Source organism: Monodelphis domestica, chromosome 6, assembly GCF_027887165.1.
Source record: "Monodelphis domestica isolate mMonDom1 chromosome 6, mMonDom1.pri, whole genome shotgun sequence".
NCBI classification, from domain to species: domain Eukaryota; kingdom Metazoa; phylum Chordata; class Mammalia; order Didelphimorphia; family Didelphidae; genus Monodelphis; species Monodelphis domestica.
This window is the reverse complement of record NC_077232.1, coordinates 287,076,159-287,220,337: the sequence shown is the minus strand read 5'-3', so window position 1 is coordinate 287,220,337 and position 144,179 is coordinate 287,076,159. Positions and strand designations below refer to the sequence as shown.

Here is a 144,179-nt window from a genome sequence, read left to right as displayed (position 1 = left end):
CCATAATCTTATTCCTGCTACAGTTTCAACTCTCCATGTCCAAGTCTAGGCGAATAGGAATACTTGTTTATGGAAGACTCCAAGACAAAGCAATACTAAGTGGAATTGATCTTACCTAGGACTCTTGAAGACCGGTCAGTCATTTTACACAAAGCCTCTGCGAATGGGACCACTAGACACTTCCAGTTCTTAGGATTTTGCATTATGGGACATTCGGGGAGCAGAAGGAAGATTGATAAAGCATCCTTATGTGGAGAATCTAAATTAAGAGCTTTGAGCAGAAAACAGCTGAGTCTTGCAGTTATCTGTAGTGTAAAACATATTGAGAAAATTTTCAAATAAGAATGTTTACTAAGCAAGGCACAGTTAAGGAAGGCTGTATGGGCCAGAAGGCTCATATCAAGTTTTCATCTTCAACTCTACTAAAATGTACCATGTCAATAAAAACTTTAATCTTTCTGGAACCAAGTGCTTAAACAGTTTCTCTAATCTTTACCATATACTCTTAAAAAAAAAACCCTTTCTTTCATAGTAACAACTCTTAACACAGAAGGGAAAAAACAGAGATAAGTGACTTTCCCAGGGTCATATAGGTAGGAAGCATCTGAGGTCACATTTGAACCCAGGTCTTCCCAACTCTAGGTTTGGGACCTACCCATTGTGCCACCTAGTTGCTCCATAGCACGTACTCTTTGAAGTAGGTATATGACAATTATATTTCCCACTTAACAACACAGAATAACTAATAGGGAAAGCTCAAGCAACAGGAATAAAGGTCACACAAAGTAATCTATGGATCCAAAATTACAATTGGAGTCTTTCCAATAGAATTATTTATCCACTAATTTTATACTGTAGGAAGTTGAAACTGCTACTAACAGTTTACTTAGCTTTCAGTTTGGACTCCTATCTTTGACCCATCATCATACTGTCAGGAATATATTTTCTGAATATAAAAGAAAAAGTCATTTCTTGCTATTTATTTATAAAGGGAGGCAGTGTGTAGCATAATGGATATAAAATTGGGATTAATCAGGTATACATGGAGCTAAGTTTCACCTCTGATATATGATAGATGTATGATCCAGAGTACGTCACTTTACCTAGCAAAGCTAAAGGAAAATATCAAAGTCTAGAAAGCACAGAAGAGTTGCTGATATATTGTGTGAAGGGAATGTTTTCTCCTAGGAGCTCCTTGAATTTTGTTTTTTAAAATTTTATTTAATTAATTAATTTGGAATATTTTTCTGAGCTCTTTGAATAACAGGATTAAAAAAAGGAATACTATTTTTTCTTAAAAAAGCACCCATGTTAATTTACTTATTTAGTGCCATACCCATTGAACTACCAAAAAACTTTTTTTTTACTGAATTAGAAAAAACCATAACAAAGTTCATTTGGAAGAACAAAAGATCAAGGATATCCAGGGAAATCATGAAAAAAAATGCAAAGGAAGGAGAACTTGCAGTCCCAGATCTCAAACTATACTATAAAGCAGTAGTCATCAGAACAATTTGGTACTGGCTAAGAGACAGAAAGGAGGATCAGTGGAATAGACTTGGGGTAAATGACCTCAGCAAGACAGTCTATGATAAGCCCAAAGAGCCCAGTTTGGGGGACCAAAACCCACTATTTGATAAAACTTCTGGGAAAATTGGAAGACAGTGTGGGAGAGATTAGGTTTGGATCAACAACTCACACCTTACACCAAGATAAACTCAGAATGGGCGAATGACCTGAATATAAAGAAGGAAACTATAAGCAAATTAGGCAAACACAGAATAGTATACTTGTCAGATCTTTGGGAAAGGAAAGACTTTAAAACTAAGCAAGAGCTAGAAAAAAATCACAAAATATAAAATCAATAATTTTGATTACATCAAATTAAAAAGTTTTTGTACAAACAAAACGAATGCATCCAAAATTAGAATGGAAGCAACAAATTGGGAAACAATCTTCATTACAAAAACCTCTGACAAAGGTCTAATTACTCAAATTTATAAAGAAATAAACCAATTGTACAAAAAATCAAGCCATTCTCCAATTGATAAATGGGCAAGAGACAGGAATAGGCAATTTTCAGTCAAAGAAATCAAAACTATTGATAAGCACATGAAAAAGTGTTCTAAATCTCTTATAATCAGAGAAACGCAAATCAAAACAACTCTGAGATATCACCTCACACTTAGCATATTGGCTAACTCATGACAGCAAAGGTAAGTAATGAATGTTGGAGGGCATGTGACAAAGTTGGGACATTAATGCATTGCTGATGGATTTGTGAATTGATCCAATCATTCTGGAGGGCGATTTGGAACTATGCCCAAAGGGCGATAAAAGACTGTCTGCCCTTTGATCTAGCCATAGCACTGCTGGTTTGTACCCCAAAGAGATAATAAGGAAAAAGACATGTACAAAAATATTCATAGCTGCGCTCTTTGTGGTGGCAAAAAATTGGAAAATGAGGGGATGCCCTTCAATTGGGGAATGGCTGAACAAATTATAGTATATGTTGGTGATGGAATACTATTGTGCTCAAAGGAATAATAAAGTGGAGGAATTCCATGGGAACTGGAATGACCTCTAGGAACTGATGCAGAGGGAAAGGAGCAGAACCAGGAGAACATTGTACACAGAAACTGATACACTATGGTATAATTGAACGTAATGGACTTCTCCATTAGTGGCAATGCAGTGACCCTGAACAACTTGGAGGGATCTATGAGAAAGAACACTATCCACAAGCAGAGGATAAACTGTGGGAGTAAAAACACTGAAGAAAAACAACTGCTTGAATACATGGGTCGAAGGGATGTAGTTGGGGATGTAGACTCTGAATGAATATCCTGGTGCAAACATCAACAACATGGAAATAGGTTCTAATCAAGGACACAAGTAATACCCAATGAAATTGCGGGTCGACTGTGGGAAGGGTGGGTGGAGGGGAGGGAGGGAAATAATGTGATTATTGTAACCAAGAAATAATGTTCTAAATTGACTAAATAAACTAATTCAAATGAGAAAAAAAGGAAAAAAGCATCCTTGATTTTTTGATGTCTATCGCCTTTAGATATCACCCTAAAATATTGTAATATGATAATTCTGAAAGCAGACATCTAGACTTTCAGCCAAAATGGCAGTCTGAAGGGGAGGCAGATTGCCTATCTCCCACATACCTGCTGAAGTAAAACCAGGAAGTTTGTGCCAGATGTAATAATGTTCAAGATATCCAGTGAAAATTAAAGTAAATTATTTCTTCTGCCTCATAAAAACACAAAAAGTTAGCCAGAAGTTCGTGGAAAAATCAGAAAACAGAAGCCTCCAGCAAAGTGAGCACTAGTGTGATGACAGATGGGATATATGTAGCCTTCAGCGTTCTATGTTTGGAATCACAACAGCAGAAGACTTTTTTGAGAAAGCTCCAGGGTGGGAACTGTAAGAGTCCTGGAAGAGGTAATTGGCAACATTCGGCATGATGCTGACCAGCATAGTACCACACTGCTCAGCCTCGGATAAACTAGGCTCTTAAACTCAGAGGTCCCTGGAATTGTGTTCTAAGAAGACAGAGAGGACCCAGAAGAATTATCACTCTGAAACTTTGAGATCCTGAGTGGGGACTAATCTTGGGAAATGGAGATAAGCTTAAGAAAAGATTAAAAAAAAAACCCAAACAGGGAACCTAAGTCAAGACTAAGAAGGCTAGACCACTCACCCAAAAGCATCACCCAAAAAACATCAAGAGGGCAAAGCCTGGCCTTGACACAAATCCTTAATTCAGAAACCAAAAGCTGGAGAGATGAGAAAATCAAAATGATTTACAGATCTCCTAAAAGAAGGAACAACTTCAAAACATCTCCTGGCAGAGACTCAAAGAAACAAAAAGGATTTGTCACAAGGACTATAATAAAACCTAGAAGAAATGAAGCAATGGACAAAAATAAACTGAAACTCTGAAGGGGAAGAATTGAAGTTTAGAAGAAAAAGTGGTAAACTTCACCTAAAAATGGACTCCCTGACCACTGTAAAAAATCAAAGAGAAATCAGTGATTCCATGAGACAGCAAAAAAAAAAAATTAGAATAAAATTCAAAGATTGAAAAAAATGGAAGATAATATAAGGTTCCTGGTATCAAAATAATCTGCCTAAAAAACAGCAGAAGGAAGGAAAACTTAAGAATCATTAGGCAGCTTAAAAACCATGATAAAAAAAGCTTGAACACTATATAAGAAATCATAAATAAAAACTGCTTTGATATAGTAGAATCAAAGTGCAAGGCTCATCAAAAACGTGGCCAACCTTTTGTGACTTTGCCTGGGGTAATGAACATACAGAGTGACGAATGGATGCTATATGAAAAAGCATAACGACCCTTTATTGAGTTCAAACAAAGCAATATATAGGTTAAGACCACAGGAAGATATGACGTTACAGCCCAGCAACAGCAGGAACCAATAATTGGGCAGATTCATAGGAATTCATGACGTTACCTGCCAGGCACAGGGAAGAACCGAAAGGATTCCAAACAAAGACAGAGAAGCAACTTTCCCACAGACTCTCACAATTTCTCACAACCCTTATCAGTCCTCTGCTGGCTACTCCAACCTTACAGTTTCTTTCTCACAAACCTTATTAGTCCTCCCTCTGATGCTACTCCAACCTTGAGCACACAGCTGGGCAGGTTGTACACAGTTCAACCCACAACCCTGACTATGCAGCCCAAACAGAGAGAAGAGGAGGCTTAACCCTTATGGTTCTGCCTTTACGGCAATGCCTCGACTACATCAAAGAACTACATCAAAGATAGAAAGGAATCTTAAAAGGAAAAATCCCAGAAATATCAAATCCCAAATCCAGAGCTCTCATTCTAAAAATTAAATTACACGGAAGCATACAGAAAAAAGCAACAAACTAGAATCAGAATCACACAAGACCTGCCCCCCCCTTTTTTTAATGAAAGAAAATCTTAGAACACAGGATTCCAAAAAACAAAAGAGAATTATGTAATCAAGAATACTTATCCTGACATTGGAGAAATCTCTTAACTGAGAGGAATGGAACCTCTTGGGAGATATGTGGGGGTTTGATGACTGTGAGTTAAAGATAGGAGACCAAAACTGAAAGCAAAGGCATGCTAAGGACATTGTTGATAGCAGCTTCAACTTCCCATAGTTCAATGTAGTGCTAGTCATTCCAGTGGCATTTAAGGGTATAGACAACAGGTAGCATTCTGCAGCAGCTTAGGATAGAACACTTTCACAGGAGAAGGAGCAATAGAGAAGTTAGGAGTCAGTCCCAGGAGAAAAGAGAGAGTTCTGGGAGAATATTTTCCATGCAGAGTTTGTATTTAGAATGAGAAGATATTTCCTATTTAAGCAGGAGACAAGGGACACTGTTGTGAAAAGGTCCTTTTTGGACTGTTGGAGGTGAGGTAACCATTTCGACAAGCCTAAAGATATCTCTTATGAAAGGGCAGTAAATAGTGTTACAAGTGGGACTATCCACTTGCATTGTTTGTTAGATTTTATTGCTCCTTATTTTCCACTATTAGGTCAGGAGATGGTTGGGGGATTTATTTTTAAGATGAGAAGAAACCATTTGTGAGTCCTATTTTTACCCAACATTGCAAAGCTGAGTTTAGGAGGGGAGAAATGAATTGTTAATGAAAGAGATGCTCAAACATTTCTGAGCAAAAAACCACCCCCAAAACTACAGGTTGGGGGAGATCTGTTGGGAGGGTTTGAAGAAGAAAAAGAAAAGGGAGGGTAAAAGGTACGATAGATTAATGGAGAAAAGAGGAAGGATTGAAATTGTGTTGAACTTGCTATTTCCCATTTGGGATTGTGGAAAGAGTATATAATGTATACAATGGATGGAAAGGATGGTGAAGGAACTGGCATCAGATGAACTTTACTCATCTGCAATGGTCAAAGGAGCTTTGAATACATACATACAAAGCTCAATGTAGAACTACAACTCAAAATTAATAGGAGCAAAAGGGAAAGATGGAAAATAGATGTGTTAAGAGGAAGGATAATGCAGGGGCAGGCATATTCATAAGCAAAATAAACTTCCTGATTCCAATGAGGAATTGAAAGGTGGTGTGTGTGTGTGTGTGTGTGTGTGTGTGTGAATGAACAAAAGAACTATAATCTAAGAGAGTGCTTTGCATTGTCTCTTAGATGTCAGGGGAATGAATGAACATATTATCGTATAAGAATATAATTTGATATTATTTATTGAGGCATAAGAAATGACAAGACTATTTCCCAAAATCCTGGGTAGTGTGAAGTAATCCTGAAGAACCAGAGAACTAGAATCAGGAAAATAATTTATAAAAGGATAACAACATTTTATGGACTTAAAACTTTATCAGAGCACTGACCAATCTGTTTCTAAAATCTATGATGAATCATGTTGCCTCTCTCCTGACAGAGAAGTCATGAATGCAAAGTACAAAAGAAACCTTTTCAAACATTATCTCATTTGATCCACACAACAACCTTGTGAGGTAAGTACTCTTATTATCATCCCTATTTGATGGCTGAGGAAACTGAGATAAAGTTTGACTTGACTTTACTCAGGGTCACACAGAAAATATCTGAGACTAAATTTGAACTCAGGTCTTCCTGGCAGGGGGTGGTGGTGGCCCAGTGTTCTATTCATTAGAGGCCTTGTGATTATTTTGCTTTACTAAGCTAATGTATTCCGTGGAGTCTTTTCCCCCTTCCTTTCTCTCTTTCCTTCAATGGGAGGGATGGAAAGAGAATGATGAAGGATAAATTAGCCATAATTACTCAAAAATAATAATAAAGGATCATAGAAACATTTTAAAATGAAAAGAACAGCACAGAAGAAATTCAGAAGCACAGACAAGCAGAATGGTTTTGAAAATAATATGTGAAAAATGTCATATTTTTGTTTTTAAAGAGATTCATTGAATTCTCTTTTGGTGTTCTGTTATGTCTATGGAAATGTTCTTTTTGTGTTTAAATCTAAAATTTTAAAAAATGTTTAAAAAAATAAAAAGAACTGCTGCTCTTATCCTTCTCTCCATCCCATACCAAAATCCAGGTATCATTGAGTAAATCTCTATTTTTAGATCTTTAAATTGTTTCTTCTTATATTGATCCATCAGCCCTAGCTCAACATCTCTGCAGAAGAACCAGACTCCTTATCATTGGAGAGCCCCAGTAGACAGAAGGGTCATCTCTCTCATTAAAAAAAAATTTTTTTCTGATGTACTTGCCAACATTGGCAGCCCTAGTATTTAAAAACATATAGGATTTTAGATACTAAATCAAAAGAGAGGGAAAAGATAAAGGTTCTTTCAGATAAGTGAGCAGAGCAAAAAGAGCCAGAGACTCACACCTGCACCACTTTCCCAAAAGCACAAACTCCAAAAAAAGAGCCCCGCAGTGTGGGTCTCAGCTAAGCATCCTAAAGTAAAATGAGGATGTAACTTGCTGGGAATGTAGCTCAGGTGTTGCAAATTTTCCACCTTCATAGAGGTTATCTCCAAATTGCCTATTTTAAGCAAAGGATTCAATTCTGAAATTATGAGAAACTATGCTAAATCACATGCTTATTATTATCATATGATAACTGTCATAATTTAAAAATAATTATTAAAGTATATTTTAATAATTATTTTAAAATTATGACAATTATCTTTTAGAGCTAGAATGGGACATAGAAATTATCTAGTTCAACTTAATTTAAAGAAATCAAGGCTCAGTCTAAATAAATTATTTGCTCAAGAGCACACTAGTAATTAATGTTAGATTCAAATCATAGTCTTTCCTTTACTTTACACTATGCTATCAGTTTTCAAAAATGTCATTTAGAAACATAAGGAACCAATACTAGGTTGGATCTTAGAAAGAGAGTTTCAAATAGCCCATTTTAAGTGGGCAAGAAGAAATGTTGGTAGGATTTTATGAAATCTTTCATAGTTAAAAATTCTTTTGAATTTACAATGCATTCATGTTGAATTCCTAAAATTAAATCTCTACTTACAAATAAATACACATTCATGCAGGCACATAGCAAAATATAGATTATTACCAGGTATTTAATCCAGGGCGTCTGAGTCAATTCCTCAAATGTGTCTCTCACCTTTTGTAGGTCGACATCATTAGGATTAGTATTTCCAGTTCTTTGAAAGCAAAAATCATTGCACAGATGAGCCAGGAACATGCCCAAATATAATGTACCATTTTGCTGGCTTATATCTATATATTAAAGTGGTTGTTATGTCTCTAGATGCAACATTTCTTCTAAAGCTTGCACCCTTCCGTCTTTCTTTCTAGCTATCTCCACACTATGTGTCCAGACGCTAGCCATCACCTTCATCACCCCCTAATTCCTGTATCCCACAACTTTGGGGTTTACTAGGATTTCTCCTTATCCTGCATGGAACCAGAACTCCATACCACTTCCAGTCTATCTCCACATCAGACAGATGAATGTTTGCTTCCCTTCTGCCTCCTTCCACACATATGTCCTTCTAGTCTTTCCATGCCGTTTCCCCCATTAGACCTGGTTTGCTTGCTTGTATTTGTATCATTAGAGAGCCTTGCCCATAGTAAATGCTTTTTGATTTGAAAGCCTATTTGACATTTTCATGCAAGGCTTTTTTTGCATGTATTTCAAAGTGAATTCTTTTCAGAAGTCATGTAAAACTCATTCCTTATTGAAAACAGTTAATTTTTAGACATTCTTCCTAATATTCTTAACCTATGTAAGGGAGGAATTAATCCAATGTGAATAGAAAGCAATCTATGACAGAGATCATCTGCAGAGAAAGCACAGGGGTGTGCCAGAAGGAAAAAAAACAACAACACAAGATTCCAGTCAGAGAACAGAAGGGGGATGAGAGAGCTCCAACTGTCACTTGCATACTTCTTCAGCTGAGAGCCAGAGGAAGGAGGCAAATCTCACAAGCTGGGAAGAAGCTCAATCTCTCTGGGGATCAACGGTTTTCCCTGTGAACCTCTAGACACCTCTTCCCCATTCTCAACAACAGAGTCATCTGTGAATACTATAGATAGGAACTTTGAAAGGAAGCCGTCTACAGAGAAATCCCCTTTCAAAGGTTTCCTTCTACATTTCTCCCTGACCTGTTCCTGGGCTCCTGAGGAATAGGGATCAACCAGCAGCTGGCTGGAAGAGGGTTCAAGGCACTCCACCTTGAACCTCAAGACCTTGGTGGGGTGCTGGTCTGCCAGAGGGGACAAGTATTAGGGCTTTCTGCTCCCCCACCTTCCTTGCCTGACACCCTTACCTATCCTTCCCCAAATAAATTGTTTACTACTTTAGAATTAGGTCTGGCTGGTTTCTGACACTAGGAAAGGAGGCAGAAGATGTGGGGAGAATCACGTCTCTCCCCAAAGGGGAAGATTAACTCAGGATCCCAGTAAACCAAACTGCCTAACCCAAGGAACAACATCTCTCTTTGATAGTGGGGTAACCCCAGGTTTCCGAATGGAAGTGACAGCAAGTGTCCCTAAGGAGACCAGAGGAGAAGAATCTATCCTATCTAACCTCTCAACAATAGCTGGTACAAAAGGGGAGGCAGTGGGTCATCTTACCAAAGCTAATCTCTCCAGTTCTTGTCTTACATTTCCCAGAACTATCCTCTGAGGATACATATTCCTTCTGTCTGGGGGACAAGTCTTGGCTCTCCCAGAAAAAGAGAGGGGAAGAAGAATTTCTTCATCCTCTCTCCCCATTTCCCTCTCTCCTTCCATTCCCCCTGTTCCCTTCCCAATCCTTTCATTACACCTAGAAATCAAGAAGTATTTGTTGCAGGCATCTCTGTGCCTGTTCCATGCGAGGTAAAAAAGGAGTTATTTTTGTCCAGTAGCTAAATGGTTCAGTGAGTAGAGCACTAGACTTTGAGTCAGTGAAGGTCTGAGTTCAATTCTAGCCTCAAATCCTTCCTCATTTCTAAGCTGGGAATAGTAATAATCTCTCTTGCAAGGTTGTTGTGATGACAAAGTATAATGATATTTATAAAAGCTTTGAAAATCTTAAATCACTTGTAAATATTAGCTATTATTATACTTAATGAAATTAAATATCAACATAGAATTACCTTTTCATTAAAAAACTTGCAGTCAGACAAGCAGGAGATGAAAATATCTCACATATTTCCCTACATAAAAAATGACACAAAGTTAAGACAAAACAAACTGGGGCAGCTAGGTGACTTGGTGGATTGACAGCTAGGCTTAGAGATGGGAGATTTGGGGTTCAAATCTGACCTCGGACACTTCCCAGCTGTGTGACCCTGGGCAACTCACTTAACCCCATTGCCTAGCCCTTACTGATCTTCTGCCTTGGAACTAATACTCAGTATTGACTCTAAGACAAAAGGTAAGGATTTTTTAAAAAGACAAAACAAACTAGAAAACTAGAAATACTTCTCCATAACCCTGTTTTCATGATCAATTATAATATAAATTACCCACAACTTTTCTATGTTGTGGGCAATAGTCAATGATATATGTGAAATCTAAAATGTAACATAAATGAGGTTTGGTTTTGGAGTTATCCGAGAAGAATTTATTTTATTTTATTTTTTCTAAAACCCTTATCTTCCATCTTAGAATCCATATTGTGTAATGGTACCAAGGCAGAAAAGTGGTAAGGGCTAGGCAATGTTAAATTTAGTGACTTTGCCCAGATTCACACAGCTAGGAAGGGTCTGAGGTCAGATTTGAACCCAAGAATATCCCATCTCTAAACCTAGCTCTCAACCCACTGAGCCACCTAGTTGTCCCTTGAAGAATTTATTTTTAATATGTACAAGTATATCTTATTTTATATAAGAGACTCCCCCCCCCAAATTGTGTCAAGTTGCAAATATAAGATATTAACAAACAAAAATTTAAAATTTCAGGAAACATGATTAAACTGTTTTACTTATAAGATGATACAACATAGCACCAAGTAGACTTAGAACCTTATGGGGTTATTTAGTTTACCTCCATTTTTTGGAGATGAGGAAATCAAAGAGAAATGTTAAGTAATTTGCTCAAGGTCCCAGAGGCAGACTTAAAACATTGAGCCTCTGACTTGAGAGCTTTTGTGCTTTCCACTATACCACAATACCTCCTAGTATCTGTTTTATACTCAAGTAACATTGCTCCTTCTGCAATGTTCTGTAGGACTTCAGAGAGGAAACCACTATAGATCTCTCTATGAATATATATATACACAAACACCAAAGAGGATCATCAAAGATGGTTGTGGAGTTAAATTGCCTAGGCTGCTCTCATAATTATTTTAGAGTCTCTATTCCCTATGCAGGGATTGGAAAGATCCCTTTTGGAATCCTACATTTTGATGGATGGACAACAGCTAAGGAGGGCTTTTCCTTCTTTTTAATGGAGATGGGATTGAATGGTTTGGAAAAGATGTAGGCATCAGTGAAACAGCTGAGGGAAAATTATGGAGGCTGAGGTGTGATCTGCTGGTGGAGAGAAGATGGCGAGATCTCTCCCTCCCTATGGAGGTAACCTAGAACTTGACTCTAGGCTTAACTCTGTAACCAGAACTTGAGGGAATTCTCTCCTCATAAGAGATATTTTAACAAACTATCTGCCTTGATCACTCAACATTGGGGCAGTCTCAAGAGCTTGGACACTGTTGTAATGGCTTCATCAATCATCCTTATATATTTGGAGTTTCCCAATTCTTATGATTGAAATAAAGAAAAGAAAAAGCAGGATTATCCATTCTGATGAAACTAATGAATATTTTTGTAATGATAGATCAGCCTCTAATTTGAAGGGAAGAAAAGGAAGAAGGCAGAGACATCAGGTGTTTCTAAAATGCAAAAAATAAATTCTCCAGGAAGAACTGGCAGCTAAATTCTCCAATAAGCCTAATGTTGACCTATACTAATCTCTCTCTCTCTGACCCTCACACTCTTTAGACTTCAAATTTCTTACCTATAGATAGCATTTTACAACACCCACTCAGAGCATTTATGTGAGCAAATTGTAAACTGTCAAGCACTACATAAATAAGTTATTGTTTATCATTGGCATCTTCAATATGAACTTCTCCAACTCAATGTGACCTTGGGAAGGTCATTGTATCTGAACGAATTGAAGGAATTAGGACACTCATTTGATCTTTTGTTTGCTGCATAATCTTCTTGGTTTTTAATTTCCTTATCTTAAAAATGAGAAGGGGCAGTGTGCTATAGTGGAAGAAGAGCTCAATTTAGAGTTAGAAGACATGAGTTCAGATCTTACTATTTGTGTGATCTTGGATAAATCATTTAATTATTCTAGGCCCCCCATTTTGTCCTTGATAAAATGAGGGGGATTGTATTAGATGGCCTTTTAGGTCCCTTCCAGATAGAAATCTACGATCCTATTGATCAGATGATCCTTAAAGGTTATTTCTGAGCTTATTTTTCTCTGGGGAATTGACAGAAAAGGATCAACTTTCTCTCTTCTTTCTCTTTCTTTCAAATAATGACATTTAAGGCATTATTCCCCCCCTTTCCCCACCCCAGCTATATCAAGGGAGAAAAAAGCAGAGTATAGAACAACCTTCGTGACTCCTCACATTCTTCACTTCCAAATTTTGCCATGGTCCATTTCCTAATCAGGGATTGGTTAATTTGGCTGATTTGCTGTGGACTTCTTCCAGTAGCACCTGAAGAACTAGTATCCTCCAAGAGGAGACAAAAAGATGGAAAAACATGTGAGCAGAGCAGTAAGTCTCAGGGTATCACCTAGGACACTGGCAAAACCACCACCATATTCCTAGAGGTGGTTTCTCTAATATCCTCAGTAAGTCAGTCAATTTGCATTTATTAAACTACTCTAGAACTAAATGTCCCAAATAAGTGATGTCTCCATCCCTCTTAGACAGGAAAAGTTGGTTTCAAGTAACTCTTTTTGAAGGGACCAACTCTTGGCTAAACAGTCTACACCATCTTCCAAAGCCTTTGTCACAAGGCAGGAAACTGCATCATTTCTTTACTAATCATGCCCCTGTTTCCAAAAAGGAGATTCCTTGAAGAAGGGCTATGTGACATGCACAGCCGAAGCATATACTCAATGTGAATGAATCACTATTTGTCTTTAAAAGAAAATTAAGCATTAAGGGAAGGTATTAAGCTTAAAAAAATTGGCCTTACAATTTTGATTGTGTCAAACTCAAATAGAAACAGGCCTGTAGGCCATATACTGGTTTAGTTTGAAAATGTAATGTCATCTGTCTTTTATTGTATTTTTATTTATTTCATTAAATTATTTTCCAATGGCATTTTAATCTGGTTCTGTTGGAACTCAAAAGAGTCATGTGTGTGTCTTGTTGCTTGAAAGCTAAGTGTTTTATATAGAACATATATAAAGAACATATAGTCTTAGAGAAATTGTCTGGAAGCATTGAAAAGTTAAATGACTTGATTAGGGTCACATAGAAAGTATGTGTTAGAGGTAGGATTTCAACTGGAGTCTTAATGACTCTGAAGCCAGTCCTCTAGTCATTATGCTATGCCAAGTTTCCTCTCCTCTAAGTTTAAGACATATGAAACGAAAATGTGTCAACTAATATAAATTCCCTATGCAAATATTTTAAATTCTACCTCCTAATAAAATAGTAAATGTACTATTAAATAGATTTTTGATTGTTTAAATTAAGTGAAGAATTTTCTAATCTATTAAAATGCATTAAAGACCAATGAGAAAAATAGTTTAATATTTAAGCACCCAAATGGAGCATATAGTCAATCATTTCTATGTTTTAAGATAGAAATAACAACTGCTTAATCACATGTGTCAATGGGGATATGATTGGAATTATAAACCCTAGGTGATCACCCTAGTGCAAATATCAATAATATGGAAATCGGTCCTGATCAACAACACATGCAAAACCCAGTGGAATTGTGCATTGGCTATGGGAAGGGGTTGAGGAAGGGGAGGGGAGGGAAAGAACATGATTTCGCAAAACTGGAAAAATACTCTAAATTAATCAATTAAATAAATTAAAAAAAGAAAAAAGATGGAAATAAAATTCAAATATGAATACAGAAGGATGAAACAAGGCTTGACACACTGCCCTGAAAACCTGAGCGAAGAGTTAATGAAGGAATCAAGAGAGATACCTTTGCCTGGAGAGTGGTCACAAAGTTGGCATTTGCTCCAGCAAAAATGTCTTTCACTTGAAAATCTGTAAAGTCTGAAAGAATGACATAAATTTGAGCTTGTATGTCCTTGGAAACAAGGGAATGTTATGAACCCGAGCTGTTATGCTTTGGTGAAGAGTAGGTGATGTTTTATTTATGACCCTTCATGGGACCATGGATTTAGAGCTCAAAGGGACCTTCGAAGTCATCTAGTCTAGAAGTAGAAAGGTTGCTTGATTTACACAGTCTTAGGGAGTGTATCAGGTTTAAACTTCACACCCTGGCCTTCTAATCACAACTACATTGCCATTTCCACTTGAATTATATCATTTAAACTTTATGTATATATCTCAAATTATAGGAAGGCAAGCATGCCAATACTATATGGAGTTGTAGGTTGGTCGAAGTTGTCTGGAGAATAATATGGAATTACGCTAAAGAAGTGACTAACATGTTGATACCCTTTGCTCCAGAGATGCCACTGTTGGACCCAAGGAGGTCAAAGATGAAAAATTTTCTATATATAGCAAAATGTCTACTTTTTTGTAATAGCAAAGAACTGGAAACAAAGTTGGTATCATTGTTTGTGGGAAGGCTGAACAAATTGAGGAGGATGAATGTGATGGAACATTAGAAACAATAAATATGCAGAAAGGATGGGAAGACATGCACATTGGAGTAAGCAGAACTAAGAAAATAATATACATAGTGACTATATCAATGTAATGGAAAGAACAAAAAATGAAAATGATCATTTCCAAAGAAGATAGGAGAAAATACTCCCTTTTTTCACTGTAGAAGTAGGGTATCTATGGGTATGGAATCCTGAATATAAATATCAGGGTAAACTGATTTGTTAGCACTGGTTCCCTCCCCGCCCCCCCCCCCCCCCCCCGCCTTTTTTGTTCTTGGTAGCTAATCAGATAAAGAAGGAAGAGGGATATGTTTGGAAATGAAAGTGATGTAAAACAAAAGTTATCTATATCAACCCTTTAAAATAAAAGACATAAGATTATTACATAAGTTTTTAAAAATTCAGAATTTAAAGTTCTAAAACAAAAATAACTTTGCAAGATCTTTAAGAAAGAAGTTGAACAACCTTTTTCTTTCTCAGTCAAAGAACAGAAAATCTTGAATCCTTCTTACCATTAGAAGAAATCAGGTTGCTAATATTGAAGTTCTGTACTGCATCACCTGGTTGCAAAGGGCCAATCGGGTCTCTTTGAGATCCACAACCAAAAGATATCACCTGACCAGTGGTACAGGAATATGCCAGTGTATGATAACTATTGGAGAAATAACACATTATAAGTGAAATTCTCTTACCTGTTTTTTTCTTTTAAGGAAAGGTAAAATTGCTACTTAGGTTTACTTTAAATAATGTACTCAGTATTTACATCAAAATTCTACTCTTAAAATGGTGACATCTATAAATATTTTCAAATACTTGTATATTGAACATGGAAATTCAACTCGATGAAATATTCTGTAAGTTCCTGGAGTACACACAGGACTGTAGTAGGCAGGAGAGAGATACAAAGATGGAAAATGAAACCCTATACCAAGATGAATTCAAAATGGGTAAATGACAATTAGGGAATGAAATCATGAATAAATTAGGTGAAAATAGAATAGCATCCCTGTCAGATCTATGGGAAAGGGCGGAATTTAAGAACAAGTAAGAGATAGAGAGCATTACAAATTGTAAAATGAATGATTTTGATTACATCAAATTAAAAAGGTTTTGTACAAACAAAACCAGTGTAACCAAAATTAGGAGGAAAGAACAAACTGAGAGAACATTTTTATAACAAAACTCTCTGACAAATGTTTAATTTTCCAAATATATAAGGAACCTAGTCAAATTTACAAAAAATCAGGCCATTCTCCAATTGACAAATGGTCAAGGGACATGAATAGGCAGTTTTCACATGATGAAATCAAAACTATCAATAAGCATATAAAAAGTGTTCTAAATCCCTTCTGATTAGAGAAATGCAAATGAAAACAACTCTGAGATACCACCTTACAACTAGCAGACTGGCCAATGTGGCAGCAAAGGAAGTGTTGGAGAAGATGTGGCAAAATTGGGACATTAATACACTGCTGGTGGAGTTGTGAATTAATCCAACCATTCTGGAGGGCAATATGGAACTATTCCCAAAGGGCTTTAAAAGATTGTCTGCCCATTGATCCAACCATACTACTTCTGGCTTTGTATCCCAAAGAGATAATAAGGAAAAAGACTTGTACAAAATATTTATAGCCCTGCTCTTTGTGGTGGTAAAAAAGAAAAACTGGAAAATGAGTGGGTGTCCATCGCTGAACAAATTGTGGTATCTGATGGTGATGGAATACTATTGTGCAATAAGGAATGATGAAGTGGAGGAATTCCATGTGAATTGGAAAGACCTCCATAAATTGATGCAGAGTGAAAGGAGCAGAACCAGGAGAACATTGTACACAGAGACTGATACATTATGGCACAATCGAATGTAATAGACTGTCTACTAGCAGCAATGCAATTACTCAGGACAATCCAGAGGAACTTAGGAGAAAGAACGCTATCCACATTCAGAGAAAAAAAAAACTGTGGGAGTAGAAACACAGAAGAAAAACATAGAATTGATCACATGGTTTTATGGGGATATTATTAGGGTTTTAATGTTAAAAGATCACTCTATTGCAAATATGAATAACATGGAAATAGGTTTTGAACAATGATACATACATAACCCATTGAAACTGCTTGTCGGCTCTGGGAGAGGGGAGGGAAAAGGGCTGGGGAAAATCATGAATCATGTAACCATGGAAAAATATTTTAAATAAATAAATAATTTTTTAAAAAGAATGAAAAAAGATGAAAAATGAAATGTCATTTTATTATTCACTTTAGAGAGGGATGATCTCTGAATTAGGTTTTTACTATTTATGGTTATCATGAAATCAAATTCATAATATTTTAAAATTAGTTCTCATGTGAGTGTCATTTTACTAAGTGCTATGTGGTACAGTAAAGATGCCCCATTTAAGAGAACTTATTTTGAATACTTTAATGGAAATAGTAGATCATAATATTTGTTAGAAAAAAATTAGCAAAATTTTATTTTTACATAGCAATTATTTTGTGTTTGAATTATACTAGTGTGACACCTGTTTCATTAAACTCTCCCAAAGACACTAGAGAAACTACTGCTGTGTCTTTCAGAGCCAATTTTAACTGCTGATCTGGAGAGACTATTTATAGAGTGATGTCTAAAGAGAAGCTGAAAATTCTTTTCCTGACATTGATGGAAAGAAGCTGGGAGAAGACAAAGAGGATAGGGCAACTGTCTTTATTGAAGGACGTAGTTTAATCCTAATTTTGAAAGTGCAAAAAATAACATTCTTACAAAGTATTGAAATGAATGGACTTTTTTCCCCTCTTCTTTTTTAAACCTTTACCTTCTGTCTTTGAATCAATACTATATATTGGTTCTAAGGCAGAAGAGTGGTAAGGGCTGAGAAATGGGGGTTAAATGACTTGCCGAGAGTCACAAAGCTAGGAAGAATCTGAGGCTAGGTAATGAACTTTAAAAAATTCTTTTTATTTAGAATATTTTTCCATGGTTCCGTGATTTATGATCCCTCCAACTTTCTATTCCCCCCTCCCAAAGCCAACAACCAATTCCACTGGATTATATAATGTATCATTATTCAAAACCTATTAGAGTGATCCTTTAACATCAAAACCCTAATCAGATTCTTATCTCACTAGGTAGTTGGTCATATATTTTTCTAATGCATTTCTGATTCCACAGTTCTGTCTCTGGATGTGGATAGTGGTCTTTCTCCTAAATTCCTCTGGATTACCCTGGCTCATTGCATTGCTACTGGTAGAGAAGTCCAAGTAATGAACTTTTAATTTCATGAACTGAATAGTGTTCTGTGTTCTCAGAAGTGAAATCATCTACTGTTGCAGCAAGGGTTTAAATAACTCCAGTGACAATTATCCTCACAGTGAGAATATTGTAAATAATGATACCTTTATTATTGATTTCACTATTAACAAATTGCACATTCAGTGTTTCTTTAATCCTAAGAGATTAAGGGATTTGATATAAATAGAGAGATGAGTAATGACTATTAGGATAGGAAGCTTCGTCAGCTATTAGACCAATAACATTTGATGAGTTAGCGGGGGCTCTTTGTGGATTAAGAAATATGTTGACATTTTATTAACTGAGTAAACACAGATATATTCTTGAATTGCTCCAGAGTTCAGGCTGATAAAACAAAGAGAAGAAATGATGAGTCAAGTTACAGCCCAAACAGAGTTAACTCTGCTACAGCAACCTCTGCATTACACTCTGAGTTATACTCTCTATTTCTCCTTGTCTTGGCTCCCAGGTAAACTGTGAGCCTTGTGAAGAGTTCAACTTCTTTTTTATTCCCAGAATAAATTCTGGAAAACATGTTAATTAAATTCTAAAAACAAAACAAAAATCAAGAATACTTGTTATGTGTCTATTGTGGGTGAGGTGCTTAGAATACAGAGATTAAAAACAAACTAGTCCCTCCCTTTAAGAAGTTTAAATTCTACTGGGCCAAACTACTTACAGAAGGATTTATAGATGATTTAGCTAGCAAAGGTGCAGGTTGACACCTTCTCTATGACTTAGAATCTTAAGAGTTGAGCCTATAAATAAGTACAAGATACTTGGGGCAGGGGAGGGGGGAGGGGGGAAGAACACAGCTTGGGGACATCAGAGAAGGCTATCCAAAGGCAGTAGCAGTTGGTTGGTCAAAGCTGTGGAGATGAGGAGGGCAGGAATTCCATTCTGCCTGTGCAAAGTGAGGATGTCAAGTTCAAGGACAATTTGGCTGAAATATAGTGTGTGAATATGAAAGATGTCTGGAAAGGTAGATGAGAGCCAGATTTTGGAGGACTTTAAATACTAGGTTGAAGAGTTTATAGTTTTTGCCAGTAATAGGAAACCACTGAAAAAAATTCTAACCTGAGCTTCCCCTTACACAGATTATTATTACTATTATTATTGTTGTTGTTGTTATTTTCTTCAAACCCTTACCTTCCATCTTAGAATCAATTGTATTGATTCCAAGGCAGAAGAGTGGTAAGGACTAGGCAATGGGGGTTAAGTGACTTGCCCAGAGTCACACAGTCAGGAAGTATCTAAGGCTATATTTTAATCCAGGATCTCCCCTCTCTAGGTCTGGCTCTCCATCCATTGTGCCACACCAGGAGATTATTTTGATAACTGTTTGGATATTGAATTAGAGAAGGGAGAGAATAGAAATTGGGCATCCGGTAAGGAGCTTCTTATAATAGTTTAGTCAGAGTTGACTAGAATAGTGGCTGTATATAAATGGAAAGAAAGGGAGGGAGAAGAGAAATGTGGTCATACCAACAAGACTTGGCATCTGATAGGACATGGGGGTTATGGGCGAGGAAGAGTAAAGGTTGAATGACTTAAAAAAAATGGCCCAAACTCTATACCATTAGGTGATTAATTTAAACTGGTTGGCACTCATCTGAAAATCTGGCCAAACAAATTGTATTTGGAAAACTCAAGTTGTTGAAAAGGAAAACTTCCTTTGAAGAATCACATATCTCAGGCACAAAAATAAGAAAATGCATTGATACCAATGGGATGAGTCTTTTCTGGGTAACAAAATATCATGTTTTAAACTTTTAACATTTCTCTCTACTGAAAGAATATACTGTTACCTTCCACAAGCTATTTGAGAAAACGAAACAGCTGAATCCACAACCTGAGGACCCTTCATCCCAGAAATTAGTTGACGTCCTAGTTGTCCAGAGTCATTGCTTCCAAAAGTGAACACTTTACCATCCTATAGGGAACAGATCAGTTTTTTATTTCATAATAGGAAATGAAAAATTAAAGAGTTCAGTTCCAAATAGTGGTGTGTCTAGATTTTGTATATCGAGCATGCAAAATCCTGAGCTTTCTCTGGGCATACCACTAGATAGCTAGCTCAAGAGTGGCACCGAAGTTTCTCTGTGCTTCATTTGTTTGAGTATTTTCCTAAAAACAATTTCTCTTTAGAAGACTTCACTGGTTAAAAGAAGGATACTTGTCATTGAAAGGGAATACTTCTTCCTTCTTGTTCCATATGTGTAGCACAACTTTGTAAATGTTAAGAAAAGCTTTTCAAATAAAATCATAATATAAAGGGATGTTTTTTAAAAACCTTTATCTTCCATTGTAGAATTGTTATTGTGTTTTGGTTCCAAGGTAGAAGAGCAGCAATGCTAGGAAATGGGGATTAAGTGACTGACCCAGGAATGTCTGAAGCCAAATTTGAACATAGGACCTCTTGGCTCTGGACCTGGCTTTCAATCCACTGAGTCACCTAGCTGTCCCCATAAAGGGTTTTAAATTTTTTTTAGCTGAAAATTCTTTTACTAGAGAAACAATAACCCAAGAACAGAAGCCAAACATAAATCAAGAAATAAAATTTCATGATTGTTTTCTATTCCTATAGTCTTTACTTAAGAGTTTAGGTAAACTATATACCTAAGCCTAAAAGGTTATTAAAAATAAATATTTGAAACTCCACAGCATCATTCATTCCCAATTTAAATAGAGAATCTTTTTTTTATTAGCCTGGACAGGTAAATTATGGGGAAAAGGAGGGAAAAAAGAAAAGTTGGCTAAGGACTAAGTCTCAAAAGTGTGGGAATATTGTTTGATGGTGAATGAAATCTGGATAAACCAAGAACAGAAGCTAGATTTTCCAAAATGCTATAACGAGGATTCCTGTTCATATATAGGATGGGTCTCTAAGATGGGGGTTGACAAATGGAGACGCATAAAATGTTAAAACAATTCTTAGCTTAGAAAGTTCTTTCAAAGCCTGAGATTCTTGGATGCTGTTGATCCATTTGCAAGTAAGGGCCACAGCAAAGGCAATAATGGATTTATACCTTTACCAGTTCAGGTGGTGTTATTCTTGGAGTTTAGAGAAACATAAGTTCAAATTCAACACCCTCTGAGTCTCAATTTATTTACTGGTAAAAACAAATAGGAATAACTGTAATAACCACATTGTTGAGAATCATAGACTGCTACCCTCAAAGTTTAAAAAAAAACTGACATTTATTTTCTCTTCTTTATATCATCTCCTCCTCCAAGAATGGAAAAAAAATTAAAAAAACACTCCAAACAATTATGTCTAGAAAAAAACAAAACAAGTTCATGTATAAATGATATCCAAAAATATATGTCTACATCTTGATCCATCATGTTTATGGCAGGAGGTGATCAGTAAACTTCATTTTTTGGCCCTCTGGGATCTTAGTTTGGGATTTTACATAGTTTGAAAGTCTTTAAAATATTTCTTTATAATACTGCCATCAAATAATAATTGTTCTGCTACTTCTGCTAAGTTTATTCTGCCTTAAGTCCACAGAGCTTTTTCTGTTTTCCTCTAAAACTGTCCATTTCATCATTTCTTATGAAGCAATTAAATTCCATTTCATTCTTATGCCATTTGTTAAGCTGTTCCCCAATAGGTGTACCTTCTCAGTTTCCACTTCTTTAGAAGCTGCCATAGAAAAAGCTGTTATAAATATTTTTATACATATAGATTTTTCCCCCCTTCTTTCTTTGATCTCTGAATTCAGAGGAATCAGAGAGTTGATCTCTATAGGCCTCTTTGTGGTATCACAGATCAAAGGATATATACAGTTTAGTCATTTGGAGGCCATATCATTTTCCAGAATACATGGAGCAATCCACAGTTCCATCAACAGTGGTTTAGTGTGCTCTTTCCCCCCTAGCCTCTCCAACATTTGTCACTGTAAATAATCTGTTAGGTATGAAATAGAGCCTCAGAATTGCTTTAATTTAAATTTCTCCAATTATTAGTGATTTGAGCATTTTTATATGACTATTGATAGCTTAGATTTCTTAGTTCGAGAACCACTTGTTTCTATCTTTTGAGGAATGTTAATTGTTCTTATCATATGAATCAGTTCCTTACATATCTCAGAAATGAGAACTTTATCAAAGATATCTGCTGCAAAGACTCTCCCCCCACCCCTACCATAACTGTTTCTCTTCTCATCTTAATTGCATTGGTTTTTGTTTGTACCAAAACTTTTTAATTTTATGTAATTAAAATTGTCCATTTTATCTTTCATAATCTTCTCTATTCCTTTTGTGGACACGATCTTCCCTCTGTTCACTGATTTGAAAGTTAATTTCTTCCTCACTTCTATAATTTTTTGTGATGTGACATTTTAAGTCCAAGTTACATATCCATTTAAAAATTATCTTGGTATATGATAAGTGTTAGTTTAAACCTAATTTCTGCCACATTACTTTCCAAAATTCCCAGCCACTTCAGCCAAATAGTGAGTTTACTGGGGTCCTTGGGTTAATTGAACAAGAAACTACTGTTTTTGTTCCCATATGCTGAGTAATGAATCTATTGCATTGATCAATCTGTTTCTTAATCAGTACCAAATCATTTTGATGATTATTTATTTATATCATACCTAGTCTCTCTCTTCTCACTTTTTTTGGTTATTTCTCTTGAGAGTCTCAATATTTTATTTTTCTAGAGGAAATTTGTGATTGTTTTTATCTCTATAAAGTAATCCTTTTGTAGTCTGATTGGAATAGTACTGAATAAGTGGAAAAATTTAGTTAGAATTGTTGTTTTCATTCTTTTGGTTTAGCCTATCTATCAATAAAGGGTATTTATAGTTAAGACTCATAAAATACCAAAATGACTCTCGGAAGATATACTTCTGAGTATTTTAAACATTTTGCAGCTATTTTGAAGTAACTTTCTCTTTCTTCTGATGAAATTTGTTGAAACTATATAGGAATTCCAATATTTTATATCTCTCTATATAATGTTTTACCTCTTTCAACTTTGCTGAAGTCATTTAAGTTAATTTTTTAGTTGAGTCTTTAGGGTTTTCTATGTAAATAATTGCATCATCTGCAAAATGTTATAGTTGTGTTGCCTGTTTGATGATGATGGTTCCCATGATTTCTCTTTCTTGTCATTGGTATAGTAAGCATTCTGAGTGCTATGTTAATTCATAAGGTGATAATGGTCATCTTTGCTTTACCTTTTATTGGTAAACCCTACAACTACCATTGTATATAATGTCAGCTTTTGTTTTAGAAGGATATTATTTACAATTCTAAAGAAAAGTCCATTTATTCCTGATCTCTAGGAAAATATACAATGGAACAGTAGTATTTATAAGATTTTTGTCAAAACTTTTTGAAATCTGTTGGTGTAATCATGCAGCTTTAATATATGTTATATAATTAATATGGTCTAAAATGTTTTTGTCTTCCATATATTATACCAATCCTATATTTTCTCCATGACTCATGAAAAAGTCTTCAGAGCTCAAAAATTATACCATTAATCTCCTGGGAACCAGACCCATTTGAATTATTCTCTAAAACTAAATATATTTTATTTAAAATTTTTTGTCTAAATATTTATTAAAAACATAAGTCTATAGTTTTTTTTTCTGCTTTGTCTCTACCTGGTTTGGCTATTAAAACCTTATTTGTATCACAGAATTAGACTGTAAATGTTCATTCTTTGTTGTTGTTCCTATTAAATTATCTATTTTTGTTCATCTTTATGCAATATTGAAATTAACTATCTTTTGAATGGTAGAATTCACTTGTAAATTCATCTGGTTCTGGAATTTTTTCTCTGTGAGTTAATTAGTAGTTTGATAAATTTCTTTTTCTAACAATAATCATAGCTAGCATTTATCTAGTACTTTGAGGTTTTAGGTTATTTGAGTGATCTATTTCTTATTTTATTAAGCTCTGCATCTTACATTTTTCTAAGAATGTATCCATTTCTTTTTAGTTATCATTGTTGTTAATATATTATTGATGTTATCCTTTAATTGTAGTGAATTCTTTTTCATTTTTGATATGAATAGTTTGAATCTTTCTCCTCTTTGAAAAAAATTCATATTAGTTATTTATCTGTTTCATTAGTCTCTCCCAACTTCTAGCAATAAAATTTATTAATTCCTTTTTTATTCATTTTATTTATTATTAATCTCTTCTTTGATGTCTTTTAGAATCTCAATTTTTTTGCTTAGTTCAGAGAGTTGGTTTTCTGTCTCTGTGTTTGCCAGATTCACTGATGTGTTCTTTCTCTTCTGTAACTAAAAATGTTTGTAGATATACATTTTCTCTAAGGACTACTTTAGTTGTATCTCATGTGTTCTGGTATGTTGCCTCATTACTGTAATTTTCCTTGATGGAATTTTCTACTGTTTCTATATTTTTACTTTGATTCACCAGGTTTTTGGAATTAAGTTAGTCACCAATAAATTTTAAATTATTTTTTCAAGAACCATTTTCAATGGACCTTTACTAAACATTGTTTTACTTCATTATTTTCAACAAGTATTGTACTTAACATTTCTACTTTTCTACATTTCAGGGTGAGATATTTCTTTTTCAATATATGGTCAATTTTGTAAAGGTACCATGATAAAATATAGGAATTCTTTTAAACTCCCATTTAGTAATCATCAAAGATCTATCACCTCTAATTTTTCTGAAGTTCTATTAATCCTAGTCCTATTAACTAATTAAATATTTAACTTTTGTTCCTTATCTTTTTGTGGATTTGTCTAGGTCTAAAGGAGTATATTGAGTTCCCCCACTTTTAATGTAAAATCACTGGGTTTTAAAGCTGGAAGGAACCTTATAGATTTTTATCTAATCTATATTCCTTATTATAAATGAAATTATTAGGGCCAAGAAAGGTTAAATGATTTGTCTCTGGTTACATGGCTTATTTTCATAGTGGCAGAACAGAGTATAGAAGAACACTTGTCTCTTTATTTCCAAGCAACAATGAGAGTAACATCCAGATATTTCTTCTCCTTCCTTTTTAAATACAATAATATTCTGCATGTACACCCCCTCTCTTTATTGTATTTCTAAGAAATTTATGGTTATCATTACCTGGGTGAGGACAGCTGTATGTTCATCCCCACAGCTGATGTATGTTACTTGAAGCCTTTTCAGTTCACCAATGGAAAAAGGTTTGGAGATTTGTTCAGCTGAAGAAAGGAGAATTTCTATTATACATTAAAAAGCCTCAGGTTTCATCTCTGTTTATAAGTAATCAGGAGAAGAGAGGTCATATGGGAAAGAAAAAAAGTAGTCTATTGGCATCTTTAGTAATTCTAATAATAGCCCTTAGGATACCTGAAGCCTTAGACACAGTCAGTCTTCATAACCATTCACAACTCCATTATTACTGACATAAATTAAACAAGAATTAGCTTTCAAACTCTGATTCTTAAAGTTTATAAATCAGTATGCTTGGAATGGTGTTGGAAAACAATGAAAAAAACATGTACTCTATTCATATTTGGGGAAATTTCCAACATTAATTACTCAGGAAACTCTAAGGTTTTCAAAGGATTTCTGGAGGAATTGTAAAGGGCCTTTGAGGTTCAGATTTGACAAATGCATCTATCTTACTTAAAGCAACTGTTACAAACATATATAAATTATCTACTCTATCTATATATAGTATCTATAAATATATCTACTATAAACTATATCTATATATAGTATCTATAAATATATCTACTATAAACTATATCTATATATAGTATCTATAAATATATCTACTATAAACAAGCCCTAGACAAGTAAATCAATTATAGATCTTAGGCTTAGTACAAAAACCATTTCATGAATTTAGATTGTGTTGAAAGGCACTGGATGAATAAAGTGACATTATATAGTAAACCTGTTCAGATTAGTTGAAGGAAATGATAGTGCCTTGCGCAACATTGATAAAATCAACAAACTAATCAAAATTATGGATTCAAGCATATATAATTTTAGTATTAGAAGCTTCTAGCAAAGACTGAGAGGAAATCATTTGGAGCCAATGACAGTGCCTTGGCCATAATGACTAAACTCTCCTTCCTCCTTATTTCTCTTAAGTGGGAAAAAATCTTTATAAGCTTTAAAGGAAATTATGGATTTTCAGCTGAAAGTGCTGATAGCAGTGTCTTCATTAGGAAAAGATTGGATGAGATGGAGAAAGGCAGATTCAGGGCTCTACAAGGAGCCAAACAGAAAAGCCACATTGGCAAAAGGACATCCAAAAGCTGTGAGATGTCTCTCTTTGTCACAAATATTTTAATGTTGAGCCTACTCTCTCCTTGATTCTGGGGTGAAAGTATGTCACAAACTTATTTTTAAGGAAAGATGTTTCATCCTTCTGTCAACTAAAAAAGTTAAAAAAATAATTAATGACTTCAACAAAGTTATGACTGTGGTACAATAGAATGTAATGGACTTCTCCATTAGTGGCAGTTCTGAAGGACTTATGAGAAAGAATGCCATCCACATTCAGAGGAAGATCTGTGGGAGTAGAAACACAGAAGAAAAACAATTGCTTGATTACATGGGTCAAGGGGGATATGATTGGGGATATAGACTCTAAATGACCATCCTAGTGCAAACATTAACAGCATGGAAATAGGTTCTGATCAAGGACACATGTAAAACCCAGTGGAATTGCATGTCAGCTATGGGAAGGGGTGGGGTATGTTATGGGATATAAAAGAAATAGACATAAATCATCAGCAGTCCTGAGGGGGCAGAGCCAAGATGGCAGATTAAAGGCAGCAACCTAGTACACTCTCCCAACACTCCCCTCCAAACAACCTTAAAATAATGCTTCAAATCAAATTATGGGTAAAATAGAAATTGAAAGAATACATTAACCATCTCCTGAAATAGATCTCAAAATAAAAACTCTGAGAAACATTATAGTTAAATTCCAGAACTCTCAGGTCAAGGAGGAAGTATTACAAACAGCCAGAAAGAAACCATTCAGATATTATGAAACCTTTGTCATATAACACAAACTTTAGCAGTTTCTACATTAAAGTAGCAGAGAGTTTGGAATATAACATTCCAGAAAGCAAAGGATTTAGGATTACAACCAAAAATAACCTATCCAGCAAAATTGAGTATAATCTTTCAGTGGGAAATGGGTGTATTTAATAAAATGGAGAACTTTCAAGTTTTTCTGATGAAAAAACTAGAGTTGAATAGGAAATTTTATTTTTAAACACTCAAGAAGAGCATAAAACGGGTAAACATGAAAGAGAAATCAGAAGAGACTCAATAAAGTTAAACTGTTTACATTCCTATATGGAGAATATGATACATGTAATTCCTAAGGATTTTATCATTATTAGGGCAATTAGAAGCAGTGTACATCAACAGAGGGCATGGGTGTGAGTTGATTATGTTGGGATGATCTAAAAAAATGAGAAGGTGATGAAGAAGGATCCACTGGGAAAAGGGCAAATGGAGAGATAGCATGAAATAAATTACCATGTCACATAAAAAGGAAGAGCATTTACAGTGGTGAGGGAATCACAGGGGGCAGAGTAGAAGACAATGCTTGAACTACATTCATTGGAATGGATTCCAAGATGGAAAATATATATATATATATGTATATTATAGTATTATATTTTAAAATGTACCTGTTTAAAAAATACTTAATTGCTAAAATAAATGCTAACTATCATCTGGGTCTTCAACTAGTTATTGTCTTTTTGTTGGTGTAGGGTCTTGCCTGGATTGGGATGGCTGCTGACTAATCAGAGTTGGGGTTGCTCAAGGTTGGAGTGACTGTGGTAATTAAAAAAAAATACTGGGGCAGCTGGGTAGCTCAGGGATTGAGAGCCAGGCCTAGAGATGGGAGGTCCTAGGTTCAAATCTGGCCTCAGACACTTCCCAGCTGTGTGACCCTGGGCAAGTCACTTGACCCCCATTGCCTACCCTTACCACTCTTGTGCCTTGTAGCCAATACACAGTATTGACTCCAAGATGGAAGGTAAGGGTTTAAAAAAAAAAAGACCATGAGGAAGTTTGAGGCATTGATTTGCTGCACTCTTCCTTTCACTTGAACACTTAGAGGTTATTGTGGGGTTATTAACTGGCCCAATTTCAATATTGTTGAAACTCAGGGAATAGGAAAGCTCAGGAGAGGCAAAGAGATGAGAAAAGGTCAGTCAGTGGAGCAGTCAGAACACACATAATATTTATCTATTAAGCCCATTGTCTCACATGGATGTAATCTGTGGCACCCCAAAATAATTATACTAGTTGCATCAAAGTTCACTGATAATAGATATGCTAATTAAAATATTTGAAATATTGCAAGAATTACTCAAATGTTACCAGAGACACCAGATGAGCATATGCTTTTGGAAAGTGGTGCTCACAAGATTTGTTCAATTCAGGGTTGCTACAAACCTTCCTTTTTAGGGGAAGGGTTAGGCAGACAGGGCTAAGTGATTTTCCACGGTCACACAGTAGGAAGTGGGGCCAATTTTGAAACCAGGTCCTTCTGACTCTAGGACTGTCTCTCCATTCACTGTGCCACCTGGATGCCCCCCAAACCTTCATTTTAAAAAAATCCCTCAATATCTGTGAATTGCAATAAAGCAGGGTACAATAAAAGAAGATATACCTGTACTAATAAGTAGGCTGAGTCAATAAAATGAAAGCAATAATATTAACTAAATTCATTCATTTACTCAGTGGTAGTCCAATCAGAATACCAAAGAAAGAATAAGGATCTCAAGGGAAATAATGAAAAAAGTGAGAAGGAAGAGAGCCTAGCAGTACCAAATCTCAGATAGCACAAAGAAGAACAACTCTCCCTTTGACTTGAAGACTGCTATTTCCTGCTGTTCCTATCCATTTAAGGTAGAGAAGTGGTGCCCTCCACTCAATGCTGAACATTCTTATACCTGGTCATATCCTTTGTGGCCCAGTGACTCTGAATTCCTATAGATCATCATCTAAACCCCATTCTATACCTGCTTCCTACCCAATTTTTTGTTCCCATTTCCCATCAACAGCTACCTCAAAGTTTTAATCTAATTTCACTTGTGCCTTCTGGAATGCCTATTCCATAAGTAAAAAAACTTCCCTTCATTTTAAATCTTTTCCTCTCTCACATTATCCATCTATTAGCTCCTACTGAAATGTGGTTTCTCCTGATAATATGGTTATCCCTTTCCAGGACTGGCTCCATTTGTACTCATACTCCTTGCTCCCCCCATTGCAGCTTCTGGGTCCCCCCCTAACTTCTATCACTCAATAACATCTCTTCCTTTAAAGTTCATGCTGTTCATATCTAATACCCAATCAAAATCTGGTAGCTGTTGCCTACAAACCTCCAGGTCACTTCCTTTTCTTCCTCAATGAGTTTAGTACATGGCTCACAATTTTTCTCTCCTCAGCTCCAACATGGTGACTCCTTAAAATACCCAAACCATTTGGTTCCTTAACTTACCTCCCAGGAGCTCTCCTCTCTACCCAACTGTAGCCACACACAAAAAGTCATACCCTTGATCTTACCATCACTCACAAATGTACCATACTGCATTCAAGAATTCGGAAATCCTCTTATCTGACCATGATCTATTGTTTTCTTTTTTTTTTTTAAACTCTTACCTTCCATCTCAGAATCAATACTGTGTATTGGTTCTAAGGCAGAAGCATGGTTAGGCATTGGGGGCTAAATGACTTGCCCAGGGTCACACAGTTAGGAAGAATCTGAGGCCATATTTGAACCCAGGACCTTCTATCTCTGGTCCTGACTCTCAATCTACTGAGCTACCTTGCTGTCCCCAATCTATTGGCTTTTCACCTCTCCCTCTGCCTTCCCTTACAAAACCCTACTCTTCATCTACACTGTGACTGCCAATCTCTAGAGCTCTCATTTTCTTTTCCAGGCCATCTCCCCATCACTAGCAATTCCTTCTTATCCCCATCTTGACCCCTTGGTTAGCCAATTATTGACACAATCCTTCCTTAACCTCCTTATCATATTGCTGATTATATCCAGTCAAGTCTCAGCCTTGGAGACTCACCATTCTTCACCTCATCTCTTACACATATGCTTCTGAATGAAGGTGGAGAAAATCACAACTATTCTGATTGAGTTAACTACAAATTACCTCAATTTGTGTTATGGGCACTCATTGCTGGAAGGTAATCCTACTACACCCTTCCTTATCAGCTTACTCTCCCTCCTCAAACTTCCCCCTGGCTCTGCTTCAACAGTCTCTCTGCTGAGAACCTCAGTTCATATTTTATACCCCCCCTGAAGTTATTCATGGTGAATTCCCTTTTTTTCACCTTGATCACTTATGTGCCTTTTGCTACTCTCTCCTCCTTCATTCCTGTCACTCAATGAAGTGAGCTAATCCCTCTCATTTCCTCTCTTATCTTCCAATAGATTTCTGCATCCTCTCATCCATTATCCTCACTCTTCACTTATTTTCCACTCTTCCTGCCTACTGGCTTATTTTCTACTGCTTATAAACATTTCTGTGTCTCCTCTATACCGAAAAAAAAATCCTCATTTGATCTTTCCTTCTCTACTCTCATTCCATTTCTGCCCCTTTTAGCTAAGTTCCTTGAAAGGTCCCTATACTGGGTATCTACATTTTCTGTTTACTCACTCTCTTCTTAACCCGTTACAATGTAGCTTCTGACCATATCATTCCCCTGAAACTGTTCAACAAAGTAATAGAGATGATGGAAATGAACTCTTAATTGCCAAATCTAATGACGTTTCCCCAATCTTCATTCTCTTTGACCTGGGTAGCCTTTGACATTGTTGATCACTCACCCCTACTTGATGCTCTCTTCTCTCTAGATTTTTGAGACACTACTCTCTCCTAGTTCTCCTCCCACTTTCTCTGTCTCCTTTGCAGAATCCTCTTTTAAATTGCACCTTCTAAACCCAAGCATCCCTTAGGGTTTTGTTCAGGACCCTCTTCTTTTCTCCTGCTATACTACTTTACATCGTGATTGTGTCAGCTCCCATGGATTTGATTGTCAAATCTACTTATCCTGCCCCAAACTCTCTGCTGACCTCCAAATTTGCATCTCCAGCTTCCTTTCAGATATCTTGAACTGGTTGGCAATTAGACATCTTAAACTCAATATGGTTAAGCCAGAACTCATTATCTTTCCCCTTAAAGCATCCTCCTCTCCTACCTTTCTCATTACTATAAAGGGCAATGCCATCTTACCTATCCCTTAGGATAAGTAACAACCTAGGAGTCATCCTGGATTCCTCACTATCTCCCACTCCCTCATAACTAAGCTGCTGCCAAGGTCTGTCAATTTTACCTCTACAACATCTCCAGTATTCCTCCTTTTCTTCTCTGACCCTGACACCACTCTAGTGCAGACCCTTATCACTTCGTGCCTGTACTATCATAATAGCTTGCTTGGTGAGTTGGCCAGTCTCAGGCCTATTCCCCATTCCAATCCATCTTCTATTCAGTTAACAAAGTAATTTTCCTAAAGTACAGATCCAACCATTTCACCTCCCTATTCAATAACCTCTAGCAGCTCCCTCTTGCCTCCAGGATCAAATGCAAAATGCTCTGCTCAGCATTAAAAGTCCTTCATAATCTAGCCCCCCCCCCATCTTTCTAGTCTTCTAACACCTTACTCTCTACCATGTACTCTTCTTCTTCTTCTTACCATCCTTACCTTCTGTCTTAGAACTGATACCAGAATTAGTTCCAAAGCAGAGTGGTAAGGGCTGGGCAATAGGAGTTGAGATTTGCCCACAATCACACAGTTAGGAAGTGTCTGAGATCAGATTTGAACCAAGACCCAACCCTTCCCCCTTCCCCAAGCCATGCACTATGCACTCTTCAATCCAGTGATGCTGGACTCCTGCCTGTTCCTTTATCAAGATAACACATCTCTTGGCTCCAGTTATTTTCTCTGGCTGTCCTCTATGATTGCAATATTCTTCCTCCTTTGATCTGACTGTTGAGCTCTATGGCTTCCTTTAAAACTCAGATAAAATCCCACCTTCTGCAGGAAGCCTTCCAATGCCTTAATTCCAGTGATTTCCCCCCTGTTTTCCCAATTTATCCTGTAAATAAGTTGCTTTGTATATATTTGTTTCCACATTGTCTTCCCCATTAAATTGCAGACTCCTTGAGGGAAGGGGTTGTAATTTGCCTCTTCTTATATGCCCAGCACTTTACAAATATTTACTGATTGATTGATAATTACTTGAAAACCGAGCTGTGATTTAAAAAAAAAACCACTAATTTCATCAGGGAAATCTGGCATCATTTCTTTCTTTAAAAAACAAATCCTTATCTTCTATTTTAGAATCAATATTAAAAATCTGTTCCAAGGTAGAAGACAGGTAAGGGCTAGTCAACTGGGGTTAAGACACAGCTAGGAAGTGTCTGAGGCCACATTTGAATCTAAAACATCTTATCCAGTCCTGGCTCTTTATCTCCTGAGCTACCTAGCTATCTCAGCCATTTCCTTTTAAGTGAAAAGTTACTGAGTACCAGAATGATCTGATTTAAACCACTGACAGTCATAAAGTACAGAACAGAACCATAGGCGTTAGAGACAAAAGAGAATCAAGAGCCTGTTAGACGACTCAGTAGGAGGTCTGTATCTCAAAGAGATAAAACAAAATGGGAAAGGATGTATTTGTATAAAAATATTTATAGCTGTGCTTTTTGTGGTGGCAAAGAATGGAAACTAAAGAATGCTCCTCAATTGGGGAATGGCTAAATTGTGGTATATGATGGTGATGGAATACTATTATGCTGTAAGGAATGATGAACAGGAAGATTTCAGAAAGAGCTAGAAAGACCTCCAAGAATTGATGCAGAGTGAAATAAGCAGAACCAGGGGAACATTATACACAGTAATAGCAATATTGTGGGACAGTCAAATATGATAGACTTTGCTACTAAGAGCAATACAATAATCCAGGACAATTCTGAGGGACTTAAGGCAAAGAACTCTATCCACCTCCAGAGAAAGAACTGTTGGAGTCAGAATGCAGATAAAAACATATGATTTATCACCTGTTTATTTGGGTATATGATTTGGGGTTTTGGTTTCATAAGATTATTCTCTTATAAAAATTAATAATATGGAAATGGGTTTTGAGTGATAATACATGCATAATCCAGAGGAATTGCTTGTCAGCTCTGGGAGAAGGGAGGGAAGAGGAGAAGGAGACAACATGAATCATATAACTTTGGAAAACTTATGTATAAATTTGTTATTGGAATAAAATAAAGATAAAATAAAAAAAGACTCAGTAGGAAGTTGTCAGAGTGGTGTAAAGGGATGAGTAGCAGAAATGAGCTTCCAGGAAGCTTTGAGTTAGACAATTCCTGTTTGACTGGAGGGATGTGCACTCTCACTGGACCACTCAGCTACAACTCTTGAGCATATCAGAGAGGTGGAGTCTCTCCAAAGTACAAGCTGCTCTTTGCTGCCCCCATCTGGTCTTAGAGGTAAAAGCAAAGAAAGGGAAAAGAAGATTTTGCTTTTGCTGGATTGGAAGAGATGCTAAGCTTTAATCAGACAAGGCAGAATCCTGGTGAGGGGGGAGCTAGTTAGACTGGTCTGTAGTTCCCAGAGAGAATCAGTCTGAGGAACTCGTCAGTTCTATCACTTAAAAGTAACTGCTCTGCAAATTAATAGTGCTTTATTAAGGGGGATTGTAAATTGTTAACTATACATTGGTACGGGAATCGAAGCTCATTTGTCCAATTGTAGAGCAGTCAGTGTCAGTAGAGAGGGTGTTCATATAAGGTCCTGAACAGTGCTGCAGTCTATTTGGTCCAGAGGTGAGTTACTTCCAGCACACAGGCTCTCCCCCTCTTATGTTTCCCTGCCACCATGCTTGCCTATTCTCTCTGCAAAAAACCAAATGCATTGGTGGAAATGTGTGACCCAGGATTACATGTGGATCACGGTGTATTTCTCTTCTCATGAATTTGCATCCAATAGGAATGCTAGTGACATTATTATTTCTTTCACCTTTCTACAAAATAAAATGTGACCTTTAAGATCCCAAAGGATCACTTTTGTGAGTTGATTTGTTTAAATAGGTTGGCAGAGGCTCAGGTGCTAAGGTAATGAGCAGAAGTATATTTCCTCTCAATAGAATCATTCCTGGGATTTTGAGCAAATTTAACCATAAAGGGGTGAGGCTTTCCATAGGCTAGCCCCCACAAAGTAGAGAAATATATCTTGATGCGGGATCCTGAGCTTGGGACTTTTTTTTCACAATTTCTAAATGAAGTTCTTCTTTAGGTGGCCTTACATTGGACATTTAGCAAAAAGGGACATGGTAGTAGGATTGAGAATTATTGAGAAACCAATTCCTGGGTGAAAGGACGTTAAGAGAAATGCTGACCGAAGATGACCTGGTGGAGGGGGAGCAATGGAAAGAATATTGATTCTGAAGTAAGAAGAACTGGGTTCAAATCCTACCTTGATGCTTTATTATTTTGGTTGAGGCATTCATAAATGGCATTAGAGTTTTCCAGCTCTAAGTCAATGATTCTATGAAATTCTCATAGTTTTAGGAGAGACCATACACATATGAAATTACTTTGACATTTAAAAGGCAACATATAAACTAGTATGAATTAAGCCAGTACACCTAGCATGCATATGTTCTCGAGGAACACAGAACTGCATGAGATGCATCAGGAAAAGATCCAAATTGTCTGAGCAAAAGGTTGTAAAGGAAATAGCTTGGTCCAAGCACCAAGTTTCTTCCATAATTGGCAGTTCTGTTGAAGAATCCTTCACAAAATTGACCTCTTGCCTTGAAAAAGACAATGTCTTATTGGAAAGATAAACTGTTTTTGTTACCTGATTCTTTCTTGCCACTGAGGGCCAGCTGGCCTGCATTATTCCTTCCCCAACCATAGGAAGTACCAGAGAAAGAGAGGGCAAAGTTGTGGGCACCTCCTGCTGCAACCTGAGCCAAAGGAATGCCATCAAGAGATTTTACCCACTGCGGGCTGGCTTGGGAGGGGACATTTTCCCCCAGACCTAGTTGACCATGATTGTTCTTTCCCCATGAAAATACTCTGCCATCTGCAAACACAAACACAAAAGAAACAAAATTTCAAAATTTTGGGTTCTAGATATACTGTAATATCAAAATTGACTATGAAGCATCTTGAAATGCTCTATACTTTTTAGGGTGTCTTTATATTTCATTTTTCCTATTACAATAAAAAATTTTCAACATTTTTGAGTTCTAGATTCTCTTGCTTCTTCCTTGCTCATTTAGAAGGCAATTTGGTAAAGTTTCTACAGGTGCAATCATTATGCTACATATATATATATATATATATATATATATATATATATATATATATATATATATATAACTTTTTTTCAACCCTTACTTTCCATCTTAGAATAAATACCATATACTGGTTCTAATAAGGCAGAAGAGCAGTAAAGGCTAGGCAACGGGGGTTAAGTGACTTGCCCAGGGTCACACAGCTAGGCAGTGTCTCATGTCAGATTTGAATCCAGGACCACCCATCTCTGGGTCTGTCTCTCAATCCACTGAGCCATCCAGCAGGACATTTTGATAAAATCTTTAGCTCAAAGCCTATTATTGGCCTGAACAATTCTGCTTATTGCTGGTAATGTAGCAATTCTCTTCTGACAATCTCATGCTACAGCCACACTCTTAGCACTTTAGATCAGTTTGGATTATTAGGGAATAGTTCGTGATGGCACAGCATGATGAATCAGAAGCTCCCCTCTGGCTCTGAAGAGGTTGTACAGTGAGGAATCAAAGATGGGCAGAAAAGCCAGAGTTAATCATTCTCAGCCTTGTTATAAAAACAATAAAAACAACAATAAGTCAAAATGTTCAAATAAATCTAAACATATTTTCCCTTTTTAAGCATTCTAGATAATATTTTCCCCATACAGTTTCCATACTTTGTTTTTTTAAACCCTTACCTTCTGTCTTAGAATCAATATAATGTATTGGTTCTAAGATAAAAAATGGTAAAGGCTAGGTAATGGGGTTAAGTGATGTGCCCAGGGTCACACAGCTAGAAAGTGTCTGAGGGTAGATTTGAACCCAAAATTTCCTGCAGTCTCTAGACCTGGCTTTTAGTCCACTGAGCCTCCTAGCTGCCCATCCCTCACCCCCATACATTCTTTATATTCTCCCTTTATTGAATGTAATAGTAATGTTAATATAATTATTACTATTAATTAGATTTTTACTAATTATTATTAATTAAGAAAACTTAATAATATTATCACCTCCTTGAGATGACTATTTCATTTTTTCTTTGTAGTGCCAGTGACTAGCCCAGTGCTTGGGTATCCAATAGGTGCTTAATAAATGCTCATTGATTGATTTGGTTACTTTTCCCCATCGTGTCCAAGTTCAGACCAAGCACCTGACCCAGGGTTGAGATTAACCCAGGAGACACCCTTAAAGGGTGTCTAAGAAAGGAAAATAAGTGATTCCACAGGCAATAGTAGAGGGAGAGGAAGAATTCTATCTCTTGCCCTTTCTATCATGACCCAAGAGGCTCAGGATTGCAGTGTCCAGAGGAAGGGTACCTCCTTGAGGGGAATGTCTGGGACAAAGCCCCTTAGAGCTCTGCTAGCATCCCCCCCCGGCTCATGACCCCTCTGGCACATGCAGTTGGTACACACACATTTTGGCATTCCCTAGGAAACACCAAATGTTCTAATTACCCACAAAATCTGGGCATAGTTTTGGATATTTGAATGGAGGATGCTGTTATGGAATTATCCATTAGGAAAGAACAAAAGAACAACACAAAACAAGAAATATAACTCCCTATACTGGCATTTTCCTTCCTGGATGAAGTCTACTTGTGAAGAGACCCTTCCTGTTGGAAATGCAAACTGGAGATTGTGGATTAAAAATAATTCCTACCAATCCTTTAGTATAAGAATTTGGCATGCTAGATTGCCAGATGCAGTCCAGAAAAGTGGGTAGAGAGTTGAATTCCAAGTCATGAAGACTTAAGTACAAGTCTGCCCAGGCTAGCTAGTGAGAACCCCAGTAAATCACGTCTTGGTGATCTATGTAGACAGGGCGCTAAAATGACAAATTACAGAACAGCTTCTGCTCTGCAGTTATGGAGGGAATTTCCTCAAAAGGAATTTTCCCTACAATGAAATCTGTCTAAACCAAATACAAACAAAAAACTTACCAATATATGAAATATATAATCAGTACCATCTAAAGATTTTTTTAAATGGCATAGACCTTTTGAATTGGATAGTCACAACCTTCTTAATTCACTAAAAATAAATATCAACAGTAAAATGCACCAATCATCAAGCAAAATTTTAAAAAGCAAGTGTTTATTGCAAATTAATTACTATGAAAACAAAGCTCTTACCTTGTGCCAATGCTATGGAATGATAATGTCCACAAGAAACTTGGATTATTTTGAAACTGGAAAGCTCATCAATTTTCCTTTAACAAAAATTATGGGAAAAACATTTAAACAGTTCATTAATGCAGCTTGCTGCTTAAACAGTGAATTCCTCACTGACCTAAGATAATAACTTTATCGTGTTTATACTAATAGTACCTACTTATAGAATCGTTGCTAGGATCAAATGAGGTCAGATATGAAAAACAACTTACAGACTTTAAAGTACAATATAAATGTTAGCTATTATCATCATCATTAGTACTTGTGTTTTTCTAAAATGATGGGAAGAAGAGGGACAAGATGAACAATATTTCTATGGAATCTATCAATAATCAATCAATAAATATTTATTAAAAGCCATATGCCATACATGGTGCTAGGCCCTGTAGATGCAAAAGAAGAATATTTTTTTTAAATTTTAGATACAACAAAATATCCTTGCATTTAGCATTTCTATATCATATTAAGTTGGAAAGAAAATTATAAAATAATAACAGTGATGATAAAATAATTACTTTGTAAAGCCATTCCCTCTAAAGGTTATTAATGAATGTTTTTTATTCTAAACTTAAGCATGAAAGAAAGAGAATTATATATTATGCAAAAAAGAATTATATATGAATCTCTGAATTTCCATTTCTTAGTGTATGCTTTTAAAAAATATAATTCCCCATGATACTTTCAAAACTGTCCTGTTTATCTGTGCTTCCTTCTCAACTTCCTTCTGTTCTCTTGAGTGCATTTAAAAAATGTTTCAATGAACTTTTGGGGAGGGGGTTGAAAGAAGATAGGCATTACTATTGCTAGTATCCCTATACCCTCCAACTTCCCTCCAATTAAAAACCTGACATATAAAACAACCCTCATAGCAGATAAGCATATTCAAACAAAATGAATCCATATGGGTGGCAATGTCCAAAAATGTATGTCTTTTTCCATATGCTGAGTCCTTTACTTTTATGTCAGTAAGTGGGTAATAAGATTAATCATAAGTTCCTAGAAACATCCTTGGTCATTGGACATCAGAGTTCTTAAGTTTTTCAAAATTGCTTTTCCTTACATTATTGTGGTCCTTGTATAAGTTCTTCTGGTTTTTGCTTGCTTTACTGTCAGTTTATTCTACTCAAGATTCTCTGAAATAGTCATCTTTTATAATGTTGCAAAAAATATTTCATTACATTCTCATACTACAATTTGTTCAGACATTCCCCAATTGTCCAAGATACAATTTAAAGCACTCCTTTGGATTTTTATTTCTTCCCCTCTCCATCTTCCAATACCTCCCTTCATGATCAGAAAGTTTGTGTTGCTAATGTCTATAACTTTCCCAGTAACATCTGCCCTCCCACCTAAATTTCCTGCTTGTTTCCCTGTTATTTGATGATCTCTATTCATTTCAGATAAGAGTGAGGTTAATATGCCAGTCCCTCCCATGCTCCATCTATGTTTATAGACTCTACTCAAACACTTCAATTATTAGGACAAGTTCCAATATTTCAAGTTCCACCCCTTCTTCCTTCTTTCTATATTAATCTATTTGTCCTTTTGTCCTCCCCTCTCTTTTTCTTCTTCAAACCCTCAGAACAGAACCAATCTATGCCTTCCCCAAACATATATTTTTTCCTATTTAACTCCCAGAATTCCCTCTTAAGATATTAAAGTTCTTATTTTCTGCCCTACATCATTGTACAGATCCTTTCCAATTCCTCAAGTAAATTTCTCTTTTTAGGTTTCTCATGTTTGTATTTCATAGTTCCTGCTGGACTGTTTTTTTTTTCATCAGAAATGCCCAATGCCTCCTTTTCCCCTTTTAAGATTATTCTCAATATAAAGTATTCTTGGTTGTGAACCTAGTTTCCTTTACCTTTTGGTACACTGTATTTGAGCTTTTATTTAAATTGGTAGCTGCTAGGTCTTATGTGATCCTAACTCTTGTTCTTTGGTATTCATATTATTTCTTTCTGGATGCTCAGGAGAATTTTTTTCTTTGACATGGGAGTTCTAGATTATAGCTGTGACATATACAGAACTTTTCTTTTGGTGGGGCTTCTTTGGGGAAGTTATCAGCAGATTATTCATTATCTCCACTTTGCTCTCTGATTCTAAAAGATCTAAGCAATTAGTATCCAAACTTTTTAGTGATAGTTTTCAAGAAATTCAGTGATTCTTAAGTTATCTCTTCTTAAGTTGTTTTTCCAGATTAGCTGTTTTTATCATCTATCTCATATTTTCTTTTGTGTGTGTTTTTTTATCTTTTGATTTTGTCCTAATATTTCTTACTTTCTCATGGAGTCATGGATTTGTTTGGTCTATTCTAGATTTCAGAGAGTTCATTTTTTGGGTAAAGTTTATCTCCATCTCCACATCTCCCAAGCTATTTATTTTCCTTCCAATTTTTTTCTCCAGAACTTTTATTTCATTTTAAATTCTCTTTTTATTTTAATTTTAATTCTCTTGCTTCAAATTTTCTAGATACTCACATAGCCTTTTTTAAAAATACTCATATAGTCTTGAAGATAATTAACTTGTTCTACATCTAAAATAAACTTTTTATATTAGTCAAGGTCTTCTTTGGCTTAATCATGTCTCCAGTTTTCCTAGATCCTTGCTGAGCCTTTATATGAAATAGTCCACTATCTTCAGTCCAACCTTACCCATTTCTTTTCATTTTCATTTTGGGAGGATTTTTTTTTAGATACAGACACCCTAGCTTTCCCAGGCTGGATACATAATGGTCTAGACTCACCCATTAGTAATACAGGAGCTTTTACTATTTGTTTCTAATATAGGCCTGTTTACCACTCCCTAGGCAGTCAAATCCCTCAATTTTCTTTCTCAAGGGACCTCTGATTTTGACACGTCTGGACATTATATTGGGAATTAATTTTGTGTAAACACCTGATCAACCTAGCCTACAACAACTTAGGACTCCCTAGGTACAACTACAGCCTCTTCTTCTCAGCCTACCAGTAGCAGAGATTAAAGGCATGTACCATGATGGACAGCCTTCCCAAGATACTTTTATTACATTATTACATTTATTATGTTGCTCCCCATCTTGGATCTTTGAGGGTCAGAACACTGGATTTTCAGAACCTTCTCTAGCATGTCAGAAAAGAGAAGCCTCAGGGCAGTAACTTAAAAGCTTCTGTGTCTGACTTATCCAAGCAGTACCACTGAGGTCTGCTGTTGTTTCTCTGGGCTCCAAGTTCCCACCTTAGGTCTTTCTGACCTCTGGGAATCTTTCTCAAGGGACCTCTGATTTTGACACTTCTGGACATTGAGTTTTACAGGGTACTTATGTCTGACTTATCTCCAAACACATGCTAATAGCTTATTTGCTAGCTAGCCCTGGCACTGACTTTGTTGATGTCCCCCTTCTTATTGTCCTCAAGGATCTGGCCGATTTTGGGGGCAGTTATGAATTTTAAGATATCACGTACTAGAGTTTCTTGTATTTATGAATCATTCTGGTGCAAATTTGAGATTGTTGTTGGATTAGTGTGTGAATTAATTATCTGGGGGACCTCCAACCCAGTACATCTCAGAAGACTCAATCCAGTGGATGGACAGAGGAGTCTCAGAGTCACATCTGTGCAGCACCATGGAGGCCAGGAAATATCACATATGGAGGACATGGGCCAATTGAAGGATCTGAAAGGCTGGGTTTTGGGAAGGGACTAAGAGGGAGATTTGAAAAGTCAGTACAGGAAGCTTGCCTGGTCTCTTTGGCATTCCTTGCTCTCCCTGGGCTGGCTCTTTCTCTGAGCCCTCTTATCTGGCTCTTATCTCTGGCATTGGTGCTTGAAGGGAACCTTATGGGCTGCAATTCAGCCAGAATTTACCTTAAGTTAGAAAGGCTGGAAACTTATTTCTCACTTTCTTTCTCTTTACTAATAAATGCCTATAAATTTAGTATAAATCCTCCCAAATTAATTTTTAACAGTAGGTGTGGAGGAGCTGGATGGCAGGCATCTTCTGGCAGTCCAGAAGTCTATGTTGCTTATTCCAAATCAATATAGACACTGGTAATTTAGTCCTTTTGAAAATCATTTATGTATTAAATAAAATAATGCTGTCAGAGACATTTCCGAAAAAGCTTCTTTTGCTTATGGGCCTATACACTTATTTTCAGTTAAATGAAAACACACAACAGAGAATCAAATCACAGTTGTGATCTGTCCATTTCCATTAAAAGACTCTTTGAGGGCACAAAAGCAGTTACTCTTCTCCATCCATTTTGCCCCCTTTCCCCTTCATCATTTGTTTCTAGATAGGACATACCAATCAATACCTCACAGACAGTCTCATTATCTAGCCTGGTAACTTTCTGGACCAAAGTGCCTCTCTTGGCCACCATTCCTCTATAAATGTTAAGTTTTTTCCATTTGAATATAAATTCCTTGAGGGCAGGGATTGCCTTTCTTTTGTATTTGGATACAGCTCTTAGCATAATGTTTGGCATCTAGTAAGCACTTTCTGAATTTTCATTCATTCATTCATCCATGTAGTTCTTTGATATTTCTAAAACACTTCTTCTCCTCTTCACATTATGAGGTAAAAAATGTAAATGTTTTTATTTCCATCTAGTATGTTCTCACTTAAAAAACAAACTACCTTTTACCTTTTGTCTTAAAATCAATACTGTTCCAAGGCAGAAGAGCAGCAAAGGCTAGGCAATGGGCGTCAAGCAACTTGCCCAAGGTCACCTAGCAAGGAGTTATCTGGGGTCATATTTGAACCCAGGGCCTCCCATCTCTGGGCTTGGTCTCAATCCATGAAACCACCTAGCTGTCCTATCTTAAAGACAAATTCAAAACTAAATTAAAGCTTCAATGTTCTTGGTCTAAGTTTTTTCCACTCTACTCTCCCTGCCCTAGAACGTAATGTGCTAGTAGAAGAGAAAAATGGAATGTTTTAAACAGCAGATGATTAATTCAAAAGCAACATTTACATAACTTTTGAATGTAAAAGAGGGTTAATCAATTGAGTATCCTTCCAAGACAACTGATGGTTTCTGAGTAGTACTTGGTGCTGGAGGCTTGGCATTTTGTAATAGCATAGCAGCTCTTCCACAATGTAAGAAAGGAGTGCTTGTCAAAAAGATTAGCCTCTCAATTTGGAACTATGCCCAAAGGGAGCTAAAAGACGGCCTGCCCTTTGATCCAGCTGTACAACTGCTGGGTTTGTACCCCAAAGAGATAATAAGGAAAAAGACTTGTACAAAACTATTTATAGCCTCTCTTTGTGGTGGCAAAAAAAAAATGGAAAATGAGGGGGTATCCATCCATTGGGGAATGTCTAAACACATTGTAGTATCTGCTGGTGGTGGAATACTATTGTGTTCAAAGGAGGAATTCCATGTGAACTGGAAAGAGCTCCAGGAATTGATGCAGAGTGAAAGGAGCAGAACCAGGAGAACATTGTACATAGAGACATTATGGCACAATCGAATGTAATGAACTTCTCTACTAGTAGCAAGGCAATGATCCAGGACAATCCAGAGGAATTTATGAGAAACAATGCTATCCACATTTAGAGAAAGAACTGTGGGAGTGGAAACACAGAAAGAAAAACATATGATCAATCACGTGGTTTGATGGGGATATGATTAGGGTTTTGGAGATCATTCTATTGCAAATATGAATGACATGGAAATAGGTTTTGAACAATAATACATGTATAACCCATTGGAATTGCTTGTCAGGTATGGGAGGGGGGAGGAAAAAGGGGAGGGAAAGAACATGAATCATGTAACCATGGGAAAATATTCTAAATAAGTAAATAAATTAAAAAAAAAGATTATCCACTGAGGCAAAGAAGAGACCCTGATGCAGGAGACTTTAAAGGAGTGATTCCATCCTCTGGTGTTCTCTTCCTAACTCCAAATATTTACATATACAATAATGCTCTCTGAGATTTCCAGTGACTGGTGAGGTCAGTCCTTCCCCTGGTCCAGAATGAATGGTGCTTTTCTATAGATGTTGTCTACATGAGCTTGAACCTATCTTTTCTTGTGTTTCTTTTCCTGACTGTAGGTACCTGATAGCAATCTCATGAGATGAATTCTTCAAGTGATCTTGGTTTCCCTCAGTCATTGCTGCTGAACTATACAGATTGTACTCCCCAAAGCTACCCCAGGAATCTTGGAGGTGATGCCCACTGTTGTAAGGGATTTTAGCAGGAGCAAGCTGGAAGCAGGAGATCCTACAGATCAACATTCCCGAGCTCCCAGGAGCTGGGTGGGAGTTTACACTGACAGTTGGTTCCCTCTGAAGGAGACTTTGAAGCTGCCAGGAGACTGGGACCTGACTTCAATCAAAATCATCTTAAGTTAGTGGTAGAGATAGTGGATAACATTACCCCGGTGGATGGTGTGTGTTTATCCATCACTCCCTTTCTGAACCTGATTCCTGAAGTGCAACTATTCCTACTGGGACTTCTGCTAGACCCAAAGAAGATTCCAGTTTTGGGAGATTTACTTTGGCCCTTGTTCTTGCTCCTACCGACCTCTCCCTAATCTTAAATAGTAATTAAGGAGTTAGTTTAGAATAGTTATAGAAAGTTGTTAGGGGTTTGGTCTCTGATTTGGGTATTTAGATGTTCCCTGATTCCCTTTCCCTTCTTCCTTTAGTTTAAAAAGAACTGTCATTTTGTTATATATTTATAGTTTTGACCCCTTATTCTCCCCACCTATTTCGCCACTAACAGAAGGAGGAGCCCAACCTAGAAGGCATGGACCTCAAGGAACAGGAGTCATAAAATGTTTCATGTTTTGATGTATTAAGTATCAATTTCCTCGGGAAGTATGATAGGACTTGGAAGTTACTGCTTTATGTTTGTCTTTGTTATTGTGTGCTTCTGAGTTTTCTGTATTTTAAGCATTTCTTTTATGGGGAGGAAATAAATAGCTCTCCTTTATCTGATCTATACTGTACATTGATTACCTTTCTATTCCTTATTAGAGAGACCCTAAAAATGAACTGAACCTGAGAATTCAGTGATCTTCCCCCAAGGTTTAAGGCAGGGGCATAAAAAATCAGAGAAGGGGCTGCCAGGACTAGAGTTGGGAGAACCTGGGTTCAAATCTGGTATCAGGCACATCATAGCTATGTGACCCTGGGCAAGTCACTTGAACTATGCCTACCCTTTGCATTTCTGTCTTAGAGTTGATACTAAGACAGATGTAAGGGTTTAAAAAAATAATTAATGGATAAGAGAAAAAAACATGACCCTTCTATTTAGAAGCTGGACTTCCCAGAACTGAACCCAGGCCATGTATATGTATTCAAGAGCAATGGAGCAACCTTGAGGAGAGGGGCAAATGTCAGAGGGTGCCATGGAGAAAGTAGTGGTTTTGTGTTGTCATAGATATCTTATGCTTTGTTTCATACTTGCCAGTTAATATTATGATTGCTATTCCTTGAATAAATAAGTAGGAGGTCTTTCCCAGTGTTAAAATTTGTTTTAACAAGAGATAAGGGCAAAAGGAATAGGACCTCCAGGTTCTAAATTATAAAAACTTTTCATGGTGGCAAAGAACTGGAAATTTACAGCATGGCTTTCAATTGACTAAACAGATTGTGGTATGTAATTGTGATGGAATATTATCACTCTATTAGAAATGGTGAGCAGATTAATTTTTTTATCCTCACAAGTTATCTATGATGATATATACAGAAAATGGAGACAGGCTTACCACACACCCAACGTCACAATGGAATACTTACTTTGGTATAGAACTTAGTTTCTTAAATTCTCTGATGCCTAATTGCCCGTCGGAACCAGATCCCCACGAGAAGACTCTTCCTTCTTTACAAATGGCCAAGGAGTGCTCTTTCCCACAGCTGACAGAAACAATGTTCTGAGTTTCCAGTGCCTGAATTTGTGCTTTGGGGAGTGGAAGGGGTGACAAAATAAAAAATTTATTAAATTTAACTTATGGCCATTGAAACATTTTTTAAAATGCACTCAAGAAAACAGAGGGAAGTTCAGAAGCAAGCAAAGAGAAGTAGACCAATTTCAAAAGTACCATGGGAAATGATTATATACTTTTAAAAAGCATGCATATTTCATTCTGTGTATATATGCTAAAGAAACCGGAAGTTTCTGTACAGAAAAGAGAATTTAGGTATTGAATCTGAAATGTTCTCAGAACAACATCATTAAAAAAATCTGTCTAGAAATTAAAAAACTTTCCCATAGTTATCAACCTAGCATGATGCCAGCAAAGATCAATTAAAAAAATGTAAAAGGAAGCAAGCCTTGGCCCAAATTACTTAAAGTTAAGGCTAATTTTCTATATTATAGAAAATATTCATAATGACCTTGAGAGTTGGCAATAATGGTGTATAATTTTCTATTTCTAAGATAGTGGTATTTCTTTTGGCCAATATGGATGGAAATGCATGTTATTAGAGTAACAGCTTTCCAGAGTTGTTTGGGCCAAAAAATCATTTCCTTGGTCACCAGCCATCAAGTTGTTAGCCAACAGTGAATGCCTTTCCATTTTGGCAGAACCTGCTAAGAGATTGGGTTCTACTAATAGAATCTCCAAAATAACAGCTTCCAATGGGTTAATTCTACCCTGTAATACAGAGGACTGACTACTTTAGTGGAAGGAGGCAAATGCCTACTGAGATAAGGGAATGGGCAGCAGCTCCCAGTTAGGAGAAAAAAAAAGATTAGGGGTCTGGATCAAGCTGAATTTTATTTTGTGCCCTCCTCTCAAAAAGAAAACTTTCCCTGAAAGTCTATCTAGATTATATTTCCCAGTCTTCTTCCTCACTACACATTTCTAGATCTGAAATGGTGTAAAACTGTAATTTACTTAAACATCCGATTCCCTTGGGTGATTACCAATTTACAAAAAAGCCTTTTTGTACTATCAATAGCTGCAATTTCCCCCACTTTTCCATTTACCTATTCGCTTACATCTTAAACTTTTCACAGAGAAATCCCCGCCTCACGCCCATAATGCCTGGGGAAATTATTCGCTGGACCTGCTGTATTTGGAAGTTTGCCCTTAATAATCAGTTTCTTTTCTGGAGAAAGGCTGAGCTGTCTCATGAAGGAAGATGATGTCATCAGCAGAAAGAAAACGAAAGAACTTGTTCTCTATTTAGTTTTGTTTCTCAGTTTCGCTTCACAGTTTCGGACCTTGGAAACCGAAACTAGTCATACTGATTGATGGAAGAAAAAAAAAAGATCAACAAAATGCAGCTGCAGCTACCGCTAGGATGGAGAGGGGGAGAAGCCCACTTCTCCCTATCCCGCTTTGCAACCGAGAGGAGATTGGGAGGAGAGACAGCTAGAAACTGTCTGAGGTCCGGTATTAACCCAGGACTTCCCGTCTTTCTATCCACTATGCCACCTGCCATCACTGTGCCCCCCAGTCACGAACTTGCCATCAAAACTCTATCACTGTAATATAGGTATAACCGAGACTGAATTGGTGGAGAAGGGAGGGAGACAACATGAATTATGTAACTTTGGAAAACTTATGTGGAAATTTATTAAAATAAAATAAAGATTAAAAAAGGAAAACCCAACAACCACGACCACTCTAGATTCCCCTGTGCGCTAAGGCTCCAGAACTTTTAGTAAGTTTGGCTCCTGCCACCCCAGGGCCCCTGGTTCCCAGCCCTTCTCACCTGGCCTGCCATGTTTCTGGCATCTCTTCCTGCCCAGCTGCCCGCAGCTGTTGTTTCCGCAAGACCAAACGGTGCCGTCGGACAGCAGCAGCAGTGAGTGGCGCTCGCCGCAAGCAGCCTGCAGTAAGGTCTGGTTGCCTAGGCTGGCTCCCCGCCGGCATCTCACCGCCCTGGCCTTGGCTCTCGGCACTGCCGGGATCCCCAACTGCCCCGAGGAGTTGTCGCCCCAACAGTAGTACATGTCGCTCCTGCCTCACAAGGCGCTTCTGCCCACTGGAGCTCTGGTTGTGGATGATCAAGGTCTGTTATCATCTCTGGCTCCAGCTCCACCCCCTCAAGGCGGGAATCGTTTTCTGATCTCTAGGAATTTTCGTTTTTCAAGCTGCCTGCCATCCTGTGACCAGAAAAGCAGCAATAGGGTTGCCCGTGGGGACCACCACTTCCACGCTAGAGACGCCCTAAATGAAGAAAATTGTTCCCTTCTTCCAACTCGTCTTGTGGTTTGAGAGAACTCGGAGAGCAGGCGGAGGTGGAGTCCATCCCTTACCCTACCTCCCCCCCACCCCCAAGATGATTTCAGTCCGGAAACTCACATCTCAGAAGTTCTCTCACCCTGTGGTAGGAGCGAGTGCCCTTCCTAGAATCTTCCTTTAAGAAGGATGTCCAGGGCAACTTTATTTCCTAGGAGCCTGCACCTGTCCGGAGTCCCTCGTTGCCCTTCTCCCTCCCTCCCCCGCTCAGCTTCCTTTTCTATGTGGTCTTTTTCATTAGACTGTAAGCTCCTTAAGAGAAGGGGCTGTTTCTTTTCACTTGTAGTTGTGTTCCCATTGTTTAACACAGTATATACAAAATAAATACAGGGAAACAGGGAACATTAGCAGCTGGGAAGATCAGAGGCACTTTCCTCGAGTGAGAGGTGAGGTCTGAGCTGACCTTTGAAGGAAAGTAAGGAGCCAGAAGAGAAGGTGAGGGTGGAGTGCATTCCAGACAAAGCTGTAGCACAGCTCTGGGAGATGGAATGTCAAATGTGAGAAATGGTAAAAAACAAACAAAAAAAAAACTTTTTAAAAAGTTCATCTAGAGACAGGAAGTCCTAGTTTCAAATCTGGATTCAGACATTTCCTAGCTGTGTGTGACCCTGGGCAAGTCACTTAACCCCCATTGCCTAACAATTTTTTCCCTTAGAACCAATACATAGTATCAACTCTAAAATGGAAGGTAAGAACTAAAAACAAAAACAAACCCCAATCATCTATCTAAACAGTAGATTGCATGGATGACAGTCATATAGAAAAAAGCTAGGGAGCTATATTAGAGTCAGGTTTTTAGTTCCAAAAGGAAGAGTTTGCATCTTATGCTAGGCTGGCAGTTATGAGAAGACTTGATTGGAAAAGGAAGAGACCTTAAGGCAGAAAGACCAATTAGGAAGTCCCTGAAATAATTCAGGAGTTGAGGACTTGAACTATAGTATGAAGATTGAGAAAAAAATTATTGGATGGAAATTAGAAAATCATTGGAAACTTTGGAAAGCATATTGCCTCATACTTATGTAACATGCCTAGCACTCCAAAGCTTTGGACCTATATGGACAAAAAGTCTAGACACCCCTAAATCCTTTTAAACCTATTGAAGTGGGGCTGTGAGGTGGCTCAGTGGATTGAGAGCCAAGCAATGGAGATGGGAGGTCCTGGGTTCAAATGTGGCCTCAAACACTTCCTAGCTGTGTGACCCTGGGTAAGTCACTTAACCCCCATTGCCTAGTCCTTACCACTCTTCTACTTTGGACCCAATATATAGTATTTCTCTCTCAATCCTGGCTCTCAATCCACTGAGCCACTTAGATGCCTACAGTGGTTCTTATTTGTAAAAACTTTAATCAGTTCCCTATACAACTTAGAAAGGAGTCTTCTCTCAAAGAAAGTTATCTGCTTCCCTTCTTGTCTTAGCTGCATTGGTTTTGTTTCTGTAAAAGCTTTATATTCATTTAATCAAAATTTCTAATTTTATCTTTCATGTCCCCATCCTTTGTTTGAAGTCTCCCTCTATATACACCTGAAAGTAATTTTCTTCATAATTTCTCTAATTTGTTTATGTTTTACCCTTTATGACCAAGTCACATACCCATATTGAGCTTTTCCTGGTATATAGTGTGAGGCGTTAGCTATACTGCTTTCTAGTTTTCCCAAAAGGGAATTCCTAGTCCAGTAGTTGGCATTTCTAGCATTCTGTCAAACAGCAATGATGATAATGGACATCCTTGATTTTAATATTGATCTTATAGGGAAATTGGGAAGGTCTCTAGTATATAGCCATTACAGAAAAAGATACCTCTTGGTTCTAGATACTACTTATCATATAGAGAAAGGTCTGTTTATTCCTATGCTTTCTAGTGTATTTTTAAAAAATGTTTACTTCTGTCTTAGTAACAACTCTATCTGAGCTCAGGGTTTGTTTTTTGGTCTTTCCTTTTTTTGCGGTCCATTTATGTCTTGTTCATTTTCTGTTTCTGAGACTGGGTTAAGTGCTGTCTTGTCATGTTAATCTGGGTATTTGACATTTTTGTAAATATTCGTCTATTTAATTTATATTGTCAGATTAATTGGTATGCCCATCAGAATAAGGGCAAAATCAGAATGCTCACTCAAAAAATCCTTTCTGGGATCCTGATGCCCTATCAGATTATGGTAGACTCTTCTGAGGAAGAGATGTCTTAATTAGAGGAAAGGAAATATGTGCAGTCCAACCTGAAAATTATAGTAGACTTCAGGAGACTGTTCAAGAAGATACAGAAACCTCTAATAAGTTTTATAATGTAAAGGAACAAACATTTGCTCTTTTAGATCCCCTTAGTCTTGGAGATGCAAGTATTCTTAACACAGCATTTGTCAATCAGTCTTCCCCTGAAATTAGAGATTATTTTTTAAATAATTGTCCTGGCTAGCACATAGGTGCACTAAAGTCCATAGCACTCTACATCTTTGAAATAAAAAAGAAGGAATCTGGGAAAAGGAAAGATAAGCCAAAGACAGACAGAAGCATATCCTAAGACTGCACAGATTTCAGATTCATTTTGAACACAGACCAGGCTGTCAGATACTGGAATTACGCTTACCATTTTCAAATAGGCATTCATTGTTTTAGCCCTTTTTATCTTTGGTCCAATAACATTGTTCTAGAATATATACAATACTGTGTGTCTCTCTCCTTTACCTTTATTCCCAAGAAACTTGTCAAGTCAAAACATACTTCATCAGTCTCTATAATGATTATTTACAAATCTGTGGACAATGAATATGTTGACCACACATTCCTGGAATATGAATATCCATATGATTAATGACCTATCTAGGTGATGATCCAATTCCTGACTATCCTGTCAAGGGTTTTCAAGCTATTGTGACTAGGCTTCTCCTATTTTAATCCTTTTTTCTAGTGGTTGTTTCTAGTGGCTTTCTAGTGGTTGATGACAGTGACAGATTGAGAGTACCCAGAGCTGCCTTCATCTCCAGATGATGACTTCATTGATCTTACAAGGGAGTTTCCTTTCCTAACATCCCATGGCCCTGACCAATGACCTTCAACAACAACTGGAGTTCCAGAAGAGGACCTAGACAAAAAGCCATCATTGTAAGCTTCACTTTTGTCCTTGCACACCCCTTCTCTGGGTGTTATCATCTATATCTTTTTGTGTATGTGGACACATGGCACATTTGACATTCTTGAGCTTCCATATTTATCACAGTGTAAAGTTTGTGGGGCTATTGCAAGTGGTTATCATTATAGAGTACTAACTTATGATCCTTGCTGTGAATTTTTAAAGAAAAATTGGTATAAAATAGGCATATTTCTATTCAGCAGCTAGATGTTGTATTATAATTATTACAGGGAAGAGTTGCTCTGTTTGTCATCTTCAAACCTGTCTTGCTTTGGGGATGACTCTAACACCAAGTCCCTAAAATCAACTAGGGTCTAGCTTAAGAAATATGAAATAAATGTGTATCTCCCTGACATTTCAAGACATTTAAAGACATTTAAATTAGACATTTAAAGACATTTAAATTAGACATTTAAAGAAAAGGTTAGCTTATGTTTCTCAGGATCTTAGCAGATAATCTAAGCACATTAAGTCCTTTGGTCAGAAAATTCAGAAAATTGATTCCTTTGCTCAGCTGACTGGTGACATTGTAATGATTAAAGAATATGTTACCTGTACCCTTGAATAGCTAAATGTTTTATTATTATATATATGATTATACATTATAATACATGATATATTACCATGTTGCTTTGATTTGGATATTGTATGCGAACTGTTCCTTGATTTCACTGATCATTCTTGTGTCTCAGTTGAGGAATAGCCCCTCTGGAATTGCTCCTCATAAAGGACCACTCGGTATGCATTTAGATCATATCAACCCATTCTTTGTGCTGGGTCCAAAGAGGGAATTATAAAAGATAATTTAGTTAAATAGCTTTAATTAGATTATATTCATTATTTTATTAACTTTTAGCTTTATATCCTCTGCATGTAACACAATATTATAATGATAAATTGTAATCATAGTAGAATTAATAGCAAAGAACAATCCCAATTATTAATTAACTTTGTATGGTAATAATCTTAAATCTTAAAAAATAAAAAGGAAAATCCCTTGAAGTGACTTGAAAAAACATCCTTGCCAAAAGGGAGTTTTGCACACATTTCCAATGTCTTAGAATATGTCTAGACATGATATCTCAGTTGACTTTGAAGCCTGGCCATTTTTATTTTCACCATATATGGATTGGATGATTATATCATAGAATAGAGATAAGAAAAAGACCTGACCTTCTTGAAGGAGATATTCCAAAAGATGAAAACACTGGTTGTCCTCTCTGAGAAGACATATTTTTAAAATTTTATTTAATTAGATGATTTAGAATGTTTTTTCCATGGTTACAAGACTTGTATTCTTTCCCTCTCCTTACCCCACCCCCTTCCCATAGCTGATGCGCAATTCCACTGGGTTTAACATGTGTCACTGATCAAGATCCATTTCCATATTATTAATATCTGCATTAGGGTGATCTTTTAGAGTCTACTTTCCCAGTCATAGCCCCACCAACCCTTGTGATCAAGCAGTTGTTTTTCTTCTGTGTTTTTTTTCTCCTCAGTTCTTCCTCTGGATGTGGATAGCTTCTTTCTCATATGTCCATCCAAATAGTTCTGGATCATTGCATTGCTACTAGTAGAGAAGTTCATTACATTTGATTTTATCACAGTGTATCAGTCTCTGTGTACAATGTTCTCCTGGTTCTGTTCCTTTCACTCTGCATTAATTCCTGGAGGTTGTTCCAGTTCACATGGAATTCCTCCACTTTATTATTCCTTTGAGCACAATAGTATTCCATCACCAACATATACCACAATTTGTTCAGCCATTCCCCAATTGAAGGGCATCCCCTCATTTTCCAATTTTTTGCCACCACAAACAGCACGGCTATAAATATTCTTGTACAAGTCTTTTCCATTATTATCTCTTTGGGGTACAAACCCAGTAGTCGGAGAAGAAATATTCAGGAGATCACCACCCCCTTTTAAGGGGAGTTGATGTAATCTGATTCTAGCTGACAAATGGGATCTGAGTCTTAGACTGCACTGGGCGTAACTTGGACCCTGACATTTTAATTTACTAATAAGCATTAGTTTGTCTCAGAAGATTGTTTTCCCAGAAGTATTTTTTTCTTTAGATGAAGAATAGCTATCTTTCACAATTATGCATTGTACAAAATTGCTTGCTATTACACACGTTTTTTTTTCTGCTTACTTCACTCTGCCTCAGTTCACATGGGTCTTTCTAGGTTTTTCTGAAATCATCCTGCTCATCATTTTATATAGTGCAATAGTGTTCCATCAAAACCATATACTGTAATTTGTTCAGCCATTCCCCAATTGATGGATATCTCCTCAATTTCTAATTCTGTAGATTTCAAGACAAATAGCAGTTTGGGTGGATGGAAGGCTTGACTGATACTAAAAATACTCAAACATGTTTCCTTTCTATTCTTTTGTGGTCAGTTTGAAAGAAAAACATTTCCCTCCCATAGGTGGATCCAAGGGAGAAAAACCACACACCTCAAAGGAGAGGCTTGGAAGGAGTGCCATCTAGAGGGTGGAGCCCATAGGTAGAAATCACCAGCATAATGACCCCTATAACACTGAAAGATTTACTTATTTTTTACATGTTATATATTCCTTCTCCAGTTCCCATAGAATGCCCTTTTGAGGACAGAATTCTTTTTCTTTTTTTTTTAACCCTGCTGCTAAACTCAGTACCTTGCAGATTAACTTAAATCAATGACTCCTTTTAAATTGAATTGAAAGCACGTAAGACATTTAATAGTAGAACTATTTGTCTATCAACCAATTTTATTAATTTTTATTAGATTAAAACAGATCCAGTAAGAGAGCTCTTCTTTTCACTAAGTGAAGGATATACTTCTAGATTTAACAGTTACAGGAGAACCATTACACAGTTGTGAATATTTAGTGTTCATGGCTGAAAAACCTCAAGATAATCTCCTGAACACTCCTTTATACAACCCAGATCTAGTCTTATTCATTGATGGTTCTTCTTTCATTATGGATGGCATATGCTACACTGGATCTGCTGTAGTCACAGAAATTGCCACTCTGTGGTCAGCTTTATCTCCCTCAAATATAAGTGCTAAAAGTGCAGAATTCATAGCTTAAAAACATGTGAGGATAATTGCAAAAGATAAGAAAGCAACAATTTACACAGTTTCCAGATAAGAATTTGGAATATGTCATGCAGTGGGTATGCTTTGGCTTCAAAGGGGATTTTTAACTTCAGCTGGAAAAAGTATTAAAAATGCAGAAATAATTAATGAAGTTCTTTCTACTCTCCAACTACCTGAAGCCCTGGCTGTTGTACATTGCTCTGTCCATACAGGTGGAACTGATTCTGTCTCTAGAAGGAACCACTAGGCAGATACTGCTGCAAAAGTTGCTGCCTTACCAAGGGCGAGGACTAATTCTAATTTTGGCAATTAGTAACAAATCAGATTTATCCTTTTTAAAAAAATTAATTAATTTATCTAGTCAATTTAGAACATTATTCCTTAGTTACAACAATCATATTCCTTCCCTCCCTTCCCTCCCTCGACCCTTCCTGTAGCTGATGGGCAATCCCACTGGATATTACAAATGTCCTTGTTCAAAATCTATTTCCATGCTGTTGGTGTTTGCACTGGGATGTTCACTTAGAATCTATATCCCTGATCATATCTCCTAGACCCATGTAATCAAGCAGTTGTTTTTCTTCTGTGTTTCTACTCCCACAGTTTTTCCTCTGGGTGTGGATAGTGTTGTAGATCCCTCCAAGGTATTCAGGATCACTGCATTTCCACTAATGGAGAAGTCCATTGTAATGGAGAAGTCAATTGTACCAAAGTGTATCAGTCTCTGTACAATGCTCTCCTGGTTCTGTTCCTTTCACTCTGCATCAATTCCTGGAGGTCATTCCAGTTCCCATAGAATCCCCCCACTCTATTATTCCTTTGAGCACAATAGTATTCCATCACCAACATATCCCACAATTTGTTCAGCCACTCCCCAATTGAAGGGCATCCCATCATTTTCCAATTTTTTTGCCACCACAAAGAGTGCAGCTATGAATATTACTACACAAGTCTTTTTCCTTATTATCTCTTTGGCAGCAGTGCTATGGCTGGATCAAAGGGCAGACAGTCTTTTATAGCCCTTTGGGTATAGTTCCAAATTGCCCTCTAGAATGGTTGGATTAATTCACAACTCCACTAGCAATGCATTAATGTCCCAACTGTGCCACATCCCCTCCAGCATTCATTACTTTCCATTGAGGTCATGTTAACCAATCTGCTAGGTGTGAGGTGATACCTCAGAGTTGTTTTGATTTGCATCTCTCTGATTATAAAAGATTTAGAACACTTTTTCATGTGCTTATTAATAGTTTTGATTTAACTGAAAATTGCCTATTCATGCCCCTTGCCCATTTATCAATTGTAGAATGGCTTGATTTTCTTTACAATTGATTTAGCTCTTTATAAATTTGAGTAATTAGACCTTTGTCAGAGGTTTTTGTTATGAAGATTGTTTCCAAATTTGTTTCTTCCCTTCTAATTTTGGGTGCATTGGTTTTGTTGGTACAAAAACTTTTTAATTTGATATAATTAAAATTATTTATGTTTTGTGATTTTTTCTAGCTCTTGCTTGGTTTTAAAATCTTTCCTTTCCCAAAGATCTGACATGTATACTATTCTATGTTCACTTAATTTACTTATAGTTTCCTTCTTTATATTCAAGTCGTTCACTCATTCTGAGTTTATCTTGGTGTAGGGTGTGAGATGTTGATCTAAACTTAATCTCTCCCATACTGTCTTCCAATTTTCCCAGTTTTTATAACATAGTGGATTTTGGTCCCCAAAACTGGGATCTTTGGGCTTATCATAGACTGTCTTGCTGAGGTCATTTACACCAAGTCTATTCCACTGAACCTCTTTTCTATCTCTTAGCCAGTACCATATTGTTTTGATGATGCTGTTTTATAGTATAGTTTGAGATCTGGGACTGCAAGTCGTCCTTCCTATACATTTTTTTCCCATGATTTCCCCCCTTGATATCCTTGAACTTTTGTTCTTCCAAATGAACTTTGTTATGGTTTTTTATAATTCAGTAAAATTTTTTTGGTAGTTCAATGGGTATGGCACTAAATAAGCAAATTAATTTGGGTAGGATTGTCATTTTTATTATGTCAGCTTGTCCTACCCATGAGCAATCGATGTTTTTCCAATTGTTAGGTCTAGTTTTAATTGTGTGGAGAGTGTTTTGTAGTTGTGTTCATATAGTACTTGTGTTTGTCTTGGCAGATATATTCCTAAGTATTTTATATTGTCTAGGGTGACTTTAAGTGGAACTTCTCTTTCTAATTCTTGCTGCTGAGATGTGTTGGAAATATATAGAAATGCTGATGACTTATGTGGGTTTATTATGTATCCTGCAACTTTGCTAAAGTTGTTGATTATTTCCACTAGATTTTTAGTTGATTCTCTAGGATTTTTTTAAGTAGACCATCATGTCATCTGCAAAGAGTGATAGATTGGTCTCCTCATTGCCTATTTTAATGCCTTCAATTTCTTTTTCTTCCCTAATTGCTACTGCTGGTGTTTCTAGTACAATGTAAAATAATAGAGGTGATAATGGGCATCCTTGTTTCACTCCTGATCTTATTGGGAAGGCTTCTAGTTTATACCCATTGCAGATGTTTGCTGATGGTTTTAGATATATACTATTTATTATATTTTGGAAAGGCCCTTCTATTCCTATGCCTTCTAGTGGTTTCAATAGGAATGGGTCTTATATTTTGTCATAAGCTTTTCCCACATCTATTGAGATAATCATGTGGTTTTTGTTGGCTTGCTTGTTAATATGGTCAATTATGTGAATGGTTTTCCTAATATTGAACCATCCTTGCTTTCCTGGTATGAATCCTACCTGGTCATAGTGAATAACCCTTGTGATCACTTGCTGGAGTCTTTTTGCTAGTATCCCATTTAAAATTTTTACATCTTTATTCATTAAGGAGATTGGTCTGTAGTTTTCTTTCTCTGTTTTTGACCTGCCTGTCTTTGGAATCAATATCATAATTGTGTCATAAAAGGAATTTGGTAGAACTCCTTCTTTGCTTATTCTGTCAAATAGTTTGTATAATATTTGAAATAGTTGTGTTTTTTTTTTAATAGAATCTTTTTTTTTCCTTTTGATAGAATTTATTTGTGAATCCATCTGGTCCTGGGGATTTTTTCTTAGGGTGTTCTTTGATGGCTTGTTAAATTTCTTTTTCTGATAAGGGTTTTTTTTTAGGTAATCTATTTCTTCCTCTGTTAGTCTAGGCTTATAAAAGAAATAAAATAAAAATATATATTTTTTGTAAATATTCATCCATATCACCTAGATTGCCATATTTATTGCCACATAATTGGGTGTAACAATTTTTAATGATTGCTTTAATTTCCTCTTCATTAGAGGTGAGGTCTCCATTTTCATTTTGGATACTGTCAATTTGTTTTTTTTCTTTCCTTTTTTAAATTAAATTGATCAGGACTTCATCTATTTTGTTTTTTCAAAGTACCAGCTTAAGTCTTATTTATTAAATCAATAGAATAGTTCTTTGACTTTCAATTTTATTAATTTCTCCTTTCATTTTTAGGATCTCTAATTTACTTTTCATGTGAGGATTTTTCATTTGTTTACTTTCTATTTTTTAAATTTGAATGCCCAATTCATTGACCTCTGCCCTCCCTAATTTGCTAATATATGAACTCAAGGATATAAATTTTCCCCTGAGTACTGCTTTGGTTAGATCCCATAGATTTTGAAAGGATGTCTCATCATTGTCATTTTCTTCAATGAAATATTAATTGTTTCTATGATTTGTTTCTTAACTAACTGATGATGGAGAATTGTATTATTTAATTTCCAATTAATTTTTTATTTGACTCTCCATGTACCCTTACTAATTATTATTTTCATTGCATTGTGGTGTGAGAAGATTGCATTCATTATTTCTGCTCTTTTGCACTTGTTTGCAATGTTTTTATGCCCTAGTACATGGTCAATCTTTGTGAATGTACCATATGCTGCTGAAAAGGTGTATTCCTTTTCGTCTCTATTTATTTTTCTCCACATGTCTACTATCTAATTTTTCTAAGATTTCATTCACTTCTCTTACCTCTTTCTTATTCATTTTTTGGTTTGATTTATCTAGTTCTGATAAGTGAATAGTTTCTCCTTTTGAAATTTGGATGCTATGCCATTTGGTGCATAAATGTTGAGTACTAATATTTCCTCATTGTCTATACTGCCTTTTATCAGGATGTAATTACCTTCCCTATGTCTTTTGACTAGATCTATTTTTACTTTGGCTTTGTCAGATATCATGATTTCAACTCCTGCCTTCTTTTTATCAGTTGATGCCCAATAAATTTGGCACTACCCTCTTACTTTACCCTATGAATGTCTATCTTCCTCATATATGTTTCTTGTAGTCTGCTATTCGCTTGTGTTTTATGGGTAAGTTCACTCCATTCTCATTAAGAGTTATGATTACTAGCTGTTGTTTCCCAGCATTTTGATTTCTACTCCTAGTTGTGCCTTTTCTTCTTTTACTATTTCCTTCTACACTAATGTTTTGTTTTTGATCAGTCCCCTTAATTCCCACCCTTATTTTACTTCCCTTTCTACCCCTTCCCTTCTTATTCCCCTCTTATTTTCTTTATAGTCTTTTTAAACTACCCCCACCTTCTCCCTCCCTTGTATTGCTTCCCTCTCCATCAGTCCTTTTGTTACCCTTCTACCTCCCTATAGGGCACAAATCAATTCTCTGTCCCAATGGATCGGATTGTTCTTCCCTGTTTGAGTCAATTTCAATGCATGTAAGAATCTTTACCCTTCCAGTGTACTGATGTTCTCCCCCACCCCCATCCCTGCCGTGAGCTTCTTTGTGACATATAAATTTACCCCCTTTTGTTTCTTTCCCATTTCTCTTAGTATTAATCTCTTTTTTAGCTCTAGTTGTATGTATATATGTATGTATATATATATATATGTCTATGCAGACATATATCTCTATACCTATTTATGTCTTGTCCTTTCATCCTATACAGTTTGTCACTGTTCCCTCTAAGTGTAATTCTTCTAGTTGCTCAGGTGATAATAACAATTTTTAAGAGTTACCAATGACCTCTTTTCTTATAGGGATACATATCATTTTAACTTATTGGTTCCCTTTAAAAACAGTTGTTTTTTTCTTTTGTTTTGTTTTTCCTTTTTTCCCCTCTCTTAATTATCTTTTGATGATTCTCTTGAGTTCTATGTTTGGGCATCATATTTTCTGTTCAGGTCTGGTCTTTTCTTTACTAATGCTTGGAATTCTTCTATTTTGTTAAATGACCATACTTTCCCTTGTAAGAATATAGTCAGTTTTGCTGAGTAGTTGATTCTTGGTTGTAGACCTATTTTCCTTGCTTTTCGGAATATCACATTACATGCCTTTTGGCCTTCAGTGTAGATGCAGCCAGATCTTCTGTTATTCTCACTGTAGTTCCTTGGTATCTGAATGACTTCTTCTTAGCACCTTGTAATACATTTTCCTTGGTGTGATAGTTCTTGAATTTGGCTATAACATTCCTGGGTGTTGTCAGTTGGGGATTAAGTATAGGAGGTGATCTGTGGATTCTTTCAATCTCCACTTTTCCTTCTTGTTCTAGGATATCAGGGCAGTTTTCTTGGATAATTTCCTGTAGTATAAATAAACTTGAAAGAGCTACAGAAGGTCTACAGCAGTAGGGGATGGATAAAAAGAACACAGAACTTTGGAGAGAGAGGAAGTAGTGAGTTGATTCAGCAGTTGAAAAACTGATTTCTGTCTGGAAAGACACCAGAGAGGTTGTCTCTGACTAATTCCCTGATCCAGTGATTTCTTTTCCCTGTGATTCCTGACCCCAGATCCTCACCAGAAGATAAGCAAATTGGATATGACTTTGAAACAGAAGCTGTCCAATAAAGAGAGATTTCTATCAACCTCTTTGAACCTTAATGTGGAGACACTTTATGTGCAGCCAAGAATAAGAATCTCTTTACCCTGACCCCAAAGGGGTCAGATGAACCAAACCCTAAGCTGCCTGACTTTTTTGGGGGAAGAATATTAGTTAGATAGGGACTCTTTCTCCCTCCTTCATTCATGAACCTCAATTCCTTACCCTCCATCTACCCTGTTCCTTTTCTATTTCCCTCAAATAAACTCAATTAATAAGACCCAGGAACTGATTCAATTATTACTAGAGGGAAACTCTTCAACAAGACCCTTTCAAAGAACCCAGCAGTTAAAAGTTGAAAGCAGCCACAGTGTGGGGTTTTGTCAGAGAGTGCTGAGGGGGGAAAGAAACATTTCCCTTAGCTTATCAACATCACCTCCTCACTCTGTCCATGCCTTAGTGGGGGTGCATCTTAAAGGATGGCAAGCAGGCTGTCAGTACATAGAATCAAACAAACAGTTTGATTCCTACTAAAGATAACAACTATATCAACAAAGAGGGACAGCCATAATAAAAAACCAAAATGATTCAACTTATTTTGGACCATGTTGGTGGGATCCGTCTTGGCATATTGGGGGTGCTGCTTTATCTATAATACCATAACTGGTATGATTAACAATACGATTGGGACGATATTCAACATAAATAAGTACTGTAACAAATTGCCATTTGAAATAGCAGCATTATGGCAGATTCTATCACAAGCATATGTAGCTCTAGTGGCTATTGGGAAGGCATGCACATACATCACAAAGGGGATTAAGATAATCTTGGGAAAGAAGGCTATGAACAAAATAATGGACAAGATAGAAATATTATTCTCCCAAATACCAATCATAACTGAGCTATTTTTCAGGAATATAGCATGAGAAAGAATGGGAACCTGGGGAATGGTACTGAGACAGTGACTGGGGAGGTGGCTATAGACAACACATTGTCCCAAATATGAATCTGTTTCCCTGTCAGAACTAATGCACTCAGTCACTTACCTGTTTGAAACACAGGAAGAACAAGAAAAAGAAAAAGAGGAATTAAAGCAAAAATTACATGAAACTAAAGAAACTTTAAAGCAGAAAGAGAGAGAGGAGGTAAAAAATCTGGCCACAATTAGAACCCATGACAGAACACACAATACCAACAAAGGGGTGTAATAGTGTAGAAATAAGAAAATGGAAAAACCTGCAACAGAGATGCAATAGCTGAAAATGCTGACCTGTCACTCAAATGAAAACATTCTTTTTGGAATATGACCAGGAGAGACTGTTGGAAAAAAAAGATCTGACCAACTGAAGTCTGAGGTCTTTAGCCTTGAAGACATAAAGGAGAAGGGTCTCTTGGCTTGGGGACAGAAAGGAGGACAGAAATCAGGTTCTCTCTGATTTCTCCACTGTGATATAGTAACTGAACTTCCAGACCTATGAGCCCATTTCCCCAAATTGAACTATATTCCACCATCCTCCAACCTAAGACTTATTCTAGGATTAGGGAAACCCCCAAACCTCTTTCCTTCCATTTCCCTATCTTTACCTTCTTCTCCAATAAACCCTTACTTAATCTTAGAGAAGAGAAAGAGTATTTTATTTGAGTTATCATAAAACTCACCCTGAGTTGATTTAGAAAAACCAAAAGAAGAAGCAACTATAAAGGGAAGGAAGAAAGGAGGAGGAAGGGAGGAGAGGGAGGAAAGGGAGGAAGGGAGAAGCCCTGATTTTTAGTTATCATTTATTATCCAAATAATCCCTTATTACAGGGGACAAAGGGATAATAGGAAGTGCTTTCTCTATAACAAAATAGGTCATGTAGTTCAATTTTGCCCAATGAAGACCCATTATGAGCAAGGATACAGTAGAGGTGGAAATTATCAATACCAGAGATCACAAGATAGAGGGTACAACAGCAATTATGAGAAACAGCAAGCTAATGAGGGAAACAAGAACAAGTGCCGTGACCATTGTAAATACAAGGAAGAAACAACACCTGACCTGAAGACAATATAATCCCTCATAAGCCAGGGTGAAAAGCCACGTTACTCGGAAGTTGTAGCTAAGGGGATCCAGTATACACAATGAAGCCAGGAATCAGTCATATTTAGTGCATAAGAAATGCCAGGGAAGAAAAATATGGAAGTAACCACAGGGAAGAAACATGAGAATATAACCACAGAGTAGAAAAATGGGGATAGAACTAAAGGGAGGAAATCTAAACATTTAATGGTGGGAGAATTGGAAGTTATGAGAGGAAACAAACGAAAAAAAGCAGGCCCAGGGGAGATCTATATATCTCACCATTTGAGATGCTTTTTGGACATCTGCCTATACAAGCTAAGCCTTTTCCCCCTGCATATACGTAATTGCTAGGGGAGATACTTCTATTGCTTCCTGTATATAGGTTTTAAAAATAAAATTAAGAGAACTTCAAGAATCTGGAGCTGTAGTACAAGCAGGACCTATAGACTTCCCTTCATGATATTAACCCAGGAGACAAAGCATATATAAGAACTTTCAGTGCACAGGGGCAACTCCAATGGCCTGGGAAGAGAGACTGTGTGTGTGTGTGTGTGTGTGTGTGTGTGTGTGTGAGAGAGAGAGAGAGAGAGAGAGAGAGAGAGAGAGAGAGAGAGAGAGAGAGAGAGAGAGAGAGAGAATGTTTTGAAGAACATTGTCTTTGAGTCAGAAGACTTGATCCAAGTTTAGAGCCTGTCATTTACTAGTTGTGACCTCATTACAACCCTTCTAGGTTTGTTTCCTCATCTGTAAATGAATTAATTTGTAAAATTTCCAAATTTATAAAATAGCATCCATGGAATAGTTAAAGCTATAAGGGACCTTATAGAATTCATAACTGTAACATCCTAGGAATCCAGAAACAGTGGTGCTCACTGGGGAATGGATCTTTTAGAGTTTAGAGAAGGGGCCTCAGTTGCCATGTAGTCCAAAGCATACTTGAAAGTAATCCCTACTATAACATGTCCTATCCATTTTCCTTATCTGAACTGCCAATGACAAGGAAACCACATCACATTTGGATAGCTCTAATTATTCAGAAGATTTTCCTGACTTGATGCCCTAATTTCATTTAATTAAAATTTTTATTTTAAAATATTTTTCCACTTTTCCATGATCATGATGCCTTAATTTTAACACCAAATAACTCTACCCTCTAGAACCAAAGAAAACAAGTCTAATCTTTCTTTCTTAGGATAGCATTTTGGATATTTGAAAATACTAGGTTCCTATAAGTCTTTTCTTTAACAGGCTAAATATCATTAATCCCTTCAGATGGTCTTTAAATTGAACTTGGACTGCTTAAAATGGGCATATTAAACTTAATTGCAAAAATCATGTATGCACGTGAATTACAGAAGAGGTAAGAAAGTGTAATGTATTCAATAAACTAACTTTCTAATGTTGTTTTAAAACTAACAGAATATGCACACCAATTAACACCAGAAGTCACAGTTTAATGAACTAGTTAAATAGAACAAGAGTACATTTAATTTTAAAGATATAAGGCATTTAAATATTTACATTTTTAGTATGTGTCAATATACAGTGGTTTCAATATACAGAACATATTTGACAAATACATTTTGGCAGCACATTCATTAAGCAAAGATGCTATTAAATTTACATACATTAGAACTGTACAGTCTTCATATAAATAGAATGCAAATAATGCTAGAACAGAACCAAGAATGTTGATGTTAAATGAATATAACTAGATTTAAGTCAGGCATACTTGCACAGTTTTGCCTTTTTGGAAAATTCACAGTTGTAAGAAAATATCATTTGGCTACCCGCCATTTCTTTTGCTGGTATGGGCATAACCAGTGGCACCCTTTCAAGTCATAGATTTTGAAGTTGTATAAGTTCCCTTGTCCTTCATAATCAGTCAAAGCCACATATTTATATTGAACACCAGCAGCTTGAAAATTATAAACAAAAAATAGTCTCTTACATTAGATGGTTAACTCAAGGTTTTAAAAATATCCATGAGAGGCACAGCAAATCCTGGCTTGGAACAGCAACAATCGCCTATCTCTTTGGCAGATATACAAGCGTGCTTCATTCCTCAGGGATCTCAGCCCCAGAAGCTGGCTGGACCACTGCCTGCCATACTTGGATTTTAAAATGTTAACCCTCAGTGTTAGGACAGTACTTGACATTCATGTAATAGGCACTTGATAGATATTTTAATGACCACATCTGTGTTAATAAGGAGAGGGGCACTAAGGTGAATAATTCAAAAGAACAAATGAACCAAAAATCTTTAGAATGCCATTTTGACATTTTAATATATAGATTTTCTGACATGGTGAGTAATCACATAGTTTTAGTATTTCTGTTTAAAGACTGAACTCAGGGAGAGCAAAGAAGCTACTTAGGTAACTTGGCTCTCTGTCCTTCACATGAATATTAGAAAGGGATGACAAAATCTCTCAGATGATTTTGAGCGCTGGCCTCTCTTACATACCTTCCCTGGAAAGGGGTAGGGGCAAAACTCATTAGGTGGTTTCACTTAAGAATTTCCTTCCTTCCTTCCTTCCTTCCTTCCTTCCTTCCTTCCTTCCTTCCTTCCTTCCTTCCTTCCTTCCTTCCTTCCTTCCTTCCTTCCTTCCTTCCTTCCTTCCTTCCTTCCTTCCTTCCTTCCTTCCTTCCTTCCTTCCTTCCTTCCTTCCTTCCTTCCTTCCTTCCTTCCTTCCTTCCTTCCTTCCTTCCTTCCTTCCTTCCTTCCTTCCTTCTTTCTTTCATTCCAAGGGAGATGAGCAGTAAGGGCTAGGCAATTGTGGTTAAGTGACTTGCCTAGGGTCACCCAGCTAGAAAATATCTGAGGCCAGATCTGAACAGGACCTCCTACCTCCAGGTCTGGCTCTCCATCCACTGAGCAAACTAGCTGCCCCAGAAGTTTTTCTTGATGTAAAGCTAAGGAGACCTAAAACTTCCTTTTCTGCAGATGGAATGTGTAGAACGACTCTGTGCCTAAATAAAGCCTTAAAAATCTCATAGAAAATATTTTTGTTCTGAAAAACTTTAAGTGAGTGGTATATATGCAATGCTGATGGCTTTTTTAAAAATCTTTTTCCTTTTTACACTCTAAATTCATTTCATTTCCTGACTTTCAGAACTATTTTTTTCATATCCTACAAAAGAGATTGAATTTCAAAATAACACTTTAATACCTGAAGAGATATCAGTATGTCAGTGCATCTTCAACGTTTTAGTTGAGTTTCTTATTTTTCTAAATCGGTTAATTTTTATAATAATTTCCAAATACCACTAACACTTATATGACTCATGAAAAGTAATCCCAATCTTCCCACTTCCAGTCCTCTTACAGTGATCCCTGGCTTTGGATTATAAATCCAAAGGGAAAATTATATCAAGAGTTTAACTCAAATGAGTGAAGAGCTATACAGGATTTTGTTCCCTTTCAATGAAATAGCATTATTCCAAATATATATATATGTATATATATATATATATACACATATATATATATATATACACACACACACACACACACACATTTCTCATAGACAACATATACTCCGAGACATATGCAGAAATAACTGACTGAGATAATCATGCTCCCTTGCCACCATTTTGAGATCCATTTCTATCTGGTAATTTTACTTATCAAAAGAAGCCAGCAATAGAGAAAAAAAAATCTATAAACTTACATTACCAAGTCACATAACAAACAGGATTTTAAGCAGAAAGTTTTCATTTTTTCTGCTATAGACCAAGGCTCTAAGTTTAATTTGGAAAAGAGCAAAAGTAAACCACCATTAAGTAGACCTCGTAATAATGCCTACATCCATCTTTTTCCCCCACAAAAAATTATCCACAATATAAAAACTAATATACACATATTCTACATATAAAACACTTGAGATAAAAGCAGAAAATTTCACATACAGTATTGAAGACCTTCAGTACTTTTCTTTATAATATTCTGGCAAAAGGACCTTTTACCTATTGAGTCTATTTTCCTAGATTGGTTGAGAAACATACTGTGTACCTTTGCCACCTATAGGAAACAGAATGAATGATTATAAGAGACCCAATAACAAACAAGTAACTTGAAAAAACAGGCCCATTGTTCATAAAGCTATAACTGGGCTTATAATACCATAGTTTAGGAATACCCCCTTACTTTCAATTTGAATCATTTCCATTTTTTTCCAGTTCTAATAGCCAGATATTTACAGGGCCAGAATTTTTAAAAGCAGTTGTGACAAGTAAGAAGGCCTGGATTTTTCTGTATTTATTGTAATCAATATTTTGTTATTAGATTATTTTTTTAAGTTACGTGTATACCTAACATATTGGTTATATGTTCAAACACACACACAACCAAATAAACAAAGAAACACGATAAAGTTAGGTTTCATCTTGTGCAGCAGAAAATCATCACTGAAAACCAAGAGCTGCCTAGGAGTCTGAAAAATAAATAAAGTGGTTAGCACAGTTACCTCAAGCCCTTTCTTGTTTGTTTTTTTAATGAGATTCTTTTACCCATTGTACACAAAGACTCACATTAGTTTGATTATCCATAATGTTATGTCAAACAAGTTGAGTTAGAGCTTACAGATAACCATGATACTTATGAACAATACATGGAAATGCATAATAAACTTAAAAGCAATTTAGGCACTAATTTATTGAGTCACAAGATGATCCTGGTACCAGTTCTTTTGTTTTTTTTTTCTTTTGTAAATCTAGTTCAGTTTCCTATAACGCTCAGCTTCAGAGAAACGTCTGACACAAGCTATTAAGCCCAGCGTCCACTTGAGGCAAAGCTTCTGCTGAAGGAGAAGCTGACTTCTGAGTTTTTGTATTTTCCCCAGGCACCAAAAGGTATGACTACTGCGGTGCTATTATCTTCAGTACCATACTGTATTGCCTACAGCATTGGGTGAAAGAAAAACAAACAGAGGAAATTACAGTGGGCACAAAGAAACTGAATTACTGTAGATGCATTTTAAAGACACACACATAGTCTTTGGATGACTTTTGGGCCTTTTTCTAAGTGCAGTGTTGGCTCACGTATTCTTGAATACTTTGGCTATTTTTATATCACTGTATTAGCAAACAAATTCCAAAGAATGGGTTAAGATAATCATGCGTGAGTATAGCACCTTAGAAGTGGAGGGCATCCCAGATGCTCAAAGATTTGGCGCTGAAAGTGACCCCAGAAGTCATCTAATCCGATCTCCTCCTCATTTCATAGATGAAGAAACATACAGGGAGGTAAAGTCATTTGGGCAAGGTCACCTAAATGAGTGGGGTAGACCCACGAACTCTGATTTAAATCCTGTGATGTTCACACTAGCCTCTATTACCCCTCGCTGACTTCAAGATGACTTTGGCAATGAGGTCAGTCTTATGGTGGTAACTTGATTATAAGAAACTAAATTTCAGGAGGTGGCTGGTGCTGTATTAGGTCTATTTCTAGTGTATTTCAAACAAGCTCATGAAATATCCATGAACATGTTCCTAAGTGGGTTAATTACCAATATGTGAATGCTCATATTTATATATTTTATTTTTATACATTTTCTTATATTTTATATGTACATATTTTCTTTTGTTCCATATTTATCTATTTTCTTTTATTCTATATTTTTCATATTTTTCTTTTATTCCATATTTATATATTTTCTTTTTTGTTTTGTGTTATTGTGTGTATTGTGTTAATTTATTTTATTTACATGTTTTACATGTTACATAAAAATACAATATATAATACCTATAACAATACTATGTATTGGTTCCAAGGCAGAAGACTGGTAAGGGCTAGGCAATGGGGGTTAAGTGACTTACCCAGGATCACACAGCTGGGAAGTGTCAGAGGTCAGAATTGAACCCAGGACCTCCTGTCTCTAGACTTTGCTCTCAATTCACTGAGCCATCCAACTGCTATCCATATACTCTTTTTTATTATACAGTGACCCCCTTTAATAAATGATACATGTGATACACATAACTAATTTATAGGACTTTCATAAGGAATATAGTATGGTTTACTGGAAAGAGCTTAAGTCAGGATACCTGAATTCTAACCTTGGTTCTGCCACTAGTTAGCTATGTGACCTTGAGCAAATCATTTACCCTCTTTGGGCTTCCATTTCTCCTCCCCAAAAATGGAGAAACTGAATTAGAGAAGTCTAAACTTTCTTATGGCTCTAAAATGTAAACAAGCAAAACATAGGAAATTAAATTATGTCCAAAGAAAAATGATTTCATACCTATAAATAACTATATAAAAACTTTAATTAATATAAATAACTATAATTATAATTAAGTAGAATGTATAATTTACATAAATAACCTTGGGGACAAAAAAGATTAAATGGAAACAAAAGAGAATTTTTCTGACCTTGGAAGGCCATATGGCAGTCAGAAAAACTAGAGGTGTATTTAAGTTGTGCCTCCAGCACATGTTATACTTTGCTTTTTAATTTGCTTTTCCTTTTTTATTTTTACTTTTTAAATAAATTTTTATTCAAGCTTTCTCTCTCTCCTCCCAGCCCTGCTCCAGGGGAGGCCAACATTTGACACATTTATATATGAAACTATACAATACATAGTCCTATATATAAGTTCTTTCTCTGAAGGTGGACAGTATCTTCTTTATAGGTTCTTCGTAGATGATTTGAATATTCATACAATTCAGAATAGCTTAGTCATTCACATTTACTCTTCCAACAATATTGCTGTTTACTGTATAGAATGTTTTCTTGGTTCTGCTCCTTTCATTCTTCATTATTTCATGCAAATCTTTCTGTTTTTCTAAAATCTGCTCATCATTTCTTGGAGCACAGTAGTATTCCATCACAATCATATATCACAATTTATTCAGGCATTCCTCAAGTGATGGGCAGCCCCTCCATTTATAGTTCTAGAGAGCAGCTAATAAAACAAAGAGGCTCTTTTCCTTTTTCCCTGATCACCTTGGGAGCCCAAAAAATAGTATTGCTGGGTCAAAGTATATTCAAAGTTTTAGAACTCTTTGGGCTCAGTTCCAGATTCATCTCCCAAATGCTGGATCATTTTATAGTTCTACCGGCACCATATTAGCTTCCCAACTTTTCACATCTCTTTTTCCCATATAAGAAGCAGACAAGTTAACCTTATTTAGTACATTATAATTAGTCTTTCATGTTTACCTTCTTACTTCTCCTGATTCTTTTATGTCAAATTTTCTATTCAGTTCTTTTCTTTTCCTCAAGAAGACATGAAATCCTTTAGTTCTATAAATATCTATTTTTTCTTTGCAGTATTATTCTCAGCTTTGCTGGGTGGGTTATTCTTCTATGCTCTTTGGAATTTTAATTTAGAAGAGGCTAAATCTGATGTTATCTTCGCTGAAGCACTACAATATTTAAATATTAAATTATCTCTTTCTAGTTGCTTACAATGTTTTCTTCTTGATCGGGGAGCTTTGAAACATATAATAATTTGGTGAATTTTCATTTTGGGATCTTTCAGGCAGTGATTGGTAGAGCTTTTCTATTTCTATTTTAACTTCTAGCTCCACTACTTCAGGACAATTTCCTAGTGCTTTTCTAGTATGTCAGGAAAATTTTCCTTAATAATTTTCGGAAGTGTAGTGTCTCTAAGTTGTCTTAGGCTGAAAGACTGCTTTACCATGACTTCATTATTTCTGCCATTCTAGAATTCACTTTGAGATATTATTTTAAGTGATTGGGGGGTGGAATGTGGGAGGGGCAGGTTATTTCCTGCCATATACTGCCATCTTCCCACAATTTGATAGAATGTCTTTATTATGATATAATTATATTTTATAATTATAATTATATATCTCAGGACCAAGGCAGCTCTAAGAGGCTATGTTCCAAAGGAGTTGTTTAGCTAGAAGGGTGGAGGGGGTTTCCCCACCATAAAATCCCAGATTTGACACAGAAACAGAAATGGTTTCTGACTGAAAATTGCAGGTTTGGCCACCTCACATAACTGCTCTTAAATCATTTCCCTTCAAAACAGAACAAAAGTCAGTTCGCCATGTTACCTGTTCAGTAACAACATGGGCTGCTTCATTAGGATCATGGCACTGATTGACAAAGTCACAAATCTCTTGACTATTCACCATGAAGTTAATTCCATCCGTAGTGAGGACCAGGAAGCTATCAGCAGCATGCTGCAGCTATAAATGAACCCAAACACAATTATCAAGCAGATTTTCCTTGAGAATGACAATGAATACCAATACACTTTATTTGTTGCCATTCATATGGCCATAATATAATTATATATGTATATATATATATATATATAATACCAGAGTTACAGTAATTTAAAAATCGTTAGGGCATTTACAAAATAATCTAGACAGCACTGCAATATAGTATATGAAGGATTCATTTACAAGCCTCAATTTTATTGCATCAGAAAACAATAATGAGAAGAGTATCTGTGATAAACTAATGATAGAAGCATGATCATTAAGTCCATATTATTTGCTAGCTACTAGCTGTCATTTATGTGACAGCATAAGGTGTGCAAAGTATTTTATAAATACCTTTTCTCATTTGACTATCTTATGACTTGGCTGTTCGTGTATTATTATTTTTTAAATTTTTCTTGATTTTATTCCAGCAAGAAATTTACGCGTTTTCCATGGTTACATGATCCATGTTGTCTCCCTTCCCTCTTTTCGCATGTATTATTTTTTAAATGGGAAATGGGAAAACAATCTCAGGGAGGCTGCTTGCCCATGGCCACACAGCTAGTTAAGTTCTGGTGGTGGGATTTGAAACAAGGTCTCCTTACATGGACAGGAAGGTGGAGAAGCAGCTGGAGCACCAGCTTTGTAGTCAAAAAAAGATCTAAGCTTGAATCCTGTCCACAGACATTTTTTGCTTTGTGATCTTGAGCAAGTCACTTTATCACTCAGCCTCAGTTTCCTCATCTGTAAAATGAGGATAATAATAGCACCTACCTCCAAGGGTTATTGTGAGAAGCAAATGAAATAATCTATACAAAGTGTATGCAAATGAAGTGCTATTATCTTGCCTCTAATTTCAGCTTTCCTCACTTGGGATTCTTGAATTAGGGAACTTTAAAAACTATTTAGATAACTTAATTTTAACATAATTGGTTTCCTTTGTATTTATTTCATGCATTTAAATATACTATGTTGAGAAACTTTAGCAGACTGAGTGCCCAAGGGTTTCATGATACAAAAAAGGGAAGAACCTTTGCCTTATTCTACACTGGAACAACAAAGGTGTATTTCATGGGACAGACGTAAGACATCTGATCAAGCCTCAGAAAGAAGTCGGTGAGGAGCTTCTCAGGGAGATCCGAAAAATACTTTCCCTCTGGTAAAGGCATGATGGAGCGAAATAGAGGGCAGGTCGGCTTCTACTTCTTAGGAGCCCAACATGCCCCTGAGTATTCTTCCAGGAGTGGGTCACCCTTTGCAACCTACTTTATCATTTTTCAGAATATCAATGAGATATCAGGGAAGTATCAGAGTAGGTGATAAGATTCAATGGCAGATTGCAGATGTATAAAAAAGAAAATAAGCTCTTTTGGGGCTGGAGCTATTTTGTTTTGGGCTTGGTATTACCTGGCACAAAGTAGGTGCTTGAGAACTACGTAGTTGTTAGACTGAATTAAAGTGGTTGCCCGCTTGGAGACTGCAGTTATTAAAAGGAACTTACCCTTGTTAGAAATAGGAAATAAGGCAAATATCTGTAGGTAAACTTTCTTGGAAAACTGAATTGATATATTACCTTTTCCTTACACAGGTCATGTAAAAGTATCCCCTTTTATGATTTTCATTCCTCTTAATGTAAGCACTTTCATTTCAATCCATATTCTCAGAAAATCTCTAACCGGACTTCTCTTTGTTTCAGGCCAATGAATCCACGCCTCATGCTGTCAGGCAGTCTCTTACCTTAATCCTTTTTGTTTCAGGTTCCGCGATCACACCACTGTTTTTGAGATCCAAGTCTCCAATGCTCCTTGTCATTGCAAGCCTGCCGTTCACATGTGGCTGCCCCAAACTGTTCCAAGCTACAAAGCCACCACATTTCTTGACCCTTTCCATGAAGAAAAAATTGAAAGCTACTGAAAATCGAAGGCTAATGCTTCTCCAATTAAATCTAAAAAGCTGACCATTTATCAACTTGGGAGAGAAACTTTTATTTAAAATACAAAATGGTATTTCTACCATACACAAAACCAAAATCCCCAAAGAAGAGAGGCAATACCTTTCTTTTTCATCTTTTCTCTCTGGAGTATGGTCTGTGGTCAGTTTTAAGGGCTTTCCTTTTCTACACAGGAGAGCACGGCTATCTCCAACACTAGCTATGACCAGCTCAATACCATCTCGCAGCAGGGCTACTGTTGCAGTGGTCCCAGAGGTCAGCAAAGTGCCTGCAAATATCACACACAAGGGGAGAAATTAGTGACAGTGATAATTTGAGTAAATAGCAATTTTTTTTTACTAAAAAAAATCAGGTAAAGTCAAATAACTGCAGAAGCATAGCATGCTTATTTATCTGGAGCTGTGCAAAAACAAGGTAAGAAATGAAAGCATGCATGGGATAAGTGCCTGATTCAGTAACAGTTTTATGTAGATAAGATGCATGAAACTCAAATTGAGGGAAAAACTGTATTAGTTCTATATTATAATTTATTATTCATTTTCCCTCAATGTTCATATTTATTTAAGTACAACTATTTTGAATTTCTGAAAATTCCAATTAAAATAGCATGCATGTGGGGGGACCAGGATAAAGTGTAAGCATTAGGTTAGTACTGGACTCTTTTAGTTAAAGAGGTCTTTTCTTGAAGGCTTTGAAGGCCCATACCACCCACAGCTCAGTTAAATAAAGCTGTTAAAATATAAACATTTAATAACAGGTTAAGATGAAATATACTGAGAGTCAACCTGTACCTGCATCTACTTTTATACTGTGCTTTGATACAACTTTTTCATTTCATCAAATGTTACTAATAAAAATTATCCTATAAACAGCAAAAGGCTCCAACATACTTTCTTTTAGAGTATTTCTACCAATTCAGCAACTGATGTTATAATCATCATTCAATTTAAAAAGACAAATTTCTCAAATTTCCAGAGGGCCAGTGTTAATTCAAAGAAGACCCAGCATTATATGTCTAAAATATCTGTTATCTCGTCCTAGGCTTTTGGAAAATTATTCATATTCTCAGATTGAACACAATGATAATAATTAAACTCTACTGCCCTCCCTTCTTATAATCCAAGCTTTCCCAACCCCCTCTTGCTTTTAGTTTACTTCACTTTTACCAGGATCTCTCCTTGTATTGTTTTCTCTCCATGATTGTGAGAGAAAGAACACTGGATTTGGTAAAAACTTTCCAAGTTGCATTGAGCCTTGCTGTAAAGTAAGATTATTATTAGGTAATGGGCCAAAAAATAAAGCAGCTTTTCTTTTTTATTCTTTATCCAAGGGATAGCTTTTTTGGATGAGGAGGGAGTAGGGATTGATTCAGAACTGTAGGTGATATGGGAATAGTCATTGTCGGAGGGATGGTAGGATAATAGTGCATTATTATTAGAGATGTGACTCATGAAAACCATATTGGAAAGCAATGTGGAATTAGGCAAATAAAGTGACTAAAATATCCATACCTGTTGGCCCAGAAATTCCACTACTGGGCTTGAACCTCAAGGGGGCCATTGATAAAAAGAAAGTCACCATACATACCAAAATATTAATAGCAATCCTTTTTGTGATGACAAAGAATTGAAAAGAAAGTAGGTGCCCCTTGGTTGGGGAATGGCTAAATAAAGTGCTGTATATTAGTGTAAGGGGATCTATTACTGTGCAGAGATGACAAAGGTAATACAGAGAAAGAAGCATGGGCAAAGCAACATAACGGCTATAATGTAAAGGAAGCAGAGGCGAGAAAACATTATTCATTGGGACGACAACAATGTAAATGAAGAGTAACCACAAAAACACAAGTGAATGTTGAGAAACTATAAAGAATAAGAATGGCTTGAAAGAAGAGTTACAAGATGATATTCCAACCCCCAACCATCTGAAGAAGTGGGAGGTCCAAAATGATTTCATATTGCACATATTTTCAGACTTTTTCAATGTAGTGTTAGATTATGCACGGTTTTCTGGGAGGAGAAAGGAGCAGGATATGGAGTGAAACAGGCCCAGAAATGGGAGGTCCCGGGTTCAAGTGTAAACTGAGACACTTCCTATCAGTGTGTCCCTGGGCAAATCACTTAACCCTCATTGCCCAGCCCTTCTGCCTTGGAACCAATACACAGTACTGATTCAATTCTAAGATGGGAAGTAAGGGTTTTTTAAAAAAGATATGGGGTAAAATTATGGCAGTGTAGAAAAAAGACACTGATAAAACTTATTTAAAAATGTAATGTTAAAAAAGAAAGGTGGTCAATAAGTGGACTTGAATTTAAATGGTTTAAATAAAGCAGTTGTCTCTTTGGTGAAATATTTGATTCTCTGAAATAATAAGTAAATAATTTAATTTCATTAAAGTAGTTAATGTTTTACACAAATAGTTATCTGATATTTATATAATTTGAACATTGTAGAAGCTAATAGAAAATGTGATTTTCACATTAAAGGGACATTAGGGAAGATGAAATGGCTTATTTCAAGAGACTGATTAAGGATCAACTTCATAATGGTCATCTTCCAAGTATTTTTTTTAAAATCCTTGATGATTTGAGACCAAATTTCATTTATTTTCCTAAACAAGCTAACAAACCATCAGAAATTGGAAGTAGAAAATCTCCATTTAAAACTACATTTATAATCCATGTATTTTATGAAATGACAATTAAATGGCATGAAAAGTTTTAATTGATTTTACATTTTTATCCTTTCTTTTTTGGAATGTCATTGAAGAGATTTATCCATTGGACAAGGTTTAGACTAAATGACTTGGAAGGTCCCTTTCTACTGTGAAGGTCTAAAATCGAATGGGAACTATTGGATTATCAAAACAAAAATGCTATTTCTGTAAAGCTAAATAAAGCATGCTAAGAACACAATACTAATGTTTTTTAATCAAACTTAAAATTTTCAACTGAAAAAGATGTTTTCAAACAATAGACTTCAAATTTAATTTATATTTGTACCTGTAATATGATTGGATAGAAATGCTGGAATAACTTCTACTGACAAATTAAAAGGTCAGGTAGGTGTAATATGTCAAGGAAAATTGATGTATTGTTCCTTTGTTTAAAGTCAATACATGCCAATCACAAATGCAAATGACAGGTTGAGCCCAGAGAACTGAAATCTCAGAAACTAGGAATCCAAATTTTATTGGCGTATTAAGTAATTGATTTAAGGGTTATGGTGGTTGAGAGATCAGGTCTGCCACCTTTCTCCCTTTTCTCCCCCCTTCCTCCTCCCCCACTGTCAGTTGGTTTCTTCAGTTGGTGACACTGGAAGACAACTCTGAGTGAGTTTCCTGATAAATCTAATAGATAACTCTCTCTTTGAATAGTTTAAACTCTCTTTGAATAGTTTAGGAAAAAGGGAAGGACAGGTATGTTTGATGGGAGAGAGGGTTTAGGGTTTCCCTAATCTTAAAATACTCCTAAATTGAAGAATAGTAGAATAGAGTCTTGAATTGAGGGATATGGCTAACAGATTGAGGATTTTTAGTACTTTTGTCCAGTAGGGAGAAATCAGTAAGAGAAGGATCTTCTCGGTCCTTACTCCTTCCTGTCTCAGGAGCAAGAGACCACTTCTCACAGTTTGGCTGTTCCTTTCAACAATCTCCCCCCAATCACCAATCCATTCCAGAATGCTTCTTGATTGACAACTTTCTGTACATCTTACTCCTTCAGCTCTGTTGCAGGTTTTCTCCAATTTTCTCATTCACACTGGCAAACCTTCTACCAAAAATGTTCAGAAGCCCTTCAATTTTACCCAAGTTAGTTTCAGATACCAAACCGTATTGAATCACACCCATTTTGTAATACATTTAACACAAAGGGAAAATTCTTCATTTCCCCCCCAACAGTATTACTATAAAATTAATATCTTATCATATATGGCTAAGCAATTTCTACAACTGCTCTCAACTATTAAGCCAATTAGGATGTGGGAACCTAGAAACCAACAGATTCCTTCACTAGAGACAAAATGTAGTAGTTCTCTCCATTAAAATTTAGCTTACAAGTGTTCACGAACTACAGGTCTATGTTCTCTGCTACAGATAACAGGAACTAGAGGCAAACAGCAAAATTCACCCAAGAATTTTGGTCAAAGAAGTACAAAATAAAGGGGGAAGTTAGAGAGAGAGAGAGAGAGAGAGAGAGAGAGAGAGAGAGAGAGAGAGAGAGAGAGAGAGAGAGAGAGAGAGAGAGAAAGAAACTTTCTTTCTTTCTTTCTCTCTCTCTCTCTTCCTTCCTTCCTTCCTTCCTTCCTTCCTTCCTTCCTTCCTTCCTTCCTTCCTTCCTTCCCTCCTTCCTTCCTTCCTTCCTTCCTTCCTTCCTTCCCTCCTTCCTTCCTTCCCTCCTTCCTTCCTTCCCTCCTTCCCTCCTTCCCTCCTTCCTTCCTTCCTTCCTTCCTTCCTTCCTTCCTTCCTTCCTTCCTTCCTTCCTTCCTTCCTTCCTTCCTTCCTTCCTTCCTTCCTTCCTTCCTTCCTTCCTTCCTTCCTTTCGTGAACTATCACTAGCCAAGTTACATATTTCAGGAAATTCCAAACACATGAAAAAAATGCTTTATTTGGCTTCATCTGCTCTTATTTTTGGCCCAAATGACTTTTCCAGTTGACCTACAGTACACAGAAACTTCTCTTAGTCTGAGGTTTCTTCAAAAGGAAGGAAACATAAAACCAGTATGTAAGAACAAATTGATTTTGTGAATTTCTCTGAGTTTGATGAACCAATTCATTTGGCATTGATGAAATAGGTTCTACACATCATATTTACTGCCCTATGAGGTAGTAAGGTTTTATCTACTCCACCAGCCCTGCATTTTACAGACTGGGGCCCTGGGGCCACAGCAGTAAGGTACAGGGTAGTAAGTTACAGAGGCAGAATTTGAACCCTGGTGTCTGGTGTGCAATGATGCTTCTAGGATAACATCCAATAGATTAGAACAACCAAAAATGTTCATTTGGGGCTAAATCTTGTAAGAGCAATTTAACTTTATATAAAGAATAATTTTGAGCATTGAGAGGAAATTTAAATCAAGATAACCATCTTAAAATATATGTATATATATATATATATTCAGTATTGCTTCTAAGACAGAAGCCAGAGGTATACACACACATGTATTTAAACCTCTGGCTTCTGTCAATTCTGGTGGAGTAGATAACATCTAAAGTCCTTCTGGCTCCAAGAACTCTAATCCTAGGATGAATTCAGCACTGTTATTTAAGTGGGGTCACACACCCTTGTTAAACTTGAACAATGTCTTTCAAATATTTTACCCCAAATTGTTCAGCTATTTTGAGAATGGCATGTTACACATGATCTATACTGGGACCAAACATAATTATATGAAAGTGAGCCAATCATCTATTTTTTCATAAATACCTTCTGTCAATAAGTTTTGAGTGATGATACATGTATAACCCAGTGGAATTGCTTGTTGTTTTTTTTAGGGGGGAGGGAAAGGGGAGGGAAAAGAACATAAATCATGGAATCATGGAAAAATACTTTTTAATTTTTATAATCATAATATTTTTATATTTTATATTTTTAAATATTATATATAATATATGAATATATAATAATAAAATATATAAATATAAATATATAATATATAATTATATAAACATATAATAAATAAATAAATATATAAAATATAAAAAAATTTATATTATATATAATATAAATATAATATAAAATATAATAATATAATATAATAATAATTAAATAAAAATTAAAAAATAAAGAAAAACCAAATACCTTGCTTCTTAGAATAAATACTGTATATTGGTTCCAAGGCAGAAGAGCAAGAAGGGTTAGATAATGAGGGTTAAGTGACTTGCCTAGAGACACACAGCTAGGAAGTATTTGAGGCCAGATGTGAACCCAGGACCTCTTGTCTCTAGGCCTGGCTCTCAATTTATCAAGCCACCTAACTTTCCCCCAATTGTCCAGTTTTTAGTTACTAACAAGTGTCAAACAGAGTATTTGGACACTGTCTCCTCTTAGCCTTTTCCTTTTGACTCAGAAAAAAGTAAAAGAATTAGATTATACAAAAAAATGGAAAATCAAGCCCTGAAAAAATGCAGAATTGATGTCATTGCCTTTCTGAGGACTCTGATAAGAAAAACCTTCATCAGAGAGCAAAGAAAATATCTGACACTCATCACAAAGTCAGTCTCTCCCTGAACTATAGAATTTTCATATTAATTAGTGAAATGGCCCTGAGAATCAAGAGAAATCTGTGTTCCAGTACTGACACTGTTCATTCTTTTTTTGAGTTCCAGCCTCTTCTCATCTGTGAAATGGGCATAATCCAACTTCATCTACTTCCTTCTATCACTGGGAAAATGAACATTTGGGTAACAGACTTTCAGCTCCAGTTCTGAAACCAGTTAAGAAGTCTAAAGGAAAGGCACACTTCTACTGTTTGAAGGATAGCAACTTAATTTTTCTCCCCTTATTTCACAAACATCACATTTCTTCTTATTGGTACAAAATATTCTGCAAGCTTTGATACTTGTATCCATTCTGGAGCTTCCTCATCCTAAAAGGCAATACAGTCACTTTTGTACATTGCCCTTCAGTGTAGATCTGCCATTCACTGAAATGGAGCAATTTGCCAGTTCATCTAGTTTTAATGAACGGGAGCAAGAGTTTTTTAGGGAAAAAGTAATTTTTTCCAATGAGGAGTAAACTTTATTGTCTAGCAAATTATTTTGAAGAAGTAAAATCTAAGGAATAATGTGAAATAACTTTAAAAAAGTCTGATGGAATATTACATAGGTGAAACTCTTCAGCACAAGTTTTAAGTGCAATACAAATAATCTATCCATTTGGATTTCAAGATACGCTCAAAGGGATTCCCTCCACCACAGTAAATCATTCCTTACTTAAAAGTTAAGCATTAAAATGTCAAACTTTTAAAAAAGTGATTTCCTCAACCTTGTCCACCTCCAGACCCTGAAGAAAGGGAGAGGTTTTACTTACCATCAGCCGATAAGGATGCTTGCCGTGCAAATGCTTTATCTATTTCTAGGAAAGCATTGGTCAACACAGTTTCCAAGTTCTTCTCCTTAGTAAGGAAATCCCTTTGTTTAAAAAAAAGAGCCAAAAGCAAAGATGGTCATTTTACATTTTTAATGCTCCTTTTTATTGTACTTACTAAATAATTCTTCAGACTTAATTGACAACTATTTTTCTTTTTAATAATATCACCAACAATCACAATCACATTTTATCTACTATTTTATACTGTAAGATACTTTCACATTTATATCTTATTTTATCCCCATAACAATCCTGTGAGGTTAATGAAAATGTCTTAACATGAAACCAATGGAACAGAGTGTATTCCTTTAAATTACAAGAACCACTGAGCATGATAACCATAAGTAGGGTGATAGGACAAAGACTTCTAAAGGATTTAAGTTCAAAAACCGCTTCTTCTACTTATTACCTGTGCAACCTTGGGCCAGTCAGTGACCCTGTGTAGACCTCAGATTGCCTTATCTATAAAATGAAAGAGTTATTAGATGATCTCCAAGCATCCTTCAGTTTTACAGACCCTTTGACTTAACATATTCATCTGTTAAAACACTATGACTAGGGGCAGCTGGGTGGCACAGTGGATAGAGAGCCAGACCTGAGAGGTTCCAGGTTCAAATCTGGCCTCAGAAACTTCTAGCTGTGTGACCCTGGACAAGTCCCTTAACACCCATTGACTAGCCCTTACCACTCTCCTGTCTTGGAACTAATACTTAGTATTGACTCTAAGACGGAGGTAAGAGTTTAAAAAAAAAAAGAGAGAGAATAGTAGATGCTTTTTCCCACTTTGGCCAAAGACTGATAAGATAATACTTTCATTCATTGATATATATATATATATATATATATATATATATATATATATATATATCCTTTTTTTTGCAAATACTATTACACAGCACATTATCAGTACTTGACAAAAAGGGGTTTATAAATGTCTCCAATCTGAGTTAAAAGCCTATAAAGGCCTTATTTCCACTAAGTGCTCTGTTACGGCTAGATGCCAGAAAGAAGACTGATGTACATACATAATATATTTTTCCATATGTGTGTGGCAGAAGTCAGCTGCTGCAGATCCACCATGCCCATCATACACTGCAAAGTACAGAACTTCATCGGTCAACTGGGCAAAGCCAAAGCGGTCCTCATTCTCTTTCCGTTTTCCAATAAGGGAGGAGCAGCCCACATTTTCCAGGCTAATTTTTGGAATTGGCTTTCCATACTTAATGCTTGGAGGGAGAAGAATGGGCTCATCGATGCGGTTATCCCAGATCCCAAAAGTGTCCCATGTAGCTGGTCGCCCGCTGCCGTCAGGATCGAATCTAGAGAGTCTTCGCTCAGAGGTGGAGCTGGGGCTGGCGGAGGTCACTCTCTTGTCATCCTGCAGCAGACGTGATGTTAACAGAGCTCTTCTTCTCACCTGGAACCCTCCGCTTCTAATTAAAGTAATTAGAGCAGCTGTGGACATAACTCAATTCCAAAGAACTTGGTGGTAAAGAAAAGGCCGATGGAATGTCTTTAAGAAAAATGATTCAGCTAGGCAGGGAAGAGAGAGAAACAGAGATTGTAAGTAACCACAAAGAGCAATTCAGTAAGCATTTATTAAGCACCTACCAGGTGCCCGGTGCTATGCTAGCTATGTTACAAAGCCTAGAACAAAGGAGTCCTTCCTTGCCTTCAGGAACGTCCCTTTTATGGGTGGCACTGGGGAGGACACGAACAACTGGGGAGCCAGGAAAGGGTTTGTGCAAGAGAAGATATTTGAGCTGAAACTTAAAGGGAGGTAGAGATTACAAAAGAGAAAAAAAGCTGGTGCAAAGGCTGCATGAAGGCTGGAAGGTGTACTTTCTTTTGAAAGGACAGTTTGGCTGGTTTTGCTGAAAAAATCTACATTCTCTCTTTTTCTTTTTTTTTTCCATGAGGGATAGAGCGATGGGAAGGAGGGAGGAGAAGGGATACATTAAAAAACAGACACAATATAAAAACAAACAATGATAGGGATAGGAAATGATCTTGTAATTTGTATTGATTTTTTTCTGATGGAGTTTTTCTCATTCCCAAGTTCCCTGGATCAGTAAGATCACTCTTCTGTAGAGAAGTAGTCACCTTCTCTACAGCTTAAGAGTCCTTGAGAGTTCCTAGCTGTGTGAGCCTGGGCATGTCACTTAACTCCAATTGCCTAGCCCTTATCACGCTTCTGTAATATCAAATTTCCTCTCTTTCTTTTCCCTTCCTCCCTTCTTCCCTCCGCCCCCCCCCATCTCTCTCTCTCTCCTTCAATAAATCTTTATGATCTTTCTTAGACTCAATACTATGTATTGGTTCTAACACAGTTAGGAAGTGTCTGAGGCCAAATATGAACCCAAGATTGCCCATCTGTAGGCCTGGCTCTCAATTCACGGAATCAGTTAGCTGCCCCCCACCCCAAGTATCAATTCTAAGACAGAAGGTAAGGGTTTTTCAAAAAGTCTTTGAGAGTTGAATGGAACATTGAGAGACTTAAAATCAATATAATTGTTTTTTAAATCTTGATAAAAAAATGACATCTCCTGGAAAGTCTCCAATTTTTAGCTAAAACTGCATCTTAGTTATTGGAATACCTCTTGTCAGTCACTCCAAACACAGCAATATAGTCTACATAACTATAAGGCTTAGAGAAATGAGTACATTTCAATACCCTAAAAGAAAAAAGGAAAATTAAAGAGCTCTGACATTATCTTTGTATTCAATTTGCAGGAACAGCTGATCCTGAAGAATGATTAACTATCTAGACTGATGATACTGTGTCATTTGACTTCTAATATTAATCTGTGACATCGCCTTTTGTGGCCAGACCAGTACTAGAAATGTCCTTCCATGCCTTGCCCAGAGCATCTTCTAAGATTGGGAGGCCTGGGACTGAGAAAGGGAGTTCCACCATCTGTGTAAACAAAGCTGACCTGAGCCTAACATTGGGGGGTGGGCGCGCTGTGTCATTGAACTCCCCATTGAAGTTAGGCCATTTGGCTCACTGATGTTAAAACTTCATCAGACCTAACCTAATCTCCCCATCTTGATGGCCAAGGGCTATGCGAATCTTACCACCAGGCTTATGACTTCCCCTACCACCCAGAGGTGCTGGAGAAGGGGCTGGAAAATACCCATCCACCTCCTTCTTAGGTATCCACCAATTAGATATGTCTTTTGCTGTCCAGGGAGGGCTGACAGTCCTGTGTCTATAATTCTCATATTTAGACACAGCCAAAACTGTACTTATTTTTAAGCCCTTATCTTCCATCTTAGAATCAATACTGTGTATTGGTTTTGAGGCAGAAGAGCAGGAAGGGCTAGGCAAGGGGGTTAAGTGATATGCCCAGGGTCACCCAGCTAGGAAGTGTTGGAGGTCACATTTGAACCCAGGACCTCCTCTCCTGAAATGCCTGGCCTCTCAATCCACTGAGCATATTTCTACGTTTCAAATGATTGGCAAAAGATATACCAATAACTAAGATGCAGTCAACTATATATTAGAAATTATTCAGGAGATAGACATTTTTTTAGTCAAGATTTAAAAAACAATTATATTAATATGGATGAGTCACTTATTTTTTAAATGATCCAAGACCCTGAATTTCTTGTCTTTGATCACAGAGATCTCTGGCTGTTAATTTATTAATATATATTATATATATATATATAACAAAATATAAAAAATAATTTATTTTTTATACCTGAAACCCTATCTCTCAGTAATGTGCCAGAAGACAGAATAAACTTACAAATAACTCATCTATAAAGATGATTATCATCCTTGTCCCCTGCAGCTACAGTAGTTCCTTCTTTACAACTATTCTCCCTAATTCCCACTAGAACTCAAAGCACCCATCACTAGAAATGCCACTGTAGGAGGAAGGAAGGTCCCACTCTTACTTGTGGCACTCTGAGTACTAATTGACTTTCCCCATAGAAATAAGCTTATTATTATTTTTTTCCAACCCTTATCTTCCATGTTAAAATCAATACTGTGTATTGGTTCCAAGGCAGGAGAGTGGTAAGGGCTAGGCAATGGGGGTCAAGTGACTTGCCCAGGGTCACACAGCTGGGAAGTGTCTGAGGTCAGATGTGAACCCAGGACCTCCTGTCTCTAGGCCTGGCCACTGAGCCACCCAGCTGCCCTCCAAAATAAGCTTTTTAAATTATGGCTAGTTTCTATAGTAATCCAAGTAAGTTTTTTATTTATAATTATATTTATTCTATAATAAATATGCACATACATAATATCTATATGCATATGTGTATAATGTATAATTAAACTATACATAATTATATATAACACATATAATTATATATAATGTATAATTAATTACACACATACATATATATCTATATATGTATAATTGTGTGGGAATCTAGATGGTACAGCAGATACAGTGGCAAGCTTGGAGTCAGGAAGACTCATCTGAGGTCAAATCTGACCTCAGATACCTCAGCAAGTCACTTCACCCTGTTTGCCTCAGTTTTTTCACCTGTAAAATGAGCTAAAGAAGGAAATGACAAACCACTCCAGCACCTCTGCCAAGAAAACCCCAAATGGGGTCAGAAAGAGTCAGACATGACTGAAAAACAATAACTGTGTTTCTCATTAGAATGCAAGTTCCTTGTGTATAGGAACTGATTCATACTTTGTATTCACTGAAAGAAATGAGGCTATCCACTAAATGCTCTCCTTTATCTTCATTCGTCTTCTCTCATGATTTACCCCTTCGTTCTAATCTTAGATGAAGGGGTGGACTTTCTCCTTGCCAAAGTTCTGGGTGCTTTGATCTTATCTTCTGTTGACTTCTCCAGAATATTGCCCCCTCTACAATTTATTTTATCTTTCATCTTCTGGTTCTTTCCCGGTGGCCCACAAACTAGCCCAAGTCTCTCTCCTCTTTAAAACAAAAGAAATAAACTTTCGCTTATCCGACTGTCTTTACTAGTTCTCATCCTTTATTTCCCCTCTTTTTGGCTAAGCTCCTTGGAAAAGAGCCACCCATGTTTAATGCCTCCATTTCTTCTCTTCTCACTCTCTTCCAAACCTTTGGGAGTCTGACTTCTGACCTTATCATTCCACTGAAACTGCCCTCTCCAAAGCTACCCATGATCCCTTTCATACCAAATCTCATCCTCATTGGACTTGACCTTTATGACACTTTTCATCACCTTGCTCTCTTGCCTACTTCTTTTAGGTTTTCGCACCTCTGCTCTCTCCCAGCTTGCCTTCTACCTGCCTCATCCTTCTTCTCAGCTTGCACTGAGGTTCTTTCATTTAGCTCATGCCCACTAACTCTAGATGTCCTTAGGGGATGCTAGATATCATCCAGTCAATCAACAAGTATTTTATTGGACACCTTTAGATGCTTAGTCATGTGCTGGGAGGATTGGAGAAGAAATATGCAGCTCAAATATCCCAGGCTTCCTTTCCTCAAAGAATTTACAGTCAAGATGAACACCTCAACCATGGTGATGACTGAGTAGAGAAAACATTTTGGCATCAAACATCTCTAATAGAAATTGGATGTTACATATGTTTGCAATTGACACACATAAAGCCATCCCCCAAAAGATGTGATAAAAGGATAGGGACAATCTTGGAAAGAATAGCCAAATGAAAAGTGCTCCAAATAACTTGAAGTGAAATGCAAATTAAAATCATTGTCTAGATTCACCTCTCACCCATCAAACTGACAAAGCCAAGGTGCATGGGAGTGCATTAGTGAGATTAAATTGGCATTTCCATAATATCTGCTTTACAACTCCATCTCTATTTTCATAACATAAAAAGATATGTTTGCCATTTAGGATTTTTATAACTGCAAATAGCATGAATCCTCTGCGAAAATGAATAAACTGGTATCAGTAACACTTGAAATAGAATGCACACATGAATATACATCTATACTTGGGTATTTTAGTAAGTTGAGGCCCCTTTCCTCCCTAACCTTAGCATCCCTTTGAAGTCTCTCTATGTCAACACGAATACACACATGTATACATACATATACATATAAAGATATAGCTGTATGTATGCATATTTATATATACAAAATATATTTACATATGCGTGTATATCATAAATATACAAATATATAGGTATACATAGATTTATACATATATATCTCCTAGGGAAAGTTGTCAACGCAAGCAAAAGTTCTATTATTTTCCCCCAAGAAGCATGCTAAAGGCCATTCCTTTCTTTCAACAACTAAAATAACAAATGGAGAGAGAAAGGGAACCATGGAATGATAGCTGGTGCTGACACAAACTGATCTGAAGTAACTAAGTAACCCATCAGCCCAGGTGGGCACTTTTGCTACTAATACCCTTATCCAGTCTCCCCCAGTGGGGCGAGCATACAGTCCTGAATATAGCCTTCTGTATCTTTAGTGCTGCAATCTCAATGTCTCATTTGGAAATTTCACTTTAGATTAGCTGATCTGAGAATTCAGAGCGCTGCACAGCCCAGAGATATGGTAGATGTCCAAATGGAGACTCATATCAAGGAATTTCCAGGCTTATCTCTAGTCCTTCCCAGATCTCTCCTGACAGCAAAGGACCTACTTTGATAAACTCTGGGTATTGGGATTCATCACAAAATAAATCATTTTCAGCAGTGGTATCAAACTCCCTTTGCACAATATATTGATTTAGAAAACGACAAATTAATATTATCTATGTTGTGTTGTATTTTTATTTTGTTAAACATTTCCCGAATCTAATCTGGTGAATTCAGGTACTTGAAACCTTTAAGAGTCTCTTCCATTTTGGAGGACAATTTTTGCTAACTGTAGGAAATAACAGGAACTGGAGAATAGACAGATCGATATATATGTATATATATGTGTATATATATCCCAAATATACCAAAATGTTTTCAGCAGCACTTTTTTGGTAGCAAAAAATTTTAAACAAAGCAGGTACCCATGAGAATGGCTAAACAAATGATGGATATCAATATAATGGAATATTATTGTAACATAGAAATTATGAATATGAAGAAATCAGAGAAACTTGAGCTGTGTGACTCTAGGCAAGTTACTTAACCCCTCACTGTCCCAGGCAATTCTCCAAGACGCCAAGTTTCAGAGGAGGCACTGCTCTCCATTGGGAAAAGATATTTCCTCACCAGAAATTCTACACTGAAGAAATCTCATCTGGTTAAAAAAAAAAAAAACTGGAAAACGTGTCTGAAATGAGATAAAGAGTGAAATAAGTAGAACCAGGAAAATGACAGGAACAATGACAATGGTCCAAATTCCATGTAAGTAAACAATCATCCCCAAACTCAAGGAAATGTACTTTTATCCTTTCCTTGGGGAAATCAGGGTCTTCCAGTTGCATGTACTGTCAGCAGCAGTCACTGTTATTGATTGGTTTTGCTTGTTTTTCTTTATTACAAGGGAAGTTTCACTAGATACGTAGTGGGGTATTGTGATCTCAAAACAAATATTTAAAAATTTCTTTGAGAGAAGAACAACATACAACCAGAGACCTATAAAACTGTGTATACCCTTAGAGCAGCAATACCCTTGTTGGTCTCTTTCCTAAGGAGATTAGGGCAAAAGGAAAAGAACCTATATGTTCCAAAATATTGATAGCAGCTCTCTTTGTGGAGGCAAAGAATTGGAAATTGAGGGGATGTCCATCAGTTGGGGAATGACTAGCCAAATTGTGGTATATGATTGTGATAGAATATTACTGTACCATAATAAAAGATAAGTAGATTAGTTTTTTTAAAAGCTTAGAAAGAATGATGTGAGATAATGAAGAATGAAATTACTAGAACCAAGAGAACATTATATACAGCTACAGATTTAATATTGGAAGAATGCTATCTCCAGAGAATAAACTGAGAAATGGAAACATGAAAGACATAATCTTATATACATAGCTATTTGTTAGATGATACCTTCTATGATGCCCTAGGTAGCAGTGGAGGGGGAGGGGGAGAGGAGAAGGAAGGGGAGGAGGAGCAGGAGGAGGAAGAGAAGAAAAGGAAGAAATGGAGGATGAGGAAGGAAGGAAAGGAAAAATAATGAAAATTTATAAGAATCAATACAAAGCAAATAAAGAAACAAAATACAAACAATAGCAAGAGTAACATAAATGGAAATAATGCTAATAGGCAGCTAAACTGAGATTAATTGCAATAACCCATCTTGGCCTTGTGACACAGATGCTGCAACACACTTTTCTCCTCTAGGGCAAAGATGTGGGACCCAAGTTCTGAATGTTAATTATGCTATCAGATGCAATTGCTTTGTCAGATGGTTTTATTATTAATTGTTTTTCATTTTTTACAAGGCAGGGTTGTTTGTGTGTGTAAAATAACTGTAAATGCAAAAGGTATTAATATTTTTTTTGGCAAATAGCACAGGCCAGGGGAAACATATTTCTTTTATCTTGCAGACTGATACTTGATACCATAGCACAAATAGAATAAAATAGTTGACATTTGCATGGCTAAGATTTTCAAAGCTCTTTACATTCTCATTTGATTCTCAGAACAACCTACCTACAGTGAATATCCTATAGTATTACTATCCCTATTTCATGGCAGGGAACACTTAGAGGCTAAGAGATTTTTCCCATAGTCACAGCTGCTAAGTATCAAAGGATGGATTTGAACCCAGGTCTTACCTGACTCCAGAATAGGTTATCTTCCCTATACAGTTTGCTACTTTTCAGGATGATGACACTCTCTAAATAATACTTCCTCTCTTAAAAGGTACACTAGGCTCTAGACAATCCCTTTTCCTTTCCCCAGATCTTTGGAAATAATTTGGAATAAATTTCCATCATTCCTGACACTTTGTAACTATTCAATGCTTTCCATGCTGGCAACTCCATCTTTAAAGTTATAAAAAAATTAAGAAAACATTGATATTCTTTTCCTTTAGTTTTAATGAGCATCACTTGCTTTTTTGACTTTCAGGATCCTAATAGTAAAAGAAACAAATGGAATTAGATACCCAAAATGCTGAAATACCACTAGAAACAAAATTTAAGAATGGGCCAGGAATCAAGAGTGAATGAAAAGTTCTCTGCATATAGCTCTGGAGCAACCCATGAACCATTTATTTAGTGGATACTAAAATCATTCAACTGCTATCTGCTACTTCAGCTCATAAAGTGAGCATTATATTCAATGAAAATGATGTCATGACCCCATGGCAAAATAAAAGTCTTTTAAAGGATTCTCTGTTATATCTGTAATATTGAAAATACCTACATTAACACAATTCATCTTTATGGATAAAATATGTCACAGTCCAAATAGAAAATTTAAAAACAGCTTGTTTTCTTGAAACCATTCAGTACAGCACAGCACAGAGATCAGAGAGCTAGGCCTGCCTGGAGTCAAGATGATCAGAGTTCAAAAATCCAGCCTCAGACATTTATTATTCATGCCACCCTGTCCCACCTCAACACCTTTAGGTCTCAAATTTTCATCTGTAGAATTAGTGCCTTAAAGGATCTATAGTTACTTTTTGAGTGACATTACAAACCTGTTCACAAAAAGTGACTAACTGCTAAACAATAGGTCATGTGATAAAAATCTATGAAGATAATGTAAAATATTTATTTTTTATGCATAAGGACAAGTCCTAAATTTTAATCACTAAATTTAACTTTACAAAAACTTTCTTCTTTTCTATATTCAATGTACATAAACCAATTTTATACTAAGTATGTTTTAACTTGTTAACCTAGCATTTCAGTCTATGATGAAAGCAGGAGCTGATTAGCATTATTCAATTACTCTGTTTTATTTTTTTTTCCAACCCTTACCTTTTATCTTAGAATCAATTCTAAGTATCAGTTCTGGAGTGGTAAGGGCTAGGCAATTGGGGTTAAGTGACTTGCTTAGGGTCTCACATCTAGAAGTGTTTGAGGTCAGATGTGACCCCAGAATCTCCCTTCTCTAGGCCTGGCTCTCTATCCACTGTGCCATCTAGCTGCCCCTAATCAATCAATCATTCTAAAAAGCTGGGAATATCAAATAATGCAGAGTTAAGTGAAAACTGAAAGGGCAGTTAAGACTTAAGAAAATAAGGGCTGAGGAAGGTTACCAACAAATGAAAACATTTAGACAAAAGAAAAATAAAGACAATGCTTTGTTCTGACATTGCTGAATGATGACTATGGACACCAAAGCTGTCACTACGATTTTATTTTTATCCCTTACTATGTTGTAGAATCCTGCAGCCATTAAACAACATTCAAAGTTTATTTTTTGAAAAGGCAGGCACTGCCTTCAGGTTAGAATCCACTTGAGCCTTGATCCAAGCTAGGCTCCCAAACTTTTAAAATAATCAAAAAGGCAGCTTTGCGGGCTTTTAAGCACACTTAAGAAGCTCAAAACGCTCTTAGCTTTCCTTAATATCATCCCTCGAACACAATGAGGATGAGATGAGTACATGGTTATTATTAATCTGGAACCTTCACCACCATGGAAACACATTGGAGAATTACTGTCAAGAAATGACTATATCAAAGATGTAAACTTCAAAAAAAAAACACTTAAAAATTTTAAAACACATTTCCAAAAGCATTAAAATTTCTTTTAAGATAAAAATATTGCACCTCAGATACTTCCTAATTGTGTGACTCTGGAAAAGTCACTTAAGCCCCGTTGCCTAGCTCTTGCCACTCTTCTGCCTCGGAACCAATGGGTTCTTTTGATTCTAGGAAAGAAGGTAAGGGTTTCAAAAAAGAAAGAAGTAGGGAAGGAGAAAGAGAGAGAGGGTGAGAGAGAGTTAAAAATAAGAAAAAAGGGTGCAGGGAGTGGAAAAAAAGAAAGGCTTCGTCCTGCCAAATTCCCAATTTCCCCCACTGCTGTTGCCTCAATGCTCTTACAAAGTGGAGGGTCCCCGCATAAACAGCAATCGCCTTCCTCCCGGGGCCCGGGCAACCTAGCTTGAGCCCAGAGCCACCTGCCCACGTCAGTCTCCCGCAGCCCGGTATGGAGCGCAGAGAAGGGTGGCGGAGCCTTCCTTCGACAGACTCCGGGTTCTCTCCGCCCCCGGATCTCGGCGCTCTACCTTCGGAGGCTCTAGGAAGGAAAACCGCCACCGAGCAGGCCTTCGAGGCAGGCGCGGATCGGCTGAGTGAGCAGACAGTGCCCGGGAATCCCCGAAGCAGGCCCCGGACCAGCAGAGCAGCGGCCGCGCTGTCTCCCGAGACGCGGCAGCAGGAGACTGCCTAGAGCAATTCGGCCGCGCGGCTAGGGGCCGTGCCCTCGTGCCCTAGTGCTCCCGTCCCCCTGCTGGCTTCCCTTCTCCCCGCTCCCGCCAAGCGTCTAGACTCGCGCCGGGCAGACAGGGAAGCACTCAGGGCCGCCCAGTGCAGCAGCATCTGCATCTCCTCGGGGCGGAGATCGGCCTCCCGACGCGCAAAGACAAGGTGGGCCATCCCAGCCCCTCTCCTCTGCCCAAACGCTTCCGTTCGCATCGCACCTTCTTTGTAGCCTCTCGGGAAAGAGGAGGTGGGCTAGTCCAGTCGCCACCAGCGCCGCTAGGGGCCCCGGGGTCAAGTGCGGAGCTTTCCAGGCGGACCTGGATTCGAGGAACTTCTCCCTTCTGCTGAGCCGGTCCGCCCCCGCCCTTCAGGAACCCCACCGAGCCTGGAGCCGGGCCGCCCCCGACCAGCCAATGGAAAGCAGTCAGGGAAGCCCCACCCCCGACTGATGCAAAGGGGAAAAAACGCTCCTGAATCGGAAATGAACATCAGTGACAGAAAGACAACTGGGCCCAGGCAGCGGGGGTGTGAATTGACTTTTGGTGAATGGGAAATGAGGGACAGGGCATTCTACGGCCATCAACGAATAGTACGTCCTACCTTCTTACCTGGTCACGGATGCTGAGGCCATTGTAATTCTTTGAAAAACAAAAACAGGCAGACGAGAAGAGGGCTTCTCTGGGTGTTGAGCTAAGCTTGTTTGAGCTAGGCTTTCGCCTCCCCGATTCTGACCTCAGAACCAACAAGTCCTCCTACGCTGCTTTGCTTTGACTTTGAGGAATACTTCCCATCCCTTACCTGAGAAAGAAACTCGATCCTCTGGCACTGGCATCAGGCAAGGCCGACCCCAAACGGGTTTCGCCAGGTGGCTGGCAGGCCGCCCTTTGGCCTTAGTAACCACCAATCACGGTTCCAACATGGAACGAGCCTCCTGAAGTTTCATTTACCCTTTTGGTTGCTATCCAAACTGCAAATAACGAAGTGACATTTAAGACAGCCAATAGGAGAGGGAGATTCTTCCCCACCCACTTAGGGTTTGGCGGAGAAGGGAAGAGCCGCTAGAGTTTCTGGATGGGCAAAGGTACAGCCTGTGAAAGAGGGAGAATGCAGCCTGCGGCTGGATTGTGATGTCTAGGAACTAGAGAAGAGTTTGTACACGCTCAGTGAATTCGAATAATTATCTTATTTGCAGGTGCCCATTCACTTGAAGTTTCGTAGAATTTTAGAATCAAAAGGGGCGGGGGCGGGGGGATTGGAGGGAGGAGCAGCGAGGCGGCTCCGTGAATAGAGAGCCAGAGCCAGAGACGGGAGATCTTGGGTTCAAATGTGACCTCAGACTATTCCTAGCTGTGTGACCCTGGGAAAGTCACTTGCCAAGTCCTTATCGCTTTGAACCAATAATGACAGTAAGGATTAAAAAAAAAAGAATCAAAGGAAGCTGGATTGTCAGAGGTTATTAATTCTAGCTGAAACCTTAACAAAACAAAACAAAAAAGTACTGCAACGTCCCTGATCATGCTTGGAAGACCTTGACTGTCAAAAGCACTGGAAAGCAGGAATGTGAAAAGAACTTGTGTTTAAATCAGTATTCTGCTACTCACTTTCATTAACTTAAGACCTTCACTTAACCTGTTGTGGTTTTTTTTCTTTTTTGGACTTTGCTTTCCCCAGCTGCAAAATAAAGGATATAGATAGAATGACCTCTAAAGCATCATCTAAATACAAATCTCTGATCTCTTGAGGCAATTGTTTAAAGTTCTTTTTTTGTAAATTTTGTAAATATTTATTTAATTAATTTAGAATATTTTTCCATGGTTACAAGATTCTTGTTCTTTCCCTCCCCTACCGCCACCTCCCTCCCATAGCCAACACACAATTCCACTGGGTTTTACATCTGTCATTGCTCAAGAACTATTTCCATATTATTGATATTTGCACTAGCTTGATCATTTAGAGTCTATATCCCCAATCATACCCCCATCAACCCATGTAATCAAGGAGTTGTTTTTCTTTTGTGTTCCTATTCAATTGTGGAAAATTCTGATTCTTAGGAAGTCTCATGTTTTAGTGAAGTCACAATTGAGATGGCTTGATGGCTCACCAATTTTAATAGTAAAATTGAGAATGATAATTTTGAGTTAGGATTTTCCTCTGAGAAATCTCCTGGCCTTTCTTTTCAAGAAAAATGTTAATTGCTGGTTTTTAAACCTATTGTATATTTGAAACTATTAAACAGTAATGTCAATATATATATATATATATATATATATATATATATATATATATATCCCAAATTTGGGAACAACTAGCTCTACTAATTTTTTTTTTAAGATCAGTAAGAGAAAAGAGGGAAGTTTCTAGCTGGAAAGTACAAAACTTTTAGAAATTATCTTTAGTGCACTGATATTCTTTCAGTACAAACAGTTGCAAAGTGCATGCTCACTATTTAAAAAAGCTTTTTGACATTGCTACATCCTTTCATTCCAAGACTCCTTAATCCACTGTCATATGATGTGCAAGGTCAGTTAGGATTGTTTTCCTCTTTTTAAATCCCCCTCTGAAACGAACACTTATCTTTGATAATAACTCTATCTTATGACTTAGACTTGAAAGCCAATTGTTGCAATTTCATATGCTACCACAACTGAATTTGAACATATTTAACACTAGAAATAATAGAACCAGTAGCAGAGCCCCCTGGATTTCTTCTATTTTTTGAAGAGTAAAAGTATAGCCAAATGCATTTCTAGCTCTCAGATTCCAAAAGAGTGTTATGCAACTTCCAGAATCATTTATTCCTATTCAAAAATTTTTTTAGGTTTCAAATCTCCAAGTCTTCATTAATTCTTGCCCTTTTAACTCTATCTTTTAAATTAAAACAATTACTGCAAATTAATAGTATCTAAAAATATTTACTTTGCCAAGTTACTATTTGATTTTAGGATTAGAAGTCTACAACTATGAGAAACCTCAGAGGTTTTGTAGTTTAATGCCCTCCCTAACTCATTTTTTAGATGAGAAAACTGAGGCCTAGGGAGGTTAAGGGACTTGCTCACTGGTGACTAATAAGCTCCTCTGAAAGAGTAGAGATTTGAATGCAGATGCTCCAGAATCAGTTTGTTCTACTTATACTGCCTCTATGAACAACTTTTATTACAAGAAAAATATTTCACTATACTTTGTGTCACTTTTTTGTAGAGAATTTTTAAACAGGTAAAAATGAGAGGAAATTGTGACCACCCAAGACTTAAGCTAGAAAATCACCATAATTCCACATATTTTTCTAAGGGTTGATCTGTACTACTGGAAGTTAGATGTTGTGATGTAATGAAAGCCATTATAATAGAATATTGTTTGCTGGAAAGAAAAAGAAGTGAAAATATTTTTACAAATCCAGCATTGTCAATTTAGAAGATTGGTTATAATAAATACACCTGTGATGTAAATACTGTATTTTTCATAGTACATTATGTTATTCTTATTTTTAAAATTTGTATTAATTTTTTATTCCACCCCCCCCCCGTCACTCCTCCTTTTCCTTCTCAGAGAGTCATCCCACATAATGAAGATTTTTTTCCCCAAAAAGAGGAAGGAAAAGAAAAAAAAACTCATGTGAAAAACTATCACCTTTTCACATATGACATGAAAGCACCAATGACAACAAACAAATTGGAAGAAAATAGAGAAAATTTCATTTTTATCTATCCCAATGTCATGTACTTTATCTCAATTTCTGTCTTCAAGTCTATATTATTTTATACAATAATCAAAAGATGCTATCATATGGTCCATTTTGTGATATCAAATGCAGCCATGGATTCTCTAAAGATAACATGAAAAGTCACATGTGCTTCCTACCTAAAAAAATTTTATAGGAAGCTAGAATATTAAATCTTTGAGTTGTTTGTTCTTAACTCAATCTTCTAGTGACAGGCCAAATGTTTATGTGGCATTGAATTGACCAGCTTTTACCTTGAGTCCCGTGCTTCCCCTTCTCTCCAGTACTTTATAAAGGTCTGATCTAGTCTATTAGCATGTCACATTCAGCATTCTTTTGACCATTCTGAAGTCACAGCTCCCTCTACAAAAAAAGCATGCAGCAAAAGGCTGTGCCTCCCAGCATGCAGCAAAAGGCTGCGACTCCCCAGCACTAACAATTCTGGCACCAGGAGCAAGCAAGCATATCCTTCTGGGGAGACCTCAGGTTACAAAGCCAAAGGGCATGAAAGACTCTAGGATGATTCTTTTGGTGGAGATGTGAAATAGTGATCCTAGGACAAAGTGTCTCCCAACAAGGGGCCAGGATGAGAAAGAAATACTTGAGGTATGGGAAAATCTTGGAATTTCATCTAGGCTTGTCTTCACAAGTCATTGATGTAGTCATTACTCTAGTGTCAAAGAAAATGCTGATGATATATAGCAGGACTGGGCACCAGAAAAGAGGCATCCTGGGTGAAGGGTCCCACAAGAATGGTGGCAAGGGAGCAGAGTGAGATAAAGCAGGTGTTGTAGCATCTTAGAACTAGTTGAAGATCTAACATAGTATTTACTCTCTGCCTGGTACCATTCGAAGGACATTACAATGAATATATATTTGCTGCTCACAATGACCTTGGAAAGTGCTTTGGGAGAGAATATAGGGAAATAAATGCAGCCCACTGTCAGATAATCTGTGGCTACAACCTGGTTGTCTCACCGCAATTATATAGCTTTTACCAACTAAGTTGGCTGAGCTTTGACGGATAATGGATTCATCCACTTAATCCTGAAGAGCCCAGACGACAGTCTTTCTTCAGGTTCCCATGACTTCATCCTCACGGGCTTATCTCTTTTTCTCTCCTTGGCACTCTTCATCTCTCTGTGTATTCTCCCTGCCTCCATTCATTCCAATCCAGTTAAGAAACTAGGCATTCTAACTAAAAATAACAAACATGGACAACAGGGTTTTAGTTCTAAGGACACTGGACATAATAATGTCCTTTCTTTGGCATTTTCAATGCTTGGCTAACTGAGTAAGTCAATATCATCCTCAGAGTGAGAAGCATGTGAAAATTATATAACATGGTGTAATAAATGAAAGTAAAATTATTAAATGTAATAGTAATTAAAATATTATGGTCACTGTTATAGAATTAACTCTCTGTTAGTAGCTCTTAACAATGCAATTTTAATCAAAATGGAAATATGTGAAAAAAGGGAAATATAGGAAGGGGACAGAAAATCCCAACTATTTAAAAAAATACCATAAGCCAAAATGCTACAGCTGCCAAGTCACTTAAGCCCATCAAGGCCCTGGAGGGGAGAGAGAGAGAGAGAGAGAGAGAGAGAGAGAGAGAGAGAGAGAGAGAGAGAGAGAGAGAGAGAGAGAGAGAGAGAGAGAGAGAGAGCCAGAGAGAGCCAGAGAGAGCCAGAGAGACAGAGAGACAGAGAGAGAGAGAGACAGAGAGAGAGAGAGAGAGAGAGAGAGAGAGAGAGAGAGAGAGCCAGAGAGAGCCAGAGAGAGCCAGAGAGCCAGAGAGACAGAGAGAGAGACAGAGAGAGAGAGACAAAGAGACACAGAGACAGAGACACTGAGACACAGAGAGACAGAGACAGAGAGACTCTACCCCACACTTTTTATCCTCTGTGTCCCTATGTCCCATAACATAGGACAAACTTAGGGAGTGGTTTCTGTCTACATAATGGAAAAAGGTAATACTCTAGATGAGATGCTTTCTTGGCTTCTATGAGGAAGGAGCAAGGAGAATACTGTGATTTATACTTGTGTCTGATTCTAGGAAATGGGATTTTAAAAAAAGGAGCACAGACTTTATCTACATAGTGCTATTGAAGCACAGATTTAACCTTAAAAGTGCCAAAAGAGCGCACAGGTCAAAAGGAAACCAACCCATGTGGGATTGATGCACTTCTAAGTCAATACAAAAGGACTTAAACCTAGTGTGAGACTTGAGGTTGTGAAGCTTGACATATGTTAAGTCGTAGGACTTCCTTGTATTCACACTCTTTGTGAAATACTCAGACAAATACTGAAGTTTGGCTATCATCCTGCCTCCCCATATCCCTGAGAATGACAAAAAAATCAGACCAGGAAATGACACTTCCCTATCACACACACAAATATCTGTCCTTTTACTTTTTTTATAGTATGGCAACTTCCTGTAGTCTTGGCTGCAAATGGATAAGTGAAAGATTACTACATTTTGTCCTACAGACTTGTGGGATAAAAATTACTTTAATTGGAACCTAATACAAGGGCCTATTATGAATTTATTCTTGTTTACTCAAAATTTTATATACATAGATTTTGATATTTTGATTCTGATTTTAATTCTTTTTTCTTTCTCCCCAAAGTTTAACTTTCTTCCATTTTTTCTTTATGTTTTTGGTTTTTTTTTCTCTTCTTTTGATAATTGACTCATACACCCCCATAACTCAACTATGCATCCTGAGCTGAACTGGGTGTTTCTCAATACCCACTTCAGGGAAGGATTGTATTTTCATAAAAACCCAAAATTTTACCCTTAACAATATTCTAGAACACTGAGGTGCTAAAATGTAAGGAAATCCTATTGTTTTCCTAGACAAATTTTATAGACTCTCAGATCCTAAAGAACCCTGAGCCATAAGCCTGGATTATTGACTAGAAGTAGGTTGAGTTGATATTTGTTTCATGAAATCTTTTTTTTTTATAAAAAGAAAGGAAGGGTAGCAGGAAGGAAGGAAAGAAGGAAGAGGAGGAAGGAAGGAAAGAAGGAAGGGGAAGGAGAGAGATTTTAAATAGTACTTTAAAGCACTCTAAGTATGTTATCAGTTGACCCTCACGACAACTCTGGAAGTGAGTTAAGTACTATTATGATTATCTACATATAAATGATGAAGAAATTCAGGTTGAAAGTTTGTCCAGGGTCACAGAGTTAATGAATGTATGAGACTGGTTGGACTTACTACACATCTAAGGTTCTATCTCCTATGCTAAGGTTCCACCAAAATGATGTTTGCAATAATATAATTCAATGATATATGACTATCTTTGGGCAAGCAATCATTTTGACTTAGTTTTATTTATGGCCATACATATGTGTTCCTATTGTAGGAGTAAAAAAATACTTCTAGTATTGAAAAATATATAGGAATTTTAATAAAACATTAAAAGAGAGAAAAGAAAAAAAATTCTTTCCATCAAGTGAGCAGAGCAAAGAGAGACAGAGACTCACACCTGCAGCACTTTACCAAAATCACAAGCTCCAAAAAAAAGAGTCTCCCAGTGTAGGTCTCAGCCAAATTTATCTCTCAAGCAACCTTAAATGAAATGAGGATGTAACTTAAAAGGATGATGGGAATGTAGCTCAGACATAATGTTGATTCAGAATACCTGAGTTTCATCCCCCAGCTGATAAATGAACTAAAGATATGAATAGACAATTTTCAGATGAAGAACTCAAAGTCATATATAGGTATATGAAAAAATGCTCTAAATCACTACCACTTAGAGAAATGTAAACAAAATAATTCTTAGATATCATCTATCACCATCAGATTAGCTAAAATGACAAATGTTGGAGGGAATGTGGAAAATGGGGACGCTAATACACTATTGGTGGGGCTATGAATGGATCCAATTATTGTGGAGAGCCATTTGGAAGTCCACCCCAAATGTTATAAAACTGTGCATACCCTTAGATCCTGCAATAAATACTATTGCTGGGTATGGTTCCCAAGGAAATTAAGAAAAAAGGAAAACAACCTATATATTCCAAAATATTGTAGCAGCTCTCTTTGTGGTGGCAAAGAATTGGAAATTAAGGGGATGCCCATCACTTGGGGAATGGGTAAACAAATTGTGGTATATGATTGTGATGGAATACTACTGTGCCATAAGAAATGATGAGCAAGTTGAAATTAAACAAATTGGAAAGAATTGCACAAGACAATGAACAGCAAAATGAATTAGAACCAAGAGATCTTGCACATCTACAGAATTAATAGTGGAATAAATGGTGAATGTTACCTCCAGAGAATGAATTGAAAGGTAGGAACATAATTTGTATGAACACGTCTGCTTCTTAGATGATTCCTTCTATGATATGGGGAGGGAGGGTTGAGTTGGAACACTTGTGAATAAATTCTTTTCATATTTTTTTGAAAAACTAGCCTTAGCCAGTTGAAAATCAATGCCAAAGCCTTTGAAGTGCTTTCTTCCTATACTACGTATGGCCTTGCTGGAGCTGGAAGCAGAACTCCCAGGGCACTTTTACAGTGAAGTTTCTTCTCTTTTTCTTTGGTTCTTCCCATGCTTCCCATGCTACATCCATAAGGCTTGGTATGGAGAGTCCCACTCCACCCTACAGATCTAATGTGTCTGTTTGAGTTTTCTTTTTAGTAAGGGTCCAACTTTTCACGATCCTTGGCTACATTAAGTGCATGGCTCAACAACATTAAAATGAGTCTTTTTTTTTTTTAACAAATTGAAGTCTGTCAGTGAGTAGTTTACCCAGGTTCACCTCCATGTAGAGTAAGTGGAATGACGGTATATTCTTCTTTCTTAGTAACCTGAATTCAAATCTATCAGCTAGGTGGTACAGTGGATAGAGCACCAGTCTTGGAGTCAGAAAAACCCGAGTTCGAATCCGTGTTTATGGCATGGGTACCCCCAGAAACTTAGGCAAACTATTAGCAGGGAAATTCTTTTACTCCCTTACGCCCATGTGACTCCTAACCCCAAACATCTGAGAATTCCTATAAGGCCCTGCGAGATTTATCCTCCGTGGATCGTCCTTTAGTTCAGGGGTCTCCAAACTTTTTACACAGCAGGCCAGTTCACTGTCCCTCAGATCGGTGGAGGGCCAGACTATAAAAAAGTCTCTCCCCACTTACTACACAGTACAATGGCCCCCATACGCCCCTAGATGTACAACATAATGGCCCCTATAATAGGGTCCCATACGCCCCTAGATGCACAACATAATGGCCCCTATTATAATAGGATCCCATACTCCCCTAGATGCACAACATAATGGCCCCTATAATAGGGTCCCATACTGCCCTAGATGCACAACATAATGGCCCCTATAATAGGGTCCCATACTCCCCTCGATGCACAACAAAATGGCCCCTATAATAGGGTCCCATATGCCCCTAGATGCACAACATAATGGCCCCTATAATAGGGTCCCATACTCCCCTAGATGCACAACATAATGGCCCCTATAATAGGGTCCCATACTCCCCTAGATGCACAACATAATGGCCCCTATAATAGGGTCCCATACTCCCCTAGATGCACAACATAATGGCCCCTATAATAGGGTCCCATACTCCCCTAGATGCTCAACATAATGGCCCCTATAATAGGGTACCATACTCCCCTAGATGCACAACATAATGGCCCCTATAATAGGGTCCCATACTGCCCTAGATGCACAACATAATGGCCCCTATAATAGGGTCCCATACTCCCCTAGATGCACAACAAAATGGCCCCTATAATAGGGTCCCATACGCCCCTAGATGCACAACATAATGGCCCCTATAATAGGGTCCCATACTCCCCTAGATGCACAACATAATGGCCCCTATAATAGGGTCCCATACTCCCCTAGATGCACAACATAATGGCCCCTATAATAGGGTCCCATACTCCCCTAGATGCACAACATAATGGCCCCTATAATAGGGTCCCATACTCCCCTAGATGCTCAACATAATGGCCCCTATAATAGGGTCCCATACTCCCCTAGATGCTCAACATAATGGCCCCTATAATAGGGTCCCATACTCCCCTAGATGCACAACATAATGGCCCCTATAATAGGGTCCCATACTCCCCTAGATGCACAACATAATGGCCCCAATAATAGGGTCCCATACTCCCCTAGATGCACAACATAATGGCCCCTATAATAGGGTCCCATACTGCCCCTAGATGCTCAACATAATGGCCCCTATAATAGGGTCCCATACTGCCCTAGATGCTCAACATAATGTCCCCTATAATAGGGTCCCATACGCCCCTAGATGCTCAACATAATGGCCCCTATAATAGGGTCCCATACTGCCCTAGATGCACAACATAATGACCCCTATAATAGGGTCCCATACGCCCCTAGATGCACAACATAATGGCCCCTATAATAGGGTCCCATACGCCCCTAGATGCACAACATAATGGCCCCTATAATAGGGTCCCATACTGCCCTAGATGCTCAACATAATGGCCCCTATAATAGGGTCCCATACTGCCCTAGATGCACAACATAATGGCCCCTATAATAGGGTCCCATACTGCCCCTAGATGCTCAACATAATGGCCCCTATAATAGGGTCCCATACTGCCATAGATGCACAACATAATGGCCCCTATAATAGGGTCCCATACTCCCCTAGATGCACAACATAATGGCCCCTATAATAGGGTCCCATACGCCCCTAGATGCACAACATAATGGCCCCTATAATAGGGTCCCATACTCCCCTAGATGCACAACATAATGGCCCCTATAATAGGCTCCCATACTCCCCTAGATGCACAACATAATGACCCCTATAATAGGGTCCCATACTGCCCTAGATGTTCAACATAATGGCCCCTATAATAGGGTCCCATACTGCCATAGATGCACAACAAAATGGCCCCTATAATAGGGTCCCATACTGCCCCTAGATGCACAACATAATGGCCCCTATAATAGGGTCCCATACGCCCCTAGATGCACAACATAATGGCCCCTATAATAGGGTCCCATACTGCCCTAGATGCACAACATAATGGCCCCTATAATAGGGTCCCATACTCCCCTAGATGCACAACATAATGGCCCCTATAATAGGGTCCCATACTCCCCTAGATGCACAACATAATGGCCCCTATAATAGGGTCCCATACTCCCCTAGATGCACAACATAATGGCCCCTATAATAGGGTCCCATACTCCCCTAGATGCACAACATAATGGCCCCTATAATAGGGTCCCATACTGCCCCTAGATGCACAACATAATGGCCCCTATAATAGGGTCCCATACTCCCCTAGATGCTCAACATAATGGCCCCTATAATAGGGTCCCATACTCCCCTAGATGCACAACATAATGGCCCCTATAATAGGGTCCCATACGCCCCTAGATGCTCAACATAATGGCCCCTATAATAGGGTCCCATACTCCCCTAGATGCACAACATAATGGCCCCTATAATAGGGTCCCATACTCCCCTAGATGCACAACATAATGGCCCCTATAATAGGGTCCCATACTCCCCTAGATGCACAACATAATGGCCCCTATAATAGGGTCCCATACTCCCCTAGATGCACAACATAATAGCCCCTATAATAGGGTCCCATACTGCCCTAGATGCACAACATAATGGCCCCTATAATAGGGTCCCATACTCCCCTAGATGCACAACATAATGGCCCCTATAATAGGGTCCCATACTGCCCTAGATGCACAACATAATGGCCCCTATAATACGGTCCCATACTGCCCTAGATGCACAACATAATGGCCCCTATAATAGGGTCCCATACTGCCCTAGATGCACAACATAATGGCCCCTATAATAGGGTCCCATACGCCCCTAGATGCACAACATAATGGCCCCTATAATAGGGTCCCATACGCCCCTAGATGCACAACATAATGGCCCCTATAATAGGGTCCCATACGCCCCTAGATGCTCAACATAATGGCCCCTATAATAGGGTCCCATACGCCCCTAGATGCTCAACATAATGGCCCCTATAATAGGGTCCCATACTGCCCTAGATGCACAACATAATGGCCCCTATAATAGGGTCCCATACTCCCCTAGATGCACAACATAATGGCCCCTATAATAGAGTCCCATACGCCCCTAGATGCTCAACATAATGTCCCCTATAATAGGGTCCCATACGCCCCTAGATGCACAACATAATGGCCCCTATAATAGGGTCCCATACTCCCCTAGATGCACAACATAATGGCCCCTATAATAGGGTCCCATACTCCCCTAGATGCACAACATAATGGCCCCTATAATAGCGTCCCATACGCCCCTAGATGCACAACATAATGGCCCCTATAATAGGGTCCCATAAGCCCATAGATGCACAACATAATGGCCCCTATAATAGGGTCCCATACTGCCCTAGATGCACAACATAATGGCCCCTATAATAGGGTCCCATACTGCCCTAGATGCACAACATAATGGCCTCTATAATAGGGTCCCATACTGCCCTAGATGCACAACATAATGGCCCCTATAATAGGGTCCCATACGCCCCTAGATGCACAACATAATGGCCCCTATAATAGGGTCCCATACGCCCCTAGATGCACAACATAATGGCCCCTATAATAGGGTCCCATACGCCCCTAGATGCTCAACATAATGGCCCCTATAATAGGGTCCCATACTGCCCTAGATGCACAACATAATGGCCCCTATAATAGGGTCCCATACTCCCCTAGATGCACAACATAATGGCCCCTATAATAGAGTCCCATACTCCCCTAGATGCTCAACATAATGGCCCCTATAATAGGGTCCCATACTGCCCTAGATGCACAACATAATAGCCCCTATAATAGGGTCCCATACTCCCCTAGATGCACAACATAATGGCCCCTATAATAGGGTCCCATACTGCCCTAGATGCACAACATAATGGCCCCTATAATAGGGTCCCATACGCCCCTAGATGCACAACATAATGGCCCCTATAATAGGGTCCCATACGCCCCTAGATGCACAACATAATGGCCCCTATAATAGGGTCCCATACTCCCCTAGATGCACAACATAATGGCCCCTATAATAGGGTCCCATACTGCCCTAGATGCACAACATAATGGCCCCTATAATAGGGTCCCATACTGCCCTAGATGCACAACATAATGGCCCCTATAATAGGGTCCCATACGCCCCTAGATGCTCAACATAATGGCCCCTATAATAGGGTCCCATACGCCCCTAGATGCTCAACATAATGGCCCCTATAATAGGGTCCCATACTGCCCTAGATGCACAACATAATGGCCCCTATAATAGGGTCCCATACTCCCCTAGATGCACAACATAATGGCCCCTATAATAGGGTCCCATTCTCCCCTAGATGCACAACATAATGGCCCCTATAATAGGGTCCCATACTGCCCTAGATGCACAACATAATGGCCCCTATAATAGGGTCCCATACTCCCCTAGATGCACAACATAATGGCCCCTATAATAGGGTCCCATACGCCCCTAGATGCTCAACATAATGGCCCCTATAATAGGGTCCCATACTCTCCTAGATGCACAACATAATGGCCCCTATAATAGGGTCCCATACTGCCCTAGATGCACAACATAATGGCCCCTATAATAGGGTCCCATACTGCCCTAGATGCACAACATAATAGCCCCTATAATAGGGTCCCATACTCCCCTAGATGCACAACATAATGGCCCCTAAAATAGGGTCCCATACTCCCCTAGATGCACAACATAATGGCCCCTATAATAGGGTCCCATACGCCCCTAGATGCTCAACATAATGGCCCCTATAATAGGGTCCCATACTGCCCTGGATGCACAACATAATGGCCCCTATAATAGGGTCCCATACTGCCCTAGATGCACAACATAATGGCCCCTATAATAGGGTCCCATACTCCCCTAGATGCACAACAAAATGGCCCCTATAATAGGGTCCCATACTGCCCTAGATGCACAACATAATGGCCCCTATAATAGGGTCCCATACTGCCCTAGATGCACAACATAATGGCCCCTATAATAGGGTCCCATACTCCCCTAGATGCACAACAAAATGGCCCCTATAATAGGGTCCCATATGCCCCTAGATGCACAACATAATGGCCCCTATAATAGGGTCCCATACTCCCCTAGATGCACAACATAATGGCCCCTATAATAGGGTCCCATACTCCCCTAGATGCACAACATAATGGCCCCTATAATAGGGTCCCATACTCCCCTAGATGCACAACATAATGGCCCCTATAATAGGGTCCCATACTCCCCTAGATGCTCAACATAATGGCCCCTATAATAGGGTCCCATACTCCCCTAGATGCACAACATAATGCCCCCTATAATAGGGTCCCATACTGCCCTAGATGCACAACATAATGGCCCCTATAATTGGGTCCCATACTCCCCTAGATGCACAACAAAATGGCCCCTATAATAGGGTCCCATACGCCCCTAGATGCACAACATAATGGCCCCTATAATAGGGTCCCATACTCCCCTAGATGCACAACATAATGGCCCCTATAATAGGGTCCCATACTCCCCTAGATGCACAACATAATGGCCCCTATAATAGGGTCCCATACCCCCTAGATGCACAACATAATGGCCCCTATAATAGGGTCCCATACTCCCCTAGATGCTCAACATAATGGCCCCTATAATAGGGTCCCATACTCCCCTAGATGCTCAACATAATGGCCCCTATAATAGGGTCCCATACTCCCCTAGATGCACAACATAATGGCCCCTATAATAGGGTCCCATACTCCCCTAGATGCACAACATAATGGCCCCTATAATAGGGTCCCATACTCCCCTAGATGCACAACATAATGGCCCCTATAATAGGGTCCCATACTCCCCTAGATGCACAACATAATGGCCCCTATAATAGGGTCCCATACTCCCCTAGATGCTCAACATAATGGCCCCTATAATAGGGTCCCATACTCCCCTAGATGCACAACATAATGGCCCCTATAATAGGGTCCCATACTGCCCTAGATGCACAACATAATGGCCCCTATAATAGGGTCCCATACTCCCCTAGATGCACAACATAATGGCCCCTATAATAGGGTCCCATACTCCCCTAGATGCACAACATAATGGCCCCAATAATAGGGTCCCATACTCCCCTAGATGCACAACATAATGGCCCCTATAATAGGGTCCCATACTGCCCCTAGATGCTCAACATAATGGCCCCTATAATAGGGTCCCATACTGCCCTAGATGCTCAACATAATGGCCCCTATAATAGGGTCCCATACGCCCCTAGATGCTCAACATAATGGCCCCTATAATAGGGTCCCATACTGCCCTAGATGCACAACATAATGACCCCTATAATAGGGTCCCATACGCCCCTAGATGCACAACATAATGGCCCCTATAATAGGGTCCCATACGCCCCTAGATGCACAACATAATGGCCCCTATAATAGGGTCCCATACTGCCATAGATGCACAACATAATGGCCCCTATAATAGGGTCCCATACTCCCCTCGATGCACAACAAAATGGCCCCTATAATAGGGTCCCATATGCCCCTAGATGCACAACATAATGGCCCCTATAATAGGGTCCCATACTCCCCTAGATGCACAACATAATGGCCCCTATAATAGGGTCCCATACTCCCCTAGATGCACAACATAATGGCCCCTATAATAGGGTCCCATACTCCCCAAATGCACAACATAATGGCCCCTATAATAGGGTCCCATACTCCCCTAGATGCTCAACATAATGGCCCCTATAATAGGGTCCCATACTCCCCTAGATGCACAACATAATGGCCCCTATAATAGGGTCCCATACTCCCCTAGATGCACAACATAATGGCCCCTATAATAGGGTCCCATACTCCCCTAGATGCACAACAAAATGGCCCCTATAATAGGGTCCCATACGCCCCTAGATGCACAACATAATGGCCCCTATAATAGGGTCCCATACTCCCCTAGATGCACAACATAATGGCCCCTATAATAGGGTCCCATACTCCCCTAGATGCACAACATAATGGCCCCTATAATAGGGTCCCATACTCCCCTAGATGCACAACATAATGGCCCCTATAATAGGGTCCCATACTCCCCTAGATGCTCAACATAATGGCCCCTATAATAGGGTCCCATACTCCCCTAGATGCTCAACATAATGGCCCCTATAATAGGGTCCCATACTCCCCTAGATGCACAACATAATGGCCCCTATAATAGGGTCCCATACTCCCCTAGATGCACAACATAATGGCCCCAATATTAGGGTCCCATACTCCCCTAGATGCACAACATAATGGCCCCTATAATAGGGTCCCATACTGCCCCTAGATGCTCAACATAATTGCCCCTATAATAGGGTCCCATACTGCCCTAGATGCTCAACATAATGGCCCCTATAATAGGGTCCCATACTGCCCTAGATGCACAACATAATGGCCCCTATAATAGAGTCCCATACTGCCCTAGATGCACAACATAATGGCCCCTATAATAGGGTCCCATACTGCCCTAGATGCACAACATAATGGCCCCTATAATAGGGTCCCATACTGCCCTAGATGCACAACATAATGACCCCTATAATAGGGTCCCATACGCCCCTAGATGCACAACATAATGGCCCCTATAATAGGGTCCCATACGCCCCTAGATGCTCAACATAATGGCCCCTATAATAGGGTCCCATACTGCCCTAGATGCACAACATAATGACCCCTATAATAGGGTCCCATACGCCCCTAGATGCACAACATAATGGCCCCTATAATAGGGTCCCATACGCCCCTAGATGCACAACATAATGGCCCCTATAATAGGGTCCCATACTGCCATAGATGCACAACATAATGGCCCCTATAATAGGGTCCCATACTCCCCTCGATGCACAACATAATGGCCCCTATAATAGGGTCCCATACGCCCCTAGATGCACAACATAATGGCCCCTATAATAGGGTCCCATACTCCCCTAGATGCACAACATAATGACCCCTATAATAGGGTCCCATACTGCCCTAGATGTTCAACATAATGGCCCCTATAATAGGGTCCCATACTCCCCTAGATGCACAACATAATGGCCCCTATAATAGGGTCCCATACACCCCTAGATGCACAACATAATGGCCCCTATAATAGGGTCCCATACTCCCCTAGATGCTCAACATAATTGCCCCTATAATAGGGTCCCATACTCCCCTAGATGCACATCATAATGGCCCCTATAATAGGGTCCCATACTCCCCTAGATGCACAACATAATGGCCCCTATAATAGGGTCCCATAAGCCCATAGATGCACAACATAATGGCCCCTATAATAGGGTCCCATACTCCCCTAGATGCACAACATAATGGGCCCTATAATAGGGTCCCATACTGCCCTAGATGCACAACATAATGGCCCCTATAATAGGGTCCCATACTCCCCTAGATGCACAACATAATGGCCCCTATAATAGGGTCCCATACTCCCCTAGATGCTCAACATAATGGCCCCTATAATAGGGTCCCATACTGCCCCTAGATGCACAACATAATGGCCCCTATAATAGGGTCCCATACGCCCCTAGATGCTCAACATAATGGCCCCTATAATAGGGTCCCATACTCCCCTAGATGCACAACATAATGGCCCCTATAATAGGGTCACATACTCCCCTAGATGCACAACATAATGGCCCCTATAATAGGGTCCCATACTCCCCTAGATGCACAACATAATGGCCCCTATAATAGGGTCCCATACTCCCCTAGATGCACAACATAATGGCCCCTATAATAGGGTCCCATACTGCCCTAGATGCACAACATAATGGCCCCTATAATAGGGTCCCATACTCCCCTAGATGCACAACATAAAAGCCCCTATAATAGGGTCCCATACTGCCCTAGATGCACAACATAATGGCCCCTATAATAGGGTCCCATACGCCCCTAGATGCTCAACATAATGGCCCCTATAATAGGGTCCCATACTGCCCTAGATGCACAACATAATGGCCCCTATAATAGGGTCCCATACTCCCCTAGATGCACAACATAATGGCCCCTATAATAGGGTCCCATACTGCCCTAGATGCACAACATAATGGCCCCTATAATAGGGTCCCATACTGCCCTAGATGCACAACATAATGGCCCCTATAATAGGGTCCCATACTGCCCTAGATGCACAACATAATGGCCCCTATAATAGGGTCCCATACTCCCCTAGATGCACAACATAATGGCCCCTATAATAGGGTCCCATACTCCCCTAGATGCACAACATAATGGCCCCTATAATAGGGTCCCATACTGCCCTAGATGCACAACATAATGGCCCCTATAATAGGGTCCCATACTGCCCTAGATGCACAACAAAATGGCCCCTATAATAGGGTCCCATACTCCCCTAGATGCACAACATAATGGCCCCTATAATAGGGTCCCATACTGCCCTAGATGCACAACAAAATGGCCCCTATAATAGGGTCCCATACTGCCCTAGATGCACAACATAATGGCCCCTATAATAGGGTCCCATACTGCCCTAGATGCACAACAAAATGGCCCCTATAATAGGGTCCCATACTGCCCTAGATGCACAACAAAATGGCCCCTATAATAGGGTCCCATACTGCCCTAGATGCACAACATAATGGCGCCTATAATAGGGTCTCATACTGCCCTAGATGCACAACATAATGGCCCCTATAATAGGGTCCCATACCCCCTAGATGCACAACATAATGGCCCCTATAATAGGGTCCCATACTGCCCTAGATGCACAACAAAATGGCCCCTATAATAGGGTCCCATACTGCCCTAGATGCACAACATAATGGCGCCTATAATAGGGTCTCATACTGCCCTAGATGCACAACATAATGGCCCCTATAATAGGGTCCCATACTGCCCTAGATGCACAACATAATGGCCCCTATAATAGGGTCCCATACTCCCCTAGATGCACAACATAATGGCCCCTATAATAGGGTCCCATACTCCCCTAGATGCTCAACATAATGGCCCCTATAATAGGGTCCCATACTCCCCTAGATGCTCAACATAATGGCCCCTATAATAGGGTCCCATACTGCCATAGATGCACAACATAATGACCCCTATAATAGGGTCCCATACTGCCCTAGATGCACAACATAATGGCGCCTATAATAGGGTCTCATACTGCCCTAGATGCACAACATAATGGCCCCTATAATAGGGTCCCATACGCCCCTAGATGCACAACATAATGGCCCCTATAATAGGGTCCCATACTCCCCTAGATGCACAACATAATGGCCCCTATAATAGGGTCCCATACTCCCCTAGATGCACAACATAATGGCCCCTATAATAGGGTCCCATACTCCCCTAGATGCTCAACATAATGGCCCCTATAATAGGGTCCCATACTCCCCTAGATGCTCAACATAATGGCCCCTATAATAGGGTCCCATACGCCCCTAGATGCACAACATAATGGCCCCTATAATAGGGTCCCATACGCCCCTAGATGCACAACATAATGGCCCCTATAATAGGGTCCCATACTCCCCTAGATGCACAACATAATGGCCCCTATAATAGGGTCCCATACTGCCCTAGATGCACAACATAATGGCCCCCGATGCCTGTATACAGTACTGGAGGTGGCGCTGGGCCTGTGACACTGTATAACGCTGTCTGGGATAGCGGAAGCTGCGGCACCGGCTGGGATGGGCCTGTCACACCTTGCACAGGCCCATCACTGCCACCACTGTACGGGGCAGCAGTATACACAATGCGGAATCCCCTCCCGCAGATAGCTGCTCACCGTGCTGAGGTCTTCCATTGTGCAGCCACATAATCCTTTGCATGGTGCCTCGTTTGAACAAGGCTCCACGCAAAGGATTATGTCACCGGAAGTAGTACTGTATGTGAGCGATGCCTTGCTTTGCATTCTGTGCTCCTCTCACTGACCACTAATGAAAGAGGTGCCCCTTCCGGAAGTGAGGTGGGGGCCGGATAAATGGCGTCAGGGGGCTGCACGTGGCCTGTGGGCTGTAGTTTGGGGACCCCTGCTTTAGATAGACAGAGAGATACACCTCCTTGATATCATTAAGTTGTATCTTGAATATCCATCTGTCCCCTAAACTATAAGGGTCACCCCCTATGTCTCTAGGCAGACCTGATCAGCTGATCAACCCCCCCCCCCCATTGAATGCCTGAATGTTTACCACTCTATGTCATATCCACACCTGGCACAGAGTCATGTTGTAAAGACTATAAGAACCCCAGAACTGAGGCATTCTGGGAGCAACCCTTCAGGTTGTTCCACTCTTGCTGTCTTGCTGTTCAAAAATTAAACATTACTAATAAATCTCTCTTTTTACTTTTAAACTAAGTTTTGTAGTTCTTGCCAAAGGTACCCTTCCCAAACCCTGGGGGTTCACCTTTAGCACTCCACAACACTTAGACACTTACTCTGGACAAGTCAATTAACTCTGTTTGCCTCAGTTTTCTTATCTGTAAAATGAGCTGGAGAAGAAGATGGCAAGCCACTCCAGTATCTTTACCAAGAAAATCTCAAAAAGGGTCAGGAAGAGTTGGACACGACTGAACAATAATAACAAAAGACTGGAAAACTACATATTTCAATTGTATGTGACAGCTAAAATTTTCTCCCTTTTGATTGATAGTTTTTGGCTATGTGTACATGACTTGAGTTCAGAAAAATGTTTTTAGGCAGAGTAATTAAGATAAAGCTTCCCTCGGTGAATTTCCGTGAAAGTTTTTTTTTTTAAAATAATGCATTTATGTTCCATGGAGTGCTACATTTATTTCAAACCTAGAGAGGAATGAAGGTTTTTTTTCAATGTATGATATCTTTTTGAGGGAATGTGATCCAATACAGATGGCAAAATTTCCTCTAAGCAATATTTATTGAAGGAAGTATTTGAAATTAATATATTTTACCCCAAATTCTCAGGTCAGCCAAAGCACCAGGGCAAACTATAACCAGAAAACTTGCAATATGAAATAGATGAAAATTTTGAGAGACAATGTTCTCGGTATTAAAAATCAATTTATTAATTAGCTGACAGATAATCAATAACAATTGATGGTCAATTTATCTCAGTGATCACAGACAAAGATTTGGGGTGTTGGGCCTTCTTAAATGCTGCTGCTGTCTTCCTGCCAGAACATTATTGGGCACTTCTCTGAATGGAAAAAATGGTCATTGGTGGACACTTAATGAGGAGGTGGGCTAAGAACTCTCAGCCCTTCCCAGTCGTCGAGGATTAGGAGAGATCAACTGAGAAAATGGGAACATTTGGTGGTTATGAGATTTTAGCAGCTCCCAGAGATCTGAGCAAGAAAATCTACTTTATTTTAGATAGGTTTCTCTTTCATCATCCAACTTGCCCCAAATCTCAATGAAGAGAAGAAGGGCAGAAATTCATTACCCCTGGGGTAGATCTGGCTCAACCCAGCTTTTCATAGAGTGAAGTGGGTTCCAAGTGGGTTTATTTTCTTCAAATACAAGGGCGTCAGTTTCCAAATATCCTGAGACTTGTAGTTGCAATGAATGACCAAGCACAAGGGGTTGGGTCCTTTTTTACAAGATTAAAAATGGCCCCAAGGACCCAAAGGCACCCCACAGCACATTTCTTAAAACTATTGACAGTTACACATACACATTTCATAAGCAGCTGACAGAATAGGTGAAAGGTTAAAACAAGCAAAATTACAATAGGGTGAGTAAAGGAATTCATTATAGCTATAGCTTTAGGAGTATTGAGTCCTTTGGCAGTATTTGTGTTTTTTAGGCATGTGTGAATGGATCAGGACAGATATTTCCTTGACATCCAGGCCCCATGTCCTTTGTGGAGATTTTATAAGTAATATTGCTAAAACCTGCTAAGGAGAAGCCTTAGTATAATTTAGTAAAAACTCAACAAAATATATACATATCAACTGTCCAGTTAGTTCACATAGTGAAGACCTTGCAGTCATAACATTATAAATAACAGCTCTTTAGGAAGGACATGAAATTAAGCTATTCAACAAGGTACCTTATACTTGCATCCTGTGGAATAGTTTAAAAAAGATTCATTATGTTAAAAAATTATAAAAATCTAATACATTATGGTTAGAAAACCCCCCTCAGAATCAAGGTATGGTCTCAGGGACTGGATGATACATGTTTTGCCTTTCTCATGAAAGAAGTAAATAAATTATTTTTGGGAATAATTTGTGAACTAAGTGCTCATTAGGTCCACTTTCAGAGGAAGAATTGATAAATAGAAATAAGTATGTCATAGTGTTATATATAAATATATCTTTTTGTCAAATGCTACCTTCTCTAGTGCAAAGAGGAGAGAAAGGAGAATTTTAATGTTACAAATAAATTAATTTTAAAAATATACAGATAATGAAGTGAAGGAAATACAGACAAGGAGGACACATATAAAAGACTGTGAATCTATCAAGATAAGATCATGTGAGTTTCAATATGTTGTGGACAGGGAGAACTGCATCCCCCAGCATGCCTCAGGAGTCCCTCTTACTTTCTATTGTGGGATTGGTCTTTAATGGACCAATCCCATGCTGGGGGAGGGACCACACTCCCTACGTCCTGGTGTGGGATTTGTCTTGAATTGGTCCAATCCTGTGCTAAGCGAGGGGCCATGCCCTATTTCCAGGCACAGGATTGGTCTATATAAGGACCAATCCCGCACCTAGGAGGGGGTATGAATGAGAGTGATGAATGGGGAGAAGTGAAATTGGTAAATTAATTTCAGCTGGGGGAAACTCAGGTTGTTTTCGTTTGAATAAAGCTTTAGAAAGATTGGCGTGAGATACTGGTTTTCTTTTAGCACTTTCCACATTTTGGCAATCTAGAAGGGACCCCCGAACCTAACCTACAGGCAAGTAGGACCCCCCCCTCCATACACACACTCCCCTGTCTCCCTTGCTCATTGCCCTTCCTGCCCACACAAAAGGCAGGAAGCTACTCCCAGGCTTCCATTCCATCTACTCCTTTTGATTCCTTGTCTCCCTCATCCTTCCCATTCTCCCTTATTCTCTCTACACCTCTTCCTCCACCTCCTCCTTCCCTCTGGACCCCCTGCAGAGCTGAGTTTTTCTTTCCTCCACCAGCCCCTATGGGGACCCTGGCTGAGATCTACCAGGGCTTCTTTTCCATCTGGCTGATCTCTCTTTCTCCCTCCTTTCTACTCCCTCTTCCTCCTTTTCTCTCCTCCAGCCTAGTCTCTTCAGCTGATTTCTCTCTTTATCCCTCCTTTCTACTCTAAGCCTATCTTCTGACCCCCTATGGAGCTGAGCTTTGCAGCTCCTCCAGGGATCCCGGCTGAGACCTCCACAGTGCTCTTTTTCCAGACAATTTCTCCCACTCCCCCCTTCCCTATTCAAGCCTGGCTTCTCCAACTGCCTCTTCCCCCCTGCTCCCCTTCACATTTTTCCTGACAAAAGACCTCCTGCTGAAGGGGGCCTTTTCCAAAAAAAAAAATCCTCTGATTGACCCCCTCTCTTCTTGCTTTCCTGTTATCCTCTATCCATCCCCTCCTCCTCCACCTTTTCCTCCTCCTTGTTCTCCCCAGATCCAGATCTCCCCTGGGCACCTCAGATCTGTACTCTCTATCTTTTTTTCTTTTTTTTTTTCATTCCATCTACCTCCTGCTTCTTGCTGCTGTTGCTCTTTTCCTCTCTCTACCTTCCTGCCTTGCCCCCTGGATGAGCCTCTTCACTCTGAGGGTCCCTATAACCCTCCCCCTCAACTTTATCCCTCCTGCCCAGGCAATCCCCTGGCTCCCTGCTCTTTCTCCTGCTTGATTCCTACCACTAGACCTCCTGTTGAGAGTTCAGAAGCAAGTAAGGCATACATCCTTTCCCCAACCACCCCCTACCACAGAAACCCCACCCCCATTCACATGTACTTTTTTTTATCCCAAACTCTCCCCTACCCCTGTGAAACCTCCATTTTCCTGCCCAACCACATCCCTGAGGACAGTTTGCACATGTACCTGCTGTTTTGTTTTGTTCTAGTTCTGTTCTAGTTCTCTAATAAAGCACAATATTGCAATTTGATGGACGGCCTTTTATCCCCTGGGGTTTTTGATAACCTCAGGGGCTCAGACTGGTTTTTTAAATTTTAAACATTATTTTATTTGGTCATTTCCAAACATTATTCACTGGAAACAAAGATCATTTTCTTTTCCTCCCCGCTCCACCTGCCACCAACTTTCCCTCTCCCATAGCTGGCGCATGATTCCACTGGGTATCATATGTGTTCTTGACTCGAACCCATTTCCATGTTGTTGGTATTTGCATTAGAGTGTTCATTTAGAGTCTCTCCTCAGTCATCCCCTCCACCCCTGTAGTCAAGCAGTTTCTTTTCAGCGGTGTTTTTACTGCCACAGTTTATCTTCTGCTTGTGGATAGTGTTTTTTAGATCCCTGCAGATTGTTCAGGGACATTGCATTGACCCTAATGGAGAAGTCCATTACCTTTGATTGTACCACAGTGTATCAGTATCTGTGTACAATGTTCTCCTGCCTCTGCTCCTTTCACTCTGCATCAATTCCTGGAGGTTGTTCCAGTCTCCATGGAATTCCTCTACTTTATTATTCCTTTTAGCACAATAGTATTCCATCACCAACATATACCACAATTTGTTCAGCCATTCCCCAATTGATGGGCATCCCCTCATTTTCCAATTTTTGGCCACCACAAAGAGTGCAGCTATGAATATTCTTGTACAAGTCTTTTTCCTTATTATCTCTTTGGGGTACAAACCAAGCAGTGCTATAGCTGGATAAAAGGCCAGACAGTCTTTTATCACCCTTTGGGCATAGTTCCAAATTGCCCTCCAGAATGGCTGGATCAATTTACAACTCCACCAGCAATGAATTAATGTCCCCACTTTGCCACATCCCCTCCAGCATTCATTACTTTCCATAGCTGTCATGTTAGCCAATCTGCTAGGCTTGAGATGATACCTCAGAGTTGTTTTGATTTGCATCTCTCTGATTATAAGAGATTTAGAACACTTCTTCATGTGCTTATTAATAGTTTTGATTTCTTTATCTGAAAACTGCCTATCCATGTCCCTTGCCCATTTATCAATTGGAGAATGGCTTGGATTTTTGTACAATAGATTTAGCTCTTTATAAATTTGAGTAATTAAACCTTTGTCAGAGGTTTCTATGAAGATTTTTTCCCAATTTGTTGTTTCCCTTCTGATTTTAGTTACATTGGTTTTGTTTGTACAAAAGCTTTTTAATTTGATGTATTCCAGATTATTTATTTTGCATTTTGTAACTTCTTCTAAGTCTTGCTTGGTTTTAAAGTCTTTCCCTTCCCAAAAGTCTGACATGTATACTATTCTGTGTTCGCCTAATTTTCTTATAGTTTCCTTCTTTATGTTCAAGCCATTCACCCATTTTGAATTTATCTTGGTGTAGGGTGTGAAGTGTTGATCTAAATCTAATCTTTCCCACACTGTTCTCCAATTTTCCCAGCAGTTTTTATGAAATAGTGGATTTTTGTCCCAAAAGCTGGGATCTTTGGGTTTGTCGTATACTGTCTTGCTGAGGTCGCTAGCCCCCATTCTATTCCACTGATCCTCCTTGCTGTCTCTTAGCCAGTACCAAATTGTTTTGATGACCGCTGCTTTATAATATAGTCTGAGATCTGGGACTGCAAAGCCCCCTACCTTTGTATTTTTTTTCATTATTTCCCTGGATATCCTTGATCTTTTGTTCTTCCAAATGAACTTTGTTATGGTTTTTTCTAAATCAGTAAAAAAAAAATTTGGAAGTTCCATAGGTATGGCACTAAATAGATAGATGAGTTTGGGTAGGATGGTCATTTTTATTATATTGGCTTGTCCTATGTACGAGCAGTTAATGTTCTTCCAATTGTTCAAGTCTAGTTTTAGTTGTGTGGAAAGTGTTTTGTAGTTGTGTTCATATAGTTCCTGTGTTTGTCTCAGGAGATAGATTCCTAGGTATTTTATTTTGTCTAAGGTAATTTTGAATGGGATTTCTCTTTCTAGTTCTTGCTGCTGAGCTGTGTTGGAATTATATAGACATGCTGATGACTTATGTGGGTTTATTTTGTATCCTGCAACTTTGCTAAAGTTGTTGATTATTTCGATTAGCTTTTTGGTTGAATCTCTAGGATTCTTTAAGTAGACCATCATGTCATCTGCAAAGAGCAATAATTTGGTCTCCTCCTTGCCTATTTTAATGCCTTCAATTTCTTTTTCTTCTCTAATTGCTACTGCTGGTGTTTCTAATACAATGTCAAATAATAGAGGTGATAATGGGCATCCTTGTTTCACTCCTCATCTTAATGGGAATGGATTTAGTTTATCCCCATTGCAGATGATATTAGTTGATGGTTTTAGATATATACTGTTTATTATTTTTAGGAACAACCCTTCTATTCCTATGCTTTCTAGTGTTTTTAATAGGAATGGGTGTTGTATTTTATCAAAGGCTTTTTCTGCATCTATTGAGATAATCATGTGGTTCTTGTTGGTTTGCTTGTTGATGTGGTCAATTATGTGGATGGTTTTCCTAATATTGAACCAGCCCTGCATCCCTGGTATAAATCCTACTTGATCATGGTGGATGACCCTTATGATCACTTGCTGGAGTCTTTTTGCTAGTATCCTATTTAAGATATTTGCATCTTTATTCATTAGGGAGATTGGTCTATAATTTTCTTTCTCTGTTTTTGACCTGCCTGGCTTTGGAATTAGTACCATGTTTGTGTCATAAAAGGAATTTGGTAGAACTCCCTCTTTGCTTATTGTGTCAAATAGTTTGTATAGTATTGGAGTTAGCTGTTCTTTGAATGTTTGATAGAATTCACTGGTGAATCCACCAGGCCCTGGGGATTTTTTCTTAGGAAGTTCTTTGATGGCCTGTTGGATTTCTTTTTCTGATATGGGATTATTTAAGAAATCTATTTCTTCTTCTGTTAGTCTAGGCAATTTATATTTTTGTAAATATTCATCCATATAACCTAGGTTGGTATATTTATTGCCATATAGTTGGGCAAAGTAGTTTTTAATGATTGCCTTAATTTCCTTTTCATTGGAGGTGAGATCCCCTTTTCATCCTTGATGCTGTTAATTTGCCTTTCTTCTTTCCTTTTTTTAATTAGATTGACCAGTACTTTGTCTATTTTCTCTGTTTTTTCAAAGTACCAGCTTCTAGTCTTATTTATTAGCTCAATAGTTCTGTCACTTTCGATTTTATTGATTTCTCCCTTAATTTTTAGGATCTCTAGTTTGGTTTTCTTCTGGGGGTTTTTAATTTGTTCGTTCTCAAGTTTTTTGATTTGGATTTCCAATTCCTTGATCTCTGTCCTCCCTAATTTGTTAATATATGCACTCAGGGATATGAATTTTCCTCTAAGTACTGCCTTGGCTGCATCCCATAAGGTTTGAATGGATGTCTCACCATTGTCATTTTCCTCAACGAAATTATTAATTGTTTCTATGATTTCTTCTCTAACTATCCGATTTTGGAGTATCATATTATTTAATTTCCAATTAATTTTTGATTTGGCTCTCCATGTACCCTTACCGATCAATATTTTTATTGCCTTGTGATCTGAAAAGGCTGCATTTATTATTTCTGCTTTTCTGCATTTGAGTGCCATGTTTCTGTGACCTAGTGTATGATCTATTTTTGTGAATGTGCCATGTGGTGCTGAGAAGAAGGTGTATTCCTTTTTGTCCCTATTTATTTTTCTCCATATGTCTATTAACTCTAATTTTCCTAAGATTTCATTCACCTCTTTTACCTCTTTCTTGTTTATTTTTTGGTTTAATTTATCTAAATTTGATAGTGGTTGGTTCAGTTCTCCCACTAATATGGTTTTCCTGTCTATTTCCTCCTTCAATTCTACTAGTTTCTCTATTAAAAAGTTGGATGCTCTATCATTTGGTGCATACATGTTGATTAGTGATATTTCCTCATCGTCTATACTCCCTTTTAACAGAATATATTTACCTTCCCTATCCCTTTTGATCAGGTCTATTTGTGCTTTGGCTTTGTCTGATATCATGATTGCAACTCCTACCTTCTTTCTATCAGTTGAGGCCCAAAAGGTCTTACTCCAACCTTTAATTCTAACCTTGTGAGTGTCAACCCGCCTCATATGTGTTTCTTGAAGACAACAAATGGTAGGGTTTTGGGTTCTAATCCAATCTGCTATTTGTCTACGTTTTATGGGTGAGTTCATCCCATTCACGTTCAAAGTTATGATTGTCGTTTGTGGATTCGCTGGCATTTTGATATCTTCCCCTAGTTCTGACCTTTCTTCTTTAGCTATCTCCTTTGAACCAGTGATTTACTTTAGATCAGTCCCCCTAGTCCTCTCCCTTGAGATGCTTCCCTTTCTAGCCCCTCCCTTTTTATGCTCCCTTCCCCTCCCCCCTCTCCTTCCCTACCTTTTTATACTCCTTTCCCCCTCCCCCTCCCCCTCCTTAATTTTCCTTTCTTTCTTGCCCTAATGGATAAGATAGAATTCAGGATCCCACTGGATCTAGATGTTCTTCCCTCTCAGATTTGATTTCACTGAGAGTAAAGTTTAAGTAATTCCACTTCATGCTCTCTTCCTCTCCTTCTCATATGAGAGTTCTTCCCCTCCCCTTCCCATGTGTATCTTTATATGGGAAAGATTATTCTATTAAGTCCCCCCCCCTATTTCTTGAAGTAAATCTTAGTGTTATCGACGGTTCTCTCCCTCCCTTTTCCTTTCTTTGCCCCCATTTTCCCCAAATCTTCTTAATGCCCCAATCTTTTCCTATGCATGCTTCTTCTAACTATGCTTATGATGCATACAATTTTTGAGAGTTACACATAACATTTTCCCCACATATTAATATATATGATTTGATGTAAATGTAGTCCTTATAGAAGAGAGTTTGACTTAAAGAAAAAGATAAGATTTATCTCCTTTTCCCTTTCCTTCATATTTATCTTTTCATGTTTCTCTTGGTTTCTGTGCTTGGATATCAAATTTTCCACTAAGTTCTAGTCTTTCTTAAGTGCTTGGAAATCTTCTATTTTGTTGAATGCCCATACTTTCCCCTGGAAGTATATAGTCAGTTTTGCTGGGTAGTTAATTCTTGGTTGGAGACCCAGCTCTCTTGCCTTTCTAAATATCGAGTTCCATGCTTGGTGGTCTCTTAGTGTGTTAGCCGCTAAATCGTGTGTGATCCTTATGGGAGCCCCCTTATATCTGAAGCTCCTCTTCTTGGCTTTTTGTGGGATTTTCTCCTTTTCTTGGAAGCTCTTGATTTTGGCAATTACATTCCTTTTGGGGATTTAGTATAGAGGGTGTTCCATGAACCCTTTCTATTTTGCCCCCTTGCTCCAGAACATGTGGGCAATTTTTTTTTATAATTTCCTGTAGAATAATATCGAGTTTATTGTTTATCTCTGGTTTTTCTGGGAGACCGATAATTCAGAGGTTGTCTCTTCTTCCTCACTTTTCCAAATCTGTGACCTTTTCAGTGAGATATTTTATGTTTTCTTCTAATTCATTAATTTTTTGGGTTTGCTTTATTGATTCTTGCTGTTTTATGATCTCACTTTCTTCGAGTTGCTTAATTCTGGTCATTAGGGACTGGTTTTGCTTTACAGCTTTGACTGCCCTTCTATTGGATGCTTTGAGCTCTTTTTCCAATTGAGCAGTCTTATTTGTCAGACTGCTGATCTCTTTCTCCCATTTTTCTTTCCAGGTTTCCATCTTTTGGATAAGTTCCAGTTTGAGATCTTCCAGAGCTTGTTGATAGTTTCCATTTTGGGAGGCATGTTCTGATTTTTTTTGGATTTCATCCCCATTCTCTTCTTTTCCTTGGGTACTTCCACCATAAAACTTTTCAATAGTCACCTTTTCCCCTTTCTTCCTGGAGGCTTGATTTTGGGCCATGTGATCCATCCGTTTGGTGGTTTTATTCCCCTTTCCTTTTTGGTCTGGGGTCTAGGTGATATGGGCGGGTTTTCTGTGAATTTAGGTTGCCTCAGACTAGTTCTTCCCAGCCTCCGAGGTTTCTTAGAGTGCTGGGCCCCTGATCACGGCCGAACTGCCCAGGTGTTCAGCTCTGCCAAGATAATCAGTGCATGGTCCGCCCCTGCTGTTTAGCTCTGCCCAGATGCTCAGTGCAACGCTCCCTGGGCCCCCTGTGCTCATCACAGGATTCTCCCGTGAAACCACCCTGAGACGTTTTTTCCTGGCAGTCCCCAGATCCCAAGGACCCTGGAGTGCCCCCCCCCCTGACGGAGACGTTCCCTACTCACTCGCTGTCCCAGTGAGTGCTCTGGTAGCTCACTCTGGTTTGGCGGTGGAGTGGTGGAGGTGGCGTGGGGGAGGGTGGCTCAGTTCACGTTTTTGTGCAAGCTTTTCCTCCTTCTTATTATAGTTTGGAAATGTTCAGACTCCACATACCTTCGCCTCTGTGGTGTACTGGGGAGTACTGGGGAGTCCTTCTGCTCCTCCAAAGGTGATTTTTATGCTCCTTTGATGTAGTCTATTTCATTCGGTGCCGGGGAGAGGAAGCGTGTGGCGTCTAGATTGTAGCCATGATTACCTGGAAGTCCTGGTTTTTTCTTTTATTAATATTAGGAGTATTAGGAGGTTTTCTTTTTCTATACTTCAATGATAAACACCTAAAGGCCTGCCTGCTTAATATATAGATTCAAATGCAGGCCCAACTGGAGATTTTAAAGAGATCTGTGCCTGATCTCCATATATAACAGGAAGACCCTTCTCTACCTCTACCTCAGGTGGAAGATACCTCTTCATCTATAACTCAGGTGGAAGATACCTCTCTACCAATAAGTCAGAGGGAAGATCTTTCTCTATCTGTACCTCAGGTGGAATTTATCCTCTCATGGCTCCTAAAACTCCTGGCCACTCTGTCATACCCTACCCCTTTCCCCAGTTCTCCACCATCTCCTGCCCCTTCTCCCAGCCCACAGCCCTGCTTGTCTCTGGATCCAGCTTCTCCCCTTCCCCCCACCACCTTCCCCTTACTTTTTCGGTATCAATGCAGACATCCTCAAAGAAGACTATGACCACACATAAATCATTTGAATTGCTTTTCCCCTTAAGGGAAGTGCCCACATTAAAGACAAATGGAAACTTGGTCACCTTAAGGTACCACACACCTTTCACTCCCCAGGATATAAAAAAAAAATTAAACACAATGTTCCCTCATTTGAAGACAAACCAATTCTAGTTATCAAAACACTGGATAACATATTCTGCACATATGATCCTGCTTATCAGGATATGCAAAACTTGCTCCAGGTATTTTTGACTAAACAAGAGAAAGGCAAAATTATTTGCACTGTTTGTAGAGCTAGAGGAAGGAATGTGGTTCATTGGCTTGAACATGTCCCAAAATGGAATTATAATGATGATGATGAATATTTACCACTACGCTATGCCAGGGAAACATTGCTAAAGACAATGCACAAATGTTCCAAACTTCTTGGCACATGGACCAAATTTGAAAATCGTAAACAATTGGAGGATGAGTTACTCTCTCAATTTATGGACAGACTAATTTAACTAGGAGGAAGCTATATAGACCTGGGACCTCACTAGAGAAAGGGATGCATGGCAAATACAGAGACAATTTGTGAACAACTGTTCCAAAGTGGTCCAAGACTATTTCAAAATTAACTGCCCAAATTGGCCTAATATGTATCTCGCAGAATTGTGTAGGGTTGCAGTATATGTTTCTAATGGCCATCAACACAAAATTGAGGAAATATATGATTTGGTAGCAAAATTAAGGAAAGAACTAAAAACATCAACAGACAGACTTGATAAACAAGAGAAAAGAGGTCAAGCTATTGCCCCTTTGCAGGACTCCCCACATTAGTTGTTAATATGCCACTTCTGTGCAAAAAAGGGGTAACATAATGATGAATTATTGGAATTGGAAAAAGGCACTTTGGAATGATACTTTCATAAATAATAACTTTAGGAATAACACCTTTAGAAATCCTAACAATTATAGACAGCCTAAAAATTATGACAATGATACTCCAAATCCAAATCCAAATCAGGCAAATGATAACTCACACCACCACCAACAATATATGCAAAGTGAAGCTTGTCTACACCTTCTGCCTAGGGGAGCCCTAGGTACCACCCAAAGGTTATTATGAAAGTGTGGAAGGGAATAGGGCACTGGAATCAGAGGGTACAAACTTTGATTTCCTAGACCCTCATGTCTTAATGCCCATTATCCTTATCCACTCCTCCCCCCTCCCCCATAGTGATGAACCTCATGTAACTTTGAGGGTGTAGCAGTAAAAATTAGTTATTTTGCTAGAAGTATTATATTTTATGAAGTTTATTAAAGATTAAGAATTTAAGAAAATACAAGTAAGAAAGCATGTGCCTAGGGGGGCTGAAAGGCCAATTCAATTTCACTAAAATCATGAGAGATGGGTCTGCCTGGCAGCAGAAGTAGGAAGAGAGCTCAGTAGGCTTTTACAGGCAGTTAAATAGAAATTTTGATCTTGCCCAGGTGGAAATCTCAGTGAGATTAGAGGGCATCTTGGGAACTAGAGCAAGGACTTCTGGGGATTGGAGCCTGGGGTTCAAATCTCCATTTTTACATTTCTCCGCATGATCCTTGTTGGGAAAAAAAATTTTCCCCAAAAGGATCATGAAAACCTAATCAACTTAAGGATTACAATAATTTGAGGATAAGAGAGAAAAAAAACCCAATAATTTCTGGACGCATTGACAAAAGCCAGTTAGGGAGCAGTCCCCTTTGGCATGAAAGTATACATACAAATAGATGTTCAATCAACCACACCCAAAGTTAATTTTGATCTTCTTGTGCAGCTTGTTTTCTGGAGGCATCTTCGTGGTGTCTTCTCCAAGCAGTTCATTTTCTGTATTTGGAGAGGTAGCATGTTTCTTTACCTAAAATTCTTCTCAAAAGGAATATAAACTTTGCAATTTAAAATAATAATATTTTTTACATTTCCCCATTAAAAAGGTGATTGAAAAATACAGGATCACTTAGGGATGGATGGCTGAGGTATGAGGTATATGAATCAATTGGTAAGAGAAATTAAAAAGACATAAAAAATCCAAATTAAAAAAATACTGGATGAAAATATAGACTATCAAAGTCTTATGTGTAAAAAAATTCTAAGGAATCAAAAGGTTAAAGAAAATCTCAATACTGGTGACATGTGCTTCAAATATAAAAGGAGAGAAAAAATAAAAAAAACTGAAATAATATATTGCACATGCAAGGAAAATATAATAAAAGAGTTTTAAAAATTCAAAAATGTAGCTTATAATCACTGATACTCTGTGTCAGCTAAGAAAATATAGAATACAAAGCTGTCTCACCAAAAATGAGATCCATTTCCTCTTCATACCTGGCCATGATCCACTGTGAGTCCAAGCAGATGAATTGAACAGTAGTACAAATATGTAGTTATCAATATACCCAAAATTCTCAATAGCCCAGTTAATTACAATAGCAAACAAACACACTATCATTTTTACATGAGTTGCTGTATGGCATTTTAAAAGCCTATGAACTGATGGATATTTGTCACAATTTTTACAAATGTAGCAAATCTTTCAACCTTGGTATTTAAACAAAGTAAAACTTATTTGGGGTTTAGAACATCATTAAGAAATCTAGATATCATTCTTGTGGAAGTAAAATGAGCTGAAGAGTATAAATGAGAGATGCTCCTTTTTTGGAGGCTTTTTAGGGGCACAAATGTCCTGGGATTAACTGCCCAACTTCCATTCACATATTTAGAAATGCGGGAAGGTTGGGGGTTATAATTGTATTTCACTTCAGCTACTAGAATGGGCCTTACACCTCGTGTTAGGGGCAGGCAAAAATGACCAGAGATGGTTTAAAAAATTCTAAAAATCATGTCTAAAGAACCCTTAAAATCAATTGAGGTATTTAGCATATTAAATTTTTCAAAGGTTGCAATTTTCTGATGAAGTCCATCTATCCTCTATGTGACAGTTTACAAAGTCAAAAATAGAAAAGCTGTTTTTTATATGGGACCACTCAATATGTGTTCAGAATGGTTATAGGGGAAAAGCAACATAATATAACAGTAGTTAAAACTCAGTACATTAAAATGATTCAGTGTAACAGAATAATATTGAATGCAGTAATATATGAACTTAAAATCACAAAGTTAAATCTTAAATAAACAGTAAAATACAATAGAATACAGAGATTTTCATTGGAGTCTGAAATGCCTTAAAATTGCCTCCAGTCTCTTTAAAGTTCCTTGGGTTTTTATCCATTTAGATGCCTGTTGTCAGAAAGCAGAAGATTGGTATGGGCTAGGCAATGGGGTTTAAGTGACCCAATCAGGGCCACACTGCCAGCAAGTGTCTGAGGCCAGATTCCAACTGAGGACCTCCTGTCTCTAGGCCTGGCTCTCATTCCACTGAGCCACCCAGTTGCCTCCCCAAAGTTAGCTAAAGAGTTGCAGAGAGCTGAATTTTTTTTTCTGAATCCCATGTGAAGTAAATGAAACGATCAATATAATTAAAAGATATCCTTTTAAAGTAGCCATGCTTTAAGTTCCTGTTTGGAAAAGTCTCTTTCTTCTTTCCCTTTCTTTCTCCCCTCCTGTGATCCCCTGCCCCCAGTCCACGTGGAGGCTAATTTTAGCCTAATGGAAAATTACCCCAGTTTTTTTATCAGCTGATAGAAATGAGCCCTGGGCCTGGGGCGATGAGTGGTCTGCTCTGAGGCTAGAGTTTGCAGGGGCTGGGGGGCGGCAGGTCACCAGGTGATCGAGATCTGAGTCAAACAGGTCCAGACACTGGGAATAGGAGTGAGCCGGCCAGTGGGAAGGCCAGAAAAGTCATAAGTGGATGGCTGCAGGCAGGCAGGCAGGGCCAGGCTGGGCTGGGCTGGGAGCCGGTGAGCTATCTAATAGCTGGAACAAGCTGAATCAGCAACAGCTTTGAGAGGGTAAAAAACCTTGGCCAGAGAAACGTGGCTTAAAAAACAAACAAACTAGGCACTAGCTATTAAAGGCTGATCACAAGATTGAGGATATTTCATTTTCCCAAAGTAGTTATGCCAAATTATGGCAGTTAAAAATTGGTTACTCTCTGCTACACTTATTATGATTGTCTCCTGGACAGCAGGGCCTTCAGATCAGTGTTGATAACTATACCTGATTCTGATTGTAGTTCCATTGACTCTATAAATGAAAAGGGGGCGGGGGTATCAGGGCCACCTCTAAAGATTCCAAAGCTTTCCCTTTGAATGTTGTCTGTAGAACCCTTAGTAGTGGAACATTCTTTTCTTCTGATGCCTGGCTCCCCCATTAATCTCCTGGGGAGAGATCTTTTGTGCAAAGAGCGAGCCACAATAACTTCCTCTTCAGATGGCTCTATATCACTGGAATTGCCTGATGAATCTTTAAATATGCTCCCTGTACTTCTATCAAACAGTCAGGGAATGAAGGAACCCATTTTCCAAATCCTAGTTGATATTCCTGAATCTCTCTGGGCAACTTCATTTTCCTATGTTGGCCTATTGAAATCAGTTGTTCCTTTTCGAATTTGGACAAAATCTGGCCCACCTCCTTCTATTCCTCAGTACCCTCTCTCAAAAGACATGTTTGTGACCCCAGTGATAAATTGTTAATAGAACAAGGCATTATAGTTCCCTGCAAAACAGAACACACCCATCCTACCAGTGAAAAAGCCAAAATTAGGCCCTAATGGAAAACTTGTCTTTAGATTCATTCAGGATGTAAGAGCAGTAAACAATCATATGATAAAACAACATCCTATAGTTTCCAATCTAAATTAAATTCGTTCTAATATTCCTAGTACTGCCACATTCTTTACTGTAGTAGAATTGTGCTCATCATTCTTTTCTAGTCTAGTAGATGAGGATTTCAGGCATATATTTGCCTTTACATGGAAAGGTTTTGAATGGACCTGGGCTTGTTTTCTCCAAGGGTTTGTGGATAGCTCTACATTATTTTCACAATTTCTAAGTGAGGATACACACTATTAAATTTGAGTACAGCAGTTTGGGACAATATATGGATGATTTGCTCTTGGCTTCACCTAATGCTGAAGTGTGCCAAGAAGACAATAAGCATCTCTTCTTAGAACTGCATAAGAGAGGCCACAATGTTTCAAAAGAAAAAGTTCAATGGTTTCTCCCTGAAGTAAAATATTTAGGATTCATTTAACTGCTGGTTCCAGTTCTATTTCACCTAGGCACATTGAGGATATTAAAAAATTGAGTGCACCCTCCACTAAGAAGCAATTGAGGACAATTCTTGGAGCAACAGGTTTTTGTAGGCAGTGGATCCCTTGCTAAGGGGAAATCACTATAGCTTTAACAAAAAAATTCAGTCCCTGAACCACTAAAATTAGAAGTGGAATACCTGACAGTTCTTTTGCAATTAAACCAGGCTATTCTATCTCACCTTGCTCTAGGCATCCCAAATTACAATAAACCATTCACTTTATCCATACATGAATAGAGAGGGGGTAGCTTCAGGTGTTTTAATGCAATCTTTGGGACCTGCTCAGTGCCCAGTTGCTTATTATTCAGCCCAGTTGGACTCAGTAACTTCAGGAACACCACCATGTCTTAGAGGCATAGCTGCCATAGCCTTGCTGGTGACTAAATTTGCTGATTTAGTATTGGGATGCCATTTAACATAATGTGCCCACATGACGTTAAATCATTGTTACTACGACATAGAACACAGGTATTTTCTGATCAGAGGATTACAAGGTATGTGGTAACCTTGTTAAATAATGAAAATATCACATTAAAATGCTATCCAGTTCTAAATCCTCCAACCTTTCTCCCTGATTTACCAGTGTCAGGAGAACTTTTGCACAATTGTGAATCTTTAGTGTCCATGGCTGAAAAAACTTGAAATGATTTACTGGACATACCTCAAGCCAATCTAGACCTCATCTTATTTACAGATAGGTCTTCTTCTATGAAAAAATGGCACATACTACACAGGAGCTGCTGTAATCACAGAATTTGCCATTTTGTGGGCAACATCATTGTCCTCAAATATAAGTGCTCACAGTGCGGAAGTCATGGGTCTAAAACATGCCTGAATAATTGCCACAGGTAAGAAGGAAACAATTTACACTGATTCTAGATGTGCATTCAGCATATGTCAGCAGTGATTATTCTTTGTCTTCAAAGGGGATTTTTAACATCAGTCAGAAAATGTATAGCTAATGCAGAAATTATTAATGAAGTTCTATCTGCCCTCTGGTTCCCTGAAACCCTAACTGTAGTTTGTTGCTCTGCTCATACACATGGCACTGACCCTGTCTCCAGGGGAAATGATCAGGCAGATACCACTGCAAAATTAGCAGCCTTAGAGGGGCCTGAATTGATTTTGCCAATGAAAACTACCAATGATTTGGATCTATCTATCCCTTTCTTATAATAACAAGGAAGTAGACAGATGGAAACACAAATTTAAAACCAAATTGATAAATGGAATATGGATATCATCTGATGGCAAACCTATACTCCCTAGAAATTTTTATCACTAAATTTGCCACTCTATACATAAAAATGGTCATTTTGGAACCCTGAGCATTGTGGACTCTGTTAAAAGAGTGTGGATAGCCCCTGGCATAACTACAATAGCCTCTAAAGTGTATACAGCCTGCCCTACCTGCCAAGCATTTAATCAGCATGCCTTTGGTGGCAAAGCTTTTGGAGAGCATCCTCTGGCTTACACACCTTTTGAAAATCTCCAAATTGATTCTATTACCATGCCAAAAATTGACCAGTATAAATACCTGTGTGATTTCAATGTTTCTTTATATCCTTCTCAGTGGGGAATGTGTATTTATTTTTTGTGAAAAGTTTAAGTTATTTTAAAGATAAGAAATTTGTTGCCTCCCAGAATCCAGAGACTGACTCCTTGTGGAAGATGTCATGGAGATACACACAGAGAACATATGCTGCTCCAGGAGATCTTGAGCAAACTGGATATGAAGAATTGAACTTTGGGGGGTTAAATCCATTTGTTTTGTTAAAATACATATGTTTTGTTAAATGTTTTTATTTTTGTATGTTTTGAGAAAAGGGAATTGCCCCATAATTGGTTTTATTCTTCTTTCTCTTTTGTTTCATTGTCTCCAGTTTATTGTAAAATTATATGTACATTAGTTTGTTATCTTTGTTATGATCCACTGGGAAGACTGGTCTCCAAAGGATGTTTGCTGATGGTTTTAGATATATACCGTTCACTATTTTTAGGAAATGCCCTTCTATTCCTATACCTTCTAGTGTTTTCAATAGGAATGGGTGTTGTATTTTATCAAAGGCTTTTTCTGCATCTATTGAGGTAATCATGTGATTTTTGTTGGTTTGCTTGTTAATATGGTCAATTATGTGAATGGTTTTATTAATATTGAACCATCCTTGCATTCCTGGTATGAATCATACCTGGACATAGTGAATGACCCTTGTGATGACTTGCTGGAGTCTTTTTGCTAGTATTCTATTTAAGATTTTTGCATCTATATTCATTAAGGAGATTGGTCTATAGTTTCCTTTCTCTGTTTTTGAGTTGCCTGGCTTTGAGATCAGTACCATATTTGTGTCATAAAATGAGTTTGGTAGAACTCCTTTGCTTATTCTGTCCAATACTTTGTATAATATTGGGAATAGTTGTTCTTTGAATGTTTGATAGAATTCATATGTGAATCCATCTGGACCTGGGGATTTTTTCTTAGGGAGTTCATTGATGGCTTGTTCAATTTCTTTTTCTGATATGGGGTTGTTTAGGTAATCTATTTCTTCCTCTGTTAGTCTAGGCAATTCATACTTTTTAAAGTATTCATCCATATCACCTAGATTGCCATATTTGTTGCCATATCATTGGACATAATAGTTTTTAATAATTGCCTTAATTTCTTCTTCTTTAGAGGTGAAGTCTCCCTTTTCATCTTGGATACTGTCAATTTGGTTTTCTTCTTTCCTTTCTTAAATTAAACTGACCAGTACTTTGTCTACTTTATTTGTTTTTTCAAAGTACCAGCTTTATTTGACTTTCAATTTTATTAATTTCTACTTTGATTTTTAGGATCTCTAATTTAGTCTTCCTCTGAGGATTTTTAATTTGATCACTTTCTATTTCTTTAATTTTGCATGCCCAATTCATTGACCTCTGCCCTCCTTAATTTGTTAATATATGAACTCAAGGATATAAATTTGCCCCAATTACTGCTTTGGCTGCATCCCATAGGTTTGGAAAGGATGTCTCATCCTTGTAATTTTCTTCAATGAAGTTATTAATTGTTTCTATGATTTCTTCTTTCACTAACCGGTTTTGGAGAATCGTATTGTTTAATTTATAATTAACTTTTGATTTACCTCTCCATGTACCCTTACTAATTATTTTCATTGCACTGTGATCTGAGAAGGTTGCATTTATTATTTCTGCTCTTTTGCACTTGTTTGCAATGTTTTTATGCCCTAATATATAGTCAGTTTTTGTGAATATACCATGTGCTCCTGAAAAGGTGTATTCCTTTTTTGTCCCTATTTATTTTTCTCCACATATCTACTAACTCTAACTTTTCTAAGATTTTATTCACTTCTCTTACCTCTTTCTTATTTATTTTTTGGTTTGATTTATCTAGTCCAGATAGAGGAAGGTTCAGATCTCCTACTTGTATAGTTTTTCTATCTGTTTCATCCTTGAGCTCTACTAGTTTCTCCTTTAGAAATTTGGATGTTATGCCATTTTGTGCATACATGTTGATACTGATATTTCCTCATTGTCTATGCTGCCTTTTAGCGGGATATAATTACCTTCCCTATCTCTTTTACCTAGATTTATTTTTACTTTGGCTTTGTCATATTTCATGACTGTGGCTCCTGTCTTCTTTTTATCAGTTGATGCCCAGTAGATTTGGCTCCGTCCTCTTACTTTCACCCTATGCGTATCTACCTTCCTCATGTGTGTTTCTTTTAGACAGTGCATGGTATGGTTTTGGATTCTAATCCACTCTGCTATTCGCTTGCATTTTATGGGTGACATTCAGAGTTATGATTACTAGCTGTGTATTTCCAAGCATTTTAATTTCTACTCTTGGTCCTGCCTTTTCTTCTTTCACTATTTCCTTCTATACCAATGTTTTGTTTTTAATCAATCCCCCTAGTTCCCACCATTATTTTATTTCCCTTTCTACTGCCTTCCCTTCTTATTCCCACCCCCTTGTTTTACTTTTAGTCTTTCTAAAACTACCTCCCACACTCTCCCTCTCTTGTTCTGCTTCTGTCCCCAGCAGTCTGTTTGTTACCCTTCTACTCCCCTATAGGGTACAAATCAGTTCTCTGCCCCAATGGATTGGATTGTTCTTCCCTCTTTGAGTCAATTTCAATGCATGTAAGAGTTGAATATTTCCTCTCTCCAACCTCTTTACCCTACCAGTGTATTGGTGTTCTCCCGCCTCTCTCCATGAGCTTCTTTGTGACATATAAATTTACCCCCATTTGTTTTTTTCCCCCATTTCTTTTAGTATTAGCTTCTTTTTTAGCTCTACTTGTATATATATATATATATATATATGTGTGTGTGTCTTTATATACATGTATATGCATTTATGCATACATATATCTATATACCTATTCATGTCTTGTCCTTTCATCCTGTACAGTTTATCACTGTTCCCTCTAAGTGTAATTCTTCTAGCCACCCAGTTGATAATAACAATTTTTGAGAGTTACCAATGACCTCTTTTCTTATAGGATATATATCATTTTAACTTATTGAGTCTCTTTAAAAAAGTTCTTTTTTTCTTTTTCCACACTGTTTAAATTACCTTTTGATGATTCTCTTGAGTTCTGTGCTTGGGCATCAAATTTTCTGTTCAGGTCTGGTCTTTTCTTTACAAATTCTTGGAATTCTTCTATTTTGTTGAATGACCATACTTTCCCCTGTAAGAATATAGTCAGTTTTGCTGGGTAGTTGATTCTTGGTTATAGACATAATTCCCTTGCTTTCTGGAATATCATATTGCATTCCTTTTGGTCCTTCAGTGTGGATGAAACCAGATCCTGTGTTATCCTCACTATGGTTCCATGGAATCTGAATGACTTCTTCTTGGCAGCTTGTAATATCTTTTCTTTGGTCTGATAGTCCTTGAATTTGACTATAACATTCCTGTGTGTTGTCAATTGGGGATTAAGTGCAGGAGGTGATCTGTGGATTCTTTCACTCTCCAATTTTCCCTCTTGTTCTAGAATATCAGGATAGTTTTCTTGGACAATTTCCTTTAGTATAATGTCCAGGCTTTTTCTTTTGTCATGGTCTTCTGATAGATCAATGATTCTTAAATTGTCTCTCCTTGAACAATTTTCTAAGTCCTCTGTTTTATGAATGAGAGGCTTCATATTTTCCTCAAATTTTTCATTCTTTTGGTTTTGTTTTATAGTGTCCTGCTGCCTTGTGTAGTCATTTAATTCTAGTTGTTGTATTCTGGTTCTTAAAGACTGGATTTCATCCCTGGCTTTTTGGTTATCCTTCTCATTCTGGTCTGATTTTCTTTGGAGGTCACCTTTCATTCTCTTTACCTCATTTCTCATCTACTTTGTCTCATCTTTCATCTTCTTTGCCTCATCTTTCATCTCCTTTGCCTCGTTTTCAAGCTTGTTGATTTTGGCTTTCAGGATACTATTTTCTAGTTTTAGTTCATGTGCCTCTGTTTCCAGATGACTTATCTTAGTTTTAAAATTCTTTTCCCAATTGTCTTCAGACTCTCTTAATTCTGTTTTGAATTGCATTTTGAGTTCTTCCAAAGCCTGTATCCAATTTGCTGGGATTGCTGTTTTATTGCTTGCTTCCTTCTCTGTTCCATTTGCTCTTGGTTTGTTGCTTGTACAGAAGCTGTCAATTATAATTTCTTTCTTCTTTTTCTGTTGTTTGCTCATATGTACCCCTTCCATACTCCCTGTATTTGTCTGTGCTCTTGCTATTCTCATTCTTTTGGTTTTGGGGATTTCTGTCAGTCTCCCCTCTTGGAGCTTTGTTAGATCTCTCAGTGCTGTCTGTGGGGGAGGATTGTCAGATTTTGGGCTTCCCTGAGTTCTGAAGACTTTTGATAGGAATAAGTTCAGCTGGGTTGGGATGGATGTGCTCTGAGGCCAAAACCTTCTGGAAGGCTGGAATAATATGGAGGGTCTCTGCAGCTCTGATTAGGCTGTTCTCTTTACGCTCCCTCTCCAGCTCCTTCCCCGCCATCTGTGTTTGATGCTCTGAGTCTGGCACAGCCCAGCCCGCAAGGTATCACACCAGTGCCTTTGCCCACCCAGAGGTTCCCACTGCCATTGGAGGCTCAGCGCTCTAGGTGGGAGGGGTAGGGGTTCTAGGACCTTCTTTCTGCCTTCCTCTTAAACCCGAGTGTTCTTGGATTCTGGCTTTTGGGGGGCATACCTTTTGAATTGAGTCCAGGGTTCCCTGGCTCTGTCTTGTTGTTAGGTTTGATTTTCAGTCTCCTACGATCATTAAGTTTTTGATCAGTAAGGAAGGATTTTCAGAGGTCTGAACTTTTGCTGCTTCTAGGCCACCATCTTGACTCCACCTCTGAAAAGAAAGTATCTTAAATGATCTGGAGTGTTTCTTAACTGAAATCTGTCCTTATAAAAACTGCTCTTAAAGAGGCAATGTGAGATTAAGAATTTTTCTGCTCTTAAAGTGACAGAGTGAGATTAATTAAGTTCTGCTCTTACATAGAAACTCCACTCTTAGAAAATAGAGTGAAATTTAAAAAAAAAACAGCTCTTTCCTGCTACACCATCACAGTCTCCATTCCAATGACACTAATCTCCTTGCTATTCTTCAAACAAGAAATTGCATCTCTCAACTCTGGGCATTTTTAATGGATGATCTCCATACCTGGAATGTTCTTTTTTATCTCTGCCTACTGGCCTCTCTGACTTCTTTAAAGTTCTCTCTAAAATCCCATCTTCCAAAGGAAACCTTTTCAGATTCCTCAATTCTAGTGCCTTCTCTTTGATGATTATTTTATCTTTATCCTGTTGTATGGGATTTTATCAGGAGTAAGCTGAAAGCAGGAGATCCTGCAGGCCAATATTCCGGAGCTCTCAGGAGCTGAGGAACTGATCACACAGACTGTTTCTCAGAGCAGTTGGTTGTCTTCTCTGGAGGAGACAGGGAGACTTGAAGCTGCCAGGAGAATGGACCTTCCCACAATCAAAATCATCTTAAGGAAGTGGTAGAGATAATGGATAACATTACACCAGTGGATAGTGTGTGTTAATCCATCACTCCCCTTCTGATCTTGATTCCTGCAGGGCTACTCTTCATACTGGGACTTCTGCTTGACCCAAAGTGGACTCCAGTTGTATGACATTAACTTTGACCCTTACTCTTGCTCCTGATTTAATCAACTCTTGTATTGTGTTCAAATCAGGTGCTTGAGCTCCCTAACAGCAAGCATTTTGGCAATTATTGCTATTTCTTCTCTGATAATTATTGTTATTCCAATTATTGTTATTCCATCTATTATTATACTGCCTATTATATCCATTATTCTGATTAAGTTGCCTAGAACATTGTCCTCTGAATCTACATTTCCTCACAAAATGTCTTACTCGATTACATAAGAAACATCTTGTAGGTCCAGATCTTTTTTCTCTTGGCCTGTACTGATTGGTTGCACAGATCTAAGTGCTGCTACTGCTTTTATTTCCATTATTTCACTATTCTTTTCTTTACTTTCAGCATCCCTTAATTTTTTTTCTCAAGTCCTCAATTACTGTATCCCTGTCTTCATATATATCATCATTATCTATACATAAATAAGTTGCTTTTCCCTTTAATTCTTCCAAACCCATCTCTTCCCAGTCTGGGCAATTGTTCTTAAAAAATAACTTTATCTTGGGACAGGAGTTTTTAACAAATAGTCTCTTGATGTGGGCAATTGTATCATCAGCCAACACATTGAGTCCTAATATTAATTCAGCAGCATCTGTTAATCTTTCTAGAAAATTGGTTGGTGATTCATTCTGTTTCTGCTTTATGCTTTCAAATTTGGACCAAGCATTTGGGTTTTTGGAATGCTTTTTCATTACTTCTATGATTGACCTCCTGACCTGTTTGATACTTCCATAATTAGGGCCTGAATCCATATATATCCCTTCAAAATCCTGTGGCCATGGGATTAAAGATAGATCATTTCTGGTCTCTTCTATAAATTGGTTCCTCTCTCTGTTGGTAAGTAATTCCTTCATCAGTAAGAAAAAAATCAGCATAGTCTGGGTCATAGATCTCAATTGCCCTCTGAAATTCCTTTACCACTTTATTAGGTTCATTGGAAAAGGAAGGGGTTCTGATAGTTTCTAAATCCTCAGGAGTAAATAACTTATGTGTTTTAACTTTATATACTTCAGCCTGGGCCACAAATGGTATATCTCTTAGAGGGAACAAAGAAATCTGATTCTTATTACATTCAGCATTCTCCCTTTCCAATCTGGACATTTTCTTAACATTTCCTTCATTAATTTACTTATCTATAGCATTATCCTTTAAATCATGTAAAACACCATTATTTAAAATCATTCTCTCCTTCATACATTGTTCCATTGTTTCTATTTTATTCTTCATTACCATTAGCATTTGTTTCATTTCAGAATCCCTCGTTACCCATTGTACAATTTCCTTTAATTTATAACAATGCCAAAAAAACAAGAATCTACATTTGTATACCACAATTAAGCACAAACATACCAAAACAGTTCTTAAAGTCAATGACATCATTGATTCCATCCATTCAAAACCCAGGATAATGTAACTGCAATGAGGGAATAGAGTGAAAATCTCATAAGGGATATGCAGGAAACAATCCCAGAAAAAAAAATAGCATTTGTCATGTCTCCTGACATGATGCTCAATGTACACAGGAAGTTGTTATATAGAACAGGATATGTGTTATTAGTATCCACCTTGATTCCCAATAACAATCACAGAACCAGAAAAAAAATTTCCTCCTAACATATGTGCTTTAGGTCTTTAAATAGTCTATTTAAGATTTAAAACACCCGCTGTGTCCATCAAAAGTCAGAGTTCTGTGTTCCAGGACCTTGGATAGCCACCAGGTGCTAGGATGGACAATGGAATGTTGCAAGATGCCCTAACTGTCAACTGTTATAAACTACTTCTAATCTGCTCCAGCCTAGGCCAATTTCTGTGTGTTCGACCTACTGACTCACCAAATGAAATTGGTGGTTAAATAAGGGTTCAAACTAAATATATATATAACAAAAGAACAGATTTATTTAACTAAATAAAGACGGAAAAGGGGATCAGGGAATATCTAACTTTACAACCAAATCAGAGACTAAAACCCTAATAATCTTTTATACCTATTCTAAATTAACTCCTTAATTACTAATTAATATTGCGGAGGGTTTGTTAGGAGCAAGAATAAGGGTCAAAGTTAATCTCACACAACTGGAGTCCACTTTGGGTCGAGCAGAAAGAAGTCCCAGTATGAAGAGTAGCCCTGCAGGTATCAGGATCAGAAGGGGAGTGATGGATTAACACACACTATCCACTGGTGTAATGTTATCCATTATCTCTACCACTTCCTTAAGATGATTTTGATTGTGGGAAGGTCCATTCTCCTGGCAGCTTCAAGTCTCCCTGTCTCCTCCAGAGAAGACAACCAACTGCTCTGAGAAACAGTCTGTGTGATCAGTTCCTCAGCTCCTGAGAGCTCCGGAATATTGGCCTGCAGGATCTCCTGCTTTCAGCTTACTCCTGATAAAATCCCTGACAACAATCCTTTCTATACCTTGTTTGCATGTAGTGGTGATATGGGACTCTAGGTTTCCTGCTGAACCCCCAAATTGTAGAAGTGCTTCAGGTCAAACTATAAGCAGGAAAATTCCTTTGCTTCCTTGCATTCTTGTTAATACACACCCTAAACATCAAAGACTCAAAATAAGACCTTGGACATCAAAGAGAAAGACCCTTGAGAGAACTATCCCCCTTGGATTCTCCCCTAGATTTCCATATGGACACAGAGATACACCTCTAGGCTATGCTTCTATACCATCAGGCTGTATCTGATATCTACTTGTCCCCTAAACTATGAGGGTCACCCCCATGTTTTCAGGACAAAAAGACACCTCTCTGACCCTGATCAGTTGACCAACCCCCCCCTCCCCCTTTACCTGAATCCATATCCTCCTTGAGTCAAGTATCACCTGCTGTAAATAAAGTATAAAACCCCCAGAGTTCAATCCTTGGAGGAGGCAGCTTTCCATCTATGGTGTCCTCCCAGCCAAATTCATCATGAATTCCAAATTAATAAATTTCTCTTTTTATTTCTAAACTAAGTTATAGCCTTGCATTCTTGCAAAGGGTACCCATCCCAAAACCCAGGGGTACATCTCAAGCCCCCGCAACAGTTGTCTCCACAAACTGTCTTTTCCCTTTCCTTATGTAGGTACTTAATAAATGCTTATTGTCTGACTGGTGTGTATTTAGGAATTGTTAAGACGGTTGCTTTTATAATATAGTCTGACTTTTGGAAGTCCTACTTCACCTTCATTCTTTCCTTTTCCATTCTGACCTTTGATGTTTTAGATATTGTATTCCTCTAAATGAATTCCATTATTATTTTACTTAACTTTGTAAAGTATTCCCTGGGTAACGTGGATTATAATCTGATCACAACTTCCTCCATTTTGTATTAATCATGAGCTCACCAATAAAAAAGACTTCCTTGTCATACTCTCCTATGCAATAAATCTGTTCAGGGAGATTCAAAGGTTTCCTGATTTTATGAATCAGCTTGGTTATTCAGATCAAGGTACCTTATGTAATGAGCCTCTTCTTGTAACAGCCCCTTCTAATCTCCTTTTGCCTGAGGCCTTTTTCCTTCTTTGGGGTTTAAGTTTTTATAAGCAATATATAAACTCACTTTGGGAGTCTCTGCCAGTTTAGGTCTCCTTTGCTGTTAGTAACAAGTTTGATGCTTTGGGATCTTTTTGTATCTGCATCACCCATAATAGGTGATAGCAGTGGGATTCAATATGGATGGAGTTACTGGGCATTTAGGGTACAGTGCCTTGATTGAGTTGATTTATTAAGTTATTTTATTTTTTTTCCTCCAGGGGATTATTGGTTTTTTAAAAAAAAAAGATTTTCTTTCCAATTACATTTAAAAACAATTTAAACTTTTTTTTTAAGTTTAGACTTCAAATTTTCTACCTTTTTCTCCTCCCCTCAATTAAGAAAGCATGCAATTGGTATAGGCTATACACATGCAGTCCTGTAGAACATATTTTGTATTAGTTATGTTTTGAAAGAAAACCAAACACTGCCCCCACAAAAAACCAAGAAAAATAATGCTTTAAAGTCTTCTTTGATCTGCATTCAGCCTCCACCAGTTCTTTCTTTGGAGATAGTTAGAATTTTTCATTATAAATCCTTTGGAATTGTATTGCTGAGAATAGTTGTCGTTTATAATTGATCATCCTTATAATACTGATGTTATTGTGTTTAATATTCTCCTGGTTCTGCTCTTCACTTTGCTTTAGTTTATGTAAGTTTTTTCAGGGTTTTTTGAAAGCATCTTGCTATTCCATAACAATCATACCACATCTTGTTCAGTCATTCCCCAATTAATGGACATCCTCTCAGTTTCCAATGCTTTGCTGCCACAAGATTTGCTATAATATTTTTGTCATTTTCCTTTTTTTTCCGATTTCTTTGGGATACAGGTCTAGTAGTTATAGTGCTAGGGATCAAGGGGTATGTTAACTTTAAATAACGCAGAGCTACCAAAGTAGTCAGAAAAACCACTCTTTAATCAGGAATAGGAATAAGGTCCAATATTGGCCACCACACAGAGTCAAGCTCCTAAAAACCGCACAAAGCCAAAGGCTCTGGGACTCTGGGAAGGGATCCCTGGGAGAAGGCACTGTGCTAGATGCCAACTCCAAAGAGGGATGGAATTTAGGGGTCCTTTATACTTTTCTGGAGAATTAGGTATGAGAAGCCTGCAGAGGTAAGCCACAAACAGTTTGCAAAGGGATTAGTAGTCAGCACTAGGAATATTACCAAAAGGTCACTATAACTGTCACAAAGGCAAGGGTCAAACTCAGGAGCTGGGCTCCTGAGAGAGCTTTAACATAACAAGAGAAGCTTCTAAAGTAAATAAAAGGCACTTAACATTAAGACTGTGTCCAAAAAACCCACCCACACTTAGGGTCCCCAAACAGTCTTAAAGTCCATAGTTCAAACAAAAACAGGTATGCCTGGCACTGGGATTTCTCAAAGGGCAGGGGTAAACTGAGGCATCCAAATTTCGTGTCCACAGGTATGTACAGCTTTATAGTCCTTTGGGCATAGTTCCAAATGGCTCTTCACAAAAACTTGGGCCAGTTCACAGCTCTACCAGCAATGCATTAATGCCCCAATTTTCCCACATTTCCTACAACACTTGTCATTTTCTTTTCCTGTCAAATTAGCTAATCTTTGAGGTGGCACATCAGCTTTTTTTAATGTACATTTCTCTAATCAACAGTGGTTTAGAAGGGGAGCTAGGTGGCTCAGTGGATTGAGAGCCAGGCCTGGAGATAGGAGGTCTTGGTTAAGTCCTAACTATATTACCCTGGTCAAGTTACTTAACCCTCATTGCCTGGACCTTATCACTCTTCTGTCTCTATATTTATTCTGAGATGGAAGGCAAGATATTAGAGAGAGAGAGAGAGAGACAGAGAGAGAGAGAGAGACAGAGAGAGAGAGAGAGACAGAGACAGAGACAGAGAGAGAGAGACAGAGACAGAGAGACAGAGAGTGAGACAGAGAGAGAGAGAGAGACAGAGAGAGAGAGAGAGAGACAGAGAGAGAGAGAGAGAGAGAGAGAGAGAGAGAGAGAGAGAGAGAGAGAGAGAGAGAGAGAGAGAGAGAGAGAGAGAGAGACTTTCTGGAGCAGCTAGGTGGTTCAGTAGATAGATTGCCAAGCCTAGAGTCAGGAGGTTCAAATTAGGCCTCCGAAACTTTTTGGTTGTGTGATCCTGAGGAAGTCACTTAACGCTTACTACTTTTCTGCCTTAGAACTGAAACTTATTCAAAGAAGGGATTAAAAACAAAATGATTCCGAGCATTTTTTTCATATAACTATCAATAACCTTGATTTCTTCTTCTGAAAGTTGCCTTTTCATATCCTTTGATTACTTATCATTTGGGGATGATGTGTAGTCACATAAATTTGTCAGTTCTCTATGTATTTGAGAAATTCAACTTTTCCCCAGTTTTTCTGCTTTCCTTTTAGTCTTGGCAGCATTGGTTTATTTGTAGAAACCCTTTAAAATTTACTATAATCAGAATTACATCATAATGCTCTCTTGTTTGGTCATAATTTCTTCTTTTATGCATAGTTCTGACAAGTAAATATTTGATGCCTTCTTTCTTTGTTTATTATATCACCCTTTACACAGTAACAACCCTTTTATACTATAAATTGTATATCCATTTTGACCATATCTTGTATAAAGGTTAAATTTAGTGGTTGGACTTAAATTATATGAAATAACATGGTTGCCGAAATTATTATATCTGAAGTCAGAAGTTTATTTACCAAAATAGAGGGGAAACAATAGAGAAATATGAGAGAGATTAGAGAAAATACCTATACTAGTTCTCAGCCAGTAGGACCGGTAGTGAGTAATTACGAGGTCTCCTCCAAGATGGAAGCTAGTCTCTTAGGAAACTAGGAAAGGAGTAAGTCCTTTTCACTCACCCAACAAAGTAGTCCAGGAGTCAGAATCTAAGTTGAAGCTGAGCTCCAAGCCCACATTCCAAGCTGCAGTCTCCAGCAAAGCTCTCCCCAAAACTCTCCCCAGTTAGACTCTCTCCAGAAGGCAATCTCTTCAAACTATCTTCTCAAAGACCATCTCTCCTCAGACTGAGTTCAGGGCTTGCTTTTATGGTGACTCCTTATCTCCTCCCCTCTTGACTGGGGCCAATCACAGCTTCCAAATAGTCTAGCACTGCCCAGGGGTCAGTGTTTGTGGGAACCAGTTCGCACCATCTGGAAAGGTGTATATTCATTGAAAAGGTTCACAGTTTCTGAGAGTGTGAATTCATAAAAGAATTCAAAAGTTTCTGGCTGTTTCATTTAGAAAAAAAGGATGGAGCTCTCCAAGTATATTGCTGGCTTCTCACATAACACTAAGTAGGCTATGAATTCACTAAGTGATTTGGTGCTTCTCCACCTAGTTCAAGCTTGTGTTATTCAATCAAAAGGTAGACAAAGGAGAGTTAATTCTGTCTTCACAATCTAGTGAGGTACTTAAGTTAGAGTTAACCAAAGTTTTAACTCCAACTAGCAAAGAGAATAAAGGATTCCCTTTTCACAAGTAAACTCAGAATAGACAAAGATAACCAGGAATTTCCTTTCACACTTGGTATATTGTATGAGATGTTGATCTAATACCTAAATTCTGCAAAACTACTTTCCAGTTTTCTCTATTTTTTTTTTGTCAAATAGTGATTTCTTGTCCCAAAAGCTTTGATGGTTATATTTGTTGAACACTAGTAATATTTGTAGTGTATTTCACTGCTCCATCACTCTACTTCTTAGCCAGTACTTGATTGTTTTGACATTTTCCTTTGATTTGACAAATTAGAGATCTGGTATGCTTAGGCCATCTTCCTTCCCATTTTTTCCCCACTGATTCCTTTAATATTTTTGTCCTTTTTTTCTTCCAGATGAATTTTGTAATTATTTTTTCTAGCTGTATAAAATAATATTTTGGTAGTTTAGAATGGTACTGAAAAATTAATTTAGGTAGAATTGTCATTTTTGTTATATTGATTCAACCTACTCATGAACAATTAGTATTATTGTATTGTTTAGATGTCTTTTTATATGTGTGAAAAGTGTTTTGCAATTTTGTTCTTATAGCTCCTAGGTTTGTACTGGCAGGTGGATTCTCAAGTATTTCTTTGTTGTCTACAGTTATTTAAAATGGAATTTCTCTTTATACCTCTTGCTTTTGGACTTTGTTGCTGTAAGTTACTGCTTTTAAAGAGAAAGCTCTGTGCTGAGTTTAACACAAGAGGTCACCAAAGGATAACTCTGGACTCTAGCAAATGTTCACCTTCACTGTGACTAAAGTATCCTTGTCAGAGCTCACAGGATACAATTACAAATTAAACCCTAAACTTAATAGTTCATGAAAATCTAATAGTAGAGTGGAAAATGGAATACAGAAGACATGCAATTGGAAATACAAGAAGAAACAAAGAAATGAAGAAAAGGCAATCTACCTTGTGAAAGTTATACCCCGGTAGCTTAAAAAATCCTCTCTACATTGGTGGACCTTAGCTTCAGCCAACTCTAATTGGCTTGATAGAATCAACTATTAAATCTTCCATGTGGGCGTTCATGCCACATAAATTGGCAAACATTACAAATCAGGTCTTGATTTATTACGTTATTGATTGTCTAAACATATGAAAGTGATGGAGACAATGTCAACAATACAGAATAAACTTAAAAGTGCATTTATTTTATTTTTCAGATAGCTAACTGTTAAACATTTACTGGCTCACCATTGAGTACAATCCTTGGTGAATTATTAAGAAAAGTCAAATAATAATAGCCTTGGCCTATATGCCCAGGACATTATGAAATAGCCCATAAATTTATTTCACTCTTGCTTATCAACAAGCTTGTTTTCTTAAGTAATTGTGTGGTTCCTTCTCATATGCAAATATAGATATAATCAAGATTTATTTATCTTGTCCATTTTAAAATGAGTTTATTATTTTTATTTTTCAAGTAACACATTTTTACATTTATCTGTCCCTCTCACTTTTCTCTCCATTTAGAATTTTTTTTAAACTTAAAAAACAAATTCTTCAGTACTTCACTACACAGTCCGCAATGCAGCTAGGTGTCTCAGTGGATTGGGAGTCAAGCCTAGAGATGGGAAATCCTGGGTTCAAATCTGTATTCAGATACTCCCTTGCTATGTGACCTTGGGCAAGTCCTTTAACCCCGATTGCCTAACCCTTACTGCTCTTCTGTCTTGGAACCAATACAATATTGATTCCAAGATAGAAGGTCAGGGTTTAAAAAAACAAACACCCCCCCCCCCACAACTTTTTTGTATTGTCTTACAAAAACATTCTCATATTAGCCATATTTGAAAATGTATAATTAAATTTCATCAAACCTCTGATAGAAGATGAGTGTTATGTTTTATCTTTGTTTCTCTGGACTTATTATTTATCATTATGTTGAGCAGAATTCTAAAGTCTTTAAAGTTTCCCCCCCCTCTATAATGTTATTATTGTAACAATTGTTTTCCTAGTTCTGTTCACTTTGCCTCAGTTCATAAAGGTCTTCTGAGCAAAATAATATTCCATTGCATCCATAGACTACTATTCACTAAGTAATTCCCCAGTAATGAAAAGAAGTGCTATGAATATTTGTGTGCATAGAGATCCTTTCCATCTTTCTTTAATTTCTTTGGGCGTACAGGTCTAGTAGGTCTAGTAGGCAGGGTCAGAGGTAATATGGAGTTTGGTAGCTTTTTGGTCACAGTTTCAAATTGCTTTCCAGAATGGCTTTACCAATTTTTCTCACAGCCCCTATAGCATTAGTCATTTTCTTCTTCTGTCATCTTTGCCAATATGATAGGTATGTGGAAGAACCGAAGAGATGCTTCTATTTGCATTTCTTATTAGTAAGATTATATGATTGTTGATAAACTTGGGTTTCTTCCTTTGAAAACCAGCTGATGGCTCTCAGTCTTATAGATTGGAATCAGTTCCTTATTTATCTTGGAAACGGGACCTTTCTCAGTGGAACTTGATGTAACCTCCCAGTTACATGTTGCCAATCTAATGAGGAATAATAGGTTGCATAAAAATATCTAGCTTTCAGGTTTGCAAAGTGCTTTTTTTTTGTTCAGTTGTTCAGCTGTTCAGTTATGTCTGCCTCTTTGTGACCCCATACTGTTAATGGGGTTTTCTTAGTAAAGATACAGGAGTGGTTCCCCATTTCTTTCTTCAGGGGATTAAGGCAGAGGTTAAGTGACTTGCCCAGGATATGTAGTTAGTTTCTAATGCTTTGAGTGTTTGAACTGGATGCCAAGCCCAGAGCTCTAGCCACTGAATCGTCCATCTAGTGACTGCAACATGCTTTTAGGCTAGCTTATTTGATCCTCTTAACAACCCTAGTTGGTAGGTGCTCTTCTTACACTCATTTTATAGTGTAAGATTAAAAATTAATATCAATAACTCCAAGCATTATATTTTATAAGATTTATTAATAATCACTTGAAGTAGAGGAAAGTGAAGAACCTGAGTAAAGAGAAGTTTCCCAGACTGCAAAAGCGAGGGAAGAGCAAAGGAGGGGCAGAGTTACAGAAACTATCTAGGAAACGTAAGGACCTAAGGTGGAACAAAAGAGGAATGCTGGGAAATGTAGTTCAAGGGTTCAAAATTCTAATTATAAAATAGTTAAGGAAACCGGGGCAACTAGAAACCAACTGAGGTGACCATTTAAAGGATTCACACAGCCAGTAAGTGAGACTGGATTTTAATTCAGGTCTTCCTTACTCTAGGTCCAATATACAATGCCATCTAACTGCTTACTTTTTTACTATTTTAGATGTTTGTGCAAAAGAAAAAAAACTTTAAATTTTATATAGTCAAAATTATTCATTTTCTCTTATGTGATCCTTTTTATCACTTGCTGGGTCAAGTGATTCCTTTCCCCTACCCATAGATATTAAAAGCAATTCCTTTCTCCTTTTATCTTTTTTAATGATGTGACTTTTATATATAGGTCATATATTAATTTGGAGCTTATTTTAGTTTATGGTGTGAGGTCCCAACTTAACTTCTGCCAGGTTGCTGTCCAGTTTTCCTAGTAGTTTTTGGCAAATTAGTGAGTTTTTACCCCTGGTATCTCTGGGGTTATCAATCAATACAAGGCTTCTCTATGTTGAATATGTTCAACTCATCAACCTGTCTTTTGTGTAAAGCAGTATCACATTGCTTTAACGTTTACTG

The 144,179-nt window shown here is 38.0% G+C and overlaps 2 protein-coding genes across 5 annotated transcripts in view; both read right to left on the bottom strand.

Moving 5' to 3' along the window:
- LOC100024844 (probable E3 ubiquitin-protein ligase HERC6) overlaps positions 1-47,837 on the bottom strand; it is an 80,567-nt gene extending 32,730 nt beyond the window's left edge. The window contains exons 1-12 of the mRNA XM_007495704.2: positions 47,165-47,837; positions 45,242-45,401; positions 37,473-37,549; positions 34,924-35,151; positions 25,153-25,250; positions 19,884-20,008; positions 15,302-15,441; positions 14,135-14,208; positions 12,570-12,691; positions 10,097-10,156; positions 8,065-8,155; positions 116-305 (exon numbers count right to left, since the gene is read on the bottom strand). Coding sequence (XP_007495766.2) covers positions 116-305; positions 8,065-8,155; positions 10,097-10,156; positions 12,570-12,691; positions 14,135-14,208; positions 15,302-15,441; positions 19,884-20,008; positions 25,153-25,250; positions 34,924-35,151; positions 37,473-37,549; positions 45,242-45,401; positions 47,165-47,405 — 1,606 coding nt within the window. The 5' untranslated portion in view covers positions 47,406-47,837. The remainder of the gene's footprint in view (positions 1-115; positions 306-8,064; positions 8,156-10,096; positions 10,157-12,569; positions 12,692-14,134; positions 14,209-15,301; positions 15,442-19,883; positions 20,009-25,152; positions 25,251-34,923; positions 35,152-37,472; positions 37,550-45,241; positions 45,402-47,164) is intronic.
- A 16,698-nt stretch (positions 47,838-64,535) lies between these two features.
- PPM1K (protein phosphatase, Mg2+/Mn2+ dependent 1K) lies at positions 64,536-140,054 on the bottom strand. 4 transcript variants are annotated; one of them, XM_056803312.1, is made up of 7 exons: positions 139,891-140,054; positions 80,053-80,560; positions 78,968-79,068; positions 72,042-72,207; positions 71,726-71,870; positions 69,833-69,967; positions 64,536-66,703 (listed from the first exon to the last, which is right to left on the bottom strand). In XM_056803312.1, the coding sequence occupies exons 2-7, from the start codon at positions 80,490-80,492 to the stop codon at positions 66,572-66,574; spliced, it is 1,119 nt and encodes a 372-aa protein (XP_056659290.1). In that variant the 5' UTR covers positions 80,493-80,560; positions 139,891-140,054; the 3' UTR covers positions 64,536-66,571. The 4 variants fall into 4 exon arrangements, with proteins under 4 accessions (XP_056659290.1, XP_007495769.1, XP_007495768.1 ...); XM_007495707.3 differs by lacking the exon at positions 139,891-140,054 and adding an exon at positions 91,085-91,439; XM_007495706.3 differs by lacking the exon at positions 139,891-140,054 and adding an exon at positions 90,895-91,067.
- Positions 140,055-144,179: the final 4,125 nt, after the last annotated feature.

Bases quoted from the DNA above. Each gene is read 5' to 3' on its own strand.
- PPM1K (XM_056803312.1), bottom strand. From the start codon at position 80,492: ATGTCCACAGCTGCTCTAATTACTTTAATTAGAAGCGGAGGGTTCCAG. The intron at 71,871-72,041 runs GTATTGCCTCTC...CTTCATGGAAAG, and splicing joins AGAAAAGATGAAAAAGAAAG to GGTCAAGAAATGTGGTGGCT. The intron at 66,704-69,832 runs GTAACATGGCGA...CCAATGCTGTAG, and splicing joins CCCATGTTGTTACTGAACAG to GCAATACAGTATGGTACTGA.